This window comes from Mustelus asterias, chromosome 6 (assembly GCF_964213995.1).
Source record: "Mustelus asterias chromosome 6, sMusAst1.hap1.1, whole genome shotgun sequence".
NCBI lineage: Eukaryota > Metazoa > Chordata > Chondrichthyes > Carcharhiniformes > Triakidae > Mustelus > Mustelus asterias.
The window spans coordinates 129,672,514-129,786,802 of record NC_135806.1 but is presented as its reverse complement, the minus strand read 5'-3'; the positions used below and the strand labels follow the sequence as shown (position 1 = coordinate 129,786,802).

At 47.4% G+C, this 114,289-nt stretch overlaps 1 protein-coding gene across 1 annotated transcript; it reads right to left on the bottom strand.

The window, feature by feature from the left end:
* Nucleotides 1-8,137: 8,137 nt before the first annotated feature.
* Nucleotides 8,138-83,752, bottom strand: hpgd (15-hydroxyprostaglandin dehydrogenase). The gene is made up of 7 exons (XM_078215108.1): nt 83,463-83,752; nt 82,776-82,899; nt 72,802-72,908; nt 68,193-68,289; nt 19,347-19,423; nt 16,383-16,546; nt 8,138-8,679 (listed from the first exon to the last, which is right to left on the bottom strand). Exons 1-7 carry the CDS (start codon nt 83,553-83,555, stop codon nt 8,541-8,543), a joined length of 801 nt encoding a protein of 266 aa, XP_078071234.1. The 5' UTR covers nt 83,556-83,752; the 3' UTR covers nt 8,138-8,540.
* Nucleotides 83,753-114,289: the final 30,537 nt, after the last annotated feature.

Genomic DNA, 114,289 nt, shown 5'->3' with positions numbered 1-114,289 from the left:
AGAGGTAGTAGTAGAAGCGGGTACAATTTTGTCTTTTAAAAAGCATTTAGACAGTTACATGGGTACGATGGATATAGAGGGATATGGGCCAAATGCAGGCAATTGGGATTAGCTTAGGGGTTTTAAAAAAAGGGCGGCATGGACAAGTTGGGCCAAAGGGCCTGTTTCCATGCTGTAAACCTGTATGACTATGACTCTATGACTCTATAAACAGTAGTTGTTCATTGGCATTCATTCCTATTAAACTTTAAACTTTAGAGAGATCCTCCAGGTAGGATAGTGGGTGAATAAAACTGCTGTAATAATTTAAGGAACAGCTGGATGTTGGGAAATCTTCCTGCAGGGATAATGGGCTGAATGGCTTTCTTTCTAGCATCATAGAATGATACAGCACAGAAGATGGTAATTTGGCCCATAAAGGCCCTTGAAAGGCCTGTCCAACAATGTCCATTCCCTTGGCCCTTTTTGTCATAGCCCAGAATATTTTCCTCTTCAGTCATTTACCTTATTCTCTTCAGACCGTTACTAATGAATATGCTTCCATCACCTTCTCCGAGAGTAAATTCCAGGGCACAACAACCCACTGCATAATTTTTTTAATCCGCATGTCGTCCCTGGTTCTTTTCCCAGTCAACCTTAATCTATCCTTTGGTTACTTGACTCTTATGTTGCAGAGAACCGCTCATGTTTTAAGCTGTCAAAACCCCGTTTATGATTCTGAACACCTCTCTCGAATTTCAACCCAAGTTCCCCTGCTCTGAAGAAAACAAATCTCCAGCCTTTGCGTATGAAGTCCCTCGTTCCTGGAATCCTTCCGGCCAATCTCCTCTGCGACCTTTCCAAAGCCTTGAACTCCTCCCTAAAGTGTGACGTCCTGCATTGAACACAATACTCCAGCTGAGGCTAGTGGTTTCTTCTCCATCGAGAACAAAGAACAAAGGAAAGTACAGCACAGGAACAGGCCCTTTGGCCCACCAAGCCCGTGCCGATCATGATGCTCTAACTAAACTAAAAAAGGAAACCTTCTGCCCTTATTCGGATCGAATCTCTCTATTCCCTCCCTATTCATGTACTTATCCAGGTACCTCTTATTGTATCTTGTGTTATCGACTGTACATTTAAATTGCCTTCATGAGGAACTTTTTTTGCTACCGGTAAATCATTAAAAGAAGGCATCAAGGAATAGAATTACTCCAATTGTGCTAATGGAGCTAAAGTTTGGAAATGATGATGGGTGCAGTCATTGAGTGAACAGTTCATAAATTCTCTCTACTTTGAAATTAAAGAGCTGTTTATTCTACGTGAATTAATGCCTCCATTAAAACAGCAGACAGGAGAACTCGAGACAAGCTCAACTCTACAATAAAATCAGCAAAAGTATTTCCACAGCTGACATTGGCCAATATTTTTAAGAGCCTTAGAACCATAGAATCCTACAGTGCAGAAAGAGGCCATTCGGCCCATCGAGTCTGCACCAACCACAATCCCACCCAGACCCTATCCCCATATCCCTACATATTTACCCACTAATCCCTCTAACCAATGCATCCCAGGATACTAAGGGGCAATTTAGAATGGACAATCAACCTAGCCCACACATTTTTGGACTGCAATCTTTCACATTGCAACACGAAGGCTAGGAATGAAATGACCGTGAGGTGAAATATATTGGGAAAGAAGTGGTGTGTAAGATTAAAGTCAAAACAAGCAAGCCACTGCTTTGAGAAGGAAATAAAAACTGGGGGGTGTGGGCTGCTGATTCACTTACACAATCGCACAAAGTCAACATCTTGCATAAAGTGAGGCCCTCAAAACAGAAAGCAGATGAGTTTTTATTAGTGCTGTTTCATGGGGGAGTGTTGGTCACCAGTAGAGAGATAGAAACAAAGAAAATAGGAGCAGGAGTAGGCCATTCGGCCCTTCAAGCCTGCTCCACCATTCATTTTGATCATGGCTGACCATTTAATTGAGTAATCTTTTCCATTTTGGGTGGCATGGTGGCACAGTGGTTAGCACTGCTATCTCACAGTGCCAGGGACCCAGGTTCGATTCCCAGCTTGGGTGACTGTCTGTGTGGAGTTTGGACATTCTCCCCGTGTCTGCGTGGGCTTCCTCCAGGTGCTCTGGTTTCCTCCCACAGTCCAAAAATGTGCGGGTTAGGTTGATTGGCCATGCTAACTTGCTCCTGAGTCAAGGGGATTAGTAGGATTATGTGGGGTTACGGGGATAGGACCTGGGTGGGATTGTTGTCAGTGCACACTTGATAGGCCAAATGGCCTCCTTCTGCACTGTATGAATTCTATGATTCTATGATGATACAACTTCCCCCCATATCCTTTGATCCCTTTAGCCCCAATATATCTAACTCCTTCTTGAAAACATACAAGGTGGGATTTTCTGCGCACCCCACTGTTTCTCAGTTGCGGAGGCAGCGTGCACATCATTTTCCTGTTGAATGTACCCCTCACCATTGGGAAACTTGCGGTGGGGGTGTGCCATCGGTGCGGGACCAGAAGATCCTGCAGGCATGAACAGCTGGAAAGTTCCGACCACAATGTTTTGGCCTCAACTACTTTCTGTGACAGAGAATTCCACAGGCACATCACTCTCTGGAAGACAAAATTTCTCCTCATCTCTGTCCTAAAAGATTTACCCCATATCCTTAGGTTATGACCCCTGATTCTGGACTCCCTCCCGATTGGGAATATCCTTCTTGCATCTATCCTGTCTAATCCTGTTAGAATTTTATAGGTTTCTATGAGATCCCCCTCATTCTCTAAACTCCAACTGATATAATCTTAACCGACTCATTCTCTCCTCGTTGGTCAGTCCTGTCATCCCAACAATCAGTCTGGTAAATGTCCGCTGCACGCGCTCCACAGCAGGAACATCCTTCCTCAGGTAAGGAGAGAAAAACTCACAATGGGTGGGATTTTATGGCCTCGCTCATCCCAAAACCGTAAAATCCTGCCCAAGGTCAATGGACCTTTCCACGGCATGGTAGCACAGTGGTTAGCACTGCTGCTTCACAGGATCTTCCTTCCTGTTAGTTAACCAATCCTCTGCCCATGCTAATATGTTGCCTCCATACCATGAGGCTTTACATTGCGTAGTGATCTTTGATGTGGCACTTTATCAAATGCCTTTGGAAATCCAAGTAGATCACATCTACAGGTTCCCTTTTATCCATGTTGCTTGTTACATCCTCAAAGAATTCTAATAGTCAAACATCGGGGCAAATTTTCCCGTTCCACTTGCTACAGGAATCATAACTTGCGAGGGGCAGACCATAGAAAGGTCCGTTGATCTCCGGTGGGATTTTCCGGTTTTGGGCAAGCACAGCTGGAAAATCCCATAGGATTTCGCGTTCATGAAACCTATTATCTCTGCCCCATCGCATTGATATTATCTAAGTGCTCTGCTATAACCTCCTTAATAATATATTTGCATATTTTCCCTGTGGCAGATAGGCTAACTGGCCCTGTAGTTTCCAGCATCCTGATTCCCTTCTTGGCATCTCCACATCATCCCTTCTTTCCTGACAGGAGAGTTAAATTTGCTATTTTCTAATCTGATGGGATCTTTCCAGATTTGAGGGAATTTTGGAAACATACCCAATGCATCTAATTTCACCACATCCACTTCTTTTAGGACCCTAGGGTGAAATCATCGAACACAGAACATAGAACAGTACTGATGTGGAGATGCCGGCATTGGATTGGGATGGGCACAGTAAGAAGTCTCATAGCACCAGGTTAAAGTCCAACAGGTTTATTTGGAATCACGAGCTTTCGGAGCTCCTTCATCAGGTGAATGGACAGTTGGGTTCACAAACACAGCATATATAGACAAAGACACAATTGCAAGATAATGGTTGGAATGTGAGTTTTTTCAGGTAATCAAGTCTTTACAGGTACAGACAGTGCGAGTGGAGAGCGGGATAATCACAGGCCAAAGAGGTGTGAATTGACTCAAGCCAGGACAGTTAGTAGGATTTTGCAAGCCCAGGCCAAATGGTGGTGTTATATGTAGTGTGACAGGAACACAAGATCCCGGTTGAGGCCATCCTCATGCGTGCGGAACTTGGCTATCAGTTTCTGCTCAGTGAATCTGCGTTGTTGTGTGTCTTGAAGGCCACCTTGGAGAACGCTCGAACAGGACAGGAACAGGCCCTTCAGCCCACGACGTTGTGCCGAACATGACGCCAAATAAAGCAAATCCCTTCTGCCTGCCCTTGGTCCATATCCCTCAGATCATGGGGACTTGTCAACCTTTAGTTCTAAACGTTTTCTTAGTACCCTTGCCCTGACAATTATAATTGCTTTAGGTTTCTCCCTCCCTTTCATCTCTTGATTTGCGATCATCATCTCTGGGATGGTATTTATATCTTCTCTAGGGAAGGCAGGCAAGCTGGGGCAATCTTGAACCTGTGTTCACCGTCTGCAGCAATGCCGGCGGGGGGGAGCGACTCAAGATCTGGTGAAACCCGGTGAGACCGTGAGTTCTGAATTTCTCCACCCCTAGCCGGCATTGTAATCTGGTTCACGCCCACAACAGGTGCGAACCGGATTTAAATGCATTACATGACATTTTTATATTATTAAACATCCCCCCGCCAAATAGTGAGTCCCTAGCATATTCTCAAACCGTGCCGATGTGGTGTGCAACAGGTTCAGTAAGGACGTGAACCTGTCAGGGGGATCATCCAGGGGAGTAAAGGTGAGCATAGCCCCCGGGGCTGAAAGACATAGCCAGGCAGTGTCCCATCAATGCCCCCTGACACTGCCTCTTGGCACAGGTTGGCACTGTGAGACTGGCACGATCTGCACATTCCCTCTCCCAAATTCTGACACTCTCCCTCTCTTTATAAGCCCACTCTGTACAAAGTCTGCCTCTCCTCTGTCCCTGTTTTAAGCCCTTTTCTGCTCCCTCCAGAGGTATTGGTATTCTGAAATTTGGAACCATGATAGCAATGTAACCATGGCAAGTTGCTTTAATAATGCTCAATGATCAATACAAATTTACAGCAGTTGACATCGTACAACTTTATTGCAATGAAAGCACTTATGACTTGAGCTTTTTGTACAATACAAGTGGAATTTTGGCGTTCGGGGACTGAGTCTTGGCCCCTCAAAGTTGCCAGGTTTCTAACATCTCCAGCCCCATATCGTTCCCTGAAAAGTGCATGTGAAATGTTCGTGCACCTTACCACATGAATGCAGATCCGAGGGGGAAATTTTCACCTGAGCTGCCCACTGGGAAAGTTGAAGGGATCAGATGTGACAATGAACATAAGAAATAGGATGAGGAATAGGCTCTTGGGTCCCTTTAAGACTATACCACCATCCAATGACTTCATGCCTGACCTTTGACCTTAGTTTTCCACTGATTCCCATATTCCGTAATTCCCCTCGAGCCCAAACAGCTGGAATGTGCTCGATGACTGAACATCTCTGCCCCTACTAGATGGAGAATGCCAGTGACCAACAACCTCCCCCCCGCCCCCTCCACCCCCCCCCCCCCCCCGCCTCTCCCCACCCCCAAACAAGGAAATTTCTCCTCATCTCAGTTCAAAACATCTAACCACTTATCCTGAGGCTACAGGCCTTCCAAACAGGGATTCAGCACCTATCTTGTCAAGCGTCCTCGGGTCACGCTGAAGTCACTGGTGGAGTAAAATATATCAGTTCCTATTTAAAACTGAAGGCAATGTTACTTCATAGCAATATAAGTTTTAAAAAAAGCACTGGGTGGAACCTTCCCATACTGCCACGGGAGTCGTAGCGGGCAGGAACTGTGCAAAGGCCTGTTGATCTCGGGTGGGATTTTCCGGTCATGCGGTGAGCATGGCTGGAAAATCCCATCCATTGAATCTGCAGCAAGTGGAGATCTTCCATCACCATAGTTCCAATGGGGCAGTAATCACAAGAGTGATGGCTGGCACTGACAAGGTCTCAGTGAGTCAAGGGTGTTGGACGAAGAGAGGGAGGGGGGAAGCAAAACAAACTGCCGGAGAACTTGTAGTTGCCTGGAAAATGGCGGGCCTGTGAACCTACAGATTTCACTAGTTTTACGGTTTGAACACTGAGTGCATTCCAGACTATTTGCGGGACTTGGTTCTGAGATATTGAGCTGCAATATACTTTACTGCTGCTCATGGACAATGCACGGGGGCGGCAGAAGGAGTAACCACAAAGGGTGACGCCATCTTTTAAAGTGTCAAGCCCACTTCCGTACTCCTTTAATATATACACATTGCCTTAAACTATCTTTAGCAGCTTTTGATAACAGATTAATCTCAATAATCTTTGGTTCCAAAGTGAGAATGGCTTTCAAACTGAGAAACAAGATATTGCACTTTTAAATGTGTAAAAATAACACATGCACCCTCGACATAGAATGTTTCAAAAGCTCCAAACCTCAATTTTAAGTTTGTCCACCCAGGGAGGTTTTGAACAGATTGGGAGGTGGATTACTTTCCCATTCTACCCCCTTCCCAATTTAACTGAAAGGAGTTTTAAATTTCAGGTAGCAAAGCGCGGGCTTCTTTAAACATATCGATGGAGCTGGATGACGCCAATGGGGCCTGATGTGCAACTCTAGCCTGAGGCCTGGCTGAGCAGTGGTAGTTATCTCACCAGGCTAAATCTGAACAGTGTCCAGGGTGAGGAGAGGCTGCCTGGCCTTTTATTTTAGTTTCCTGATCAGTTTGTGGGGGGTGGGGGAAGGACGTATCTATGACCTGGATGACTCCTCTAGATCCCATCAGGAAATCTTTGGCTACCTTGTGCATTTTTCCTTCAACATGGATTCTTCTCCCAAGGTTCTTCGATAGACTCTGTCCACCGTGTCCTACTGAATCTTAAAGGCCCTGAGACTTTGTGGAGGATACTCGTAGTTCGCCTTCCGTCCCTGAGCAACTCCAAACAAGAGCCTGGCAGATCCCTGCGCTGGGCCGAGACCAGGTGTAGCCCAGGTAGGTCAGTCCTACACCACTTTTCCAAGGTTCAGAGGTTACAGCAGGAGGGTCGAAGAGGGGCCCGACCATCCCCCGTCAGTGTGTGAACTTGAAGTTGATGATGTTGGGCAGACGGTGGCACAGTGAATAGCATTGCTGCCTCACAGCGCCAGGGACCCAGGTTCAATTCCAGCCTCGGTCACTGTCTGTGTGGAGTTTGCGCATTCTCCCCGTGTCTGCGTGGGTTTCCTCTGGGTGCTCCGGATTACTCCCATAGTCCAAAGATGTGCGGGTTAGGTTGATTGGCCGTGCTAAATTGACACTAGTGTCAGGAAGATTAGCAGGGTAAATGAGGGTTACGGGAATAGGGATTGTGGTTGGTACAGACTCGATGGCCGAATGGCCTCCAACTGTACGGTAGGGATTGTACGAATTGAATACTCACTCCCTTACAGCACTGTCACACTGCAGCAGCTCAAGAAGGCAAATCACCACCACCTTCTCAAGGCTAATTAGTGATGGGGAATAAATGCTGGCCTAGCCAGTGACACCCCTTTCCGCAAATTAATTTAAAAAAACATTGCCATTATAAGGAATCACAAAGCCTACAAGGACATTGTTTTGGCTCATTACAACTGTGCTGAACAATGGGGCAAGAATGGAAAGAGAGGTCTGGATATTAACAGGGACAGATGCAGAGGATTCAGGAAAATCTGGAAATGCGTCTACTGTCATTGACCGGTTTCCCTGCTCAAAGGTCAGCCTGATTGGCTGATTTAACTTACAGGCAGGCAGGATTTTGGAATAGGCAAGCATGGCCCACGATGCAATGGAGCATTCCGGTTACTCTTAGCCCACAAGCAGTGCTATAAATACACTTGCTTTCTCCCTGAAGATTTCCATGCCTCCCTTGAGTTATCAGGTATGCCCAACAACTGGGAAACCTAACCAACCAAGGCTGGACTTGTCAACCCTGCCAATATTTAAACAGTCAGCTCACCTCCTGCGAGCGTATTGGCCGTTCTACCTCAGTGATGTCTGGAAGTGGGGTTGGCATTCAAGTATTTAGAATTTTAGCCTCTGTTCTGACCCCAACCCACCAATTTTTGGGGGTTGAAATTCAGCCCAGAAAACATGTGACAACACCAAAAGAAAAACCTACCTACGGATAAAAAAATTGGAAAATAATACAATGTATGATTTATTATTTGTTAATAAAATCTTGGAAATTAGGAAAAAAAAGCATTGCGATTTTAAGCTCCTCACTATCCGGTTAAACTACGATTTGTCACGCAGAATGCACAATCATTTCACGCTGCAAGTCCCTTTTGATTATAAAAATGGAATTAAATTAAATAATTTAAAGGAATAAAAGGTTAACATGTTTTACCTAGGCCAGGGCAAAAAGACCTTCGGGGAAATGAGCAACCTGTGGCCATTGCATATTTGTGTGAGGCACAGTTTCAGCTGCAAGGGTTTTATTTTCACTCTGAGTGTTCATGGAGAGAACTCAGGGGCATGAGAATTTGAGAACTGCATCATTGGCAAGATTGGCACTGTTGTATCATGGGCAGGATGCTCTTTATTTCACTTCCGGCTGCTTCAACGTGGTCTCGTAGAGCTCAAAGTGGATTCCCTTCGACTTGGTTATCTTCATCACTGCCCCGTTCAGTTCCTCATCTTGGAGTATTTTCATCAGTCCCTGAACGATTAATGATGGTCTGCAAACCACAACATTTTGATTTTAGTGTTTTGAAAATTCATTCGTGGGACATGGGCCTCGCTGGCTTGGCCAGCGTTTATTGCCCATGCCTGGTTGCCCTTGGAGGATAGTTGAGAGTCAATCACATTGCTTTGGCTCTGGAGTCACATGTAGGCCACACCAGGTAAGCACGGCAGGTTTCCTTCCCTACAGGACATTGGTGAACCAGATGGGTTTTCCCGACAATCGGCAATGGTTTCATGGTCATCAATAGATTCTTAATTTCAGATTTTTAAAAATTGAATTTAAATTCCACCATCTGCCGTGGCGGGATTTGAACCCGGGTCCCCAGAACATGAGCTGAGTTTCTGGATTAATAGTCCAGCGACAATACCACGAGGCCATGGACTCCCTTTAAAACTGGGTTTCTTTGTAAATATTTCCACATGTGCCACCAGTTTAAAGTTTATTTATTTTTGTCACAAGTAGGCTTACATTAACACTACAATGAAGCTACTGTGAAAATCCCCGAGTCGCCACACTCCGGCCCCCCTTGTGGGTACACGGAGGGAGAATTTAGCATGGCCAATGCATCTAACCAGCACGTCTTTTGAACTGTGGGAGGAAACCTGAGCACCCGGAGGGAACCCACACAGACATGGGGAGAACGTGCAAACTCCACACAGACAGTGACCCAAGCTGGGAATCGAACCTGAGTCCCTGGTGCTGGTGCCGATGCACCATAGGAGTTGTCAATGCTGAAAAGGATTTGATAGGGTGGGTACAGAGAAACTATTCCCTCTGGTGGGGAAATAAGAAGGAACAGGAGAACATAACCTGGGGAATTCTTTACCACAGAGGGCTGTAGAGGCTGGAGCGTTAAGGCTGAGATAGACAGATTTTTAATCAGTAAGGGAATTGAGGGTTATGGGGATAAACTGGGAAAGTGGAGTTGAGGATTATCACATCAGATCAATCTTGATCTCATTGATTATGTCCACTGGAATCTGGAGGTGTGAGAGGGGATCTCATAGAAACTTCTAAAATTCTAACAGGGTTAGACAGGGTAGGTTCAGAAAGAATGTTCCCAATGGTCATAGAGTCCAGAACTAGGGGTCATTGTTTGAGGATAAGGGGTAAGTGAGTCTTTTAGGACCGAGGCGAGGAGAAATTTCTTCACCCAGAGGGTGGTGAATGTGTGGAATTCACTACCACAGGATGTAGTTGAGGCCAAAACATTATCTGATTTCAAGAAGAAATTAGATATAGCTCTTGGGGCTAAAGGGATCAAGGGATATGGGGGGAATGGGGGATCAGGTGATTAAATCCAATGATCAGCCATGATTAAGATGAACGGCAGAGCAGGCTCGAAGGGCTGAATGGCCCACTTCTGCCACTCCACCTTATGGTCTAATTAGAGCTATCGGCCATTTAGGGGGTTCAGGCAGAACTCTTGCTGGGTCCTAAGGTTGGTAGAAATCCTCTCCCCTCCCTCTTCCCAAAAGGAAAGGCTGTGTAGACTGGGGCATGAACTGGATCTCTGAAGACTGGGAAAATGATATTTTGTTAGATAAGAGTATCACGTGGAGTTGCCAACCTCCAGGATGGCCTGGAGTCTCCAGGAATTGAAGAGTAAACTCCAGGAATTGACCTCTCCAACCCTAGAGAAATATCATGGGGACATGAAAGATTTTTTTTTGTCATACTCTTTGAACATATAAAGATAGCAAAAGGGGAAATAAAGACTGTTTGACTGATGTCAAGCATCATCCTATTGGGTAATGCATTTAACTGCTTTCCAATTTTAAAAAAATCATTCATGGGACGTGGGCATTGTTGGCTGGGCCAGCATTTGTTGCCCATCCCTCAGGGTATTTAAGAGTCAACCACTTTGCTGTGGAGTCACATATAGGCCAGACCAGATAAGGACAACAGATTACCTTCCCGAAAGGGCATTAGTGAACCAGATGGGTTTCTATGATTTCATGGTCATCATTAGACTTTTAATTCCAGATTTTTATTGAATTCAAATTTCACCATCTGCCATGGTGGGATGCGAACCTCGGGTTCCCGGAACATTACTCTGGGTCTCTGGATTACTAGTCCAGTGACAATACCACTGCGCTACTGCCTCCCCTTGGCATAGGAAGGCAGTGCATCACAACAGAGATGGATCTGTTGGCCAAGAGGCTGCAAGCCTCTGTATAGCCTTCACCTGGAAAGAAACGTGTTGTTGTTTTAACTGGTGAACCAAGAATTATTACATTAGGATTGCTTCCAGCTCCAGATATTGTTATTCCACAGCATGGACCTAATTTGAACCTATATTGCCAAATGGAATCATCACAGAACCAAGCCAAGGTCAATACCACCGAACACAGCAGCATAATGACAAAGCCCCAATGATGTGACGTTATGTTCAGATGTGATCACTGGCTAGTTTTCTGCTCATTGAGGTAAGGAACCTTATTACAGGTGCATGCTGCATCCATGTTCCTCTGGCTATCCCCCCATTTTCCAGCCTCAACTCAGCCACAACTCCATCACCCGCCCTGTATTACATTCCGTTCAGCCATCACCCCAGCAATTGCCGGTTTGGATGGGCTCCCCGGTCCTGCAATGCCTCAACTTTAAGATTTGATTCTTGTGTTCAAATCCCTCCTCAGGCCCCCTAACCGCGCCAGGGACCCAGGTTCGACTCCCGGCTTGGGTCACTATCTGTGTGGACTCTGCACGCTCTCCCCGTGTCTGCGTGGGTTTCCTCCGGGTGCTCCGGTTTCCTCCCACAGTCCGAAAGACGTGCTGGTTAGTTGCATTGACCATGCTAAATTCTCCCTCAGTGTACCAGAACTGGCACCGGAGTGTGGCGACTAGGGGATTTCCACAGTAACTTCATTGCTTTTACTTGTGACACCAATAAATAAACGTTTAACTGGATAAAAGCACTGGAATAAAGCCGGATAAAAGCAGCATGCAAAGCATAATCCTCCGCCATTTTTGCCAACTCCAGCGTGATGCCACCACCAAACACATCTTCCCTTCACACCCTCTGTCAGCATTCTGCAGAGACCGTTCCCTCCCGGAAAACCTAGTCCACTCCTCCTCTATACCCAACACCTCTCCCGTCACTCATGGCACCTTCCCATGCAATTGCAGAAGGTGTAACACCTGTCCCTTTACCTCTTCTATGTTCACCATCCAAGGTCCAAGACACTCATTCCAGGTTAAGTAGCGTTTCACTTGCGCCTCTTTCAATTTGGTCTATTGCATTCACTGCTCCCAATGTGGTCTCCTCTATATCGGAGAGACCAAGCGTAGACTGGGTGACCGCTTTGCTGAGCACCTTCGGTCTGTGCACAATCAGGACCCTAGCCTTCCGGTTGCCTGCCATTTTAACACACGATCCTGCTCCCATGCCCACATGTCTGTCCTTGGCCGGCTGCAATGTTCCAGTGAAGCTCAACGCAAACTGGAGGAACAGCATCTCATCTTCCAGCTCGGCACTTTACAGCCTTCCGGTCTCAACATCGAATTCAACAACTTCAGATGATTTGCTCTATCCCAACTCGACCCCCTTTGTTTTCATTCTATTTTATTTAATTTTTTACTCTTCTCTACCTTATATTTCTTTATTGTCTTTCTTCATTTTTCCACCCCCTCCCCCAACTCTTTCCCCCTACTTCATCCCCCTTCTCTTACCTTTTCTCCCATTTGCTTCCCCTTTTCTAAATTTTACATCTGCTCCATCCATTCCCTCCTCCCCCAACATCTTCGTCTGTCACAGCTTACCCTCTCATTTTAGCTTCTCTGCCGTTTGGCCATTCACACCCTTTATTCTCTTTGTGGAAAGCCATTAGCAGTCCACAACCCCTGGTTTCTGTGACTTTGACTCATCTTTCATTCATTCACCCTGCAGTATAAATATCTCCCACTTCCTATGCCTTTTAGCTTTGACAAAGGATCATCTGGACTCGAAATGTCAGCTCTTTTCTCTCCTTACAGATGTAAGGAGAGAAAATGCTGAGATCTTCCAGCATTTTCTCTTTTGGTAACAAACTTTTAACAGTCTGATAACTCTGCATTCCTCCAGTTCTGGCCGCTCGTGCTTTACCAATTCCCTGCTCCTTTTCACTGGTGAGCTTGCCTTTGTTAAAATGCTCCACCTCCTTTTTATCTTTTATGAGGCTCCTTAAAACTCTGAGACCATCCCTTTTGGTCATTTGTCCTAATATATGATTTGTCGACAGATCATAAAAGAATCCTTACAGTGCTGAAGGAGGCCATTCGGCTCATCGAGCCTCCACTGACAACAATCCCACCCAGGTTCCACCCCCATAATCCCACCTATTTACCCTCTAACCTATGCACCCCGGGACACTAAGATGCAATTTAGCATGGCCAGTGCAACTAACCTGCACATCTTTAGACTGTGGGAGGAAACCGGAGCACCCGGAGAAACCACGCAGACACGGGAGACTCCGCACAGGCTGTGACCCAAGCCAGGAATCGAACCTCGGTCCCTAGTGCTGTGAGGTAGCAGTGCTGACCACTGAGCCACCGTGCCGTTGTTGCCTGATTACGTTCTTGTGAACCACCATGGGGCACTTTTTTACATTCAAGGTACCAAATCATAGAATCCCTACAGTGCAGAAGAGGCCATTCGGCCCATCAAGTCTGCACTAGCTCCCTGACAGCGCATCCCACCATGACCCTCTTCCCCACCCCATCCCCGCTACCCATACATTTCTCATGGCCAATCCACCCAACCTACCCATCTTGAGACATGAAGGTGCAATTTAGCATGACCAATCCACCTAACCTGCACAGCTTTTGACTGTGAGAGGCACCTGGAGGAAACCCACTCAGACACGGGGGGAGCGTGCAAACTCCACACAGACAGTGACCCAAGCCGGGAATCGAACGCGGGTCCCTGGCTCTGTGAGGCAGCGCTGCTAACCACTGCACTACCGTGCTGCCCAAGGCAAGCTGTTGATGCTGTATGCACCATTTCCCATCTTTTCCCCAACCAGTATCATCAGCAAAGCTTCACTGATCAAACTCAAAGAACACAGTTCCAGATATGTTGGTTTAGCACAATGTTAAACACGAATTTCAAAAAGAAAACTGAAGTATGAAAAGAAACAACTTGCTGAGCAAAACAACAGTAAGTAATAAATAAAGCAGAGTGTTGTAATAGGGTGAGCTTGCGTGACCAGAATTTTATCATGCCACCCAAAAATGGAATTGAAGTGGGCGAGGGGTGGACCATGGAAAGGTCCGTTGGGCTCGAGGGATTTTTACGGTTTCAGAATGAGCAAGGCCGTAAAATCCTGCCATTTGTCCAGCTCACTCCCAGTTTCAGGGTGCTCACACACTCACCCTCACCCCCTGTGTGAGTGGGTGAGAGTGCATGATGCTGTGTGTGTGTGCGGGAGGGTGAGTGAGAACCCTGATCCAGGGACTGAGCCAGACTGATGGACACAGACTGTCCGAGCACACACATTCCTCTCACACTCCCTCACCCTCCTCACACTCTCACCTCCCCCACACACATTCCCCTCTCTTCCCAAGGAAAACTTCCCCTGTCTATATCAACGGGGACGAAGTAGAGAGTCGAGAGCTTTAAATTTTTAGGTGTCCAGATCACCAACAACCTGTCCTGGTCCCTCCATGCCGACACTACAGCTGAGAAAGCCCACCAACGCCTCTACTTTCTCAGAAGACTAAGGAAATTTGGCATGTCAGCTACGACTCTCACCAACTTTCACAGATGCACCATAGAATCCATTATTTCTGGCTGTATCACAGCTCCTGCTCTACCCAAGACTGCAAGGAACTACAAAAGGTCGTGAATGTAGCCCAATCCATCACGCAAACCAGCCTCCCATCCATTGACTCTGTCTACACTTCCCACTGCCTCGGAAAAGCAGCCAGCATAATTAAGGACCCCACGCACCCCGGATATTCTCTCTTCCACCTTCTTCCATCGGGAAAAAGATACAAAAGTCTGAGGTCACGTACCAACCGACTCAAGAACAGCTTCTTCCCTGCTGCCGTCAGACTTTTGAATGGATTTACCTCGCATTAAGTTGATCTTTCTCTAAACCCTAGCTATGACTGTAACATTACATTCTGCATCCTCTTGTTTCCTTCTCTATGAATGGTATGCTTTGTCTGTACAGCGCGCAAGAAACAATACTTTTCACGGTGTCCCAATACATGGGACAATAATAAATCAAATCAAATCAAATCAAATCACTCTCACCTCCCCCCGACACATTCCCCTCATACCCCCTCACCCTCCTCTCACACTCTCCCCCACTCACACACATTCCCCTCTCTTCACTCTCACACTCTCACCATCCCCACACACATTCCTCTCATACTGGCTCTGTTTTCACACTCGATCCCCCTCATGTTCTCTCTCTCCCTCCTCTCTCACCACCCTCCACATACATTCCCCTCACATTCTGTCTGCTCTCACTTTCACGCTCTCTCCCCTCACACTCTCTCTCTCTCGCCCTCACACTTCCTCTCTTCCCCCTAATTCCCCACCACCCCCATCATCACTCCGCTCCTTGCCGTTCGGCTCTGCTTCACCCCGCTCTGGATGCCCGGTACCTCCACTCCCTGGGTCACACTCCCTGGTACCACTACCCCCTGTGCCACTCCTCCTGGACCATTCTCTTTGGGCCATTCTCCCTGGTACCTCCTGTCCCTGGGTCACACTCTAAACCCCCTATGGATGGGAAAATGTCGCTATTGAATATTTTAAAAGTTTTTATTTATTTTAAATTCATTTAAGGGATGTGGACACCTGATTGCTGGGCCAATATTTTGTGCTCATTCCTAATTGCCGTTGAACTGAGTTTCAGAGGTGTTTAAGAATCAACCACATTGCTGTGGCTCTGGAGTCACATGTCAGCCAGACTGGGTAAGGACGGCAGATTTCCTTCCCTCAAGGACAAAGGTCTATTGCGGTGATGCCCCGATACCCCACCCCGATCACTGGCCTCCCTCTCTCAGTCACCACGCCCGACTGCAGAGTGGCAGCAGGACTCCCACACCCACCGATCCCCCTGCCCAGCCCCAATTAGGCCCCACCCCTTTTGGCCCCACCTCCGGTGGGCAGTGCCAAGGTACCCCCGGGCCTGTGCCGGGGGCAGGCTGGCATGGTCAAGCTGGCAATGCCCAGGGGGCACCCATCCCTTACCCATGACCTCCTGCGGAGTCTCCATGGCCCCCCTTCACACCAGCGGGGTTGGGCTGCCAGATCCCCAGCTGGGGGGAGCTGTTGTTAAACCCGCTTGAATGAAACACTCTTGGCGGGGGGGCCGGGGGTGTGGTGGAGAGGCTAGCGGGCTCAGAGACCTCAGTCCCGGGCCCATTAATGGGATAGAAATCAACATTACTATAAGTTATTCAGCATTGTGCCAAGTTCTGGCACGGAGATGGTGACGCTGGAAATCTGGCGGCCTCAGATGCGCGGAGGCCGTGGTACCTGCAGGAAGCATGGTTCCCCCTTGAGTCTCCCGGGATAATCGCCCCCCCAGAGTTTTCAAATATCAAATTTCACCATCTGCCATGGTGGGATTCGAAGCCAGATCCCCAGAGCATTACCCTGGGTCGCTGGATTACTAATCCAGTGGCAATACCACTACGTCACCGCCTCCCCAGATAAGTTTTATTACATTACATTTTCATCCCTAAAACTATACTTACTCCAGTATTCCATAGTGTTCAATCAGCTTTTGGACAGCATCCTTGAATACGTAATATTTTCCCATAATTTGCTCAGAATTCACAGAGTCCAGAAGTGGGGTAGCAACAAAGGCTGGGCAAATTGTGTTGATCCGAACTCCATAGTCCAAGATCTTTGATGTTGCCTGAAAAGGAAGTCACTGCAGAGTTAACATTCGCCAGACACTGTGGTTCCGCTGAGCGCATCGTGTGCACGGGGGAACAAGAGCAAGCGCATATTGGTTAACACTGCTGCCTCACAGCGCCAGGGACCCGGGTACAATCCCCGGCTTGGGTCACTGTCTGTGCAGAGTCTGCACCTTCTCCCCGTGCCTGCTCGGGTTTCCTCCGGGTGCTCCGGTTTCATCCCACAGTCCAAAAGATGTATTGGTTAGTTGCATTGGCCGTGCTAAATTCTCCCTCAGTGTCACCCGAACAGGTGCCGGAGAGTGGCGACGAGGGGATTTGAAATGGTCGAAAGCTTAAAGTTTTTTAGGTGTCCAGATTACCAACAACCTGTCCTGGTACCCCCATGCTGACACCATTATTAAGAAAGCCCACCAACGCCTCTACTTTCTCAGAAGACTAAGGAAATTTGGCATGTCAGCTACGACTCTCACCAACATTTACAGATGCACCAAAGAAAGCACTCTTTCTGGTTGTATCACAGCTTGGTATGGCTCCTGCTCTGCCTAAGACCGCAAAAGGTCGTGAATATAGCTCAATCCATCACGCAAACCAGCCTCCCATCCATTGGCTCTGTCTCCATTTCTCACTGCCTCGGCAAAGCAGCCATCGCAAATAAGGACTCCATGCACCCCAGACATTCTCTCTTCCACCTTCTTCCGTCGGGAAAAAGATACAAAAGTTTGAGAACACGTACCAAGGACAGCTTCTTCCCTGCTGCCATCAGACTTTTGAATGGACCTATCTCACATTAAGTTGATCTTTCTCGACACCCTACCTATAACTGTAACATTACATTCTGCACTCTCTCCTTTCCTTCTCTATGAACGGTATGTTTTGTCTTATAGCGCGCAAGAAACAATACTTTTCATTGTATGCTAATACATGTGACAATAATAAATCAAATCAAATTTTCATAGTAACTTCATTGCAGTGTTAATGTAAGTCTCCGTGTGACACTAAGAATTATCTTTAAATTATTTTTACAGTACTTGCTAGTTTATCCTCATAGTTTATATTCTCCCTCTTTATTTTTCTGATCATCTTCTGTTGGTTTTATATCTTTCCCTATCCTCGGGCTTACCACTAATCTTTGACACATTGTATGATGTTTTTTTCTTTCAGTCTAATACCATTTACATAGATGATCTGGAGGAGGGGACTGAATGTAGGGTATTCAAGTTTGCTGATGACACGAAGGTGAGTGGAAAAGCGAATTGCGTGGAGGACGCGGAAAGTCTGCAGAGAGATTTGGATAGGCTGAGCGAGTGGGCGAGGATCTGGCAGATGGAATATAACGTTAGCAAATGTTAGGTTATCCACTTTGGAAGAAATAATAGTAAATTGGAATATTATTTAAATGGAGAAAAATTACATCGTGCGACTGTGCAGAGGGACCTGGGGGTCCTTGTGCACGAATCGCAAAAACTCAGTCTGCAGGTGCAGCAGGTGATCAAGAAGGCGAATGGAATGTTGGCCTTTATCGCGAGGGGGATAGAATATAAAAGCAGGGAGGTCTTGCTGCAACTGTACAAGGCACTGGTGAGGCCGCAACTGGAGTACTGTGTGCAGTTTTGGTCCCCTTATTTGCGAAAGGATATATTGGCCTTGGAGGGAGTGCAGAGAAGGTTCACCAGGTTGATACCGGAGATGAGGGGTGTGGCTTATGAGGAGAGATTAAACAGATTGGGTCTGTACTCGTTGGAGTTTAGAAGGATGAGGGGTGATCTTATAGAGACATATAAGATAATGAAGGGGCTGGATAGGGTAGAGGTGGAGAGATTCTTTCCACTTAGAAGGGAAACCAGAACTAGAGGGCACAGCCTCTAAAATATGGGGGGGCCGGTTCAGAACAGAGTTGAGGGGGAACTTCTTCTCTCAGAGGGTAGTGAATCTCTGGAATTCTCTGCCCATTGAAGTGGTGGAGGCTTCCTCGTTGAATATGTTTAAATCACGGGTAGATAGTTTTCTGATCGATAAGGGAATTAGGGGTTATGGGGAGCAGGCGGGTAAGTGGAACTGATTCGCTTCAGATCAGCCATGATCTTGTTGAATGGCGGGGCAGGCTCGAAGGGGCAGATGGCCTACTCCTGCTCCTATTTCTTATGTTCTTATCCTTAACTTCCTTGGTTAACACTGGTTCATTAATGCCCTTCCTACAATCCTTCTTCCTCACAGCGATAGATCTTTGTCGTGAGTGATGGTTGAGGTCAAAGTGTAGAAACCTTGACTCTCTGCTGGCCAGGTGAGTGGAAAGTTCCATTTTTTAATTCATCTCTGGGACTTGGGCGTCGCTAGCTGGCCAGAATTTGTTGCCCATCCCAACTGCCCTTGAACTGAGCGGCTTGCTGGGCCATTTCAGAGGACAGTTGAGAGTTAACCACATTGCTGTGGCTCTGGAGTCACAAGTTGGCCAGACCAGATAAGGACGGCAGATTTCCTTCCCTAAAGGGACATTAGTGAACCAGTTGGGTTTTTCTGACCATCGACAATGGTTTCATGGTCATCAGTAGATTCTTAATTCCAGATATTTTTTATTGAATTCAAATTCCACCATCTGCCATGGCGGCATCGAACCCAGGTACCCAGAACATTAGCTGAGTTTCTGGATGAACAGTCTTGCGATAATACCACTGGGCCATCACCTCCCCTTTCCATCACTTAGCGCACAAAGTTTTGTATCAAGATAACAGACTTGAAGACATCTAAAAACATGGCTACCACTGCACCAATAAGACTGGGAGAAAAGAATGTACTCACTGCGATAGACCTTGTGAATCCCACCACGCCATGTTTTGTGGCTGTGTACACAGGTCCATGTGCTGATGGGAATAAACCTAAAACAGAAATAGAGAAATAAAAAGAATGGAGTATACAACAACACCTTGCATTTATATAGCATCTTTGATGTGGTAAAACGTCTCAAGATGCTTCAGAGGACTGTTACCAAACAAAATCTGATCCAGGCCACATGAGGAGATATTGGTATCGGTGATTAAGATCATAGACCATAGACCATAAGACATAGGAGCAGAATTAGGCCACTCGGCCTATCGAGTCTGCTCCGCCATTCAATCATGGCTGATTTTTTTTCTCATCCCCATTCTCCTGCCTTTTCCCCATAACCCCTGATCCCCTTATCTATCTCTGTCTTAAAGACACTCAATGACCTGGATTAAAAGAGGTAGGCTTCAATGAGCGTTGTAAAGTGGGAGAGAAGGTTGGAGAAACGATGAGGTTTACGGAAGGTACTCCAAAGCTATGAGCCTAAACAGCGCCAGGGACTCGGGTTCAATTCCTGCCTCGGGTGACTGTCCGTGTGGAGTTTGGGCATTCTCCCCATGTTTGCGTGGGTTTCCTGCGGGCGCTCTGGTTTCCTCTCACAGTCCAAAAATGTGCAGGTTAAGTTGATTGGCCATGCTAAATTGCCCCTCGGTGTATCTGATCAGGCGCCGGAGTGCGGCGACGAGGGGATTTTCACAGTAACTTCATTGCAGTGTTAATGTAAGCCTACTTGTGACACTAATAAATAAACCTTAACTTTAAATACGCAGGGTTACGGGAATAGGGGGATTGTTGTCAGTGCAGGATCAATGAGTTGAATGGCCTCCTTTTGCACTGAAGGGTTTCTATGATTCTGTGATATTCATATTGGAGTAGAGGTTATAAATTTTCAATTTCCCCTGAGGTAGGCAAGAAGGTAAAATGGGTTGAGGAGGTCAAGAGTGATAAATGAGTTAGGCTTGGTGCAGTATGGGATACAGGCAGCAGAGCTTTAGATGAGCTGGTACTTAAGGAGCTTGGATAACAGGAGATTGCCACGGACAGCATTAGAGTATCAAAGGTTTCAGCAACAAGAGGGATGGAGGTGGGTGATGTTATTAGTTAGGAAGTGGCTGGTCTTGGTAATAGAAAGATTATGGGGTTGGGCTAAATAGGACATTGAAGATGTGAACAGTCTGGGTAAGCCTTAGAGTCTGGCCTTGGAGGGAGACGGCATGAGTGGCAAGATTTTGAGGCGGTCACATAGAAAATGATTTTGACCTCCATATTTAAATTGAGAAAGTTGCGACAGATTGTCAGACCACAAAGACAATTGGGAGGGGTTGGGGGAGGGGGGGAGGATGATGCGATAAATGGTGGAGACTTTAATTTGGGAGTTGATGTACGTATGGAAGCTCCATATCTGCAGATGATGCCACCGAGGGGCTGCATGTGGTTCATAGAATCCACAGTGCAGAAGGAGGCCATTTGGCCCATCGATTCTGCACCAACAACAATCCCACCCAGGTCCCATCCTCGTAACCCTATATATTTACCCTCCTCATACCCCTGACACTAAGGGGCAATTTATCATGGCCAATCAACCTAACCTGCATGTCTTTGGAGTGTGGGAGGAAACCAGAGCACCCGGAGGAAAGCCAGGCAGACACGGGGAGAACGTGCAAACTCCACACAGGCAGGCACCTGAGTCCTGAATTGAACCCAGATCCCTGGCACTGTGAGGCAGCAGTGCAAACCACTGCGCCAGCGAGCCGTGGAAGATGACAAGGTGGTCAAGGATAAATATTTGGGAAAAAAAGCTGGAGATGTTCTTGCTACAAAGAAATGGGTCAAAGTGGAAGCATGTGAGGGCAGTCCCAATGAGGTGGACAATCATAGAAACCCTACAGTGCAGAAGGAGGCCATTCGGCCCATCGAGTCTACACCAACCACAGTCCCACCCAGGGCCTAGCCCCCTTATCCCTACATATTTACCTGCTAATCCCTCCAACCTACACATCTCAGGACACTAAGGGGCAATTTTAGTATGGCCAATCAACCTAACCCGCACATCTTTGGACTGTGGGAGGAAACCGGAGCACCCGGAGGAAACCCACGCAGACACGGGGAGAATGTACAAACTCCACACAGACAGTGACCCAAGCCGGGAATCGACCCACGTCCCTGGAGCTGTGAAGCAGCAGTGCTAACCACTGTGCTACCGTGCCGCCCTACTGTGCTACCGTGCACATGGCATGAAGCGTAGGGAAAGGAAGGTGTGGCCATCTGTGTGGACGATTGCCAGAGGCTGAGGAAAACAAGGTGACATTGTGCAACACAATTAGTTCTGACTCGAGTCACAGATGTAACCATTCCTGATTTGCAACGTGAGTATTCACTGAGTCTCATTCCTCTGCCGTGGCCCCACCTTAGTGATCTGGACGTCTGCCATTATTATTTTCTGTGTTGCAAAGCCATTTTACACTAGATTGTGTACAACTGAGTCTAACTGAGCCATTCCAACTCAGCATCTTACTCTCATGCCCGCATGTCCATCCTTGGCCTGCTGCAATGCTCCAGTGAAACTCAAACTGTAATGGCGCCACCACCTCATCGTCCAACTGGACACGTTACAGCCCACAGGATGCAACATTTGAGTTCAACAACTTAAGACTGTGAACTTCTCGCTCCATCTTAACTTTTTTATGTTTTGTTTGGGTTGGATGATCAGTCATGATCATAATGAATGGCGGAGCAGGCTCGAAGGGCCGAATGGCCTCCTCCTGCTCCTATTTTCTGTGTTTCTATGTTTTCTTTGTTTGTCCCAATGCAATCCTCCCCCCTCCCCTACCCTTTCACTGGGCCATCTGTCACTTGTTCCTCAGTTTTGCTTTCACTGAACTCTGACGTTTGTTCTCTGATAAACAAATTCTAATATTTTATCTTAATGCCACTATTGGCACACCTTAGTTTTATCCTTGGCACTCCCTTTGTTTTGTGCCCAGGCATCTTTGTCAATCTCTCCTTAGTTCTGACCTGTTCTGTCCTATCGCCTCCGCTCTCCTCTCCAACTAGCTAGATCATCACATTCTACCCCTCCTCAATTCTGAAGAGCAGTCATACGGACTCAAAACGTTAACTCTTTTCTCCCTCCACTGGTGCAGTCAACCCTGAGTTTATCCAGCATTTTCTCTGTTTTTATTTCAAACTTGATCCAACCCACTTCATGTCAAAGAAATTGATAGCCTGGATAAACCATAGCATTTGGGAGATTCACCGACATTTCTCTAAAATTGGTGGTGTCGTGGACAGTGAAGAAGGATGTCTGAGACTACAATGGGATCTTGATCAACTGGGCCAGTGGGCCGAGGAATGGCAGATGGAGTTCAATTCAGGTAAATGCATTTTGGTAAGACAAACCAGGGCAGGATTTACACAGTTAATGGTAGGGCCCTGGTTCTCTCCGGTGAGGATGATGTATGGTCCCCATCAATGGGAATCATATGGGATGACACTGTCGGCTGAACCAAAGACCATTGAGACCCCCTGGGAAATCGGAGAATGAGATGTACAACATGGAAACAGGCCCTTCAGCCCAACTCATCCGTGCCGACCAGGTTTCCTGGGGAGTGTTGTCGAACAGAGAGACCGAAGGGTACACATACATAGTTTCTTGAAAGTGACGTTATAGGTAGACAGGGTGGTGAAGAGTACACTTGCCTTCAATCGGTCAGAGCATTGAGTATAGGAGTTGCGACATTATGTTACAACTCTACAAGACATTGGTAAAGCCACATTTGGAGTATTGTGTACAATTCTGGCCCTGCTATGGCAAGGATGTCATTAAACTGGAAAGGGTGCAAAAAAGGTTTACAAGGATGTTACTGGGACTGGAAGATTTGAAATATAAGGAGAGGCTGGAAAGGCTGGGACAATATTCCTTAGAGCGTAGGAGAATGAGGGGTGACCTTATAGAGGTTTATAAAATCATGAGGGGCATAGATAGGGTGAATAGCCAAGGTCTTTTCCCCAGGATAGGGGAGTCCAAAACTAGAGAGCATAGGTTTAAGGTGAGAGGGGAAAGATTTAAAAGGGACCTGAGGGGCAACTTTTTTACACAGAGTGTGGTGTGTATATGGAATGAGCTGCCAGACGAGGTGGTAGAGGTGGGTACAATTACAACATTTAAAAGACATTTGGACAGGTACATGGATAGGAAAGGTTTAGAGGGATATGGGCCAAACGCAGGCAAATGGAACTAGTTCAGTTTAGGAAATCTGGTCGGCATCGACGAGTTGGGCTGAAGGGCCTTTTTCCATGTTGTACATCTCAGCCTCCGACCTTCCGGGGGGCCTCAATAGCCTCTGGTTCTGCCGACAATGATGTGGCGATGCTGGCGTTGGACTGGGGTAAACACAGTAAGAAGTCTCACAACACCAGGTTAAAGTCCAACAGGTTTATTTGGTAGCACAAGCCACTAGCTTTCGGAGTGCTGCCCCTTCATCAGGTGAGTGGGAGTTCTGTTCACAAACAGGGCATATAAAGACACAAACTCAATTTACAAAATAATGGTTGGAATGCGAGTCTTTACAGGTAATCAATTCTTAAAGGGACAGACAATGTGAGTGGAGATTGGGTTAAGCACAGGTGAAAGAGATGGGTATTGTCTCCAGCCAGGGCAATTAGTGAGATTCATTTCACACTATCGTTAACCCCATGACTTGCCTGGGCTTGCAAAATCTCACTAACTGTCCTGGCTGGAGACAATACACATCTCTTTAACCTGTGCTTAACCCTCCCTCCACTCACATTGTCTGTACCTTTAAGACTTGATTAGCTGTAAAGACTCGCATTCCAACCATTATTTAGTAAATTGAGTTTGTGTCTTTATATGCCCTGTTTGTGAACTGAAATCCCACTTACCTGATGAAGGAGCAGCGCTCCGAAAGCTAGTGGCTTGTGCTACCAAATAAACCTGTCTGCCAACAATGCCATCTCGTATGATTCCTGTTGATGGGGACCATACATCATCCTCACCGGAGGGAACCTTCACTGGCGAGACCACACAGGGAAGTCAGCCTGGATGATTGAATCCCGCGCTGACTTGTAATATATAAATGCTACTTCCCATTGCATTTAAACAGCGAGGTGATCTCGCTGGATATCCGGTGCCAGTAAGATCGCGAGAGACGAGAAATTGGGCACGAACCCATTTCTGCGGCTCTCTCACGATCTTACCGGTTCGCCCCGCCCGTCAGCTGACGGGGCGCAATGGTAAGATCGCTCCCTGTGACTCGAAGTGGGAACGCTTTCACCACTTTTGTCAGTCTATGACAGCTTGGATTTACACAGACATCTTTATGGTAACAAAATATTCCACGGCCAGTCACAGGGCGCCACAATCTCAAGTGCCCCTTCATGTCCCAGCCTCCTCAGGCTTCACCCCCCTCATTCCCCACCCACCCCCTTAGCACTGCCCCCAGCATCCTGGCACTGCCCACCTGGCACTGCCCACCTGGTAATGCCCACCTGGCAATGCCCACCTGGCAATGTCCACCTGGTACTGCCCACCTGGTACTGCCCACCTGGTACTGCCCACCTGGCAATGCCCACCTGGTACTGCCCACCTGGTACTGCCCACCTGGTACTGCCCACCCGGCACTGCCCACCTGGCAATGCCCACCTGGTACTGCCCACCTGGCAATGTCCACCTGGCAATGTCCACCCGGCACTGCCCACCTGGCAGTGTCCACCTGGCACTGCCCACCTGGCAATGTCCACCCGGCAGTGCCCACCTGGCAGTGTCCACCTGGCACTGCCCACCTGGCAGTGTCCACCTGGCACTGCCCACCTGGCAGTGTCCACCTGGCACTGCCCACCTGGCAGTGTCCACCCGGCAGTGCCCACCTGGCAGTGTCCACCCGGCAGTGCCCACCTGGCAATGCCCACCTGGCAGTGCCCACCTGGCAGTGCCCACCTGGCAATGCCCACCTGGCAATGCCCACCTGGCAATGTCCACCTGGCAATGCCCACCTGGCAATGCCCACCCGGCAATGCCCACCTGGCAATGTCCACCTGGCAATGCCCACCTGGCAATGCCCACCTGGCAATGCCCACCTGGCAATGCCCACCTGGCAGTGCCAAGCTGGCTCTGCCAGCTGGGTAATGTCCAGCCATGGCCCCAACTACCGGGGGCCTCAATGGCCGCTGAGCACCACCCCCCTCCCCCACCTCCAGCGACGCCATCAGGTCTGGTCTCCGTTTGTGGAGATCAGTGGTGATTATCGCCGGGTTCTCGCTGCACCTGAGGATGGGAAAATCCTGGGAGCAGGAAAGATCCGGCTTTGAACGGACTCAGTATATGTGAATTCTCATTTCAGTATGCTGATTTGGTTCCTGCCCTTACTGGGGCAGGAATGCGCCTAAACCACCACTCTCCGGTCCCTCTCTGCTCCAACACACTCTGCGCCATACGCAACGTGGCCGGAAAACCGTGGCCAACATCTCTGCTACCGCAGAACCCCCTGCGCCCTGGACTGAAGTGTTTGCTGGGAGTAAATTCTCAAGCCCTGGAGCCAACCTTGACCCCACAACCTTCCAACTCAGAGCTGAGAATTGGCTAAGCCAATCAAAGGAGGTTTATCAAGGTGGCAGAGGTTTGATTCGATTTTGATTTTTGTCACATGTATTAACATACAGTGAAAAGTACTGTTTCTTCCACGCAATACAAAGCATAGCGTTCACAGAGAAGGAAATGAGAGAGTGCAGAATGTAGTGTTACAGTCATAACTAGGATGTAGAGAAAGATGAACTTAATGCAAGGTTAGTCCATTCAAAAGTCTGATGGTAGCAGGGAAGAAGCTGTTCTTGAGTCGGTTGGTACCTGACCTCAGACTTTTGTATCTTTTTCCTGACGGAAGAAGGTGGAAGAGAGAATGTCCGGGGTGCATGGGATCCTTAATCATGCTGGCTGTTTTTCCGAGGCAGCGGGAAGCGTAGACAGAGACAATGGATGGGAGGCTGGTTTGCGTGATGGATCGGGCTACATTCACGACCTTTTGTAGTCTTGAACAGAGTAGGAGCCATACCAAGCAGTGATACAACCTGAAAGAATGCTTTCTATGGTGCATGTGTAAAAGTTGGTGAGAGTCGTAGCTGACTTGCCAAATTACCTTCGTCTTCTGAGAAAGTAGTGCAGCAAGATGGAAAGATTTAAGAGAATTCTTGAGTGTGGGGCAAGGCAATTGCAAAGCTCTCTGTTACTGCGAGTAAAAAGGAGGCAAGAGGCCAGAACGCAGTGAGCAGAGAATCTGAGTGAGATGCAGGGCCAGAAATAGTTATGTGGCAAGAGCAAACAATATGGATTGATACAGCACTTCAACGCACTGGCGAAACTTCAAAAATGGCTTTAAGCAGACAATTTCAGCAGCCAATTTGTACACAGCAAAGGCCCACCCGAACAGTAATGAGATAAGTGACCTGTTAATCTGGCACAGTGGTGTTGTCCGAGGCATTAAAATCGATTGGGGAAGAGGGAGAGTTTGCCTGCTCTGCTACGAATGGATAAGGTGGGACAAAGGGAGTACAGAGGGATTCTGCACTAAGCTCTGGCACACTTCCCGCAGTACGTGGACAAATTTAATTTGACACCCTGCCTAATCGAATTGGCAAAACCCTGCTGATGCTCGATGCACTGCTCCCCCACGCTCCAAGTGTTTAGTCACAAGTTGGTTAGGCTTCCACTGTTCTGACCAGTTGCAATTGACGCAGCTCGCTGGTATTCGAGAAAGTACTTAAAAAAATGCCATCAATCTCTAGAATCATAGAATCCACAGAATCGCTACAGTGCAGAAGAAGGCCATTCAGCCCATCGAGTCTGAACAGACCGCAATCCCACCCAGGCCCTATCCCCGTAGTCCCACATATTTATCCCGCTAACCTACGCATGCCAGGACACTAAGGGGCAATTGAGCTTGGTCAAAACACCCAACCCACACATCTTTGGACTGTGGGAGGAAACCGGAGCACGCGGAGGAACCCCACGCAGACACGGGGAGAACGTGCAGACTCCGCACAGACAGTGGCCCAAGCCGAGAACTGAGCCCGGGTCCCTGGCAGTGTGAGGCAGCAGTGCTAACCACTGTGCCACCGTGCTGCCTCTCGAGCTGCAATTCAGTGTGCTGCCCCAACGTCATGTTGTAGCTTCACAAACAGAGCAGCAGTGACTGAATGAAGCCTGCTGAGGAGGGCGAGGCAGGTAATGTGACACCAGCAATGGATATCGGAGGTGGCACAAAGGCCTGCGTGACGTGACGCTGATCCCACCATTGTCGGAGTGGCTCACAACCAAGAACAGCCTAAAGGTGCTAAAATTCCTCAGCGTTGATTCATCCAATCCTTTCCAGGTAAATCCTGACGCAACCTGTGAAAGGGAAAAGACGCAAGTGAAGTGAATCATCCAATGTTTGAAATACGTGTTGAAGGAGAATCCGATCCAAATGAACAAAGGTGCCAATTAAAAAGCAATCACAAATAAAAACAGAACATGTTAGACTGGCAGCTTCTGTCGGGAGAGAAACAGAGGTAATATTTCAGGTCTGTGACCTTTCACCCACCCCCCAGGAGCGCTCCATTTCCACTCCAGCTGGAGACTCTTTTATACTTGACTACATTCACGATGTCTAGCAATGCAACAACCAGGTCACCATCCGCTCCATCATTTAATCACCAATTATTTTTTAGAATTAATAAATGAAAGTGTTCAAAGAAAATTAAAAACACAGTTTCATTTTAATGTCCCTCAGGTTTTTTCCCCCCCATGTTGCTTCAACGCGTGGGATTGGAGGTAGTGTACTGAGATGGATAGGAAACTAGTTGGCAGACAGGAAACAAATGGGGCGGCATGGTGGCACAGTGGTTAGCACTGCTACCTCACAGCGCCAGGGACCTGGGTTCAATTCCGCCCTCAGGTGACTGTCTGTGTGGAGTTTGCGCCTTCTCCCCGTGTCTGCGTGGGTTTCCTCCGGGTGCTCCAGTTTCCTCCCACACTCCAAAGATGTGCGGGTTAGGTTGATTGGCCATGCTAAATTGCCCCTTAGTGTCAAAGAACAAAGAACAAAGAACAGTACAGCACAGGAAACAGGCCCTTCGGCCCTCCAAGCCTGTGCCGCTCCTTGGTCCAACTTGACCAATCGTTTGTATCCCTCCATTCCCAGGCTGCTCATGTGACTATCCAGGTAAGTCTTAAACGATGTCAGCGTGCCTGCCTCCACCACCCTACTTGGCAGCGCATTCCAGGCCCCCACCACCCTCTGTGTAAAAAACATCCCTCTAATATCTGAGTTATACTTCGCCCCTCTCACCTTGAGCCCGTGACCCCTCGTGAACGTCACTTCTGATCTGGGAAAAAGCTTCCCACCGTTCACCCTATCTATCCCCTTCATAATCTTGTACACCTCTATTAGATCTCCCCTCATTCTCCATCTTTCCAGGGAGAACAACCCCAGTTTACCCAATCTCTCCTCATAGCTAAGACCCTCCATACCAGGCAACATCCTGGTAAACCTTCTCTGCACTCTCTCTAACACCTCCACGTCCTTCTGGTAGTGCGGCGACCAGAACTGGATGCAGTACTCCAAATGTGGCTTAACCAGCGTTCTATACAGCTGCATCATCAGACTCCAGCTTTTATACTCTATACTCCCGTCCTATAAAGGCAAGCATACCATATGCCTTCTTCACCACCTTCTCCACCTGTGTTGCCACCTTCAAGGATTTGTGGACTTGCACACCTAGGTCCCTCTGTGTTTCTATACTCCTGATGACTCTGCCATTTATTGTCAGGGGGATTATCAGGGTAAATATGTGGAGTTACAAGAATAGGGCCTGGGTGGGATTGTGGTCGGAGCAGACTCGATGGGCCGAATGGCCTCCTTCTGCACTGGGGGGATTCGATGAAAAAGTAGGAATAAATGGGTCATTTTTCCGAATGCCTTGCAGTGATTAGCGAGGTGCCGCAGGGATCATTGCTGGGGCCCAAGCTATTCAGCTATATTAGCTATATTAATGATTCAGATCAGAGAACTCAATGTAATATCTCCAAATTTGAAGATTTTAAAAGTTTATTTATTTGTTGGTCACAAGTTGGTCACATTAACACTGCAATGAAGTTACTGTGAAATCCCCCTACTCGTCATAGTCTGGCTCCTATTCGGGTCAATACATCTAACCAGCACGTCTTTCAGAATGTGGGACGAAACCAGAGCACCTGGAATAAACCCACGCAGACACGGGGAGAACGTGCAAACTCCACACAGACAGTGACCCAAGCCGGGAATTGAACCCGGGTCCCTGGCAGTGTGAGGCATCAGTGCTAACCACCGTGCCGCCTCTGGAGGTGCAACTCAGTGTGCTTCCCCAACGTCATATTCCAGCTTCACAAACAGAGCAGCAGTGACTGAATGAAGCCTGCTGAGGAGGGCGAGGCAGGTAATGTGACACCAGCAATGGATATCAGAGGTGGCACAAAGGCCTGCGTGACGTGACGCTGATCCCACCATTGTCGGAGTGGCTCACAACCAAGAACAGCCTGAAGGTGCTAAAATTCCTCAGCGTTGATTCTTTCAGTCATGTTATTCCCTATTCCCTGCCAGGTAAGTCCTGACGCAACCTGTGAAAGGGAAAAGACGCAGGTGAAGCGAATCATCCAATGTTTGAAATACGTGTTGAAGGAGAATCCGATCCAAATGAACAAAGGTGCCAATTCAAAAGCAATCAGAAATAAGTACAGAACATGTTAGACTGGCAGCTTCTGTAGGGAGAGAAACAGAGGTAATATTTCGCACCCCCCCTGCACCCCCCGCTCCCCCGCCACCACCAGGAGCGCTCCATTTCCACTCCAGTTGGAGATTCTTTGCTACTTGGCTACATTCACGACAGGCCCAATGTTACCATTTTGATTCTAAGTGCTGAATCTGGGAGTGTTTCAGATCCGACTTTTAGACCCGTTCTCCGGCACCCCATACACACTCTGCCTGAAAAAAAAAGCAACGATTCTGAATCGCGCTGCAGAAGCCTGTGGACGGGGCTTATTGCGCCCAAAACACTGCAGCTCCAATTGGAGCCTTCAACTGCGCATACACACATCGCTCCCGGTCCGGATAAAGCGCCCCAGAGGCGATGGTCCCACAGACATTGCTCCACCCCCACACCATAACTGTCCCCCTTATCCGCCCACGCCCTCCCCCCCCAACCAGACTGATCGTGACCTCCTGCCCCATATCCCCTCCACCGATTGCACGCAGAGTGGCAGCGGACCCCCCCTCCCGCCCCACCAGAGAACTATCTGGCCCCTCCTCCTCCCTCCCACCAGAGAGCGATCAAACCTGCCTCCCTCCTCCTCCCCCCCACCAGAGAGCGATCTGACCTGCCTCCCTCCTTCTCCCACCCCACCAGTGAATGATCTGACCCGCCACCCACCCCCCCACCAGAGATCCATCTGAGCCACCTCCCTTCCCCTCCCGCTCCCCCACCCCTGCCACACCCCCACCACCGATCTGAGTCAGGCAGCTGCCGGAAGCTCTGAACTGACCTCCTCAGAAGCTGGAGCGCCCGAAACAGACCTTTGCGGACCATGTCTGTTTCGCGCTGAACCTGGACGGGCGAACGCGGTGGTAAAGGAGGAAGTGCTGGTAAAGTTTGGGTGTGCAGCCCATTAAGTCAATTTAAAGGCATGCAAATGCATTTAAATTGACGTCGCGCCTGTTTCGGGTGTGGTGCTGATCGCGGCCATTTTGGGCACTTGGTAAAGGGGAACCGGGCATGGAGACAGGCACAGATCACGCAACTCACCTCAAGCCCAACTTTTATCACGTTTTTGCGCCCAAAAACGGGCGCAACCTGTTGGTAAAATTGGGCCCTATGTCTAGCAATGCAACAACCAGATCACCATCCGCTCCATCATTTAATCGCCAAATATTTTTTAGAATTAATAAATGAAAGTGTTCAAAGAAAATTAAAAACACAGTTTTATTTTAATGTCCCTCAGGTCTTTTTCCCCCATGTTGCTTCAGCGCATGGGATTGGAGGTAGTGTACTGAGATGGATAGGAAACTAGTTGGCAGATAGGAAACAAATGGGGTGGCATGGTGGCACAGCGGTTAGCACAGCTGCCTCACAGCGCCAGGGACCTGGGTTCAATTCCGCCCTCGGGTCTCTGTCTGTGTGGAATTTGCACATTCTCCCAGTATCTGCATGGGTTTCCTCCGGGTGCTCCCCACAGTACAAAGATGTGCAGGTTAGGTTGATTGGCCATGATAAATTGCCCCTTAGTGCCCCTTAGTGTCAGGGGGATTAACTGGGTAAATATGTGGGGTTACGGGAATAGGACCTGGGTGGGATTGTGGTTGGTACAGACTCGATGGGCCGAATGGTCTCCTTCTGGAGTGGAGGGATTCTATGAAAGAGTAGAAATAAACGGGTCATTTTTCCGAATGCCTGGCAGTGATTAGCGAGGCGCCGCAGGGATCGGTGCTGGGGCCCCAGTTATTCAGCGATATTAGCTATATTAATGATTCAGATTAGAGAACTCAATGTAATATCTCCAAACCTGAAGATTTTAAAAGTTTATTTACTTATTAGTCACAAGTAAGGCTTACATTAACACTGTAATGAAGTTACTACGGAACTGAAGTTCTGGCGCCTTTCAGGTCAATGCACCGAACCAGAATGTGGGAGGAAACCAGAGCACCCGGAGGAAACCCATGCAGACACAGGGAGAACTTGCAAACTTCGCATAGACAGTGACCCAAGCCAGGAATCGAACCCGGGTCCCTGGCGCTGTGAAGCAGCAGTGCTAACCACTGTGCTACCGTGCCGCCCCACACAAAGCTGGGTGGGAGGGTGAGCTGTGAGGAAGATGCAGAGATGCTGCAGTGTGATTTGGATAAGCTGAATGAGTGGGCAAATGCATGGCAGATGCAGTATAGAATCATAGAATCCTACAGCGCAGAAGGAGGCCATTTGGCCCATCGAGTCTGCACAGCCGACAATCCCACCTCGGCTGTATCCCCATAACTCTATCAATTTACCCTGGCTAGTCCCCCTGATGCAAAGGGGCAATTTATCATGGCCAACCCACCTAACCTGCACATCCTTGGACTGTGGGAGGAAATCGGAGCACCCGGAGGAAACGCGTGCAAACACGGGGAGAACGTGCAAACTCCACACAGTCAGTCACCCAAGCCGGGAATCGCACCTGGGTCCCTGAGGCAGCAGTGCTAACCACTGTGCCACCGTGGATAAATGTGAGGTAGCAAAAACAGGAAGATAGGTAATTACCTGAATGGCTATAAACTAAGAGAGGGGAATGTGCAGCGTGATTGGCTGTCCTCGTACGCCAAGTGCTGAATGAGCGAGAAAATGGGAGAGATTCGGGCGCGCTTTTTGGGCGAGTTTGAAAATGCAATCTTATGTCACTCTGGGTGGGATTTTACGCCCTTGCTTGTCCCAAAACCGTAAAATCTCACTCGAGGTCAACGGACCTTTCCCTGGTCCGCTTCACCCGCTCCGATTCCCATGGCGGGCGGGACGGTAATATTCTCGCATCTGTCACTGTTTTGGACAGAAGTGTGATTCTCACCAGTGGGGGTGTGGGCGTGAAGTCTGAGCTGCAAAGTGCTTGGGACACCATTGCACAAATACCCCGATCTCCATCTCCTGCCACCCCTCCCACAGACATTGTCCCTGCACCGCCCCCCCTCCCCACCACCAATTGGTAGACTTTCTAAAGGGTTTTTAACATTCAAAATCTGTAATAAAGATTTAAAAGTTTGTAATATAATTAAAGGCTTGTTACCATTTTATTAAAATTTTATTTCATAGAAATCATAGAAACCCTACAGTGCAGAAGGAGGCCATTCGGCCCATCGAGTCTGCACCGACCACAATCCCACCCAGGCCCTACCCCCATATATTTACCCGCTAATCCCTTTAACCTACGCATTTCAGGACTCTCAGGGGCAATTTTTAGCATAGCCAATTAACCTAACCCGCACATCTTTGGACTGTGGGAGGAAACCGGAGCACCCGGAGGAAACCCACACAGACACGAGGAGAATGTGCAAACTCCACACAGACAGTGACCCAAGCCAGGAATCGAACCCAGGTCCCTGGAGCTGTGAAGCAGCAGTGCTAACCACTGTGCTACTGTGCCGCCCAACCAACCTCCCATCCATTGACTCTGTCTACACTTCCCGCTGCCTCGGAAAAGCAGCCAGCATAATTAAGGACCCCACGCACCCCGGACATTCTCTCTTCCACCCTCTTCCTTCGGGAAAAAGATACAAAAATCTGAGGTCAAGTACCAACCGACTCAAGAACAGCTTCTTCCCTGCTGCTGTCAGACTTTTGAATGGACTTACCTTGCATTAAGTTGATCTTTCTCTACACCCTATCTATGACTGTAACACTACATTCTGCACTCTCTCATTTCCTTCTCTATGAACGATATGTTTTGTCTGCATAGCGGGCTAGAAACAATACTTTTCACTGTATGTTAATACATGTGACAATAATAAATCAAATCATATCAAACCTATAGTTCTATAGTCACTGTTTGCAAATTTTAAAATTAATATTAACACAAATTGTTTTCTGAAAGCAGGATTGAACTTGCAAAGAAGCAGTTTAGGATTCTGTTTGAACACCGAGGAGCAGTAACACATCTTGTCAAGGTGAGATTTCCACAGCTCCGGGTGAAGCAATGAAATCTAGATCAAGCCAAAGCACGACAGTCAGGAAAATATTCCCACCTGCCAACGTCCGGGTGAATTATCAAGTCCCAAGTCATGTTATCAACACACAAATCCATCAGGAAGCAGTCAGAAGGGCAATTAGAATCCAGCCGCACCTCTCCCTTCCCCCGCTTCAGGCATGCTTCCAGACAGAGGCAGTGTTTATGAGCAACACAGGTTGGAAAATGGATCAGTGACGACAACACATTTGATTTTTCACTTCCTAACTCAAATGGATAGAAAATCTGAGTGGGTTTTGAGGCTCAGAGTTTTCTGACTGGCGCGGACATGATGGGCTGAATGGCCACCTTCCGCACCGTAGCAACACAGTGATACTGACTCTCCATGTGCATCACTGCTTCCAAGGAGCGCAGGATTGAGAAACAGGTGTTTTATGAAATGACTTGTCTTTATGTTGAACCTTTCATGACCACAGAACATCCAGGGAAGAACCGGGGAGGCGAGGTATTAGGCTATTCATCCAGAAACTCACCTAATGTTCTGGGGACCCAGGTTCAAATCCTGTCATGGCAATTGGTGGAATTTGAATTCAATAAATAATATCTGAAATTAAGAATCTACTGATGACCATGAAACCATTGTCAATTGTCGTAAAAACCCATCTGGTTCACTAATGTGAACTAATGTAATTTGGGGCGGCATGGTGACACTGTTGCTTCACAGCGCCAGAGAACCAGGTTCAATCCCAGCCTTGGGCCACTGTCTGTGTGGAGTTTGCTCGTTCTCCCTGTGTCTGTGTGGGTTTCCTCCGGGTGCTCCGGTTTCCTCCCACAATCCAAAGATGTGCGGGATAGATTGATTGGCCACACTCATCCATTGACTCTGTCTACACTTCCCGCTGCCTCGGCAAAGCAGCCAGCATAATTAAGGACCCCACGCACCCCGGACATTCTCTTTTCCACCTTCTTCCGTCGGGAAAAAGATACAAAAGTCTGAGGTCACGTACCAACCGACTCAAGAACAGCTTCTTCCCTGCTGCTGTCAGACTTTTGAATGGACTTCCCTTGCATTAAGTTGATCTTTCTCTACACCCTAGCTATGACTGTAACACTACATTCTGCACTCTCTCCTCTCCTTCTCTATGAACGGTATACTTTGTCTGTATAGTGCGCACGGAACAATAATTTTCACTGTATGTTAATACGTGTGACAATAATAAATCAAATCAAATTAAAAACCGATCCTTCATAGATCATAGATACCCTACGGTGCAGAAAGAGGCCACTTGGCCCATCGAATCTGCACCGACCACAATCCCACCCAGGCCCTATCCCCATGTCCCTTCGTGTCAGGAGAATTAGCAGGGTAAATATGAGGGGTTATGGGAACAGGACCTGGGTGGAATTGTGGTCGGTGCAGACTTGATGGGCCGAATGGCCTCCTTCTGCACTATAGGGATTCTATGAATGTCCTTTAGGGAAGGAAATCTGCCTTCCTTACCTGGTCTGGCTTACGTGCAACTCCAGAGCCCCAGTAATGTGGTTGATTCTCCACTGCCCTCCAAGGGCAATTAGGTTTGGGCAATAAATCACTCACCTGAAGAAGGGGCTTGAAGCTCCGAAAGCTTGTGTGGCTTTTGCTACCAAATAAACCTGTTGGACTTTAACCTGGTGTTGTTAAACTTCTTACTGTGTTTACCCCAGTCCAACGCTGGCATCTCCACATCATGACAGCCAGTGATACCCATGTCTCATGAATGAATAAAAAAAACTGTGACAGGGCACTGTACATGGGCACTGTGACAGGGCACTGTACATGGTCACTGTGACAGGGCACTGTACATGGGCACTCTGACAGGGCACTGTACATGGGCACTGTGACAGGGCACTGTACATGGGCACTACACGGGCACTGTGACAGAGACTGTACATGGGCACTGTACATGGGCACTGTGATAGGGCACTGTGCATGGGCACCGTACATGGGCACTGTGACAGGGCACTGTACATGGGAATCTCTTCTTCCAAGGCATGCATGATGGAGGAATAAATATTTCATGAAATGACTTGCATTTATCGTGAACCCTTCTCCAAAGAGACGGTTTTGTTTATTTTTAGGGCGGCATGGTGGCACAGTGGTTAGCACTGCCAGGAACCCGGGTTCAATTCCAGCCTCGGGTCGCTGTCTGTGCGGACTTTGCACATTCTCCCCGTGTCTGCGTGGGTTTCCTCTGAGTGCTCCGATTTCCTCCCACAAGCCAAAGGTGTGCGGGTTAGGTTGATTGGGCCATGCTAAATTGACCCTAGTGTCATGGGGAGCAGCAGGGTGAATATGAGGGGTTACGGGAATAGGGCCTGGGTGGGATTGTGGTCGGTAGGCCGAGTGGCCTCCTTCTGCACTGTAGGGACTTTATGATTCTATGATTCATGACCTCAGAACATCCCAAATTGCTTTGCAGCGAGTAGAGTATTTCTGAAATGTGGCCAAGGTAAGTAATGTGGCAGCCAATTCGCAAGGTCTCCCAAATAGCAGTGAGATAAATGACCTGATTTTAAGTGGCATTTATTTGAGGGATGAATGTTGACCAGGGCAGCTCCCTTGTTATTAAGTAGTTCCATTACAGCTTATGTCCATTTGAGAGGGTAGGTGAAGCCTCTGTGTAATACTGCATGCAAAAGGTACCAGCCTAGTCAGTGTCTTTTAGAATATATACTTAAAAAACAGAGAAATGGTTAAACAAGGTTTCAAATAGTGCAGAAACTGGAAGTCAAAAATAATGTTCGAACACCAAGTCTGAGAGGGGAAATGGTTCACCAGAAAGCAGGGAAATTAAAGTGGCAGCCTAGATTCTGCATTCAGTCTCTGGTGTGGGACTTGAACACATGTTTTGCTTCAAGATCAGGATGCTAGCCTGTTTTGACGACAGTTATATTACACCTTTTGTATCACTGTAAATTGATTGCTATTTAATACCGGGGCAGAATTTTCTGTGTGGCTTTTGCTACCAAATAAACCTGTTGGACTTTAACCTGGTGTTGTTAAACTTCTTACAGAATTTTCTGTAGCAGGGCATTTAGCCGATTGGTTAAACCTGCCCCCGTCCTCCTCAGGTCAACAACCGTTTGCTCAGAAAGTTGTTGAAAGTGAGGGAGCTGATAATGGGAGACAGTGACTGAATAATAAAGCAGCAAAGACTGTGAGCAGGAGGGCAAATTAAATCCCAAATCAGGAGCTGAAAGGAAATTTTAAAAATCAGAGAATGGAAAAGGAGGAGGTGAAAAAAAAAACCCACCAGCAAAGCTCAACAGCAGAAGGCATGAGACCCCAAATTTACATAGAAACTAGAAGCAGGAGTAGGCGATTCGGCCCTTCGAGTCTGTTCTGCCATTCATTGTGATCATGGCTGATCATCAAATTCAATATCCCAATTCCCCTTTCCCCCCATATCCCTCGGTCCCTTTAGCACCAAGAGCTATATCTAATACCTTCTTGAAATCAGTCAATACTTTGGCATCAACTACTTTCTGTGGTAGTGAATTCCACACATTCACTGCCCTCTGGATGAAGAAATTTCTCCTCAGCTCAGTTCTAAAAGGTTTACTCCTTATCCTCAAACTATGACCCCTAGTTCTGGACTCCCCCACCATCGGGAACATTCTTTCTGAATCTACCCTGTCTAACCTTGTTAGAATTTTACAAGTTTCTATGGGATCCCCTCTCACTCTTCTAAACTCCAGTGAATACAATCCTAACCGACTTAGTCTCTCCTCATATGACAGACCTGCCCTCCCAGGCATCAGACTGGTAAACTTTCACTGCACTCCCTCTATAGCAAGGACGACCTTGCAGATAAGCACACCAGAACTGCACACAATACTCCAACACCCTATACAATTGCAGCAAAACATCCCTATCCCTATATTCAAATCCTTTTGCTATGAAGGCAAACATATCATTTGCCTTCTTTACTGCCTGCTGTACCTGCCTGCTTACTTTCAGCGACTGATGCTCGAGGACTCCAAGGTCTCATTGAGTATCCACCTCTCTTAATTTACATCCATTCAAGTAATAATCTGTCTTCCTATTATTGCTACCAAAGTGGATAACCTCACATTTATTCACATTATACTGCATCTGCCACGCATACGCCCATACACTCAGCCTGTCCAAATCACGCTGAAGCATCTCTGCATCCTTCTCACAACTCACCCTCCCACCCAACTTTGTATCATTTGCAAATTTGGAAATAATACATTCAATTCCCTCTTCCAAATCATTAATATATAATGTGAACAGTCTGTAAGTTACTTCTGGGTATCAGAGAGGTTGATTGGCAGTCATGATGTCAGGAATATTTGTGTGGATAGTCACAAGACTTTTCTGTGGTGAGTTTAATATAAAATTAAAGCTGAAATTTTCTGGCCTTTCCAGCCAGCAGGATCTTTTGGTTTCATAAGACCATAAGACATAGGAGCAGAATTAGGCCACTCGGCCCATCGAGTCTGCTCCATCATTCAATCATGGCCGATTTTTTTCTCATCCCCATTCTCCTGCCTTTTCCCCATAATCCCTGATCCCTTTACAATCAAGAACCTATCTCTCTCTGTCTTAAAGACACTCAATGACCTGGCCTCCACAGCCTTCTGCGGCAAAGAGTTCCACAGATTCACCACTCTCTGGCTGAGGAAATTCCTCCTCATCTCTGTTTTAAAGGATCGTCCCTTCAGTCTGACGTTGTGCCCTCTGGTTCTAGTTTTTCCTACTAGTGGAAATATCCTCTCCACGTCCACTCTATCCCAGCCTCGCAGTATCCTGTAAGTTTCAATAAGATCCCCCCTCATTCTTCTAAACTCCAATGAGTACAGACCCAGAGTCCTCAACCGTTCCTCATACGACAAGCTCCTCATTCCAGGGATCATTCTTGTGAATCTCCTCTGGACGGTTCCGCCGATGGTGACAATCCACAGTGTGGTCCCTGGCGACGGTGGGTACAAGGTACGCAAAAACCCATAGACACCAGAGCGACTAGAAGATCCTGCTGCCAGACAAGGTGGGTCACCCCGACCATCATAAGCTGTGCCGTGAGCCGGGGGGCGGGGGGGGGGGGGGGGGGGGAGGGGGGGGGGGTGGTGGAGGGGGGGGGGGGGGGAGGAGAAGAGTGGGGGGGGCAAGTTTTGGCAACACTAATAGCGGGGAAAATCCAACAGCAAATTTTGGATATTGACATTTGATCACATTTGATCTACTAATTGTCTGATAATCGCTGTACTATTTGCCCATAGATAATGGTGGGAGCCATTATTTTTTGCTATTGCCTTAACAGTGAAACCTGGCCTGTTATTGCTGCAATGCTGGTTGCTGGTGAACGGGGTGCTGGGACTGGGAGTCCTGGTTCATGAGTGAGGTTTAAATAGGCAGATATACAAAGGGAGACAGATACTTTTCCAAACACAAGAAAACAGGGAGACAGGAAATAGAAGCAGTAGTCGGCCACCAGGCCCTTCAAGCCTGTCCCGCTATTCAATACGATCATGGTTGATCTATGCCAGCCTCAGCTCCTTTTCTGTGCCATTTCCCTATTTCCCTCTATTCCTCGATCTATCAAATATTTATCCACCTCCACTTTAAATGTTTCTAATGATCCAGCCTCCACTACCCTTTGGGGCAAAGAATTCCAGCAATTCACCACCCTCTGTGAGAAGTAATTTCTACGCACCTCAGTTTTAAATGACAGAACCTTTAGCTTGCAGCCATGCCCCCTTGTTCGAGGCTCTCCCACTCTTCAAAAATCCAAGGAATACAGACCCAGACTATTTAGTCCCGCTTGGACAACCCTCTCATCCCAGGAATTAGCCTGGTGAATCTCCTTTGGACTGCCTCCAATGTTACTATTTCTTTTTTAAGGTAAGGAGACCAAAATTGTACGCAGTATTCTGGGTGAGGCCGCACCAACACCCTGTACAATTGCAACAAAACCTCCCTATTTTTAAACTCCAAACCCTTTACAATAAAGGCAAAAATGTCGTTTGCCTTCTTGTTGGACCTGCCTGCTCGCTTTTTGTGATTCATGCACTAGAACACCTCGATCCCACTGTACTTCACTCACCTGCAGTTTCTCTCCATTTAGATAATAATCTACCTTTTGATTCCTTCTGCCAAAGTGCACAATGTCACACTTCCCCACATTAAACTATTTGCCAGGTTTTCACCCAGTCACCCGATCCATCTATATCCCATTGCAGAATCACAATATCCTCATCACAACCTGCCCTTCCACCTATATTCATATCGTCGGCAAATTTGGAAACCTTACATTCTGTTCCTTCCTCCAGGTCATTAATATAAATAGTGAACAATTGCGGGCCAAGAACTGATCCCTGTGGCACTCCACTAGTTACATCTTTCCACTCTGAAAAGAACCTATTTATTCCAACTCTGTTTTCTATGTGACAGCCAGTTTTCAATCCATGCTAACACACTTCCTCCCATTCCATGAGCTTTTACTTTATACACCAGGCTTTTATGTGGCACCTTGTCAAACGGCATTTGGAAATCTAAATACACTACATCTACAAGTTCCCCACTATCTACTCTCCCTGTTGCATTCTCAAAGAATTTGAGTAAATTTGTCAAACATGATTTATCTTTTATAAAACTATGTTGACTCGGGTTGATTATATTCAGCTTTCCTAAATGGTTAGTTATTTCCTCCTTGATTATTGATTCCAGAATCTTGCCAATAATGGATATTAAACTAACTGGCTGATAGTTTCCTGCCTTTCTCCTTTTGAACAAGGGAGTCACATTGGCTGTCTTCCAATCTTCTGGTACCCTCCCGGAATTTAGTGCGTATTGAAAATTTTTGAAGCAATGGGTCCAATACCTTTGCAACCACTTCCATTAAAATGCTAGCATTTAGTTCATCGGGTCCTGGCAGCTTGTCCACCTTTAGTCTCCTGAGCTTCTCTAATACTCTATCCCTTGTGATTGGGATTTTTGTAAGTTTTACCATGTTATTTGAAATCAGTCCATCTGATACCTCAGGGATATTTTAAGAAGTCTCACAACACCAAAGTCCAACAGGTTTATTTGGAATCACAAGTTTTCGAAGCACTGCTCCTTCATCAGATGAATAGAGAGGTAGGTTCTCAAACACGATATAGATAGGCAAAGACCCAGATGCAAGATAATTACAGATTGGAATGTGAAGAATGGTTGAAATGCGAGTCTTCACAGGTAATCAAGATTTCCATGTAACCTGTAAACACTTGCATTCCAACCATACTTCACAATCTTCACATTCGGGATATTTGCAATGTCTTCCACAGCGAAGACTGACGCAAAAAAGATTATTTGGCATACCTGTCATCTCTTTGTTTACTGTTATCAATTCAACAGCTTCGTTCAGTAGAAGTCCCACATTTACCTTAGCCGCTTGCTTCCTATTCCTCAGCAATGCTGGGTCACGATTTAAATGATGTGGAGATGCCGGCGTTGGACTGCGGTAAACACAGTAAGACGTTTAACAACACCAGGTTAAAGTCCGACAGGTTTATTTGGTAGCAAATGCCACTAGCTTTCGGAACAGGCTGTCCCTTCGTCAGGTGGAGTGGAGAAATGGAGTGGAGAAATCCACTCCATCTGACGAAGGGACAGCCTGTTCCGAAAGCTAGTGGCATTTGCTACCAAATAAACCTGTTGGACTTTAACCTGGTGTTGTTAAACTTCTTACTGTACTCATGATATAAAAGCAGTGGATAGTGATGTCGAAATCATGAATAGCAAGGGCAGGAAGACTAGGGTGGGAGTGGTCTACAGACCCCTGAAATGTGACTTCTCAAGAAGTCATAAATGGGCAAATATCAAGGGCATGTTTGAAGGGAATTATAATTATCATGGGAGATTTTAGTCTGCATATTGATTGGATAAATCAAACCGGCAACAGTAGCATAGAAGAAGAATTTGTGGAGTGAATCAGGGATTGCTTTTTAAAGCAGTATGTTATGGATTCTACCCGGGAAGGGATTATTTTAGATTTGGTTTTGTGTAATGAAGAAGGATTAATAAGGGATCTTGTGGTTAAAGATCCCAGCATGGTTCAGATGTAGGTCATCCCAACAGTATAGCCTCCACTTTCTGCAGCACTGATGCCAATGTCCCACAAACCGATACCCACTTTTCCTACACATTTTCATCTGCCTAATTTTACGTACCCTTTGCCAATTTGCACGTGGCTCCGGTAATAATCCAGAGATTATAACCTTGGAGGTCCTGTTTTTTAACTTAGTGCCTAACTCCTCTAAGTGCGAACACAGAACCTCCTTCCTCGTTCTACCTCTGTCATTGGTGCCCACACGGACCACAACCACTGATCTTCCCCTCCCACCGCAAGTTCCTCTTCAGCCCAGGGCAGATGTCCCGAACCCTGGCACCGGGCAGACAACACAGCCTTCGAGATTCCCGATCTTGGCTGCAAGGAACAGTGTCTATTCCTCTGACTATACTAACTGACGGCTACATTTGTCTTTTCTACCCCCGTTTGAATAGCTCCCTGAACCACAGCGCCGTGGTCAGTTTGCTCGTCTTTCCTACAGTTCCCTCTCTCATCCACACAAGGAGCAAGAATCTCTTGGACAGGGACAAGGGCTGAGGCCCTCGACCTGCCTCACTCACAGTCACACCCTCCTGTCCCTGACCATTGGCTGAATTCAAGGTCGTTAATCTAATGGGTGTGACTGCCTCCTGAAACAGAGCGTCCAGCTACCTCTCCCCCTCCTGGATGTGTCGCAGCGTCCGAAGCTTAGACTCCAGCTCATCAACTCTGAGTTGCAGTTCCTCGAGCAACAAACACTTGCTACAGATGCATTCACGAGGAACCACAAAGGGGTCCACCAGCTCCCACATCATGCAGGTACAACACATCGCCTGGCCCCACATCTCTATTTTATTTAATTAGTTTTTCATAACAAGAATTTCAACTGTTTTTTAGCTTTTTAAATCTGTAATTTCAACTGTTTTTTAGCTTTTTAATCAGCAAAATAATACTTTTCCTTATTACATTGAAGCAATTTAGAATAGGTAATTTAAATTAACAGTTATTTACCAGCCAATAAAATTACCTTTTTCCTGTGAAAGAATCATAGAATCCCTACAGTGCAGAAAGAGGCTATTGGGCCCATCAAGCCTGAAATTATTTCAAACTCAGCCCGCTGCCTCAGGACAATGTGTCCCTTGCAGGTTCAGCTGTCTCCGTTCCCAGAAAGCGAGTGAAGGCCCCTAGCCTGGCTCTATATTTATCCTCTCCTTGGTACAGTGCGTCCCTCACAGGTCCTGCTCTCTCCATTCCCGGAAGGTGAGTGAAGGCCCCGAGCCTGGCTCTATGATTATACTCTCTCCTGTACAGTGTGTGTCCCTCACAGGTCCGGCTCTCTCCATTCCCAGAAGCTGAGTGAAGGCCGCAAGCCTGGCTTTCTATTTATCCTCTCTCCTGTAGAGTGTGTCCCTCGCAGGTCTGGTTGTCTCTGTTCCTGGAAGGTAGGCACTGGGTAGTCTTCAAATATAGTGATGTTGTACACAGTGTGAAACAGACTCTGAATTGCAAGGAGTTATGATGCTCACTACTCAACTGGTGCAACTTTGAAGATCCAGAACCGTGACTCACTCGAAGCAATCAGGGAGAGCTGCAAAAAAATATTGTTGGATCTCCATCTAATTGCTCAATGGAAGAACTGACTCACAACATTGCTTCAGAACAATGTGCTTCTCAATGAAACGACCTGGTAGAGTTCCACAGTGAAAATGCAGTGAGGTTGCCTCATTTGCGAGGGAGACCAGAATTGACGGCTGGATTTTCGCTGAGGCAGCTGGCTCGAATTGGGAAATTTCTCAACTCATCAGACCCTCCTCACTTTATCAGACCCCATTAGACCTGAGGAGAGGCAGGTTGGAAGCAGGCCCTTGATGCCCGGGTCAGGGGTAGGGAGGATGATGGGTGAGCATCAGAGTAGGCTGGTTAGAAGGCCCCATCAGTTCCTTGGGACTGTGTCCCAATATTTTAGAAGCTGTTCAGCCTTCTAGCCCTCACCATCCATAGCCCAGCAAACACTCCATGCCACCTCCATATAAACCCATGCCCCACCCACCCACCATGCCCCCTTTTGCCCCCATGCTACCTCTAAGGCAATTCAATGCCTCACCCCACCAATTTCTCCTCATACCTCCATGCCCCTTCATGCCACTCTAATTCTGAAAGGTTAGAGTCACATAATGAAAGCAATAGTAAAACACCGTCAATTCGCCGTCAAGTTAATAGGCTTGGAGAATGGCAGTGAAGTTTACTGCTCAATGTAAATAAACGACTGTTTATTTGTGGCTGTGCCACATTGATGGAGAAAACATCAATGTGCCATAGCGACTCACTCAGTCTGCACCCTGGGCAGATCTAGGAACAATGGAGAGAGAAAAGAAAGCTTCTAAAATTCTAAGTAAAGTAAAGTTTATTTATTCATCACAAGTAAGGCTTGCATTAACACTGCAATGAAGTCACTGTGAAATTCCCCTAGTCGCCACAGTCCGGCGCCTATTCGGGTCAATGCGGCTAACCAGCACGTCTTTCAGAATGTGGGAGGGAACCAGAGCACCAGGAGGAAATCCATGCAGACACGGGGAGAACGTGCAAACTCCACACAGACAGTGACCCAAGCCGGGAATCGAACCCGGGTCCCTGGCGCTGTGAGGCAGCAATGCCACTGTGCCACCATGCCGCCCATACGGTTCTCATTTATACACATTTGATAGTTAAAAAAAACTCCCATTCAAAAAACCAATTCAAAGCTTCTAAATCTTCTCAAATGGCTAATCTCTTAGAACAACAATCTTCTATTCAGATGCAACATCAACAACAGATGATCTTTTAACAACATCATTAAATGATCACCCAAATGATGAACTCAGAAATCCCTACTGAGATAAAACATCCATCAGGACATAATAACAGCCGTGAGAAAATGTTAACAATGAACTCACTGCAACAGGTGATTTTTAAAGAATCTACACCAAATGGCCTGTCAATCAAAGCAATCCAGCAGAGGGTGTTTTTAAAAGCTCTCACTGACAGTATTAGCATGCTTTCTTCACGTTTGAAAAACAGGGTTTTTAAAAAAACCTTCATTTATATTTATATTTACTCCATCAATTCATAACATTGTGGATTTTATCGGCAATGGTGGGCCGAAGGGCCTGTTCCGGTGCTGTGTTGTTCTCTGGATTAAGATCCTTGCAACAACCAAAATAGGATACGTTGGAACTCAGCACCAAGTTCAAATGGCCCTGTTGCATGTGAGTTGCCTTTCTGTGTGAATCACACCCCGCTCCCTCCTTTCTCCTGTCGTCAATTATTGGATCTGTTGGAAATGGGGGTGGGACATCTGCATCTGGGTCCCGTCCACCATTTTGAAGGCCCGCAGCGTCTTCCCAACTGCATGAAAATCCGGCACTAGGTTAATGATAATTCCAATAGGGAATTCAGCGAGAAACATCTTTATATAGAAAGTAGAATTCGCCATCACAAGGAATGTTTGAGACAGATCGCCTGGATGCTTTCAGAGGAAAAGCTAGATAAACATATAAAGCAGGTGAGGATAGAAGGATATGCTGACAGGGTGAGATGAAGTATATTGGAAGGAGGTTCCTGTGGAGCATAAACCTGTTGGATTTGTTTCTGTCCTGTTCAACTCTACATAAAGGAAACGATCCACATTTGGGTGGCACGGTGGCACAGTGGTTAGCACTGCTGCCTCACAATGCCAGGGTCCCAGGTTCAATTCTCTTGCTTGGATAACTGTCTGCTTGGAGTTTGCACGTTCTCCCCATGTCTGTGTGGGTTTCCTCCGGGTGCTCCGGTTTCCTCCCACAGTCTGAAAGACGTGCTGGTTAGCTGCACTGGCCATGCTAAATTCTCCCTCAGTGTACCCGAACAGGTGCCGGAATGTGGCGACTAGGGGATTTTCACAGTAACTTCAGTGCAGTGTTAATGTAAGCCTACTTGTGACACTGATAAATAAACATCCCCGATTTGGCTTAGCTGCAAACAATGATGATTTTTTTTTCTCTTTTGAGAAAATACTTTCTGGTAATAGAACTTTCCACATCAACACTGTTAATCTTGCCTATTAAAGTACATCATCAGCTTCTATATGAAAAGCATTGGAATGCCTGCTCATAAAATAAACCTCAAAGCTGATTTTTCCATGGGAATGTTTGGGGTCAACATCTCCATGTACAATTCATTGGAAGTCATTAAAGAGGTTTAAGTCACTCTGACCAGAATTATCCTCATTTTATAAGCTGAGATATTTGTCCTTCATCAAGTGAACTGATAGGAATGCACTCTTAAAAAGGAGTAATGCCTCTTAAATCAAGCATCAGGGGAAATGCCTTCATCATGTTTCCATGCTGTAAACCTCGATGACTCTATGTATCATTGCATACAGCAAGACTAACTACTTGTGACTTTTTAAAAATTCACTCATGGGATGTGGGCATCGCTGGCTAGGCCAGAATTTATTGCCCATCCCCGAGTGCATTAAGAGCCAACCACATTGCTGTGGTGTCTGGAGTCACATGTAGGCCAGACCAGGTAAGGACGGCAGATTTCCTTCCCGAAAGGACATTAGTGAACCAGATGGGTTTTTACAACAATCGACAATGGTTTCATGGTCATCATTAGACTTTTAAATCCAGATTTTTATTGAATTCAAATTTCACCATCTGCGGTGATGGGTTTTGAAACCGGGTCCCAAGGATCTGACCCTCTGGATTTCTAGTCCAGTGACAATACCACTACATAGAAATCATAGAAACCCTACAGTACAGAAAGAGGCCATTCGGCCCATCGAGTCTGCACCGACCACAATCCCACCCAGGCCGTACCTCCATATCCCTACATATTTTACCCACTAATCCCGCGAACCTACGCATCTCAGGACACTAAGGGGCAAATTTAGCATGGCCAATCAACCTGACCCGCACATCTTTGGACTACGCCACTGAAAATGTGATGACTGATCTGCCATCAGTCACAAATTTAATAGCCATGTGATTAAAATAAAGATGCAAACTGATAGATGCTGCTTTTATTCAGTACTTTGAATAAATGGCCTCTGAGTGCTCCGGTTTCCTCCCACAGTCCGAAAGACGTGCTGGTTAGGTGGATTGGCCATGCTAAATTCTCCCTCAGTGTACCCGAACAGGCGACGGAGTGTGGCGACTAGGGCATTTTCACAGTAACTTCATTGCAATGTTAATGAAATGGGGGAGGCAATGGCCTAGTGGTATTAGTTTAGTTTTAGTTTAGCTTTTCTAGTTTATTTATTAGTAAGACCAGTAAGCTTCCATTAACACCGCAATGAAGTTGCTGTGAAAATTCCCCAGTTGTCACACTCCAAAGCCAGTTCGGGTACACAGAGGGAGAATTTAGCACGCCCAGTGCACCTAACCAGTACGTCTATCGGACTGTGGGAGGAAACCAGAGCACCTGGGAGAAACTCATGCAGACACGGGGAGAAAGTGCAGACTCCGCACAGACAATGACCCAGGCCGGGAATCGAACCTGGGTCCCTGGTGCTGTGAGGCAGCAGTGCTAACCACCGTGCCACCCCAATTATCACTCGACTGTTAATCCAGAAACTCAGCTAATGTTCTGGGGCTTGGCTTTGAATCCTATTATGGCAGATGGTGGAATTTGAATTCAATATAAAATATCTGGAATTAAGAATCAACTGATGACCATGAAGCCATTGTCAATTGTCAGAAAACCCATTTGGTTCACGAAGGTCCTTTAGGGGAAGGAAATCTGCCGCCCTCACCTGGTCTGGCCCACATGTGACTCCAGAGCCACAGCAATGTGGTCGAGTCTCAACTGCCCTTTGAAATGGTCCAGCAAGCTACTCAGTTCGAGGGCAAATAGGGGCGGCACGATGGCACAGTGGTTAGCACCAGGGACCCAGGTTCGATTCCTGGCTTGGGTCACTGTCTGTGTGGAGTTTACACTTTCTCCCAGTGTTACTGTGGATTTTCTCTGGGTGCTCCGGTTTCCTCCCACACTCCAAAGATATGCGGGTTAAGTGGATTGGCCGTGCTAAATTGCCCCGTAGTGTCGGGGGATTAGCAGCATAAATATGTGGGGTTATGGGGATAAGGCCTGGGTGGGATTGTGGTTGGTGCAGACTCAATGGGCCGAATGGCCTCCTTCTGCACAGGAGGAAGTCTATGATTCTGTGAAACAGGGATGGGCAATAATTGCTGGCCAACCAGCAATGCCCATGTCCCATGAATGAATAAACAAAAATGTAAACCAACTTGTGACACTTTAAATATCTTGTGAGAGGCAAAAGGGACGAGGTTATAGTTGAGGCTTTTTTTCGAGCTGGTCTTTATCTGAAATTCCCCAAAGTTGACGGAAGCCCCATCTTTAAGAGCTGTTTCGATTCCACTGTATGACTCGAAGATGAAGTACCTTCATTTATATTAATGATATTATATTATATTTATATTAATGATTTGGATGAGAATACAGGAGGCATGGTTAGTAAGTTTGCAGATGACACTAACATTGGTGGCATAGTGGACAGTGCAATCTCCAATTGCAACGGGATCTTGATCAATTGGGCCAGTGGGCTGACGAATGACAGATGGAGTTTAAGTTGGACAAATGCGAGGTGATACATTTTGGTAGATTGAACCAGAGCAGGACTTACTCAGTTAATGGTAGGGCGATGGGGAGAGTTACAGAACAAAGAGATCTAGGGGTACATGTTCATAGCTCCTTGAAAGTGGAGTCACAGGTGGACAGAGTGGTGAAGAAGGCATTCGGCATGCTTGGTTTCATCGGTCAGAACATTGAATACAGGAGTTGGGGCGTCTTGTTGAAGTTGTACAAGACATTGGTAAGGCCACACTTGGAATACTGTGTGCAATTCTGGTCGCCCTATTATAGAAAGGATATTATTAAACTAGAAAGAGTGCAGAAAAGATTTACTAGGATGCTACCGGGACTTAGATAGAAAGATACCCTACAGTGCAGAAAGAGGCCCTTCGGCCCATCGAGTCTGCACCGACCACAATCCCACCCAGGCCCTATCCCCATATCCCACCCACTAATCCCTCTAACCTAGACATCTCAGGACTCGAAGGGGCAATTTTAGCATGGCCAATCAACCTAACCTGCACATCTTTGGACGGTGGGAGGAAACCGGAGCACCCGGAGGAAACCCACGCAGACACGAGGAGAATGTGCAAACTCCACACAGACAGTGACCCAAGCCAGGAATCGAACCCAGGTCCCTGGAGCTGTGAAGCAGCAGTGGTAACCACTGTGCTACCGTGCCGACTTGATGGATTGAGTTATAAGGAGAGGCTGGATAGACTGGGACTTTTTTCTCTGGAGCGTAGGAGGCTGTGGAATGATCTTATAGAGGTCCATAAAATAATGAGGGGCACAGATCAGCTCGACAGTCAATATCTTTTCCCAAAGGTAGGGGAGTCTAAAACTAGAGGGCATAGGTTTAAGGTGAGAGGGGAGAGATACAAAAGTGTCCAGAGGGGCAATTTTTTCACACAAAGGGTGGTGAGTGTTTGGAACAAGTTGCTAGAGGTAGTAGTAGAGGCGGGTATAATTTTGTCTTTTAAAAAGCATTTAGATAGTTACATGGGTACGATGGGTATAGAGGGATATGGGCCAAATGTGGGCAATTGGGATTAGCTTTGGGGTTTAAAAAAAAGGGCGGCACGGACAAATTGGGCGGAAGGGCCTGTTTCCATGCTGTAAACCTCTATGACACTGCCTACGCCATCGAGACACAAGGCTTGAAAGCCCACATTTTAAAACAATTTACTGCAGGAGGAGACGCCAAAAAAATGTCCAATCAATAACTCTTCGAAGTTGGCAATGTTGTGAGGTTAACAGTTTATTGTGATTTAAGCCCAGCAGAATGTAACAATTCAGCAAGCAGAAGAGGTCTGAAAACCCGAACAGATAAATGTTGAATAATCTACGTGGGATTAGCAGCCAGAGACAACAGAATGGTCTCAACTGCCCCAGGTCTGGGAGGAGAATGGTCCACAGCCCACACAGGAAGTGCACAGGGAGAGATCTTGGCAGAGAAATGGGATCACCAGCTATCCAGGATTGCCTAGGAGTCTCCGAGAACTAAGTTAACTCAAATGAAAAACCTGAGGGTCGATAAGTCCCGTGGGCCAGATGAGATATATCCTAGGATTCTTTGGGAGGCAAGGGATGAGATTGCAGAGCCTTTGGCTTTGATCTTTGGGTCCTCACTGTCCACGGGGATAGTGCCACAGGACTGGAGAGTGGCAAATTTTGTTCCTCTGTTCAAGAAAGGAAATAGGAATGACCCTGGTAATTATAGGCCGGTTAGTCTTACTTCGGTGGTCGGTAAGTTAATGGAAAAGGTCCTGGGGGATAGGACTTATGACCATTTGGAAAGATGTAGCTTAATCCGGGATAGTCAACACAGATTCGTGAAGGGTAAGTCTTGCCTCACAAATTTGATTGAATTCTTTGAGGAGGTAACTAAGTGTGTATATGAAGGTGGAGCAGTTGATGTCATATACATGGATTTTAGGAAGGCGTTTGATAAGGTCCCCCATGGTCGGCTCATGAAGTAAGGAGGTGTGGGATAGAGGGAAATTTGGCAGATTGGATAGGTAACTGGCTATCTCATAGAAGACAGAGGGTGGTGATGGATGGAAAATTTTCAGACTGGAGACCAGTTACCAGCGGTGTACCACATGGATCAGTGCTGGGTCCTCTGCTATTTGTGATTTTTATCAATGACTTTGAGGAGGGGGCTGAAGGGTGGATCAGTAAATTTGCTGATGACACCAAGATTGGTGGAGTAGTGGATGAGGTGGAGGGCTGTTGTAGGCTGCAAAGAGACATTGATAGGATGCAGAGCTGGGCTGAAAAATGGCAGATAGAGTTTAACCCTGATAAGTGCGAGGTGATTCATTTTGGTAGGACAAATTTGAATGCGGATTACAGGGTTCTGAGGATTGTGGAGGAACAGAGAGATCTTGGGGTTCATATCTACAGATCTCTGAAAATTGCCACTCAGGTGGATAGAGCCGTGAAGAAGGCCTATAGTGTGTTAGCGTTTATTAACAGGGGGTTTGAGTTTAAAAGCCATGGGGTTATGCTGCAACTATACAGGAACTTGGTGAGACCACATTTGGAATACTGTGTGCAGTTCTGGTCACCTCACTATAAGAAGGATGTGGAAGCATTGGAGAGAGTGCAAAGGAGATTTACCAGGATGCTGCCTGGTTTGGAGGGTAGGTCTTATGAGGAAAGATTGAGGGAGCTAGGGCTTTTCTCTTTAGAGGAGGTTGAGAGGTGACTTAATAGAGGTTTATAAGATGATGAGGGGGATAGATAGAGTGGACGTTCAGAGACTATTTCCTCGGGTGGATGTAGCTGTTACTAGGGGGCACAACTATAAGGTTCATGGTGGGAGATATAGGAGGGATGTCTGAGGTAGGTTCTTTACTCAGAGAGTGGTTGGGGTGTGGAATGGACTGCCTGCTGTGATAGTGGAGTTGGACACTTTAGGAAATTTCAAGCGGTTATTGGATAGGCACATGGAGCACGCCAGAATGATAGGGAGTGGGATAGCTTGATCTTGATTTCGGACAAAGCTCGGCACAACATCGAGGGCCGAAGAGTCTGTACTGTGTTGTACTGTTCCATGTTCTATGTTCTAAATGGGTGTCACTTCATTCCACTCAGGTTGACACTGTCTTGGCAGTGTTTAAAGCTGAACTTGCGAGCAGTCCAAAGAGATTTGGAACCGAAATTGTTTCTATAGAAATTCAATATTGCCTCAAAAAAAATAAACCAGATGTAACAAATTATCTATAATTTACACAAGAGGGGCAGGCCCCTAAACAAGATGCACAATGTAAACTAAATAAATAAACCTTGGAAGGCATTCATAACACCAATTCATAAATTCTATGGAGGCGACCAACACCCAGTGTAAGGCTCTCAGAAACACAGAAGGCAGTCTGCCAGGAATTCGGGTCTACAACTGCGTCACCGGGATTCAGCCAAGCAATAGGTTAAATATGATTTAAATCTATCAAGCTACAAAAGGCTTTCCAAATTTGAGTGTGTAGATACGGAGCAACTATTTCCTCTGCTTTTCCCAAACAGAGGGTGGTGGGTGCCTGGAACTCGCTGCCGGGGGAAGTAGTGGAAGGAGATACGATAGTGACTTTTAAGGGGCGTCTTGACAAATGCAAGAGACCTCAAAAGGTCACGAATGTAGCCCAATCCATCACGCAAACTAGCTTCCCATCCATTGACTGTCTCCACTTCCCGCTGCCTCGGAAGAGCAGCCAGCATAATTAAGGACCCCACGCACCCCGGACATTCTCTCTTCCACCTTCTTCTGTCGGGAAAAAGATACAAATGTCTGAGGTCACGTACCAACTGACACAAGAACGGCCTCTTCCCTGCTGCCATCAGACTTTTGAATGGACTTACCTTGCATTAAGTTGATCTTTCTCTACACCCCAGCGATGACTATAACACTACATTCTGTACCCCCTCCTTTCCTTCTCCATTAACGGCAAAAAGCGGATAAAGCGGCCTGGGAACTAAAAGCAGGAGCGATGGCCCTCACCGATATCGCCCCACCCCCACAACATAACTGTCCCCCTTATCCACCACCCCCCCTACCCAGACCGATCGCGACCCTCTGCCCCTCTTTCCCTCCACCGATCGCCCGCAGAGTGGCAGTAGATCCCTGCTGCCCCCCGTCCCCCGCCCCCGACCAGAGATCCATCTGGTCTCCCTCCCCCCCTACCAGAGAATTATCTGACCCCCCTCCCATCCCCCCGCACCAGGGAATGATCTGGCCTCCCTCCTCCCCCTCTCCCCTGCCAGAAAACCATCTTGTCTCCTTGCCCACCCCCCACCCCGCCTACCAGAGAGCGATCTGGCCTCCCTCCTCCCTCACCCCCACCAGAGAGTAATCGGGCCTCCCTCCTACCTCCCCGCCACCCACCCCCCCTCCCCCCCCCACCACCCAGAGAATGATTGGGGCTCCCTGCACCCCCGCCCCCCCCGCCCCCCCCAAACCAGAGAACGATCTGACCCGCCTCCCTCCCCCCTCCACCACCAATCTGAGTCAGAACGCTGTTGGAAGCTCAGAGCGTACCTCTTCAGAAGATGGAGCGCCCAAAACAGACGTTTGCCGAGCATATCTGTTTTGCGGCGAACCTGGATGGGCGAACGCGATGGTAAAGGGGGAAATGCTGGTAAAGTTGGACGGGCAGCCCATTAGTTCATTTTAAATGCATGGGATTGCATTTAAATCACCGTTGCACCTGTTTCGGGCGTGGTTCGGATCACGGCCATTTTCCCGCCTTGTTAAAGTGGGCTTCTGCGCGGATGCGGGTGCGGATCGCGCTAATTGCCTCGTGACCGACTTTACCAAGTTTTCCCTCCCGAAAACGGGCGCGATGCAATGGTAAAATCAGGCTCTTGGTCTCCCAAATGGCTGTTGGGTCAATCGAAATTTTTGATACAGGCAGAAGTTCCAAAAGATTTCATAAAAATGTCATAAAATCCCTACAGTGCAGGAGGAGGCCATTTGGCCCATCGAATCTGCACCGACCACAATCCCACCCAGGCCCTATTTCCGTAACTCCACATATTTACCCTGCTAATCTCCCTGACACTAAGGGTCAATTTTAGCATGGCCAATCCACCTAATCCGCACATCTTTGGAGTCTGGGAGGAAATCGGAGCCCCCGGAGGAAACCCACGCAGACAGGGGGAGAATGTGCAAACTCCACACAGGCAGTGACCCGAAGCCGGAATTGAACCCAGGTCCCTGGCGCTGTGAGGCAGCAGTGCTAACCACAGAATGAAATAAAACTGGATGAATCGAGTTGAGGTTCAACTTGTCCGTTATTTATTTGAATAATGGAACTGCCTTGAGGGACTGAATAGTCCACTTCTTTCCCTCTATTTGTTTGCTGCATGTTTTGTATCCGCCCGAGACTCTTACTTCTTTTTTTTAGTCCTTCATTGGACTTCATTCGGTCATGGGATGTTGGCCTTGCTGGCAAGTCTAGTATCCATCCTCAATTGCCCCTGAGGTAGTGGTGAGCTGCCTTCTTGAAATGATCCTGTCCTTGTGGTATAGGTACAACCACAGTGCTGTTGAAGAGGGAATTCCAGGATTTTGACCCAGCAATAGCGAAAGAATGGTGATATACCTCCAAGCCAGAATGTTATAACCAGGGGTTGAACTGTCTTCCCTCCATTCAATCTCTTTGGTTAGTCATAAGGGTTTAAGTTTCTTTTTTTAACAAGTATGTGCCTTTTCCAAATCAGAATGCCAAATTGCCATTGATTTCAGGGAACGTAGTGAACAGCATGCCCTGAGTACATTAATGGGGATGAAGTGGAAATGGTCGAGAGCTTCAAACTTTTAGGTGTCCAGATCACCAACAACCTGTCCTGGTCCCCCTGTGCCGACATTATAGTTAAGAAAGCCCATCAATCTCTCTACTTTCTCAGAAGACGAAGGAAATTTGGCATGTCAGCTACGACTCTCACCAACTTTTACAGATGCACCATAGAAAGCATTCTTTCTGGTTGTATCACAGCTTGGTATGGCTCCTGCTCTGCCCAAGACCGCAAGGAACTACAAAAGATCATGAATGAAGCCCAGTCCATCACGCAAACCAGCCTCCCATTCATTTACTCTGCCTACACTTCCTGCTGCCTCAGAAAAGAAGCCAGCATAATTAAGGACCCCACGCACCCGAGTCGTACTCTCTTCGGGAAAAAGATACATGAGTCTGAGGTCATGTACCAACCGACTCAAGAACAGCTTCTTCCCTGCTGCCACCAGACTGCTGAATGGACCTACCTTGCATTAAGTTGATCTTTCTCAACACCCTGCCACTCTGCGGGCGATCGGTGGGGGGGGGAAAGGTGCAGAGGGTCGCGATCAGTCTGGGTAGCGGGGGGTGGGGGGCGTGCGGGGAGCTGGGTGGATAAGGGGGACAGTTATGTTGTGGGGGTGGGGTGATGTCTGTGGGGACCATCACCCCTGGGCCACTTTATCCGTTTTTTGCGGGTCGGGAGCGATGTGACAGCGACATGATTTTCAATTTTTTTTCTAACTGCACACGTGCAGTTCAGAGCTCCGACCGTTTCGGGCGCGCTAAGCCCCGCCCACAGCACGATTCAGACCCGCGATTTTTTTTTCAGGCTAGGTGCTAATGGGGGTGCCTGAAAGCAGATTTCCAAGTCAGATCTGAATTGCGCCCAGATTCAGCACAGAATGAAAATGGTAAAATCGGGCCCATAGAGTCCAATTTAAAAGCGGTATAAGACGCAGCTTTGATTGTCCTCGAAGTCTAGAGTTTAAATGTTGTGGCCAATTTAGGTTAGCTGGTGTCTTGGATGCTGTCAGATGTAAAGGATGTTGCAATTGTTACAAGCTCTCGGTTTGCTGGTAGACTTCTGGGTGGAGTTATCTTCTTTGAACAAGGTGACATACTTATTCCAAATAAAGAAAGACAGGGAGAGCAGCCCTCAGCCGGTCTCCTCTGCTAAAGACTTTGTTGGCGCCGTCTGTGACACTTACAATCTCTCTCTAGCGACTGGCAACCTTGCCCTGAAATACCTCATCCATTGAGTATTTCCAGAGGATTTGGATGGGTCTGCTTGGGGCAGCTGTTCTTTCAGTATCCAATACTTTGCATCCTAATGTTTCTTTCTTAGACAGTTTGATTTCAATGGTTCTTTGGCTTATCGAAAATGTCTCTCTGTTCACACTCCCTGAGACTTACCTGTTTGTTTCTCACCTTCACCTTGGAATGTGGCCATTTTGAAATAGTTTCCTCGGTCTTGGCTCAAACTCTAAAATTTCCAGTCAGTTCAAAGTTGGAAAATCAAGTAACAGACGGGATAAGAAAATGGTAGGTTTTCGGAGGTGGCACAGTGGCACAGTGGTTAGCACTGCTGCCGCACGGGGCCAGAGACTCAGGTTCGATTCCCGGCTTGGGTCACTGTCTATGTGGAGTTTGCACCTTCTCCCCGTGTCTGTGTGGGTTTCTTCCGGGTGCTCCGGTTTCCTCCCACAGTCCAAAGTTGTGTGGGTTAGGTGCATTGGCCATGCTAAATTGCTCCCTAGTGTCAAGGGGACTAGCTAGGGTAAATAGATAGGGTTATGGGTGGGATTGTGGTCGGTGCAGACTCAATGGGCTGAATGGCCTCCTTCTGCACTGTAGGATTCTATGATTCTCCACAATTTTTCCAGTGAGTTAAATAATGGAATTTACAGAACTCTGTGCAAACAGAAGCCATCATGTGAATCTTGAAAGTTGGTGGGGGGGTGGGGGTAGTGGTGGTGACTAGGAAGCCAGAGCTGCTGAGCTCCAGGTGCACCATTCTGCCTGCGCCCTAATCTCCCATGAACTGTGTGTACACAGTATACTGTGAGATCTGGCACTCCCCCCACAGACATCAAATCCACCACCCCACCCCAACCCCCACTGCCGGATCACTGCCCCTGGCCAATGCCCCCAACTCCCCCCGATCGTCGCCCATGCCGATTACCCCTCCCCCACCCATTGCTGTCCCCATTCCTGATCGCTGCCTCCACCCCCGATCGCCACCCCCATTGATCAGCTCACCACCCCTCGCTGCAGACTTCCCCTCTTCCCTTCCCATCAATGGAACCCCTACCCTCTTAGGCCCTGCCCCCCCACCCCACAACCACCCCCCCACCCCCTCAGCCCTTGCTGTTAACACATTCTGCAACTTTACTTTCAGACAGTGCTGACCTTTATTCTGCTTTTAGCACATTCTGCTATTTTGCATTCAGCCACTGCTGACCTTTATCCTACTATTAATACTTGTTTTGGAGCAATGCTTTGTGTTTTTAACATTGTCATTACCACTCCCCTTGGTTTGTGTTTCATGACATCTTTGTCAGTTCACCTCCCGTGCCTTCTAACCCATCCCCAATCTTCGCTTTGGCTCTACCTGCATCCCGACCATTTTTTAACAGCATAAAACCCATCACGTTCCTGCCTCCCTTCAGTTCTGAAGGAGAGCTATATTGAACTCAAAATATTAACTCTGCTTCTCACAGATGCTGCCAGACCCACTGAGCTTTTCCAGCATTTTTGCTTTGTGGGCCAGCTCCTCTTGCTGCTTGACACAAATGAAGAACTTCATCCCTGTTACCATGTGAGCAGAAATCTCATCTGTGCTCTCCTTCTCATCATATACAGAGCTTTGCAAATCTTTAGAATGTGCCCCAGAATCCAAAAATAACAATGTTAAAGTGTGAATGACAGCTCAGCAAGAACGACAAGCCACAGAGGATGTTTGTTCTCTGGGAACAAGTGATATTGGTTAGTGACTTCAGCAAGAGGAAACTCAGAGGCGGCAAGATAATGCTAAATTGGCCTTAGTTTGCTGAATTTCTGGTTCATTCAGTTTGTAAGCATTTAATACAAATCTAGCTGACATCGGAGAATCAAAGTGCTTTGCCTGATTAGAACATTGCCAAATATTCATTCTAATATTCCGGTGAAATTATTAAAAGATATTTTAAAAATGTGGGCACAGTAAGAAGTCTCACAACACCAGGTTAAAGTCCAACAGGTTTATTTGGAATCACGAGCTTTTGGAGCGCTGCTCCTTCATCAGTTGAGTGGACTCCACTCACCCGGTGAAGGAGCAGCGCTCCGAAAGCTCGTGATTCCAAATAAACCTATTGGACTTTAACCTGGTGTTGTGAGACTTCTTACTGTGCCCACCCCAGTCCAATGCCGGTATCTCCACATCATAAAAAAAGTGGATTGAGGTGGCCAAACATTGAAGCCGGTTCTAGAAACAGAAAATATTGGAAAAACTCAGCAAGCCACGTCGCATCTGTGGCGAGAGACAGAGACCGAGTTAACATTTCCAGTTGATGTCCTTTCACAGGAGCTGGATAATGTTAGAAATGTAATAGGCTTTAAGCAGCGAAAGGAGGGAGGGTGATAAAGAAAGTCAAAGAGAAGATGTGTGATAGGGTGAGAGGCAGGAGAGATTAAACGGCAAAAATGTTGGTGGTGTAGGACCAAAGGAGGGAATTGGGGGGCGGGGGGGGGGTAATGGGAAGAGACGAAGGATGTGCCTTGGGGAGGTGTGAATGGCAGAATCATGAACAAATGCTGCCCAAAAGGAGGAAGAAAAAGAAAAGAGTAAAATCCAGACCAAAATCAAGACTCTTTTGGATAGCAGCTATTCATCTTTCTACCAATTGCACCTCCATTAGACGCATTCTTTGTTTGGTTTCTTGTCCCATTCACTTATTCTGGCTTGTGCAAGATGCTCTTTTGGAAAGTCGGTGCAGACTCGATGGGCCGAATGGCTTCCTTCTGCACTGAAGGGATTCTATGATATAATTCCAGATTATTAATTTAATTTTTTAAGTTTCACCAGCTGATGTGGTGGGATTCCCACTCTCATTCCCACTCCAACTGATTTTTGTCATTTAGTCTCTTTTAATTTCTTCTACTCTACCGTAGATCTTCCCTTTTGTTCTTTTCCACTCTCTTTCACTTGTTGAAAACTTACTACGTTTCTAACAACCCAGTTCCAAAAGAGTTTTTGACCTTAAGCCTTATCTTTGCTTTTCTCCCCACAGTTGCTGCTAGGCCTGCTGACTATTTCCATTCATAATACAGTACAGGACAGGTATCCCTGAATCCCGGAGCATCACAATGGGGTCACGCGATGCACCACCTTGCTCTAAGAGAATCTATAGTATTCAGCATCGCAAATAGCACGACTGTATATTAATGACCACCTACCACCCCTTCTTAACAAGCAGTTCACCTTCATTCTGCTATCATGTTGTGCAGTGATCATTGGTTCCTCATTTTCCGCTACCCTGTTTCCGCCCCCTCCGCCTCACCCCTGATCCTCCCTGTCTGATTTTCAGCTCTTAGATACACAAGACGTATAGCCTGCCCAGCCACAAAAACCTCAGGAGGAAGTGAGAGAGGAACACCAATTGAGGAAGAAACTTCCTCACTTGATCTGACAGTCACAGGGAACAGCTCAGGCACTGTGGGAGCTTCACAGAACAGTAGAGAGTGGAAATCTGCACGCGGCAAATCACGAGTGGAGTGCGGCAAGCCAGCGAAATAATTCATGTGTCAGGTCACGGGAGGGCAAGACGTGTTCTATTCAGGGGATGTAGATGAGAAGTTCGATTTGGTGGCTTACAGGAGAATGCCAATAAGCATGCATACCAAGACCTTAGATTGGCAGGGCCACTGTTCGGCTAACAGGTATTCACCCACACGATGGTCTGTGCATGCTGACACACCAACTCAACACTGCTGAAATGGGAGCCCCTCGCCCTTTGCCCTGCACCTCTTGCCGTTGACATGTGGGGCCCTCAAAGCCATGTGTGTGCGATGACTAGCCACATGGTTGGAAATCCCACTATTATGACAGGACAATATAGAATCATAGAACCCTTACAGAGCAGAAGGAGGTCATTCGGCCCATCGAGCCTGCACCAACATCAATCCCACCCAGGCCCTATGCCCCTAACCCCATGTATTTATACTGCTAGTCCCCTGACATTAAGGGTCAATTTAGCATTGCCAATCAATCTAACCCACATATCTTTGGAGTGTCGGCGGAAACTGGAGCACTCGGAGGAAACCCACGCAGACACGGGGAGAATGTGCAAACTCCTCACAGACAGTGACCCAAGTCGGGAATCAAACCTGGGTACCTGACACTGTGAGGCAGCAGTGCTAACCACCGTGCCACCGTGCCACCCTTAATATGCCTGATCATCCTACTTCTTAGCTTGGAGGGAATACAGTGAAAGTGACTCGCTTCACATACAGTCAACAGAGCTAAACAAATCGGGACTCGGTTAGCTCAGTTGGCTATGCAACTGGTTAGTGATGCAAAGCGACGCCAACAGCGTGGGTTCAATTCTTGTACCGGCTGAGGTTATTCATGAAGGCCCCGCCTTCTCAACCTTGCCTCCCGCTTGAGGTGTGGTGATCGTCAGGTTAAATCAACCTTTAAAGGGGGAGAGCAGGCTATGGTCATCTGAGACTATGGCAACTTTATCTTTACCTTACTGAAGTGAATAACCTCACATTTCCTCAAATTATACTCCATCTGCCACCTTGTTGCTCACTCAGTAAACCTGTCGGTATCTGTTTGCAATCTCTTTGACCGCTGTTTTACCATTTTTATGCTGAGTGGACTTGAAACTGGGAGTGTTTCAGATCCGTTTTCTGGGCGTATTTTCAGGCCGCCCCCTCCCACCCCCCCACCCCGTATGCACTCTGTCTGCAAAAATATCAGTGAGCCTGTTGCTCGCTGCAGAAGCCTGTGGGTGGGGCTTAATGCACCTGAAACAAAGAACAAAGAAGAAAATTACAGCACAGGAACAGGCCCTTCGGCCCTCCAAGCCTGCACCGACCATGCTGCCCGACTGATCTAAAACCCCCTACCTAAAACCCTGCGGAGGGAGGCACTACGCATGAGCAGGCCCCTGATGCTGCACATGCGCATTAGCATTTCCATATATTAACCTACCTCCCACCCATTTCCAGCGTGAGGCGGAAATGCAGCCCTCGTAAAAATGGCACCGGTCGCGAAAACTGGCGCCAATCGCGCTAAGCGCTTTACCCCCAAAATTACCACCGTGTCACGCCCGGAAATGGGTGCAACATGATGGTAAAATCGCCCCCTTTGTATCCTCCTCACAACCTGCATCCCACGTAACTTTTCTATCATTAGTAAATTGTGATACGTTACCAATGCATCTCTTTGTAAATAGCTGAGCCCTCAACACTCATCCTTGCTGCACTCCACCAGTTTCAGGTTGCTGACTTGAAAATCGCTTGTTTATCTCTCTTCTTAGTTTCCTGTCCATTAGAGGAGCTGGAACTTTCCATTTTGCCAGAGGCTTCACAGACAAACTACACCGTTTATGAGATAGCACATTTTCCTTTGGCATCAGTGTTGTGGGAATGTAGAAAGCTGAGGTTAAGGAACGTTCACGCAATATATCAACTTTGTCATCCTGCCAATTTTGCTTGTCCATCAACAGAACATCTGATAGACGCAGAAACCTATTGTTATACTCGAGTTATCAAAACAAACTGAGAAATACAAGGAATAAAGAGTCATGGGATGCATATAAGCAGTAAACAAAACTTAGTGACTAAAAAATGTGCATGTGAGGTGGATTGGCCATGCTAAATTGCTCCTTAGTGTGTCAGGGGGACGAGCTAGGGTAAATGCATGGGATTATGGGGATAGGACCTGGGTGGGATTGTGGGCAGTGCAGACTCGACGGGCCGGATGGCCTCCTTCTGCACTGTAGGATTCTATGATTCTATAAGTACAGGAAGAGTTACTTCTGGAATTGAACTAAGTAAAGCTTCAACGATTATCAACATTATTGTTTTTTTTTCCCAGCAAGGGTCACTCTAATTGCTAGGATTGTGGGTTGGAAGTTTCTCTGGGGCAGAATAGGTAATCTCAACCTCCATTGCCACAAGTCATCAATGACATGTGACTCCAGCTCCACAGCAATGTGGTTGACTCTGAACTGTCCCTCAGTTCAAGGGAAATTAGGTATGGGTAATAAATGCTGGCCCAGCCAACCCGCATGCTATGAATGAGTAAAACAAAAAAGGATAAATGATTGTTCCCTTTGAAACTTGGCATTCTTGGACCTGTCCTTATGTGCAAGGTGAAAAGCTGTGACAGCACGTCATTTTTTAAGCAATACTCTGTACAATCAACTAACTAAAGATGCGTATCCTCCAACTCATCATGGTATGTTTTGTCTGTATAGCGTGCAAGAAACAATACTTTTCTCTGTATATTAATACATGTGACAATAATAAATCAAATCAAATCAAGCATAATGCAGTGAGAAGCCAGCTAGCATGAATAAAATAATATAATCTACTGATAGTCACAGAGGCATCGAGTGCAGAAATGGCCCCTCAGCCCATCGAGTCCACACCGACAATAACTACCACTAAAGTAGTCCCATTTTCCTGCGCTTGTCCCATATCCCTGAATATTATGGTATTTCAAGTGCTCATCCAAATAGTTTTTAAAGATTTCCGGTCTCCACTAACTCCCCAGGCAATGCATTCCAGACTCTCACCACTGGCTGAGTTAATTTTCATACAATCATAGAATTCCTACAGTGTAGAAGGAGGCCATTCGGCCCATCGAGTCTGCACCGACAACAATCCCACCCATCCCTGTATCCCCACATATTTACCTTGTTAATCCCTCTGATACTAAGGGGCAGTTTAGCATGGCCAATCCACCTAACCTGCACACCTTTGGAGTGTGGGAGGAAACCAGAGCACCCTGAGGAAACCCACACAGACACTGAGAGAACATGCAGACTCAACACAAACAGTCAGCCGAGTTTGGAGTTGAACCTGAGTCCCTGGCGCTGTGAGGCAGCAATGCTAACCACTGTGCCACCAGCCTCCCATCCATTAACTCTGTCTACACTTCCCGCTGCCTCGGCAAAGCAGCCAGCATAATTAAGGACCCCACGCACCCCGGACATCCTCTCTTCCACCTTTTTCCTTCGAGAAAAAGATACAAAAGTCTGAGGTCACATACCATCCAACTCAAGAACAGCTTCTTCCCTGCTGCTGTCAAGACTTTTGAATGGAAATACCTTGCATCAAGTTGATCTTTCTCTACACCCTAGCTATGACTGCAACACTACATTCTACACTCTCTCTTTTCCTTCTCGATGAACGGTATGTTTTGTCTGTATAGCGCGCAAGAAGCAATACTTTTCATTGTATGTTAATACATGTGACAATAATAAATCAAATCAAAATCACTGGGCCCCCCACCTCCCCCATGTTACTTTAAAGTTTATTTATTAATGTCACAAGTAGGCTTACATTAACACTGCAATGAAGTTACTGTGAAAATCCCCTAGCCGCCACATTCCAGTGCCTGCTCGGGTACACTGAGCCAGTGCACCTAACCAGCACATCTTTCGGACCTTGGGAGGAAAGCGGGGGAAGCCCACGCAGACACGGGGAGAATGTGCAGACTCCACACAGACAGTGACCCAAGCTGGGAATCAAACCCGGGTCCCTGGCGCTGTGAGGCAGCAGTGCGAACCACTGTGCTACCATTAACGGGTGGGGAAAGAAAACAACAATGTTCCCCTTGCACAGTTAACTAATGACAAGTAAAGGTTCACTCGTTACAGATTTCACTCTGACACAGCTACAAACTTGATTAGAAAAGTTAAGAAAATCCTCAGAAAGTAAAATTTGTTTCCCAGCAAAGGACAGGCACTGAAGGATGGAAGAATGCTGATCCAAAGATCACCGATATTCAGAAACCCATGATTCATCCTTCACCAAATGGACTGCTGAGTGTAATGCTCTCAGAAATATTACTAACAAAAAGTGAAGAGAAAGACTGAAGATATTTTAAATCTTGAAACTGCTGGAACACGGTGGCACAGTGGTTAGCACTGCTGCCTCACAGCGCTAGAGACCCGTGTTCGATTCCTGGTTTGGGTCACTGTCTGTGTGGCGTCTACACGTTCTCCCCGTGTCTGTGTGAGTTTCCTCCGGGTGCTCCGGTTTCCTCCCACAGTCTGAAAGATGTGCTGGTTAGGTGCATTGGCCATGCTAAATTCTCCCTCAGTGTACCTGAACAGGTGCTGGAGTGTGGTGACTAGGGGATTTTCACAGTGACTTCATTGCAGTGTTAATGTAAGCCTACTTGTCACACTAATAAATAAACTTTAAATATTTAACACATCACTCTTCGTTCACCAAGCGAAAAGGCAGAAACATTTTTTTGAATCTATCTCTTCTTCAAAACACAATGATTTGCATTCCTTTCACAACCACAGGATGTTTCAATGTGCTTTGCAGATAGCAAAGTACTTTTGCAGTGTAGACCCTGCTCTAATGTGGGAAACGCAGTTGCCAATTTACACACAGCAAGCTCCCACAAAGAGCAATATGATATTGGTTGAAGGATAAATATTGGCCAGTACACTGGTCAGAACGGCCCACCTCTTCTTCAGTATAGTGCCTTGGACGCTTTGCGTCCACCTGTGAGGGAAGAGTATGGCCTTGGCTTAATATCTCATTCAAAAGATGGCAACTCCACCATTCATGCCCGAGTCACGTGGGGCATCGGATGCGCTCGAGTTACCAGAGTGGACTTTCAACCTTCTGTTTCTGAGGCATGTATGCAAATAAGTAATCCACAGCTGACACTGAAGGCAAACATTTGAATCGAATTTAAAAACATTTGCCTTACAACCCAGATGCTGGTGATGTGCAACAATCTTGTTGGTATGTCGGAGAGTCAAGACAGTTTGCATTTGGCGTGGAGATTCTCGAGCCCGGTGCTACTGGAGAGGAATCTGCAATATTGCTACTCTCCACATTTTGTTCACAGCTTTTAAAATTGTTTCATTCCAGCCTTCATTTCCTCGAGTAGAGGCCTCGCCATCTTAAATCAGTCTCACACATTTCATTTAATTAACAATCCTGTAACCATTTTCTGATTTTCTTTCCAGTAAAGTAGCAGGACGTCGCCTGGTTTGGAGGGTCTTAGCTAGGAGGAGAGATTAGACAAACTTGTTCGTTTTCACTTGAACGGCGAAGGCTGAGAAGTGACCTGATTAAAGTTTACAAAATTACGAGAGGCATGTATAGAATGGACAGTCGGAGTCCTTTTCCCAAGGTAGAAATGTCAATTACTAGGGGAAATAGGTTTAAGCTAAAAGGGGGAACATTTAAAGGGGATGTGAGAGGCACCTTTTTTACGTAGAGGGTGGTAAGTGCCTGGAATGCGCTGCCAGAGGAGGTGGTAGAAGCAGATACGATAGCAATGTTAAGAAGCATCTTGACAGATACATAAATAGGCAGGGAATAGAGGGATATAGACCGCGTAGAGGCAAAAGGTCATTAATTTAGAAAGGTGTCATGTGTCACCACAGGCTTTGTGGGCTGAAGGGTCTGTTCCTCTGCTGTACTGTTCTTTGCTCTTTGCAATGTGTCAATCAATTATATCCACTTTGGGCTTGCTTTTAATCCAAATTCAGAGTTGTGCTTCACCCTAGCTATGACTGTGACACTATATCCTGCACCCTCTCCTTTCCTCCTCCCCTATGTACTCTATGTACGGTATGCTTTCTCTGTATAGCGCAAGAAACAATACTTTTCACTGTATCTCAATACACGTGACAATAACAAATAAATCAAATCAAATCAAATGGTCAGGCTGACTTCCCTTTTGTGGAAATCCAATTTTCTCCAGCATTCTTGACTCTGCGGCCGGAATTTTACCGGCACGACCGCCCCGATTCCGGGGGCGGGCGAGGCTCGGAGAACAGCATTCTCCGTTGGCCTCGGGCAGGATCGTGCAAAACTCGGGCGGGCACGCTGGTGAAATTCCGCCCTGCGTCTTTTTCCTCCGGTTTTCCTGATGGGTAAGACTTCCCCTGCTGATGTCAGGTTGCCCATTTTAAAATGGGGAATGGCAATCAGATTTCCTCCTGCACACCATTGTTGGGGAGTTTTGGACAACGATTAGAAGCACGCCAGATTTGAGAGTTCATGAAGAAAAAAAGAAAGCTTGCTGAGGACCCGAAACATTCTGAAAGGTATTTGCAAAATGTTTTCACACCTTCAAACGATATTAGATGTTGCATTGTAATATAGCTGTGTTTTTAATGTATCGCTTCATCGTAGGAATCTCTCCTTTAAAGGTAAGTTAACTCTCATTAAAGTACTTAGTCGAATGGAGAAAGTACATTTATGCCGCAAAAAATGTTATCATAGAAACCCTACAGTGCAGAAAGAGGCCATTTGGCCCATCGAGTCTGCACCGACCACAATCCCACCCAGGCCCTACCCCCATATCCCTACATATTTACCCGCTAATCCCTCTAGCCTACGCATCTCAGGACACTAAGGGGCAATTTTAGCATGGCCAATCAACCTAACCCGCACATCTTTGGACTGTGGGAGGAAACCGGAGCACCCGGAGGAAACCCACGCAGACACGAGGAGAATGTGCAAACTCCACACAGACAGTGACCCAAGCCGGGAATCGAACCCAGGCCCCTGGAGCTGTGAAGCAACAGTACTAACCACTATGCTACCGTGCCGCCCTTTATCGGACATGCTAACCTGAATTCTCCAATGCCATCCACCCCACCACTGCTGCTCGCGAGAACGGAAAATCTGGCACTCAGCTAAATCTCCATTCACTGCAGCGGGACCGGAGAATCGCAGCCACGAGCGAGGTCGGTTAATTCCAGCCCCTGTCAACCTGTGCTGTCATCTTTTGTACTGTGATTTAAATTGATTGGTAGCTCTAGCTGTTTTTTTAAAAAAAAAATCACTTGAAAAATATCTAACCACCTGCTCCTGTCCCAATTGGCAGGCACTCTGCTTTGAAATTGAAATGAGTGCCTTCTGCCCTTTCCATCTCGGAGGGTAATCGACTATTTGGGACAGCCATTACCAGTGAGGGGTGAAGTTTAGGAGGACGTTAAACGAGCTAGGAGCTGCGCTGTCACCAGCGAGAATAAAGGCTGAGTCTTCAGATCAGCCTGCCTCCCCCACTGCACTCCTGCACTGGCTTGCTGCTCCCAAACTGCAGCACGAACCTGACCCCTTCAGGAAAAATGGCTAAATCCTGGGCAAAGTCACACAGCAGTCAGTGGTAGAATTTAATGGCCCAACTCACAAAATGCCCTGATGAGTGGAAAATTCAGCCCTTCCTCTCCATGCTCGACCTTTTAATCTTTCTGAGTTATCTAATTCCATTAAAATGTTTGCCTAAATTACAACCCTCATTGGTGTGGAACTCTGTCCTTGACATTATAGAAACATAGAAAATAGAAACAGGAGTAGGCCATTTGGCCCTTCGAGCCTGTTCCACCATTCATTATGATCATGGTTGATTATCAAATTCAATATCCTGATCCTGCCTTCGCCTCATAACCCTTTAACCCCGAGAGCTATATCTAATTTCTTCCTGAAATCACACAATGTTTTGGCCCCAACTACTTTCTGTGGGAGTGAATTCCACACATTCACCATCCTCTGGGTCAAGAAATGTCTCCTCACCTCAGTCCTAAAAAGCTTACTCCTTATCCTCAAATTATGACTTCCAGTTCTGGAATCCCCAGCCATTAGAACATTCTTTCTGAATCTACCCTGTTAAACCCTGTTAGAATTTTATAAGTTTCTATGAGATCCCCTCTCACTCTTCTAAACTCCAATGAATACAATTCTAGCCGATTTAGTCCCTCCTCATATGACAGAGCTGCCATCCCAGGAATCAGCCTGGTAAACCTTTGCTGAACCCCCTCTATAGCAAGGACATCCTCTCTCAGATAAGGACACCAAAACTGCACACAATACTCCAGGTGTGGCCTCACCAACGTCCTGTACAATTGCAGCATTGATGCATGTTTGGCTGGACAGGTTCCATCTTAAAGCCTGTTTTTTTAAGTGGAATTACAGTACGGGGTATAAGTTCTGCCCTTGATGTGCTCCACAGCACAGGTCATGGAGACTGCATGCGCTCTCTGATTGAATCAGAGAGCGCCAAACGAGATCTATGACTCCAGTGTGTGTCAGCTATGGAAGAAAAGGAGCTATCAAAATCAGTTCCGCTCGCCTTTGCTTCTTCCTCGATTCTGCAATCAGCCATGAAAATGAATAGGAAACTGCAGGGAAGGAGGGAACCAAAATGTGGGACTTTTGTTCCAATGCCACAACCACCGTAACCAGAGGAATTATTTTCCCCCTGGGCTGAACAACCTTCCACTCGATGGCAAAGTATGTCTTTCTTTTTGAAAGCTTTTCTGGAAACTTTTGTCAAAATCGTTTTCCTGCTAAATAATCTGACTCAACAGCAACATTTCTGTTCTTAAGGAAACGATCAAAGACGCTTTCTTACCTGATAAAGATGCCATGTTCACAATAACTCCTCCTTTTCCGCCATTTTCTCGGCTCATATACTCCAGCGCTAAGTACGTTCCCCTTATCACTGAGGTCTGGCGGTTAGAAAACACAACTTAGTTTAAATCAGCATGGTTACCTGCTGATAAAGTGCAAGTCTGGGTTAGATAGTCAGCGACGCGATGGATTCCCGCATTAACCTTGTCATATACGAGATATTTAATTCCTAACAGTGACCTGTCTGGGCACGGTGGCACAGTGGTTAGCACTGCTGCCTCACAACGCCAGGGACCAGGGTTCAATTCTGGCCTGGGGTAACTTCTCATGTGGAATTTGCACGTTCTCTGCATGGGTTTCCTCCCGGTGCTGTGTGTGGTAAACTACTGTTAGCTTATTACCTGCATATGTGACATGCCTGGACACATCCCTGCCGGCCCTACCCGAGACTCCTCCCCCCCCGGTCCAGGTATAAAGGCGACTGCTCCCCACCCCCCTGCCTCAGTCTGGACCAGTTCATCGGCATGGGTGTGCTCCAAGTCTTTTGCTAATAAAAGCCTATTTGTTCTTGCATACAAACTAGTCTTTGCTCGATTGATGGTGCATCACTCTGGTTTCGTCCCACATTCCGAAAGGCATGCTGGTTAGGCGCATTGACCTGAAGAGGTGCCGGACTGTGGCGACTAGGGGAATTTCACAATAACTTCTTGCAGAGTTAATGTAAGCCTTACTTGTGACTAATAAATTTACTTTAACGCTGCCAGTGCCAGGGACCTGGGTTCAATTCCAGCCTAGGGTAACTTCCTGTGTGGAGTTTGCACGTTCTCCCCATGTCTGCGAGCGTTTCCTCCCACGATCCAAAGATGTGCAGGTTAGGTGGATTGGCCATGCAAATTTGCCCCTTCATGTCAGGGGGGATTAGCAGGATAAGTATGTGGGGTTCCGGGAAAGGGGCCTACGTGGGATTGCTGACGGCGTAGGCTCGATGGGCTGGATGGCCTTCTTCTGCACTGTCGGGAGTCTATGACATGTTTGAGGAACTTGGGCGTATGTTAGCATGACTTTTTTTTCTGAGCAGGGTTGGGCTACTTCAGGAACGGAGAAAAGCCATTAAAATGCATTGGAGCGGGGAAAATTCAAGGGATGTTGAACCAGTGTTCAACATTCAGAGATGTCCTGAGAATAAGGCGAGTTAGTTTGAATTGGCAAGCAAATCAATGCAGATTGTAGGTAATTCACACAAAAAAAGCCAGTTAGGAGATGGGGAGACTTTTTTTTTCACACTCAGCAAGTTACGGTGATCTGGAATGAGCTCCCTGAAAGGGTGGTGAGAGGATTCGATTTTACAACAGAATTCGATATATACTGGAGAAAGAGGAATATAGAGGACTATGGGGAAAGAACCAAGGATGTTGATCAACTGGATAGCCCCTTCAAAGAACCATGATGAGCTGAAAGTACTGCACAGGATGAAAATCTATGCTACGTTATTTTAAATGCTTTAAAAACTATATGCAATTTGGCCGTGCCAAATTGCCCCTTAGTGTCTACAATGGCATCGGTTAGGTGGATTAGCCATGCCAAATGCGCGGGGCTACAGGGATAGGGTGGGGGGCTGTGGAGGATTGTTCTGGGTAAGATGCTCGTTCAGTGAGTTGGTGCAGACTTGATGAGCCAAATGGCCTCCTTCTGCACTTTGGAAATTCTATGATTCTAATGTGCACCTGACTTTCGGGTGTAAAATGAGAATTCAGAAAGTTAACTCCTTAATTGTAAGTTGGCATTCCTTTGAATTAGTCATTTTAGATCGTTACTGGGATTTTAGTCCATACTAGTCAGCATATTTTGCATCTCAAATTAGTTCAAACATGCTCTGTCTTTATTTTGGTCAAGCTTTTCTGTTTATTTAAGACTTGTATTTTAAACAATACCTGATCATCATTGCTACAGTTAAGGTCTGATCTTTTACTGTTGGACATCAATGCAAGCAATGACGATAACATTGCAGACTCAGGCTCCTATTTTACAGGGTAAGCACACCGTTTTGTTTCTTCTCTTGCCAGATCACCCATCATTATGATCCCAGAAGATGTAATTTCTATCATTCAATCTCTCCTGTCTTCCACCCTATCAGAGACCTTCGTTTTGTCCTGTCCTACTCATCAAAAACCTATCACATCTCCGATTTTTCCCAGTTCTGATGCAGGGCCATAGACCAGAAACATCGGGCGGGATTTTACGGCCTTGCTCATCCCGAAACTGTAAAATCCTGCCTGAGGTCAATTCACCTTTCCATAGTCTGCCCCTCGCCTGCTCCGATTCCCATTGCGGGCGGAATGGCAAAATTCCGGTTATTAATTTTGTTTATCTCTCTTTGTAGTTGCTGCCAGGCCTGCTGAGTATTTCTGGCATGTTCTGGTTTTTGTTCCAGATTTCTAGCATCCCTAGGATTTTGCTTTCCGAGGATTACCATGTGTCGACTGGACCTCTTTGGGAGGGAGCTTTTAAAACACCAGACTGTTTAGACAAAGCAAGGATCTTCAAGTTAACTGCAATTCTCAAAATGTTAAAACGTGGCTGCCGGCAATTGCAGCTTGTTGCAAGTGAGAATGAGTGGGTACTGCCCTTCCAAAATTCACATGCAACAAAGCAAGGCATCAAGGTCACCCCCAGGAAATATAACAGGGACCTAGCAACTGTACAACAGAAGTGACTCTGTACACAGACAGATGACACAATATAACCACGGCCTAAAGCAATTTTCCTCAAACAAATGCGGTAGCATGAAAAAAATATGTGGGGGAGCTTTCCTGTGGGGGAGCACTTCAGCGGTCACGGGCATTCAGCCTCTGATCTTCGGGTAAGTGTTCTCCAAGGCGGCCTTCACGACACATGACAGCGCAGAGTCGCTGAGCAGAAACTGATAGCCAAGGTCCGCACACATGAGGACGGCCTAAACCGGGATGTTGGATTTATGTCACATTATCAGTAACCCCCACAGCTTGCCTCCTGGACTTGCTGGCTGTCCTGTCTGGAGACAACATACATCTCTTTAACCTGTGCTTAATGCTCCCTCCACTCACATTATCTGTATCTTTAAGATCTGGTTGGCTGTAGGGATTCGCATTCTAATCAGTATTCTGTAACTTGATTTTGTGTCTCTGTGCCCTGTTTGAGAGCAGATTTCCACTCCATCTGACGAAGGAGCAGCGCTCCGAAAGCTAATGGTATTTGCTACCAAATAAACGTGTTGGACTTTAACCTGGTGTTGTTAAAACTCTTACTGTGTTCACCCCAGTCCAACGCCGGCATCTCCACATCATGTAGGTACACTCACAGTGCTGTTAGAGAGAGTTCCAAGATTTTGACCCAGTGACAGTGAAGGAAAGACGATATATTTCCAAGTCAGGATGGTGAGTGACTTGGAGCAGAACCTCCAGGTGGTGGTGCTCCTTTATATCAGCTGCCCTTATCCTTCTAGATGGTAGTTGGTTTGGTAGGTGCTGCCTAAGGAATCTTGGTGAGTCCCCGCTATGCATCTTGTAGATGGTACACACGGCTGCCACTGTTCATTTGTAGTGAAGGGAATGAATGTTTGTGGAAGGGGTGATGACCAAGCAGGCCGTTCTGAACTGGATGGTGTCACAAGCTTCTTGAGTGTTGTTGGAGCTACACCCATCCAGGCAAGTGGAGAATATTCCATCTCACTTCTGATTTGTGCCTTGTGGATGGTGGACAGGCTTTGGGGAGTCAGGAGGCGAATTACTCACCACAAGATTCCTAGCTGCTGACCTGTTCTTGTAGCCACAGCATTTACAAAGCTAATCCAGTTCAGTTTCTGGTCAATGGTAACCCCCAGGACGTTGATAGTGGGGGATTCAGAGATGGAAATGCCATTTAATACTAAATATGACACTTGTGTGGTGTGATTGTTACTTGTAACTTGTCAGCTAAGCCTGGACATTATAGTCTGAATTATCAATCACACAGCTTGGAGAGTAGCCAACAGTAACTTAATGAGCTTGTTCCCAAAAAAACATTGAAATTCAGCACCATCTTGAATTATCAGGACTCAAACTTATTCTTGATCATAAATAATATGTGAATAATAATCCATTTAAACTCATGCAATAGAATCATAGAATCCCTACAGTGCAGAAGGAGGCCATTCGGCCCATCAAGTCTGCACCGACCACAATCCCACCCAGGCCCTATTCCCGTAACCCCACATATTTACCCTGCTACTCTCCTGACACTAGAGTCAATGTAGCACGGGCAATCAACCTAACCCGCACATCTTTGGAATGTGGGAGGAAACATGAGCACCAGAAGGAAACCCTCACAGACACGGGGAGAATGTGCAGACTCCACACAGACAGTGAGCTGAGGCCAGAATCAAGCCTGGATCCCTGGCGCTGTGAGGCAGCAGTGCTAACCACTGTGCCGCCGTGCCACCCTTCATCCATGATGCACTCCCAAGCAACACGAGACTGGATCAAAAATACAATCACTTCAATTTTTAAGCCATTATGAGCAACTCCGAAAATAAAGAAGGGCCTCTGCTTCATCAACCAGGGCGAACGATAACCGTGAGGTAACCCTTTTCTTACCAAATTAATGTTGATTGTCTTCTCCCAGTTGTTCTCATTGTTGATGCCAGCATTGTTACACACTATATCCAAACTTCCAAAGAGATCCACTGTCTTCTTAAAAGCACCTAAACACAAGACAGAATCGTAGAATAGTACAACACAAGAGTATGTGCCAGCTCTTTCAACATGCAATCCAATACAACCCACTCTCCTGCCCTCTTCCATTATCGCTGCACTATATTTATCCTATTAGCATTTGAAAGTTACGATTAACTTGTCTCCACCACATGATCAAGCAGTGCATTCCAAATCCCACACAATTTGTTTTATTTGTTCATGGGATGTGGGCATTGCTGGCTGGGCCAACATTTATTGCCAATCCCTAAGGGCAGTTAAGAGCCAGCCAGACCGGGTAAGGGTGGCAGATTTTCTTCCCTAGAGCACATTAGTGAACCAGATGGGTTTTTATGACAATCGACAATGGTTTTGTGGTCGTCAGTAGACTTTTAATTCCAGATTTTTATTCAATTCAAGTTTCACTCTCTACCGAGGTGGGATTCGAACCCGGGTCCCCACAGCATTACCTTGGGTCTCTGGATGACTAGCCCAGTGACAATACCATTATGCCACTGCCTCCCCATGAAGTAGAATCTGAGAAACAGATCTTCCTCATATTGAGTGAAAAACCAGGAGAGTCCCATGTCGGTTTTTGTTTTGGGAAGGTTCGCCACACGGCAGGCCTCACCCCCAGGATCAAGCATCCAGACGTTTCCAGCGAATCACAGACTGGCTTCTCTCCATTCCTTGGCCTGCACTGGCACCACTGGAGAGGTGGTGGTAGCTGCCGGTACTGCACTCTCCCGAGGCCTCAATTTGAGGAAGGACCCAGGCACAAGTGCGTGACGGTGATAGTGAGGGGGATGGGGTTTATCAGGTGGGGGGGAGGGGGGGGGGATGTGGGAGCAGTAAGAGCAGTGAGGGGAGGCGATCAGCGGACCCACCCTCTTCCTGTGCTGAGTCCCTCGAAAGGCACTTTGAGCCTGGGTTTGCATTTAGGACTCCCTGCACGGTGAGTACCCCTCGCCTGTTAATATCAGTGGCAGCAGAATGATGCCTTAAGGGGCCTTCAGTTGCCCACTTCAGGGCTCCAATTGGCAGTGAGGCAGGACGGCCATCCCCAAGACATTCCTGTCACAGCGTGGCACTGGAGGGAAGTCCCACCACCCTGCGACCTGATTAAATGCCTGCACATCCCCCCCCCCCACCACCCCCCACCCCCACCCCACCCACTCTATCAAACTCCCCATGAGGGAGGACATTAATTCACACCCAGAATCTCTGGCTTAAATCTGTGCCCCTCTGCCAACCCAAAGAGTATCTCTTTATGTACTCCATCCAAACCCTTCACTGCTTCATACACCTCCCTGCTGGAAGAACCTTGCTGGAGAAGATAACTTTGATGATGTTCACCTTTTTGCAAATGGCTGGTTAATGCAAACAACACTGTTCATTATTTGAACATATTACTGGAAAATTCGCCCATTCTCCTCATGTGCTAGTTCCATTTAGAGAATGGTTTAAAGCCTATTAAATCTCTGGCCTTTTCTTTTGCCTTGGTCTGAATTTTGGCCCGAATTATGTTCTTGCGACTTTTTTCTACATTAAAGGCATTTTATAAATACCTGTTGATATTTATTCTATTGCCATATATTCTCCCCTGTCACAAGAACATAAGAACTAGGAGCAGGAGTGGGCCATCTGCCCCTTGAGCCTGCTCCGCCATTCAATAAGATCATGACTGATCTTTTTGTGGATGTAACTCCACTTACCCGCCTGCTCACCATAACCCTTAATTCCTTTACTGTTCAAAAATGTATCGATCTTTGCTTTATGAACATTCAATGAGGTACCCTTAACTGCTTCACTGGTCAGGGAATTCCACAGATTCACAACCCTTTGGGTGAAGAAGTTCCTCCTCAACTCAGTCCTAAATCTGCTTCCCCTTATATTGAGACCATGCCCCCTAGTTCTCGTTTCACCTGCCAGTGGAAACAACTTCCCTGCTTCTATCTTATCTATTCCCCTTCATAATTTTATATGTTTCTATAAGATCTCCCCTCATTCTTCTGAATTCCAAGGAGTATAGTCCCAGTCTACTCAGTCTCTCTTCATAAACCAATGCTCCCAACTCTGGAATCAACCTCGTGAATCTCCTCTGCACCCCTTCTAGTGCCAGTACATCCTTTCCCAAGTAAGGAGACCAGAAGTGTACACAGTACTCCAGGTGTGGTCTCACCAGCACCTTATGCAGCTGCAACATAACCTCCCTGTTTTTAAACTTCATCCCTCTAGCAATGAAAGACAAAATTCCATTCACCTTCTTAATTAACTGCTGCATCTGCAAACCAACATTTTGTGATTCATGCACAAGGACACCCAGGTCCTTTGGATAGTCAGAAGCTTTTTCCCAGGGTGGAGTCAATTACTAGGGAGCATAGGTTTAAGTTGCGAGGGGCAAGGTTTAATGGAGACATATGAGGTAAGTTTTTTACACCAAGGGTGGTGGGTGCCTGGAACTTGCTGCCGGGGGAGGTAGTGGAAGCAGATACGATAGTGAGTTTTAAGGGGCATCTGGACAAATACATGAATAAGGTGGGAATAGAGGGATATGGTCCCCGGAAGGGTAGGGGGTTTTAGCTCAGCTGGGCAGCATGGTCGATGTAGGCTTGGAGGGTCCGTAGGGGCTGTTCCTGTGCTGTAATTTTCTTTGTTCTTTGTTCTGCACAGCAGCATGCTGCAATTTTTTACCATTTAAATAATAGTCCATTTTGCTGTTATTCCTACCAAAATGGATGACCTCACATTTAGCAACATTGCACTCCTTGCCTGCTCACTTAAACTATCTTTATCCCTTTGCAGACTTTCAGCATTCTCTGCACACTTTGCTCTGCCACTCATCTTAGTGTCATCTGCGAATTTTGACACACTACACTTGGTCCCTAACTCTAAATCATCTATGTAAATTGTAAACAATTGCGGTCCCAACACTGATCCCCGAGGCACACCACTAGTCACTGATCGCCAATCAAAAAACACCCATTTATCCCCACTCTTTGCTTTCTATCCATGCTGATACATTACCTGTAACACCATACACCTTTATTTTATGCAGCAGCCTTTTGTGTGGCACCTTGTCGAATGCCTTCAGGGAATCCAGCTACACCACATCCTCCAATTCCCCATTGTCCACTATGCTCGCAATGTACTCAAAGCATTCCAATAAATTAGTTAAACATGACCTGCCTTTCATGAACGCATGCTGCGTCTTCCCAATGGGACAATTTATATCCAGATGTCTCGCTATTTCTTCCTTGATGATAGATTCAAGCATTTTCCCTACTACAGAAGTTAAGCTAACCGGCCTATAGTTACCCGCCTTTTGTCGACCTCCTTTTTCAAACAGTGGCGTTTTATTTGCTGTTTTCCAATCTGCAGGAACCACCCGGGTCCAACGAATTTTGGTAAACTACCACTAGTGCATTTGCTATTTCCTCTGCCAACTCTTTTAGTACCCTGGGATGCATTCCATCAGGGCCAGGAGACTTGTCTACCTTTAGCCCCATTAACTTTCCCAGCACTACTACTTTAGTGATAATGATCGTTTCTAGGTCCTCACCTGCCTTAGCCTCCTTGACATCAATTTTTGGCATGTTATTTGTGTCTTCCCCTATGAACACTGACAAAATACCTGTTCAATGCCTCGACAATTTCCTAATTTTCCATTATTAATCCCTCTTCTCATCCTCTAAAGGACCAATGTTTACTTTAGCCACTCTTTTTCATTTTTTATATTTGTAGAAACTTTTGCTATCTGTTTATATAATCTGAGCTAGTTTATCCTCATAATCTATCTTACTTTTCTTTATAGCTTTTTTTGTGGCTTTCTGCTGACCTTTAAAGATTTCCCAATCCTCTAGTTTCCCACTAATCTTTGCCACTTTGTATGCCTTTTCTTTCAATTTGATACCCTCCTTTATTTCCTTAGATGTCCATGGCTGATTATCTCTCTTTCTACAGTCCTTCCTTATCACTGGTATATACTTTTGCTGAGCATTGTGAAAAGTCACTTTGAAAGTCCTCCACTGTTCCTCAATTGTCCCACCATAAAGTTTTTTCTCCCAGTCTACCTTAGCCAACTCCTCATTCATCCCATTATAGTCTCCTTTGTTTCAGCACAAGACACTGGTATTGGATTTTATCTTCTCATCCTCCATCTGTATTTTAAATTCAACCACACTGTGATTGCTCCTTCCGATAGGATCCCTAACTGTGAGATCATTAATTATTCCTGTCTCATTACACAGGACCTGATCTGGGATAGCTTGCTCCCTCATATAATGTATCCGCGATAGCTTCCTCGAACAGTCTGCATCATAGAACCTATGATACATAGTGGCACATAGGTTCCACTACATAGAACATATGTAGTGGAACCTATGTTCCACTATGTATCATAGGTTCTATGATACATACTGTTCGAGGAAGCTATCACGGATACATTCTATGAACTCAAGTCAGCATGGATTTAGTAAGGGGAGGTCGTGCCTGACAAACCTGTTAGAGTTCTTTGAAGAGATAACAAATAGGTTAGACCAAGGAGAGCCAATGGATGTTATCTATCTTGACTTCCAAAAGGCCTTTGACAAGGTGCCTCACGGGAGACTGCTGAGTAAAATAAGGGCCCATGGTATTCGAGGCAAGGTACTAACATGGATTGACGATTGGCTGTCAGACAGAAGGCAGAGAGTTGGGATAAAAGGTTCTTTCTCAGAATGGCAACCGGTGACAAGTGGTGTCCCGCAGGGTTCAGTGTTGGGGCCACAGCTGTTCTCTTTATATATTAACGATCTAGATGACGGGACTGGGAGCATTCTGGCCAAGTTTGCCGATGATACAAAGATAGGTGGAGGGGCAGGTAGTATTGAGGAGGTGGGGAGGCTGCAGAAAGATTTAGACAGTTTAGGAGAGTGGTCCAAGAAGTGGCTGATGAAATTCAACGTGGGCAAGTGCGAGGTCGTACACTTTGGAAAAAAGAATAGAGGCATGGACTATTTTCTAAACGGTGACAAAATTCATAATGCTAAAGTGCAAAGGGACTTGGGAGTCCTAGTCCAGGATTCTCTAAAGGTAAACTTGCAGGTTGAGTCCGTAATTAAGAAAGCAAATGTAATGTTGTCATTTATCTCAAGAGGCTTGGAATACAAAAGCAGGGATGTACTTCTGAGGCTTTATAAAGCACTGGTTAGGCCCCATTTGGAGTACTGTGAGCAATTTTGGGCCCCACACCTCAGGAAGGACATACTGGCACTGGAGCGGGTCCAGCGGAGATTCACACGGATGATCCCAGGAATGGTAGGCCTGACATACGATGAACGTCTGAGGATCGTGGGATTATATTCATTGGAGTTTAGGAGGTTGAGGGGAGATCTGATAGAAACTTACAAGATAATGAACGGCTTAGATAGGATGGACGTAGGGAAGTTGTTTCCATTAACAGGGGAGACTAGGACGCGGGGGCACAGCCTTAGAATAAAAGGGAGTCACTTTAGAACAGAGATGAGGAGAAATTTCTTCAGCCAGAGAGTGGTGGGTCTGTGGAATTCATTGCCACAGAGGGCTGTGGAGGCCGAGACGTTGAGCGTCTTCAAGACAGAAATTGATAAATTCTTGATTTCTCGAGGAATTAAGGGCTATGGGGAGAGAGCGGGTAAATGGAGTTGAAATCAACCATGATTGAATGGTGGAGTGGACTCGATGGGCCGAATGGCCTTACTTCCGCTCCTATGTCTTATGGTCTTATGGTCTAACTCCTCCTCCTGCCTTACTGACTAATCGACATCTAAATTAAAATCCCCCATGATAATTGCCGTACCATTTTTACATGCATCAGTTGTTTCTTTGTTTATTGCCCACCCCATCGTGATGTTATTATTTGGTGGCCTATAGACTACACTTATCAGTGACTTTTTCTCCTTACTATTTCTAATTTCCACCCGAATGGATTCAATCTTTTTCTCCATAGAACCTATATCATCTCTCACTACCGCTCTGATGTCATCTTTAAATATCAGGGCTACACCACCCCCTTTACCTTCCTGTCCGTCCTTCTGAATAATCTGATACTCCTGAATATTTAACTCCCAGTCGTGGCCATCCTGCAACCATGTTTCTGTAATGGCCACTCATTCACGATGATTTGTGCCGTCAACTCATCTACCTTGTTTCAAATGCTATCAGCATTTTGGCCAAGTGCCTTTATGCCAGTTTCTATACCTCCTTTTTGAATCCTAACACCTCCATTAATAACATCTCCTAAGTTCTCCGACCTTTTAATATTTTTCACAATTTTCCATAAAGTTGAACCCTTGTCTCTACATGCTAACCCGCTGCTTTGCTTCCCATTATCCATTATACTTCCCAAAGTTTTACCCTTTCCTTTCCCCCCACCCCATTTGCTAGTCCACCTTTAATATTTCAGATCTTCATCTAATTCCCTGGAGGATGCTATTATTGACCTGGCTTCAATAGTCCCTCACATCACCATTCACATGACTAGTTACGCATCACCAACCTATTATAAGAGACCTTCTGAGACTTTCTGAAGCAATACAGTACTCTCCTGAAACAACTGTGGTTATCCTTTGACCTTAACACATGAGGTATTAAAGATAAAAAGACTTGGGCCTGAATTTTTAGGATGGAAGCTTGACACCGCCATTCGGAGAGTCAACAGGGAACACAGCCCTGCCAGCCCCGGCTGCCCTGCTGCAAATTTATGCTTTAATGGACATTGATTAGCATTAGGCTGGACCTCCGCCCCTCTCTCGGGAAGAAGTCCCACCTTGGTGAGCTGCCACCCAAGCTGATGGTTGTCAACGCTTCATTTGCTACAGCAACAGCGCTGCAGTGGCGAGACATGCAAGAGGAGGCCTGAACCAAGCCCAGGATTTGAAGGAAAAGGCAAGCGTCTGAGGTCCTGGGGCATGGAGAAGACCTAGGATATTGTATGAGAGAAGGATGATTGTGGTGCTGAGGGAGGCAAGGATAGGGAGCCCACCAGCCCAGTTAAAAGGGACTCTGATGGAGGAGCCCCTCACCCCCCAACATAACCACAGTCCTGCCTCAGATTTAACTTGGATTATTCCCAGTCTTCCCCAGGCTGTGGCTTGGAAATGGCCCATTGGTGCTCATCAATTGGATGCATTTAAGGGTCTCAGTTGGGGCAAAAGTGAACTTCCTGTTCGAGGCCCGGGGGGCGGGGAGGGGGGGGGGTGCGGTGGTGCGTGGGGACCCAAAGGGAATCCTGTCCCTGTAATTTCACGCTTCCCCCACCATTAAAACACCCACTGTGCGGGAACAAAGAACAAAGAACAGTACAGCACAGGAAACAGGCCCTTCGGCCCTCCAAGCCTGTGCCGCTCCTTGGTCCAACTAGACCAATCGTTTGTATCCCTCCATTCCCAGGCTGCTCATGTGACTATCCAGGTAAGTCTTAAACGATGTCAGCGTGCCTGCCTCCACCACCCTACTTGGCAGCGCATTCCAGGCCCCCACCACCCTCTGTGTAAAAAACGTCCCTCTGATGTCTGAGTTATACTTCGCCCCTCTCAGCTTGAGCCCGTGACCCCTCGTGATCGTCACCTCCGACCTGGGAAAAAGCTTCCCACTGTTCACCCTATCTATACCCTTCATAATCTTGTATACCTCTATTAGATCTCCCCTCATTCTCCGTCTTTCCAAGGAGAACAACCCCAGTCTACCCAATCTCTCCTCATAGCTAAGACCCTCCATACCAGGCAACATCCTGGTAAACCTTCTCTGCACTCTCTCCAATGCCTCCACGTCCTTCTGGTAGTGCGGCGACCAGAACTGGACGCAGTACTCCAAATGTGGCCTAACCAGCGTTCTATACAGCTGCATCATCAGACTCCAGCTTTTATACTCGATACCCCGTCCTATAAAGGCAAGCATACCATATGCCTTCTTCACCACCTTCTCCACCTGTGTTGCCACCTTCAAGGATTTGTGGACTTGCACACCGAGGCCCCTCTGTGTTTCTATACTCCTGATGACTCTGCCATTTATTGTATAACTCCTCCCTACATTATTTCTTCCAAAATGCATCACTCCGAATTTATCCGGATTAAATTCCATCTGCCACCTCTCTGCCCAATTTTCCAGCCTATCTATATCCTGCTGTATTGCCCGACAATGCTCTTCGCTATCCGCAATTCCAGCCATCTTCGTGTCATCCGCAAACTTGCTGATTACACCAGTTACACCTTCTTCCAAATCATTTATATATATCACAAATAGCAGAGGTCCCAGTACAGAGCCCTGCGGAACACCACTGGTCACAGACCTCCAGCCGGAAAAAGACCCTTCGACCACTACCCTCTGTCTCCTATGGCCAAGCCAGTTCTCCACCCCTCTAGCCACTTCTCCTTGTATCCCATGAGCCTTAACCTTCTTAACCAACCTGCCATGAGAGACTTTGTCAAATGCCTTACTGAAATCCATATAGACGACATCCACGGCCCTTCCTTCATCAACCGTTTTTGTCACTTCCTCAAAAAACTCCACCAGTGGTGGGGCGGGGGGGGGGGGGGCGGGTTGCAGTTAGGGAGCAGCATAAATTACTGCCCTTGCATTTTTATCGTGGATTTCACAACCATCACACCTCTCGAGTTTCTTTCCAGCCACGGAAGTGTTTTTTTCAAAGGGTAATGTAGGAAACGCAGTGACTGATTCACACAAACTCTCTCACAAACAACAATGTGATAATAATCAGATAATGTGTTCTTGTGATGTTGTTAATTGAGGAATAAATATTGGCCAGGACACCACGGAGAGAGGAAGCATGCGGTGTCTGAGGGCACCATCGAGGCCTTCTGTGCACCACAGGGACGAGGGTTTATTATTGACCCCTTTAATCACATTTTAGTTTGATGTTTTAAATTTCCTTTCCATTTTCTTTTCTGATTCAGGTGGTTCCCTTCTTTTTGGGGGCTGCCCCTTTTAATTTGTCCCTCAGTTAATTTGATTTAGCTTATTCATTCAGTCAATAGGTTTGACACGATCACGGATAACTACCCTGATCTTCTTCGGAATAAGGTCAACTGGTCTTTCACATCTGAAAGTTTATTTATTAGTGTCACAACTCGGCTTACATTAACACTGCAATGAAGTCACTGTGAAAATCCCCTAGTCGCCACACTCTGGTGCCTGTTCGGGTGCACTGAGGGAGAATTTAGCACGGCCAATGCACCTAACCTGCACATCTTTCAGACTGTGGGAGGAAAACCGGAGCACCCGGAGGAAACCCACGCAGACACGGGGGGAACATGCAAACTCTGCACAGACAGTCACCCAAGCCGGGAATTGAACCCGGGTCTCTGGAGCTGTGAGGCAGCAGTGCTAACCACTGTGCCACCCGGGCAGATGCCCACAGTTTAACATCTCAATCAAATAACTGCAGCCTGTGGTGTAACGCACTGGAGCGTCAGCTTTGATTTCTGTGCTCAAGACCTGGAGTGGGACTTGAACCCAGAACATTGCGATTCATTGAATCCCTACAGTACAGAAGGAGGCCATTCGGCCCATCGAGTCTGTACCAACCACAATCCCACTCAGGCCCTATCCTTGTAACCCCACATATTTACCCTGCTAATCCCCCAGACATTAGGGGCAATTTTAAACGTGTTAAAAGAGGGAATCATTAGAAATGAAAATGTTTCACGGGCATGAGATTCCATTTAGTTGATACACAAATAGCTTGGACATGTGTGTGTGTACATTGGACACAGCGTACGTCAGACACACTTATCAATCAGTAACGTACACTCCATTATAAATCCAATACACTGCTGCAGATCATATTACACTCAGTACAGCTCTTTAAAGAGGACAAATCCATATCCTGATCCACTTACATTTTAACTCTTCCTCTGATCCCACATCACATGCGATGAATAAACTGCGAGCTGCATCAAACTCCTCATCCAATGCCTTCTTGCAGGCATCGCCAATACTTTTGTTCAAATCCACAAGCGCCACCTAGTCATAGCAGCGAGGCGAGGACAGGTAGAGGGGGGATGGGGCATGGGGCAAAAAGGAGGAGCAGAGAGTGGTGCAGGGGGGGCAGAGGGGATGGGGGCAGGGGGAGAGCAGAGAGGGGAGGGCAGAGAGGGAGGGCAGGCAGGAGGCAGAGGGGTGCAGGGGAGCAGAGAGGATGGAGGCAGAGGGGTGGGCAGAGAGGTGCAGGGGAGCAGAGAGGGGGGCAGGCAGGAGGCAGAGGGGTGCAGGGGAGCAGAGAGGATGGAGGCAGAGGGGTGGGTAGAGAGGTGCAGGGGAGCAGAGAGGGGTGGGCAGAGAGGAGGCAGAGGGCAAGTGTGGATGAGAGAGGGAAGCACAGGAAGGGGGGAAAGGAGGGGAGAGAGAGTAAAAATAATTATGTTTAACAAGATAAAACATTAGCCCCGGCATCTTCAGAATCAGATTCAGGTTGGGGTTGAGATTCAGGTTGGGATTCAGGTTGGGGTATAGGTTGGGGTATAGGTACAGGTTGGGATACAGGTACGGGTTAGGATACAGGTACGGGTTGGGGTTCAGACATGTACCTTTGCTCCGTGTCTCAGTAGAGCCTCAGTAAATGCTCTGCCGATCCCCTGAGCCGCTCCTGTCACCAGCCCCACTTTGCCAGTCAGATCCATCTCGCTGCCCCCGGGCGCTGCCAGCTCCTCCAGCCCGGCTCGGGAGCGGGGCGGAGAGGGAGAGGGAGAAGGAGAGCACTGCAGTGTCAGAGGCACAGGCAGGCAGTGTGCAAACTTCAACAACTTGTCTCACGCACACTGCTCGCTGCTTTCATCTTCCCTCAGTGTTTGCATCACGTGCTGAGCGATTCATCAGGGAGGTGAAGCAGCACAATACAGCGTGAACGTCACACTGCACCCACTGCAGACAGCACCCACAACACAGCACCCACTGCAGACAGCACCCACTGCACACCGCACCCACTGCACAAAGAACCCACTGTGCACAGCATCCACTGTACAACACCCACTGCACACAGCACCCACTGTACAGTACCCACTGCACACAGCACCCAATGCACAGCACCCACTGTACACAGCACCCACTGTACACAGCACCCACTGCACACAACACCCACTGTACACAGCACCCACTGTACACAGCACCCACTGCACACAGCACCTACTGTACAGCACCCACTGCACACAGCACCCACTGTACACAGCACCCACTGTACACAGCACTCAGGACACAACACCCACTGTACACAGCATCCACTGTACACAGCGCCCACTGTACACAGCACCCACTGTACACAGCACCCACTGCACACAGCACCCACTGCACACAGCACCCACTGCACACAGCACCCAATGCACAGCACCCACTGTACACAGCACCCACTGCACACAGCACCAAATGCACAGCACCCACTGCACACAGCACCCACTGCACACAGCACCCAATGCACAGCACCCACTGCACACAGCACCCACTGCACACAGCACCCACTGCACACAGCACCCACTGCACACAGCACCCAATGCACAGCACCCACTGTACACAGCACCCACTATACAGAGCACCCACTGCACAGCACCCACTGCACACAGCACCCACTGCACACAGCGTCCACTGCGCACAGCACCCACTGTACACAACACCCACTGTACACAGCACCCACTGCACACAGCACCCTCTGCACAAAGCACCCACTGCACACAGCACCCACTGCACACAGCACCCACTGCACACAGCACCCACTGCACACAGCACCCACTATACACAACACCCACTGTACACAACACCCACTGCACACAGCACCCACTGCACACAGCACTCACTGCACACAGCACCCACTGCACACAGCACCCACTATACACAACACCCACTGTACACAACACCCACTGCACACAGCACCCACTGTACACAACACTCAACGCACAGCACCCGCTGTACAAATCACTCACTGCACACAGCACCCACTGTACACAGCACCCACTGTACACAGCACCCACTGTACACAGCACCCACTGCACACAGCACCTACTGTACAGAACCCACTGCACACAGCACCCACTGTACACAGCACCCACTGTACACAGCACCCACTGTACACAACACCCACTGCACACAGCACCCACTGCACACAGCACTCACTGCACACAGCACCCACTGCACACAGCACCCACTATACACAACACCCACTGTACACAACACCCACTGCACACAGCACCCACTGTACACAGCACCCATTGTACACAGCACTCAACGCACAGCACCCACTGTACAAATCACTCACTGCACACAGCACCCACTGTACACAGCACCCACTGCACACAGCACCTACTGTACAGAACCCACTGCACACAGCACCCACTGTACACAGCACTCAGGACACAACACCCACTGCACACAGCACCCACTGTACACAGCGCCCACTGTACACAGCACCCACTGCACACAGCACCTACTGTACAGAACCCACTGCACACAGCACCCACTGTACACAGCACCCACTGTACACAGCACTCAGGACTCAACACCCACTGTACACAGCACCCACTGTACACAGCGCCCACTGTACACAGCACCCACTGCACACAGCACCCAATGCACAGCACCCACTGTACACACACCCACTGTACACAGCACCCACTGCACAACACCCACTGTACACAGCACCCACTGCACACAGCACCCACTGCACATAGCACCCACTATACACAACACCCACTGTACACAACACCCACTGCACACAGCACCCAATGCACAGCACCCACTGTACACAGCACCCACTGCACATAGCACCCAATGCACAGCACCCAATGCACAACACCCACTGTACACAGCACTCACTGTACACAGCACCCACTGCACAGCACCCACTGCACACAGGACCAACTGCACACAGCACCCACTATACACAACACCCACTGTACACAACACCCACTGCACACAGCACCCTCTGCACACAGCACCCACTGTACACAGCACCCACTGCACACAGCACCCACTGCACATAGCACCCACTATACACAACACCCACTGTACACAACACCCACTGCACACAGCACTCACTGCACACAGCACCCACTGTACACAGCGCCCACTGTACACAGCACCCAATGCACAGCACCCACTGCACACAGCACCCACTGCACACAGCACCCACTGCACAGCACCCACTGCACACAGCACCCACTGCACACAGCACCCAATGCACAGCACCCAATGCACAACACCCACTGTACACAGCACTCACTGTACACAGCACCCACTGCACAGCACCCACTGCACACAGCACCCACTGCACACAGCACCCACTATACACAACACCCACTGTACACACACCCACTGTACACAGCACCCACTGCACAACACCCACTGTACACAACACCCACTGCACACAGCACCCACTGCACACAGCACTCACTGCACACAGCACCCACTGCACACAGCACCCAATGCACAGCACCCAATGCACTGCACCCACTGTACACAGCACCCACTGTACACAGCACCCACTGCACAGCACCCACTGTACACAACACCCACTGCACACAGCACCCACTGCACACAGCACTCACTGCACACAGCACCCACTGTACACAGCGCCCACTGTACACAGCACCCACTGCACACAGCACCCACTGCACACAGCACCCAATGCACAGCACCCAATGCACAGCACCCACTGTACACAGCACCCACTGCACAGCACCCACTGCACACAGCACCCACTGCACACAGCACCCACTGCGCACAGCACCCACTGTACACAACACCCACTGTACACAGCACCCACTGCACACAGCACCCTCTGCACAAAGCACCCACTGCACACAGCACCCACTGCACACAGCACCCACTGCACACAGCACCCACTGCACAGCACTCACTGCACACAGCACCCACTGCACACAGCACCCACTATACACAACACCCACTGTACACAACACCCACTGCACACAGCACCCACTGTACACAACACTCAACGCACAGCACCCACTGCACACAGCACCCACTGCACACAGCACCCTCTGCACAAAGCACCCACTGCACACAGCACCCACTGCACACAGCACCCACTGCACACAGCACCCACTGCACACAGCACTCACTGTACACAGCACCCACTGCACACAGCACCCACTGTACACAGCACCCATTGTACACAGCACCCACTGCACACAGCACCCACTGTACACAGCACCCATTGTACACAGCACTCAATGCACAGCTCCCACTGTACAAATCACTCACTGCACACAGCACCCACTGTACACAGCACCCACTGCACACAGCACCTACTGTACAGAACCCACTGCACACAGCACCCACTGTACACAGCACTCAGGACACAACACCCACTGCACACAGCACCCACTGCACACAGCACCCACTGTACACAGCGCCCACTGTACACAGCACCCACTGCACACAGCACCCAATGCACAGCACCCACTGTACACACACCCACTGTACACAGCACCCACTGCACAACACCCACTGCACACAGCACCCACTGCACACAGCACCCACTGTGCACAGCACCCACTGTACACAACACCCACTGTACACAGCACCCACTGCACACAGCACCCTCTGCACAAAGCACCCACTGTGCACAGCACCCACTGCACACAGCATCCACTGCACACAGCACCCACTGCACACAGGACCCACTGCACACAGCACCCACTGTACACAGCACCCACTGCGCACAGCACCCACTGTACACAGCACCCAATGCACAGCACCCACTGTACACAGCACCCACTGCACACAGCACCCACTGTACACAGCACCCACTGTACACAGCATCCAATGCACAGGGCCCACTGTACACAGCACGCACTGTGCACAGCACCCACTGTACACAGCAACCACTGCACATAGCACCCACTATACAGCACCCACTGCACACAGCACGCACTGTGCACAGCACCCACTGTACACAGCAACCACTGCACATAGCACCCACTATACAGCACCCACTGTACACAGCACCCACTGCACACAGCACCCACTGTACACGGCACCCAACGCACAGTACCCACTGCACAGCTCCGCCTGCACACAGCACCCAATGCAGAGCACCCACTGTACACAGCACTCACTGTACACAGCACCCAGTGCTCACAGCACCCACTGCACAGCACCCACTGCACACAGCACCCACTGCACACAGCACCACTGCACACAGCCACCACTGCACACAGGACCCACTGCACACAGCACCCACTGTACACAGCACCCACTGCACACAGCACCCACTGTACACAGCACCCAATGCACAGCACCCACTGTACACAGCACCCACTGCACACAGCACCCACTGTACACAGCACCCACTGTACACAGCATCCACTGTACACAGCACGCACTGTACACAGCACGCACTGTGCACAGCACCCACTGTACACAGCAACCACTGCACATAGCACCCACTATACAGCACCCACTGTACACAGCACCCACTGCACACAGCACCCACTGTACACGGCACCCAACGCACAGTACCCACTGCACAGCTCCGACTGCACACAGCACCCAATGCAGAGCATCCACTGTACACAGCACCCACTGTACACAGCACCCAGTGCTCACAGCACCCACTGCACAGCACCCACTGCACACAGCACCCAATGCACAGCACCCACTGTACACAGCACCCACTGTACACAGCACCCACTGCACACAGCACCCACTGTACAGCACCCACTGCACACAACACCCACTGTACACAGCACCCACTGTACACAGCACCCACTGTACACAACACCCACTGCACACAGCACCCACTGTACAGCACCCACTGCACACAGCACCCAATGCACAGCACCCACTGTACACAGCACCCACTGTACACAGCATCCACTGCACGGCACCCACTGCACACAGCACCCACTGCACGCAGCACCCACTGTACACAACACCCACTGCACACAAAGAACAAAGAACAAAGAACAGTACAGCACAGGAAACAGGCCCTTCGGCCCTCCAAGCCTGTGCCGCTCCTTGGTCAAGCTAGTTCAATCATTTGTATCCCTCCATTCCCAGGCTGCTCATGTGACTATCCAGGTAAGTCTTAAACGATGTCAGCGTGCCTGCCTCCACCACCCTACTTGGCAGCGCATTCCAGGCCCCCACCACCCTCTGTGTAAAAAACATCCCTCTGATATCTGAGTTATATTTCGCCCCTCTCACCTTGAGCCCGTGACCCCTCGTGATCGTCACCTCCGACCTGGGAAAAAGCTTCCCACTGTTCACCCTATCTATCCCCTTCATCATCTTGTACACCTCTATTAGATCTCCCCTCATTCTCCGTCTTTCCAGGGAGAACAACCCCAGTTTACCCAATCTTTCCTCATAGCTAAGACCCTCCATACGAGGCAACATCCTGGTAAACCTTCTCTGCACTCTCTCTCACGCCTCCACGTCCTTCTGGTAGTGCGGCGACCAGAACTGGACGCAGTACTCCAAATGTGGCCTAACCAGCGTTCTATACAGCTGCATCATCAGACTCCAGCTTTTATACTCTATACCCCGTCCTATAAAGGCAAGCATACCATATGCCTTCTTCACCACCTTCTCCACCTGTGTTGCCACCTTCAAGGATTTGTGGACTTGCACACCTAGGTCCCTCTGTGTTTCTATACTCCTGATGACTCTGCCATTTATTGTATAACTCCTCCCTATATTATTTCTTCCAAAATGCATCACTTCGCATTTATCCGGATTAAACTCCATCTGCCACCTCTCCGCCCAATTTTCCTGCCTATCTATATCCTGCTGTATTGCCCGACAATGCTCTTCGCTATCCGCAAGTTCAGCCATCTTCTTGTCATCCGCAAACTTGCTGATTACACCAGTTACACCTTCTTCCAAATCATTTATACATATCACAAATAGCAGAGGCCCCAGTACAGAGCCCTGCGGAACACCACTGGTCACAGACCTCCAGCCGGAAAAAGACCCTTCGACCACTACCCTCTGTCTCCTATGGCCAAGCCAGTTCTCCACCCATCTAGCCACTTCTCCTTGTATCCCATGAGCCTTAACCTTCTTAACCAACCTGCCATGTGGGACTTTGTCAAATGCCTTACTGAAATCCATATAGACGACATCCACGGCCCTTCCTTCATCAACCGTTTTTGTCACTTCCTCAAAAAACTCCACCAAATTTGTAAGGCACGACCTCCCTCTTACAAAACCATGCTGTCTGTCACTAATGAGATTGTTCCGTTCTAAATGCACATACATCCTGTCTCTTAGAATTCTCTCCAACAACTTCCCTCCCACGGACGTCAAGCTCACCGGCCTATACTTTCCTGGGTTCTCCTTGCTACCCTTCTTAAACAACGGGACCACATTTGCTATCCTCCAATCCTCAGGGACCTCACCCGTGTCCAAAGAAGCGACAAAGATTTCCGTCAGAGGCCCAGCAATTTCATCTCTCGTCTCCCTGAGCAGTCGAGGATAGATGCCATCAGGCCCTGGGGCTTTGTCAGTTTTAATGTTCCCTAAAAAACCTAACACTTCCTCTCTTGTAATGGAGATTTTCTCTAACGGGTCAACACCTCCCTCCGAGACACTCCCGGTTAACACGCCCCTCTCCTTCGTGAATACCGATGCAAAGTATTCATTTAGGATCTCCCCTATTCCCTTGGGTTCTAAGCATAATTCCCCTCCTTTGTCCCTGAGAGGTCCGATTTTCCCCCTGACAACTCTTTTGTTCCTAACGTATGAATAGAATGCCTTAGGATTCTCCTTAATCCTGCCTGCCAAGAACATCTCGTGACCTCTTTTTGCCCTTCTAACTCCCCGTTTGAGTTCTTTCCTACTCTCTCTGTATTCCTCCAGAGCTCCATCTGTTTTCAGTTGCCTGGACTTAACGTACGCCTCCCTTTTCATTTTAATCAGATCCTCAATTTCCCTGGTTATCCACGGCTCTCGAATCCTACCTTTCCTATCTTTCCTTTTTACAGGCACATGCCTATCCTGCAGCCTGATCAATAGTTCCTTAAAAGACTCCCACATGCCAGACGCGGACTTACCCTCGAACATCCTCTCCCAATCAACATCCACCAATTCCTGCCTAATCCGGCTATAGTTAGCCTTCCCCCAATTTAGCACCCTGCCCGTAGGACAGCACTCATCCTTGTCCATTACTATCCTAAAGTTAACAGAGTTGTGGTCACTATTTGCCACATGTTCCCCTACCGAAACTTTGACGACCTGACCGGGCTCATTTCCCAGAACTAGGTCCAGTATAGCCCCCTCTCTAGTCGGGCTATCTACATACTGTTCCAAAGAACCTTCCAGTACGCATTTTACAAATTCCTCCCCGCCCGGACCCCCAGCTCTAAGCACTTTCCAGTCTGTGCCAGAGAAATTAAAGTCCCCCACTACAACAACCCTATTTTTCCTGCACCTATCCAGAATCTCCTGACATATCCTTTCCTCCACTTCCCGTGGGCTGTTGGGTGGTCTGTAGTACACCCCCAGCATAGTGACTGCACCCTTCCTGTTTCTGAGTTCCACCCACAGCGACTCAGTACATGACCCCTCTAAGTTGTCTACCCTCTGCACCGCGGTAATATGCTCCTTAACTAATATCGCTACTCCCCCACCTTTTTTAGCCCCTCCTCTGTCTCGCCTAAAACACTTATACCCCGGAATATTCAGCTGCCAGTCCTGTCCTTCTTTTAACCAAGTTTCCGTCACTGCAACCACATCCAAATTCCGCATAAGCATTAAGGCCCTAATCCTGCACTCAGCACCCACTCGAACCCCGTCCACACAGCACCCACTCAAATCCTCTCCTTGCACACAGCACCCACTCAAACCCCCTACCTCCACACAGCACCCACTCAAACCCACTCCGCACAGCAGCCAATCCAAACCCAATGCAACCCCCTCTACACTCCACAGCCCACCCACACCCAATGCGAGACCCCTCCTCCACCCTTCACTCAGCAGCCCACCCACACCCAATGCAATCCCCCCTCCTCTCACCACTGCATCCCAATCAAGCACCTTTCCCCATCTCTGCCCTTCCCTCTCTGTGAGACTGCCTGGGGAAATAGTCACTGTTTTAATGTCTTCCCTGCAGCAACTTAATAAACTGCAAATATGTAATTGACACAAATTCCTCCAAAATTTGAATATGTGCAATGTTGACAAACACATGCTTGCAAAATGAATTGACTTGATGTCCAGTCACCTCGCCTCTAGTAGTAAAGGGCGTGCATTTTTCTAGCGCCTTCCCTGTCACCATGATTCTTTTTAATTATTTCAGGAATGGCTGTTGCTGGCAAGGGCCAGCATTTATTGCCCATTCCTAATCGCCCTTGAGAATGTGGCGGTGAGCTGTCTTCTCGGACCGCTGCAGTCCATGTGATGTAGGTACACCCACAGTGCTGTTAGGGAATGAGTTCCAGGATTTTGAACCAGCGACAGCGAAGGAACGGCGATATATTTCCAAGTCAGGATAGCGAGTGACTTGGAAGGAAGCTTGCAGGTGGTGGTGTTCCCATGTCCTTTTGGGTGCTCATGGGTTTGGAAGGTCCTATCATAGGAGGGGGGTGTTGGCATGTTTCTGCTGTACATTTTGTAGATGGTACACACTGCTGCCACTTTGTCTGTGGTAAGGGGAGTAAATATTTAAGTTGATGGATGGGGTGCCAATCAAGCAGAGTTGCTTTGTCCTGGATGGTGTTGAGCTTCTTGAGTGTTGTTGGAACTGCACTCACCCAGGCAGGTGGAGAGTATCCCATCGCACTCCTGACATGTGCCCTCGAGATGGTGGGCAGGTTATGGGGTGTCAGGAGGTGAGTTACTGGCTGCATACCCCCCAGCCTCTGACCTTCTCTTGTAGCGACAGTGTATATGTATAGAATCCATCAATGCAGAAGGAGGCCATTCGGCCCATCGAGTCTACATCGAGCACAATCCCACCCAGGGCCTATCTCCACAACCCCATGCATTTACCCTAGCTCATCCCCCTGACACTAAGGGTCATTTTAGCGTGGCCAATCCACCTAACCCGCACATCTTTGGAATGTGGGAGGAAACCGGAGCACCTGAAGAAATCCAAGCAGACACAGAGAAAATGTGCAAATTCCACACAGACAGTGACCCAAGCCAGGAATCGAACCCGGGTCCCCGGCGCTGTGAGGCAGCAGTGCTTACCACTGTGCCACCATGCCGGCCTCGCCCACATATGATGGTGCAGTGGTATTGTCATCATAGAATCCCACAGTGCAGAAGGAGACCATTCGGCCCATCGAATCTACACCAACCACAATCCCAACCAGGCCCTATCCCCATAACCCCATGCATTTACCCTAGCTAGTCCTCCTGACACTAAGGGGACAATTAGCATGGCCAATCCACCCAACTCGCACATCTTTGGACTGTAGGAGGAAACCGGAGCACCTGGAGGAAACCCACGCAGACAGGGGGAGAACGTGCAAACTCCACACGGACAGTGACCCAAGCTGGGAATTGAACCCGGGTCCCTGCCATGAGGCAGCAGTGCTAACCACTGTGCCACCGTGCCACCCCATCATTGGACTAGTGATCCAGAGACCCAGGGTAATGCTCTGAGGGCCCAGATAGGAATCTCACCATGGCAGGTGGTGGAATTTGATATCAAAAAAAGCCGTTGTTGGTTGGTTCACTAATGTCCTTCAGGGAAGTGGTAAACAGTCAGGAGGGAATTACCCTGTCTTCCTCACCTGGTCTGTCTCGCTTACAGATGACTGCAGACCCACAACAGTATGGTTGACTCTTACATGGTCCAGCCTACAAAAAGGAATGAAACTGGATGGACCACCTCACATCAACCCAGGCACTGGAAACGGAAATGGCAAACCCAGCCCTGTTGACCCTGCAAAGTCCTCCAAACGTGGGAGAGCTGTCGCACAGACTAGTCCAGCAACAGCCTGACACAATCATACTCACAGCAACAGACCCACCATCTCAGTCACGATCATCACCATTCATGGTATGTCCTTTCTCACCACCGGGAGGAAGAACTGAGGGTGGCAGAGATGCAGAATGTACTCTGGGAGACCACAATTTTCACCAGGCTTGGTAATAGCACGACAGACTGAGTTGACTGGGTCCTAAAGGACATAGCTGTTGGACTGGGACTGTTGCAGGTGGTGAGGGAACCAACAAGAGGGAAACTCATCCTCGCCAACCTGCCTGTCGCAGTTACATCCATCCATCCATCACGGTACAGGTAGGATTGACCATCAGCCTTGTGGAGCTGAAATCCATCATGTTGTGTGGCACTACCACCATGCTCAATGGGATAGACTTCAATCAGATCCAGCAACTCAAGACTGGGCATCCATGAGGTGCTCTGGGCATTCAGCAACAGCAGCAGAATTGTAGTCAACCACAATCTGTCACCTCATAGCCCGACATATCCCCCACTCAACCATTACCACCAAGGCAGGGAATCAACGCAGGTTCAATGAAGAGTGCAGGAGGGAATGCGAAGAGCAACACCAAGCATATCTAAAAATGAGGTGTCAACCTGGTGAAACTACAACACAGGATCACTTGCATCCCAAACAGCATAAGCAGCAAGTAATAGACAGAGCTGAGCGATCCCCCAACCAACGGATCAGATCTAACTCTGCCGTCCTGCCACATCCAGTTGTGAATGGTGGTGGACAATTAAACAATTCATTGGAGGAGGAGGCTCCACGAATATCCCCATCCTCAATGATGGAGGAGCCCAGAACATCATGCAAAAGATAAGGTTGAAGAATTCGCAACAATCTTCAGCCAGAAGTGCCAAGTGGATGATCCATCTCGGCCTCCTCTGGAGCTCCCCAGCATCTCGGATGTCAGTCTTCAGCCAAGTTGATTCACTCCCCATGATTCACTCCCCATGTTGTACAAGGGATTGGTAAGGCCACACTTGGAATACTGTGTACAGTTCTGGTCACTATTATAGAAAGGAGAGAGTGCAGAAAAGATTTACTAGGATGCTACAGGGACTTGATGGTTTGAGTTATAAGGAGAGTCTGGATAGACTGGGACTTTTTTCCCTGGAGCGTAGGAACATGAGGTATGACCTTATAGAGGTCTATAAAATAATGAGGGACATGGATCAGCTCGATAGTCAATATCTTTTCCCAAAGGTAGGGGGAGTCTAAAACCAGAGGGCATAGGTTTAAGATGAGAGAGGAGAGATACAAAAGGGTCCAGAGGGGCAATTTTTTCACACAGATGGTCGTGAGTGTCTGGAACGAGCTGCTGGAGGCAGTCGTAGAGGCGGGTACAATTTTGTCATTTAAAAAGTATTTAGACAGTTACATTGCTAAGAATGGGTATAGAGGGATATGGGCCTAATGCGGGCAATTGGGACTAGATTCGTGATAAAACTAGGTGGTATGGACAAGTTGGGTCAAAGGGCCTATTTCCATGCTGTAAACCTCCATATCAAGAAAAGGCTGAAGGCACTGGATAATGCAAAGGCTACGAGCCCTGACAATATTCCAGTAATAGTCCTGAAGACTTGTGTTCCAGAACTTACTGTGTCCCCAGCCAAGCTGTTCCAGCACAGCTAGAACTGTAGGACAGCTACCCAGCAATGTGGAAAATTGCCCAGGTATGTTCTGTACACAAAAAACAGGACAAATCTAAACCGGCCAATCATCGCCCCATCAGTCTACTCTCGATCATCAATAAAGTGACAAAAGGGGTCATCAACAGCACGATCAAGTGGAACTTACTCAGCAATAATCTGCTCAGCCATGCTCAGTTTGGGTTCCGCCAGGACCACACAAGTCTTCATCTCATGATAACTTTAGTTCAACCATGGACAAAACAGAGGCGAGATGAGAGTACCTTCCCTTGACACCAAGTTAACATTTGATCCAGTGTGGCATCAAGGAACCCGAGCAAAACTGGAGTCAGTGGGAATCAGGGGAAAACAGGTAGGACACACACCTGGCACAAAGGAAGATGGTTGTGGTGGTTAGAGGTCAATCATCTCAGCTCCAGGACATCACTGCAGGAGTTCCTCAGGGTCGTGTCCTAGGCCCAACCATCTTCAACTGCTTCATCAATGACCTTCTTTCCATCATAAGATCAAAAGTGGGGATGTTCACTGCTAAGTGCACAATGTTCGGCGCCATTCCTGATTCTTCAGATAATGAAGCAGTTCATGTCCAAATGCATCAAGATCTGGGCAATAGCCAGGCTTGGTACTAACATTCACACCACACAAGTGTCAGGCAATGAGCATCTCCAATAAAATGAATCTAATCATGGCATCTGGACACTAAAGGTGTCAAGAGATATGGGAAGCGTGTTGAAGTATGGTATTGAGATAATGGATCAACCATGATCATGTTGAATTTGATTTGATTTATTATTGTCACCTGTATTAGCATACAGTGAAAAGTATTGTTTCTTGCGCGTTATACAGACAAAGCATACCGTTCATAGAGAAGGAAATGAGAGAGTGCAGAATGTAGTGTTACAGTCATAGCTGGGGTGTAGAGAAAGATCAACTGAGTGCGAGGTAGGTCCATTCAAAAGTCTGATGGCAGCAGAGAAGAAGCTGATCTTGAGTCGGTTGGTAGGTGACTTCAGACTTTTGTACCATTTTCCCGACAGAAGAAGGTGGAAGAGAGTATGTCCGGGGTGTGTGGGGTCCTTAATTATGCTGGAGCAGGTTTGATGGGCCGAATGGTCGACCCTTGCTCCCATTCTCTATGTTTCCATTACATTCAACTGCATTACCGTTGCTGAATCCCCCACTGCTTCAGTGTCTGAGGAGACACAAATGGTGCTGAACATTATGATGGAGGGAAGGTTGTTGAAGCAGCTGAAGATGAGTACGTCTGGGACACTTTCCTGAGGAGTTCTTGTGGTGCTGTCCTGGGACTGGGATGATTCACTTCCAACAACCATAACCATCTTCCTTGGTGCAAGTTATGGCTCCAATCAGTGATGAGTTCTCCTTGTATTTGACTTTCCTTTCATTGCTACCAGGGCTCCTTGGTACTGCACCTTGGTGTCAAGGGGATTCACTCTCAGCTCACCTCTGGCATTCAGCTCTTTTGTCCATATTTGATCAAAGGTTGTGAATGTGAATGGCCCTGATGACTAGCGAGACTGATTATTGCTGAGTAAGTGCTTCTTGATAGCACTATCAACAATAACTTCTATTACTTTGCTGATGATGAAGGGTAGACAGGTGGGGCAGTAATTGGTTGGATTGAAGTCGTCCTGCTTTTTGTGGGCAGGACAAATCTGGGCAATTTTGCAGATTGTGGGGTTGATGCCAGTGTCATAGCTGTAATGTAACAGCTGGTAGATGTGTGGCTAATTCGGATTTGATTTGATTTGATTTACCAACCGCCGCAACAGGTCCACAGCAGACGCCATCTCCCTGGCCCTGCACTCAACCCTGGAACACCTAGATAACAAGGACACCTATGTCAGACTCCTATTTATTGAGTACAGCTCAGCCTTCAACACCATTATTTCTACTAAACTCATCTGCAAACTCCGTGGCTTGGGGCTCGGCTCCTCCCTCTGCGACTGGATCCTGAACTTCCTAATCCACAGACCGCAATCTGTAAGGATAGGCGACAACACCTCCTCCATGATCACCCTCAACACCGGTGCCCCACAAGGCTGTGTTCCCAACCCCCTACTATAATCCTTGTACACCTATGACTGTGTGACCAAATGCACCTCCAACTCGATTTTCAAGTTTGCTAACTACTGTAGTGGGTCGAATCTCAAACAATGACAAGACAGAGTACAGGAAAGAGATAGAGAATCTGATGAAGTGGTGCGGCAACAATAATCTCTCCTTCAATGTCAACAAAACGAAGGAGATAGATATCAACTTCAGGAAGCACAGTGGAGGACCCCACGCACCCCGGACATACCCTTTTCCACCTTCTTCCGTCGGGAAAAAGATGCAAAAGTCTGAGGTCACAGACCAACCAACTCAAGAACAGCTTCTTCCCTGCTGCTGTCAGACTTTTGAATGGACTTACCTTGCATTAAATTGATCTTTCTCTAACCCTAGCTATGACTGTAACACTACATTCTGCACTCTCTCCTTTTCTTCTCTCAGAATGGTATGCTTTGTCTGTATAGCCCGCCAGAAACAATACTTTTCACTGTATCCCAATACATGTTGACAATAATAAATCAAATCAAGTCAAAAAGATCTGGCACTTCCAGCAAATACTTCAACCTTGCCTTTCACACTAATGTGCTGGGCTCCCCAAACATGGGGATATTTCTGGAGCCTCCTCATCCTGTTAGTTGTTTAATTGTACACCATGATTGAAAGCAGCAGGGCAGCAGACCTGAATCATTTGCTTAGCTTTCTTTTCTCCACAGATGCTGCCTGACCTGTTTGCAAAATGTTTGCAGCATTTTCTGTCCTTACTGCTGTGGAGATGTGACCTGATCCCTGTGCTGTGAGATCACTGTTACTCCAAGGTGCCGTTTCCACTATTTAACATGCATGCCATCCCGGTTGTAGCTTCACCAGGTTGACACTTGTCATCTTTCCTGGCATGCCCTGCTGCACCCCTCATTGTTCCATCAGGTTATATTTAAATCTTTTTCATTTGATTTGATTTGATTTATTATTGTCACTTGTATTGGTATTCAGTGAAAAGTATTGTTTCTTGCGCGCTGTGCAGACAAAGCATAATGTTCATAGAGAAGGAAAGGAGAGAATGCAGAATGTAGTGTTACAGTCATAGCTATGGTGTAGAGAAAGATCAACTTAGTGCGAGGTAGGCCCCTTTAAAAGTCTGACAGCAGCAGGGAAGAAGCTGTTCTTGAGCCGGTTGGTATGTGACCTCAGACTTTTGTATCTTTTTCCCAACGCAAGAAGGTGGAAGAGAGTATGTCCAGGTTGCGTGGGATCCTTAATTAGGCTGGCTGCTTTTCCAAGGCAGCGGCAAGTGTAGACAGAGTCAATGGATGGGAGGCTGGTTTGCGTGATGGACTGGGTTTCATTCATGACCCTTTGTAGTTTCTTGCGGCCTCAGGCAGAGCAGGAGCCAGACCAAGCTGTGATACATCTGGAAAGAATGCTTTCTATGGTGCATCTGTAAAAGTTGGTGAGAGTCGTAGCGGACATGCCAAATTCGTCTTCTGAAAAAGTAGAAGCGTTGGTGGGCTTTCTTAATTATACTGTTGGCATGGTGGGACCAGGATAAGTTGATGGTGATCTGGACACTTAAAAAATGTCTGTTTCCTCAGTAAGAAGTCTCACAACACCAGGTTAAAGCCTAACAGGTTTATTTGGAATCAAAGAACAAAGAACAAAGTAAATTACAGCACAGGAACAGGCCCTTCGGCCCTCCAAGCCTGCACTGACCATGCTGCCCGACTGAACTAAAACCCCCTACCCTTCCGGAGACCATATCCCTCTATTCCCATCCTATTCATGTATTTGTCAAGACGCCCCTTAAAACTCATGATAGTATCTGCTTTCACTACCTCCCCCAGCAGCGAATTCCAGGCACCCACCACCCACAATGTAAAAAAACCTGCCTTGTACATCTTCTTTAAACTTTGCCCCTCACACCTTAAACCTATGCCCTCTAGTAATTGACTCTTCCACCCTGGGAAAAAGCTTCTGACTATCCTCTCTGTCCATGCCCCTCATCGTCTTGTAGACTTCTATCTTGTCACCCCTCAACCTTCGTTGTTCCAGTGAGAACAAATCAAGTTTCTCCAACTTCTCCTCATAGCTAATGCCCTCCATACCAGGCAACATCCTGATAAATATTTTCTGCATTCTCTCCGAACCTTCCACATCCTTCTGGTAGTGTGGCAACCAGAATTGAACACCATATTCCAAGTGCGGCCTATCTAGGGTTCTATAAAGTTGCAACATGACTTGCCAATTTTTTAACTCAATGCCCCAGCCAATGAAGGCAAGCATGCCATTTACCTTCTTGACTACCTTCTCCACCTGCATTGCCACTTTCAGTGACCTGTGTACCTGTACACCCAGATCCCTCTGCCTATCAATACTCTTAAGGGCTCTGCCATTTACTGTATATTTCCTATCTGTATTAGGATAGGAATACTGAATTTCAAAATGCATGACCTCACATTTGTCCGGATTAAATTGCACCTGCCTTCTCTCCGGCCAAGCCTCCAACTGATCTATATCCTGCTGTATCCTCTGATGGTCCTCATCACTATCCGCAAATCCACCAACCTTTGTGTCATCCGCAAACTTATGAATCAAACCAGTTACATTTTCCTCCAAATCATTTATATATAGTACAAATGGTAAAGATCCCAGCACTGATCCCTGAGGAACGCTGCTTGTCACAGTCCTTCATTCAGAAATGCACCCTTCCACTGCTCCCCTCTCTCTCCTATGACCAAGCCAGTTCTGTATCCATCTTGCAAGTTCACCTCGGATCCCGTGCGACTTCACCTTCTGCACCAGTCTGCCATGAGGGACCTTGTCAAAGGCCTGACTGAAGCCCATGTAGACACCATCCACTGTACTACCCTCATCAATCATCTTCGTCACTTCCTCGATAAACTCAATCAAGTTAGTGAGACACGACCTCCCCTTCACAAAACCATGTTGCCTCTCGCTAATACATTCACTTATTTCCAAGTGGGAGTAAATCCTGTCTTGAAGAATCCTCTCCAATAATTTCCCTACCACTGACATAAGGCTCACCGACCTGTAATTACTTGGATTATTCTTGCTACCCTTCTTAAACAAAGGAACAACATTGGCTAATCTCCAATCCTCTGGGATCTTCCCTATAGCCAGTGAGGATACAAAGATTTCTCTCAAGGCCCCAGCAATTTCCTCCCTTGCCTCTCTCAGTATTCTGGGGTATATCCCATCAGGCCCTGGGGACTTGTCTACCTTAATGTTTCTCAAGAACTCCAATACCTCCTCCTTTTTGATCTCAACATGACTCAAACTATCCACACACCCTTTCTCAGAATCATCATCCACCAAATCCTTCTCTTTGGTGAATACTGATGTAAAGTACTCATTTAATACCTCGTCCATTTCCTCTGGGGAAAGTTAGGGGAAGTTAAATATAGGGGAAGTTAAAATCTTACACCACAACAACCCTGTTACTTGTACACTTTACCAAAATCTGCCTACATATCTGTTCATCTATCTCTCGCTGGCTGTTGGGCTGCCTATAGTAAACCCCCAACATTGTGACAAAACCCTTCCCATTCCTGAACTCTACCCATATTGCCCCGCTGTATGAGCGCTCCGCGGTGTCCTCCCGCAGTACAGCCGTGATGTTCTCCTTAACCAGTAGTGCAATTCCCCCACCCCTTTTACATCCCCCTCTATCCCACCTGAAATATCTGTATCCTGGAACGTTAAGCTGCCAATCCTGTCCTTTCCTTAACCAAGTCTCTGTAATAGCAACAACATCATAGTTCCAAGTACTAATCCAAGCTCTAAGTTCATCTGCCTTACCTTTTAAGTACTAATCCAAGCTCTAAATTCATCTGCCTTACCTGTTAATCACGAGCTTTTGGAGCGCTGTTCCTTCATCAGGTGCGTGGGGAGGTAGGTTTCACAAACATGGCATATATAGACAAAGACCCAATTGCAAGATAATGGTTGGAATGCGAGTCTTTACAGGTAATCAAGTCTTTACAGGTACAGACAGTGCGAGCGGAGAGAGGGATAATCATAGATTAAAGAGGTGTGAATTGTCTCAAACCAGGACAGTTAGTAGGATTTTGCAAACCCAGGCCAAATAGTGGGGATTACATCTAGTGCGACATGAATCCAAGATCCCAGTTGAGGCCGTCCTCATGCGTGTGGAACTTGGCTATCAGTTTCTTTTTCCTCACCACAGATGCGACCTGGCCTGCCCCGTGTGGCCAGGATTTTCTGTTTGTGTCTTGCACTTCCAGCATCCGCCATATTTTGTCAATGTGTTGTTTCCGCTCTCCTGTGTTGTACTGAGTGGGAAAATAAATTCTGTTTTGGCATTGACGGCTCGGTAAAGTTGGAGAGGGTTCTCTGTGGCATTATGCAGTTGCTGAATTTGGCCACTTGATGGTGTGTAATCTGGATGACCATTTCCAACCCAATTGGAGGAATCCCAAAACATTCCACATTTATTTGCTCCAATTTTCTTTGACACATTGCAGTTAGTTGGTAGCGTAATTAGTCATCCATAGGAGAAATCACCGTATAACTGGCATTTCAATCTGATGTGAATTTGCAATTATTTTATCGTTAGCAACAAATTCTAAAAATGTAATCTGTACGATCATGATAAAAATTCACTGGATGGCTATACATATTTTGAAAAGCAAAACATTTTCAGAGTCATGGGGAAAGAGCAAGGACTTTGGGCCAATTAGATAGTGCTTTCAAAGAACTGGTACTGGCATAATGGGCTGATTGGCCTCCTATTGCACTGCATGCTGTAGTAGGGCAACCATTCCCCTTCTGTCTGTTTAAAGTTTATTAGTGTCACAAGCAGGATTACATTAACACTGCAATGAAGTTACTGTGAAAATCCCCCAGTCACCACACTCCGACACCTGTTCGGGTACACTGAGGGAGAATTTAGCATGACCAATGCACCTAACCAGCACGTCTTTTGGACTGTGGGAGGAAACCGGAGCACCCGGAGGAAACCTACACAGACATGGGGAGAACGTGCAAACTCTGCACAGACAGTGACCCAAGCCGAGAATCGAACCCGGGTCCCTGGCGGTGTGAGACAACAGTGCTAACTACTGTGCCACCGTGCCACCCCTGTTCCTGTGTAAACTTTACAATGGCTGTTTGCATTTCCTTGCTGCACAGGAAGATGTCACAAAGCATTCTACAGTAGAACAACACCAGCAGGATTGAGCAGGACATGAAGGAAAACTGGAGTACATGAGCAAGGAAACAAAGAAAATAGGAGCAGGAGTAGGCCATTCGGCCCTTCGAACCTGTTCCAACATTCATTGTGATCATGACTGATCATCTAACGCAATAGCATGATCCCACCTGCCCTCCATATCCTTTGATCCGTGTGGAAACTGAAGGCAGAGCTCAAAGGGTTCTGAGGAGGTTCTTACGGGGAAGAAGTGATGCAGCAAGACAGAGTTTACTTATTTTGTGTCTCAATTAGGCTTACATTAACGCTGCAATTAGGTTACTGTGAAAATCCCCTAGTTGCCACACTCCTGCGCCTGTTCGGGTACACTGAGGGAGAATTTAGCATGGCCAATGCACCTAACCAGCACGTCTTTCAGACTGTGGGAGGATATCGGAGCATCTGGAGGAAACCCTTGCAGACACGTGGAGAACATACAGACTCCACACAGTCCGGCTTGGGTCATTGTTTCTGTGAAGTTTGCACATTCTCCTCGTGTCTACGTGGGTTTCCTCCGGGTCCTCTGGTTTGCTCCCACGGTCCAAAGATGTGCGTGTTAGGTTGATTGGCCATGCTAAATTGTCACTTAGTGTCGGGGGATTAGCTAGGATAAATGCACGGGGTTATGGGGATACGGCTGGGTGGGATTGTGGTCGATGCAGACTCGATGGGCTGAATGGCCACCTTCCTGTAAGGATTCTATGACTTTCCCTGAATTATAAGGTCAGAAGTGGGGATGTTTGCAGATGATTGCACAATGCTCAGCAGCATTTGCAACTCCTCAGATACTGTGTCCATGTGCAACTATTCCTGGACAACATTGAGGTTTAGACTGGTGAGTGACAAGTTACATTTGCGCCATACAGGTGCCAGGCAATGATCAGCAGCAAGAGAGGATTAACCAACTCCTTGATATTTAATGACTTTTTCATCACCAAAACCCCACTATCAACATCTTGGGGATTACTACTGACCAGAAACTGAACTAAACTAGCCATATAGGTTTAAGATGAGAGGGGAGAGATACAAAAGTGTCCAGAGGGGCAATTCTTTCACACAGAGGGTGGTGAATGTCTGGAACAAGCTGCCAGAGATAGTAATAGAGGTGGGTACAATATTGTCTTTTAAAAAGCATTTAGACAGTTACAGGGGTAAGATGGGTATAGAGGAATATGGACCAAGCGTGGGCAATCAAGAGCTTCAAGTTTTTAGGTGTCCAGATCACCAACAATCTGTCCTCATTCTCCCATGCCGACGCTATAGTTAAGAAAGCCCACCAAAACCTCTATTTTCTCAGAAGACGAAGGAAATTTGGCATGTCAGCTACGCCTCTCACCAACATTTACAGATACACCATAGAAAGCATTCTTTCCAGATGTATCACAGCTTTGTATGGCTTCTGCTCTGTCCAAGACTGAAAGGAACTACAGAAGGTGATGAATGTAGCCCAATCCATCATGCAAACTAGCCTCCCATCCATTGATTCTGTCTACATTCCCCGCTGCCTCGGCAAAGCAGCCAGCATAATTAAGAACCCCACGCACCCCGGACATTCTCTCTTTCACCTTCTTCTGTCGGGAAATAGATACAAAAGTCTGAGGTCACGTACCAACCAACTCAAGAACAGCTTTTTCCCTGCTGCCATCAGACTTTTGAATGGATCTACCTTGCATTAAGTTGATCTTTCTCTACACCCTAGCTATGACTGTAACACTACATTCTGCACGCTCTTGTTTCCTTCTCTATGAATGGTATGCTTTGTCTGCATAGCGCACAAGAAACAATACTTTTCACTGTATGTTAATACATATGACAATAATGAATCAAATCAAATCACATCAATTGGGAATTGTTTAGTGGTAAAAACTAGGTGGCATGGAAAAGTTGGGCCAAAGGGCCTGTTTCCATGCTGTAAACATCTATGACTCTATATCAGCCCAAGTCTGAATGTTGTCCATGGTCTTACTGTATACAGTCATGGACTGCTTTATTATCTGGAGAATTGTGAATGGTGGGATCACTGTGCAATCTTCAGCAAACAAAGCAAGAAGTCTCACAACACCAGGTTAAAGTCCAACAGGTTTATTTGGTATCATAAGCTATTGGAGCGCTGCCCCTTCATCAGGTCAGTGGGCAAACATCAAATACTTCAGCAAACATCTTCACTTTTGACTGTACAATGGAAGAAAGATCACTGGTAAAGCAGCTGATGATGGTCGGGCCTAGGACATGACCCTGAGGGACTCCTGCAGTGACATCCTGGAACTGAGATGAGTGGCTTCCTACAAACACAACTTTTGTAGATACTGTCCTTCAGGTGAGATGTTAATCGGAGGCTCTGCCTTGTCTTTCAGCTGGGTTTAAATGTGACCTGATACTGTCCAAGGAAGAGCAGTGGAGATCTCCCCAATGTCTGGGTCAATAATTAGCCCTCAATCTACATCAATGGAACAGATTATCTGTTCTACAGAACACGACAAAAGGCACTTAACTGGTTGCAAAAACATTTTTCAACAACCTGATATCCTGAAAGACCCGAGAGACTGACAGTGTTTCTTCTTTCTATTTTGGCGGTATGTGAAGTTAAGGAGGAAAGAACTTCTCTTTGCTCTTTATATATGAGAGGAAGCCATTCTTGGGACACATCTCCCTTCAGTTTTGTTCTGAGTGTTTCCTTTTCAAAGGCTTGAGCAGCATCTTGGCTGGTCGCTGCCGATGCCTGTCAGAGAATTCTGCTGCTAATCATCGTCAGTTGGCAGGCTGCCAGAATTGAATTGATTAAGAGCATTTGCAAGTACTTTTAGCCTCCAGTTCTTTTCAGTCGCTGCTTGCCTACCCCCCCCCCCCCACCCCCGACCCCCTCTATCCTATTTCCCCCACACCTCCTGGCTTCCAGCTGGAGGGGACGTATTGAAGAACAGCCCCTGACACAGGACAGCAGTCAAGCAAGTCCAACTGTTGATCATTAGGCATGTCTTTGGGCAGGTTCTGATTATGCTGTGTTTCTGACCGTGTTCACTCTGATTATGTAATATGGCCAACGCTTTGCCAATTTTATCTCATTCCTCATCACATGTTCACACCTTCTAAGGAAAAAGTCTGTGTTTACCGTATCGACCTTGTTAATCTTATTGTTTCGGGTGAATGATTAATGGAGAACATTCTAATCTTCCAGAATCGTGTGTTATTTTGCTATGATTAGAAGACCATAGAATCCCTACAGTGCAGAAGGAGGCCATTTGGCGCATTGAGTCTGCACCAACCACAATCCCACCCTGGGCCTATCCCCATCACTCCATGCATTTGTCCTAGTTAGTCCCTCTGACACTAAGGGACAATTTAGCATGGCCAATCCACCTAACCCGCACATCTTTGGACTGTGGGAGGAAACTGGAGCATCCGAAGGAAACCCCGTAGACACGGGGACAAAGTGCAGAATCCACACAGACAGTGACCCAAGACGGGAATCGAACCCGGGTCCCTGGCGCAGTGAGGCAGCAGTGCTAACCACTGTGACACCGTGCTGCCAGATTGTTCAAGTCTGTTGGGCTAAAGGACATACTTCTGTGCTACAAATATTATGTAACATTTTAAAAGGTCATTCACAGGATGTAGGTGTTGCACACCAGGCTGGCATTTATTGCCCATCCCCAAATGACCTTCGAGAAGGTTGTTGCAATCTTGAACTACAGGAGTCAGCTGCTGTTGCAATTACGCAGCAAGGGTCAGGTATTGATCCAGTGATAATGAAGGGATAGTCCCAAGTCAGGATGGTGTGTGACTCAGAGGGGAACCCACAGCTGGTGGCGTTCCAGGCACCTGCTACACTTGTCCTTCGAGGTGCTGGAGGTCACCGGCTTGGAAAGTGTTGTCGGTGGTGTTGTCGGTGGTGTTGTCGGTGGTGGAGGGTGTGAATGTTGTAGGTGGTGAATAGGGTGCCAACCAAGTGGACTGATTTGTGCTTGATGGTGGGGAGCACCTGGAGTGTTGTTGAAGCCGCGCTCACCCAGGCAAGCGGAGAATATTCCATCACACTCCTGACTTGTACCTTGTAGGTGGAACCAGACAGGCTTTGGGGAGACCAATCAGTCCTTTGCATCTGTTCTGCTATTCAATGAGATCAAGGCTAGTACTCTTCGACCTCACTATCAATACCAATGGAATCATTTTTATTATTGTCACTGATGCTATATAGAGCGAAATGACAACATTTCACATAGAATCATAGAATCCCTACAGTGCAGAAGGAGGCCATTTGGCCCATCATGTCTGCCCCGACCACAAACCCACCCAAGCCCTATTCCCATGATCCCACATATTTACCCTGCTAATCCCCCTGACATTAGGGTCAATTTAGACTAGCTAATCAACCTAACCCGCACATCCAACAAGAACCTACTGACAGCAATTTGGTTTAGTTGGTGTTGGATGGAGGAGAAATGTTGTCCAGGGCATGAGGTGAACTCCCCGCTCTTCTTCGCCTTGTACCGTAGCATCTTGAAGATGGATTTGCTTACAGAGTTTGCAAGAAAAACCAGAGGACTACATCTCCACTGTTGCTGCACTGAAATGTAATTCTCCCCAATGCACTCAAGCTTTGGAGAAAGGTCTCAAGTTATACCTGATTCACAAGAAAAAAGGACACATAACATTCAAGGATGTGGGTTAAGTGTTGGAAAATGTTATTAGTGCGACTTTAGTGGTAGTTATTGTTGGTACAGATGTGATGGGCTGAAGGGCCTTTTCTGTGCTCTGTGACTTTATGGCTTACATCAATATTGAACTTATCATTGCCTCAGTGAGATTTGAAGCAGTTTAATGCCAATGAAGTATTTTTGACATTTTCTTTTTAAAGTTTATTTATTAGTCACAAGTAGACTTACATTAACACTGCAATGAAGTTACAGTGAAAATCCCCCTAGTCGCCACACTCCAGCGCCTGTTTGGGTACACTGAGGGAGAATTTAGCACGGCCAATGCACCTAACCAGCACGTCTTTCAGTTTGTGAGAAGAAACCGGAGCACCTGAGGAAACCCACGCAGACATGGGGAGAACGTGCAGACCGTGCACAGACAGTGACCTGAGGCTGGAATCAAACCCGGGTCCCTGACACTGTGAGGCAGCAGTGCTAACCACTGTGCCGCCATGTTTGCAAGGCTGTTTGTAGCATAGTAGAGTGAGACTGATTAGCAATCCAAACTGGCCAATGTACTCTCTATCATCAGTAAAATGACAAAAAGTATTATCAATAATGCTATCAAACCTGTTGAATATTAACCCACTCACTGAGCATCTGTGTCCTCAGATCCGAGTCGCAGCCAAGGGAGATCATTCAGCCATTCAAGTCTGTGCCACCTCTTTGAATGATGTGGAGATGCCGGCGTTGGACTGGGGTAAACACAGTAAGAAGTTTAACAACACCAGGTTAAAGTCCAACAGGTTTATTTGGTAGCAAAAGCCACACAAGCTTTCGAGGCTCTAAGCCCCTTCTTCAGGTGAGTGGGAATTCTGTTCACAAACAGAATTTATAAAGACACAGACTCAATTTACATGAATAATGGTACATTGGGGAAACTATGCAGACGCTGCGACAACGGATGAATGAACACCGCTCGACAATCACCAGGCAAGACTGTTCTCTTCCTGTTGGGGAGCACTTCAGCGGTCACGGGCATTCGGCCTCTGATATTCGGGTAAGCGTTCTCCAAGGCGGCCTTCGCGACACACGACAGCGCAGAGTCGCTGAGCAGAAACTGATAGCCAAGTTCTGCACACACAAGGACGGCCTCAACCGGGATATTGGGTTCATGTCACAATATTTGTAACTCCCACAGTTGCGTGGACCTGCAGAGTTTCACTGGCTGTCTTGTCTGGAGACAATACACATCTTTTTAGCCTGTCTTGATGCTCTCTCCACTCCCATTGTTTTGTTTCTTAAAGACTGGATTAGTTGTAAGTATTCGCATTCCAACCATTATTCATGTAAATTGAGTCTGTGTCTTTATAAATTCTGTTTGTGAACAGAATTCCCACTCACCTGAAGAAGGGGCTTAGAGCCTCGAAAGCTTGTGTGGCTTTTGCTACCAAATAAACCTGTTGGACTTTAACCTGGTGTTGTTAAACTTCTTACCACCTCTTTGAAAGCAGATAAAGATTTACACATGAAGAAAGTGCTGATTGGTTGGCAAGTGGACTCTGATTGGTAGCGGTGCTGCTCTGGAGAATGCACCAGTGGACAGTCAACTGCCAAGCTTTTGTTGAAATTCAAACCAAGCAGAACAACACTGATTGGTCAGGTCATTGCCTTAGGGAATGAACTAGGGAATGGCCATTCTGCCAGCTTTTGTTTAGTTGAACGAGGCACAAAGTGTGGACATGTTCCTCGTGTCTACAAAGGCCCGGACCCTACGTGTGACTATGCAGCTTCTATCACACGTAAGTGAGCCACGCTCTGAGGGTGACTGATCATCAGAGAGGGTTCACTTGATTCATTCCTCGGGCGAAGGGTTTAAAAAAGGAAGAAAAGTTGAACAAGTTGAAATAATACTTATTGCAGTTTAAAAGAAGGAGAGCTTTACTCATTGAATCATATAGGATCCCAAGGGGACTTGATAGGGGAGATATCTGGAGAATGTTTCCACTTGTAGGAAGATTCGAATGAGGTGACACTGTTTAAGAATAAGAGGTCTACCTTTTAAAATTACAGAATCCATACAGTGCAGAAGGAGGCCAGTCGGCCCATCGAGCCTGCACCGACAACAATCCCACCCAGGCCCTATCCCCGTAACCAAATGCATTTACCCTGCTAATTTCCCTGACACTAGTGGGCAATTTAGCATGGCCAACCAACCTAACCCACACATCTTTGGACTGCTGGGGCACCCAAAGGAAACCCATGCAGACACAGGGAGAATGTGCAAACTGCACACAGACAGTGACCCGAGGCTGGTATTGCACTGGGGTTCCTGGCGCTGTGAGGCAGCAGTGCTCACAACTGTGCCACTGTGCCATCCCTGTTCCTGTGTAAATTTTAGAATAGCTGTTTACATTTCCACTGAGATGGAGAAAAGGGGATATTTTTTTCTCTCGGAGTGTTGTTAGTCTGTGAGAGAGCAGTGCGGTGGATATTGGAATGGTGAGTAAATTTAAGGAGGAGTTAGACAGATTTTTGATTGGTAATGGGTTGAAGAGTTATGGGGAGAAGACAGGAAAATGGGGCTGAGGAGCATATCAGCCATGATCGAATGGCGGAGTGGACTCAATGGGCCGAATGGCCTACTTCTGCACCTATATTAAGTTTGGGGGCACAGTGGCACTGTGGTGGGCACAGTGGCACTGTGGTTGGCACTGCTGCCTCACAGCGCCAGAGACCCGGCTTTAATTCCTGGCTGGGGTCACTGCCTGTGTGGAGTTTACACGTTCTCCTCCGTGTCTGCATGGGTTTCCTCCGGGTGCTCCGGTTTCCTCCCACACTCCAAAGATGTGCGGGTTAGGTTGATTAGCCATGATAAATTGACCCTAGTGACAGGGGGTTAGTGGAATATATAAGTAGGGTTATGGCGATAGGGCCTGGGTGGGATTGTTGTCGGTGCAATTGATAGGCCGAATGGCCTCCTTCTGCACTGTAGGGATTCTATGATTCTATAATTTCTAAGAACTTATGAAAGGGTAGCCAACATTCAGATGTCTCATGTTTCTATAAGTAATCTCCAGAGCAAGTACAAGTCATTGTGCATTTCTTACGAGATGGATGTACCTATTCAGGAGGTAACAATAATCTCGAAGGTCATCCTAAGGTGCAACTCCCAATTTATCAGAAATCTGAAGATTTGTTTCACGATTGTTCAATTATGGTTAATATTTGGTTATGGAATACTGTGTACAGTTCTGGTCACCCGATTATAGAAAGGATATTGTCAAATTAGAAAGAGTGCAGAAAAGATTTACTAGGGTGCTACTGGGACTTGATGGTTTGAGTTATAAGGAGAGGCTGGATAGACTGGGACTTTTTTCTCTGGAGCGTAGGAGGCTGAGGGGTGATCTTATAGAGGTCTATAAAATAATGAGGGGCACAGATCAGCTAGATAGTCAATATCTTTTCCCAAAGGTAGGGGAGTCTAACACTAGAGGGCATAGGTTTAAGGTGAGAGGGGAGAGATACAAAAGTGTCCAGAGGAACAGTTTTTTCACACAGAGGATGGTGAGTGTCTGGAACAAGCTGCCAGAGCTAGTAGTAGAAGCGGGTACAATTTTGTCTTTTGAAAAGCATTTTGACAGCTCCAGGGATAAGATGGGTACAGAGGGATATGGGCCAAATGTGGGCAATTGGGATTAGCTCAGAAGTTTAAAAAAAAGGCAGCATGGACAAGTTGGGCTGAAGGGCCTGTTTCAATGCTATAAACCTCTATGACTCTATGTGTTGGCCTCATTATATCTGTGTTAACTTGGTGCCTGTGCCTTTCTGCCAGGGTTTCAGGCATTGTTTAATTTTCTCTCTCCTTCAAATGACCCAAGTCTGTCAGCGTGTGAACGCTCAGCAAACTCTTCTCAAATTCCCATGTTCCTTATTGTAACCCAGATAACTATGCTAATCTCTCTGCTATAAATAGCACAAGAGGAACTTAAGGTTAACTCAAGTGTTCTCTGATTACAATCCTGCAGCAGAACTTCAGGGCTAGAGCAGGACTGATTCAATGAACAGGGTAGCTGCTATTCTGACAGTGAGTGGGTGAAATAGACTTGGTTTTCCCTTCAGTTCTTCAGCTGAGATATATTAGAAACTCATGTTTTAATTTTAAGAGCAACCCCTTTGTCATTTGTCAGATTATGCCAACCAGTTGTAAGTGCTCAAGTTGCGTCCTTGAGTTTATGGTTTCAATTACAGGGAGGATTTGCGGGGAGGTTTGACTCCTTCATTACATTCCAATATCCGAGCAAATACACTAAATATTGTGAATGGACGCATTCAATGGGGCGGCCAGATTTGAAAGAAAGACAATGGGGACCGCCTGTGTGTGACAGGTGACTCTGAAATCTGGGAAAAAAGTCACAAATATGGATATGTGTGCGTGCATATGTTGGTGTGGGTGTACGTTTGCATGTGTGTGCATGTATTTATTATGTGTACATGTGTGTGTGTTTGTGTTTATTGTGTCTATGTGTTTGTTGGTGTATGCTATTGTGCATGTTTGCAATGTGTGCTTGAGTGTGTTTGTGTGTGTGTTTGTGCGTGTGTGCTTATGTGGGTGCGTGTTTGTGTGTGCATGAACATGTGCTTGTGTGTGTGTGTTTGAGTGTGTCTGTTGTGTGTGTTTGTGTAGGTGTGCATGTGTGTTCATGTGTGTGTGTTTGCATGCATGTCTGCATGCAGGTGTGTTTGTGTGTGCTCATGCATATGTGCACACATGTATGCACATGTGTGCAAGTTTGTCTTTGTGTGAGTGTGTGTGAGTGCATGTGTGTATATGTATTTATGTTTACATGAGTGTGTTTATGCACATGTGTGTTTGTGTATGTGTTTGTGTGTGTACTTGTGTGTGTGCATGCACATGTGTGTGCATATGTACGTGCACACATGCATGTGTGTACATGCACATGTGTGTGTGTGCACATGTGGGTGTTTATGCATATGTATCTGTGTGGGTATTTGTGTGATTGTGTGTGTGTGTATGTGGGTGTGTGTGCGTGTTTGTTTTTGTGCATGCATGTGCGTGCATACATGTTTGTGTGAGATGAGCGAAGCCTGGCTAGTGTTGCCTGTGTCATTCATTACTTGATTCAAACAGGCATGTTTTTGAGCCAAACGCAGAGAGTTCCTTTCGCTTTAACACTTGGTATTTCAAAGTAAAGACAGTTCAGTAAAATGGAGCAAAGTTTGGATGAAAGTGAACTGGCTGCCTTCCAATGTATTAAAAAGATATTTTACCATCAGGAAGGAAGACTTACATTTATATAAAGCATATTTCACAAGCACAAAACGCCTCAAAGCGCTTTTCACTTAATGGAGCGCTTCTGATGTGCACTCACTGGTGTAATGTAGGGGGACACTGGACATAACTCCTCTGTTCTTCTTTGAATTAGTCATGGAGTCATAGAATCAACAGCATGGAAACAGGTCCTTTGGCCCAACTTGTCCATGCCGCCCAGTTTTTACCACTAAGCTAGTCCCAATTGCCCATATCCCTCTATACCCATCTTTCCAATGGAACTGTCTACATGTTTTTTAAAAGACAAAATTGTACCTGCCTCTACTACTACCTCTGGCAGCTTGTTCCAGACACTCAACATCCTCTGAGTGAAAAAACTGCCCCTCTGGACCCTTTTATATCTCTCCCCTCTCACTTTAAACCTATACCCTGCCCATCTGTGACTCCACTTTCAGGGAGCTATGAACTTGTACCCCTAAATCTCTTTGTTCTGTAACTCTCCCCAGTGCCCTATCATTAACTGAGTAAGTCCTGCCCTGATTTGATCCACCAAAAAGCATCACTTCACATTCATCTAAATTAAACTCCATCTGTCATTCATCAGCCCACTGGCTCAATTGATCAAGATCCCGTTGCAATCCGAGATAACTTTCTTCACTGTCCACTATGCCACCAATCTCAGGGCCCTATTTTACCAAAACGTCGCACCCGTTTTCGGGCACAGAATCGCGGTAAAGTTGGGTGTCGGGCCTATACCGTGATCTGCACCCGATTCCGAGCAGATCACGGCTTTACCGACACCCGATTCGGGCGCTGGTCCGGCCCGCATCCGAATCGGGCGGCCCGACGATTTAAATACATTTGCATGCATTTAAATCGACTTAATGAACCGCGCGCCCAACTCTACCGCCAAATCCCACTTTACCGTCTTCTGGCCCGTTCCAGATCCGCGCTGTAATCGACCTGCCAAATAAAAATCCAAAGTCGCCGCTGCAGCCTCCGAAGAGCGGGGTCAGAGACTGCAACGGCTCTCCGACCCAGGTCATCCTCTGGGGGGAGGGGGGTGGGAGGAGGAGAGGGGGTGTGACGTATCATCACCTGGGAGGGGGGGGGGGGGGGGGGGGAGAGGGTTGTGACCGATCATCCTGTGGGGGGGGCGGGGTGGGAGGAGAGGGGGTGTGATGTATTATCCTCTGGGGGGTGGGGGGGGGTTCCGCTGCCACTCTGCGGCCGATTCCTCCCCACCGGAGGAACGAATCCCTCCTCTCCGGAGTGGCCGCATACTTCAAACACCATGACTGTCATTATTCACCTCAGTGGAACCCCCTGCCCCCTCCCTCCCCACCGATCGGCCGCAGAGAGGCAGCGCCCCTCCCCCCCCCCCCCAGGGGATGATACATCACCCCCCTCTCCTCCCCCCCCGCCCCCCCCCTCCTCCCCACCCCCCCCCCACCCCCACCCAGGGGGATGATCGGTCACACACCCCCTCCTCCCACCCCCCCCACCCCAGAGGATGATACATCACATCCCCTCCCCCCCCCCCACCCCCCCCCCCCCTGCCCTCCCCCCCAGAT

Coding starts and splice junctions, on each gene's coding strand:
- hpgd (XM_078215108.1), bottom strand. CDS start 83,555: ATGGATCTGACTGGCAAAGTGGGGCTGGTGACAGGAGCGGCTCAGGGG. Junction 82,900..83,462: donor TACTGAGACACGGAGCAAAG/GTACATGTCTGA, acceptor TGCTATGACTAG/GTGGCGCTTGTGGATTTGAA. Junction 16,547..19,346: donor GATTCACAAGGTCTATCGCA/GTGAGTACATTC, acceptor CTTCCTTTTCAG/GCAACATCAAAGATCTTGGA.